The following is a 142941-nucleotide window of genomic DNA, read 5'->3' as shown; positions in this document are numbered from 1 at the left end:
TGCTGGTGGGAATGTAAATTGGTGCAGCCACTATAGAAAATGGTATGGAGGTTCCTTAAAAAACTAATAATAGAGTTACCATATGATCCTGCAATCCCACTCCTGAGCATATATCCTGAGAAAACTCTAATTCAAAAAGATACATGCACCCAGTGTTCACTGCAGCACTATTTACAATAGGCAAGACATGGAAGCAGCCTAAATGTCCATTGACAGATGAATGGTATATATATATACACACACACACACACACATACATACATGTATATATTATATACACGCACCATGGAATATTACTCAGCCATAGAAAAGAATGAAATAATGTCATTTGCAGCAACATGGATGGACCTAGAGATTATCATACTAAGTGAAGTAAGCCAGACAAAGACAATATCATACGATATCACTTACATATGGAATCTAAAAAGATGCAAATGAACTTATTTACAAAATAGAAATAGACCCGCAGATGTAGTAAAACTTAACAGTTACCAAATGGGAAAGGGGTGGGGAGGGATAAATTAGGAGTTTGGGATATACACACTACTATATATAAAATAGATAACCAACAAGGATCTACTGTATAGCACAGGGAACTATACTCAATATTATGTAATAACCTATAAGGGAAAAGAATCTGAAAAAGAATATATGTGTGTGTGTGTGTATAACTGAATCACTTTGCTGTACACCTGAAACTAACACAACATTGTAAATCAACTATACTCCCAATTTTAAAAAGACTGTGGCAGCCAGGAGCAAGTGGCTAGGCTGGCTGTCCCCGAGCACGATGGTGTCAGAGTTGCCTGCGTGCACCACAGAAACAGAAGAGCTGTACCCTGTAGTCCTGGGGACAAAATCTGGCATGGTGTTGTGAGATGTGGGCAGCCATTAGATATTGGTGGTCTGGAATGTCCTACATTCATTCATTTAACAAAAAGTGTGCTTCAGGGAGATTGGCTCAGTGCTTTGTGACCACCTAGAGGGGTGGGATAGGGAGGGTGGGAGGGAGACGCAAGAGGGAGGAGATATGGGGATATATGTATATGTATAGCTGATTCACTTTGATATAAAGCAGAAACGAACACAGCATTGTAAAGCAATTGTACTCCAATAAAGACGTTAAAAAAAAAAAAAAAGTGCTTACCCTGTGTCAAACCCAGGCAGGGAAAAGGAGCAGTAATTATTCCTTATTCTTAAGATGGGTTTTAGAAATTGGCGCCAATTGGTGAGGTCACCCATTCCACCAGCCTTGCCATCTTAGAATGTCAGTGCTAGATAACAAACAAACAAAAAACCAAAAACTACAACAAAATGTTAGCGATCAAGAGACGTTTTTGGAAGGCAATGATGTGACCAGATTAATTTTGTAGATGTTATGGGCTGAATTGTGTCCCCCACCAAAATTCGTAGGTTCAAGTCCCAACCCCCAATACCTCAGAATGTAGTCATGTTTGGAGATAAAGCCTTTAAAGAGGGGATTAGGTTAAATGAGGCCATTAGGGTGGGTCCTGATCCAGTAGGACTGGTGTCCTTATAAGAGGAAGAGACACTAGTGAGGCACATGCACAGAGGAAACAACCTGTGGGGACATAGTGAGAAGGTGGTCATCCGTACGCCGAGGAGAGGGGTCTCAGAAGAAACCAACCCTGCTGACACCTAGATCTTGGACTTGCAGCCTTCAGAACTGTGTGAAAATTGACTTCTGTTGTTTAAGCCCCCAGTCTGTTGTACTTTGTGATGGCAGCCCAAGCAGACTAAGGCAGCTGGTAAATTGCTGGTGGCCGTGCAGAGGGTGGACGGCTTAGTGGATGGAGGAATGAGCTGAGGATGCAGGCATGGCCCCCAGACCTCCTCTCTCTGTGGATGTGGCACCAGGATCTGCATATGCTGCAGGTGCCAGAGGTGCTCACCTCCCCCTGCTGCTGAGCTGGAGAAGGCGCTCTGTCAGGATTGGCCTTTGTCAGCGCAGAAAGGTTCTCTCAACCTGAGTTATGTACCAGGTACTGCGTTCGACGATGGGGCTTCAGAGGCAAATATAACATAGTGGTTGTTCTCAAGCAGCTCAGTCTAGTGGGGATGCCTGTAAATAAACAGATTATCACACTAGTGCTAGAGCCAGTGGTCTGTAAAGTTAAGGTGCTAGAAATTGCAAGTAATGCATCCTTTTTTATTTGCATTTTATTATAATTTACACAAACAACTGGGTTTGGGAACTGTATCACTCCTAGTATCTTTATTGTGAATGTTTTAATAACTTTTACATTTATTTTTTGTACGAAAAAATGTACATGTTTATGTGGAGGATAGATGCCCAGTGGGAGGGGGTGGAGGTGAGGGAGAGCATCACAGAAATGGTGACACTTGGGCTACATTGTGTTTCTGTTCTTGTTACACTTTCTTTCTTTCTTAGATGGGTAATGAAATACTGAAATAAAGAATGCGTTTGCATGGTTCAACATTCGAACAGTAGGCAAGGGTGTGCAGGAATATTCCATCTAACCTCTGCCCCCCTCCACTTCCCCCTCCCTGCAGGCATCTAATGTTGGCCGTATATCTTTCTAGAGAATTTTTATGCATATGGAAGCAAATATATTTTCTCCCTTCCTTTGTTCCTCACTGATGGTGGCGCTATATGGTGTGTACATACATTGTTCTGCAGCTTGCTGTTTTGTTTCTTCTTTGTCCGTCTTTCCATATCAGTGCATAAAGAGAAGAGCATCACCATTTTTTATGGCTGTCTATTAGTGTTCGACTCTAGGATGTTCTGTGACTTATTTAACCAGTCCTCGGATGAGGGACAATTGGGTTGTTTCCAGCGTTTTGGAATTACAAATAATGGTGCAGTGGAATAGCCTTGCACAAACATCATTCCACAAATATGTGCATATGTCTTTAAGTTTCTAGAAGTCTCGTTTCTGGGTCAGAGTTATGTGCTTTCGTCATTTCGAGAGTCATGGCCAGATACCTGCCACCAGTGTAATCAGTGCGTGCTCTTCGAGGACGTGTGCCCACCCCTGTTCCTGCCCGTTCACGCCACCCCAGCGAGGAGCAGTTGGTCAGCTCTAAGTAGACCTGGGGAGAGGAGGGAGCTGGAGCTGATGATGCCCCAAAGTGAGGCAATCAGAGACTCCGGACTCCCCAGTGAACGGTGTTTGCCCACGGCTATAATAATACCGGCAATAGCTACTTTTTATTAAGTATTTGCTCTGCATCCGGCAGAACTCTATAAAGACTCGAAGTCAGGAGTCAGCACATTTTATTCTGAAAAGGGCCAAAGAGTACATATTTTTAGTTTTATGGGCATTTGGTCCCTGTTGCAACCACTCAACTCTGCCCTAGTAGAGGAAAGCAGCTGGAGATGGGTGAGAGCGGCTGTGCTCTGATAAAACTTGATGGACTCTGAAATTTGCATTTCATATAATTTTCACAGGTCACAATATATTATTATTATTACTAGAAGTAACAGCTAATGTTTAGTAAGCACTTACTCTGTACCATTTCCACCCTCCAGCCATTTGAAAATATCAAAACCATTCTTTGCTCCTGGGGCTGTACCGTGGCTGTGGGCTATAGTTTGCTGACCCCTGCTCTAAGGGATCTCATTTAATCCGCACAGTTGTAGGGCCTTTTATAATCCCCACTTAACAGATGAGGAAACAGAGGCATAGAAAGGCCAAAGATCTTGTCTGCCAAGTGGGCTGTGATGTGGATAAGAGAGGACGTTCAGAACACGGAGACGGCATCAGGACTTGATCCCCAGCTTCTTGCCCTGCCGTCAGTGCTCTGAACTCCAGCCTCAACACATTGGTGGGTCTGACTATCCCTTCTCTCTCCCTGGAGTTACACCCAGGGCCCACGTGGCTCATCAGTTCCCGTGGGGGTCCTGCTGCCCACAGACTGTGCCATCTCCTCTCCAGGACCCCCTCCCACCTCACCCAACACCAGCCGTGTGCACCAGCCATTCTTGAACCTGGTCAAGAGCTTCACCTGATTCCTTAGTCCTTAGTGCCATTTTCACCCAGAATTCCTTCCCTACCTCCGCTGTTTATTAAATAAGCCCCTCAGAGTGCACAACCCATTTCAAATGGGGAGCATGTCATGACCCCCGCCTCTGGTCAGGCTTCTAATAATGAATGCTCTCTCCCTCTCTGTGTTCCCATAGCATCCGGTTCTCACCACGTTCTATCACTTGTTGCCGTGTCAGGCATCTCCTTTAGGCTGTCCGTTCCTGAGGCCAGGAACTGTGCGGTTGTTAGGGTCAGGCACACAGTAGCCACCTACGAAGTACTTGCTGGATAAACGGGTGAAAACCATCATGGAATCTGTGGCTGTGGAGGGCTTCTGAGGACTCCGGGCAGCAGAGGCAATAGGCTGCTCTCTTGCTTAGTATGGGAGACGCGACCGGCGAGGCCCAGAGCTGCAGAGGGGGCCCCCTGGGGCCATGTCTTGGCTCCCCCTGACTTCTTTTGGGGGCTCACCCTCCCTCCCTGTACTATGGACGTGCATTCTGAGTGGGAGCAGATACATTCTTATGTGACGTCACTCCTGAAATGGTTATACCACTCAAGTACCCTGTCCCCTGGTTGCACTGGAACCCAGCCAGGCCAGGCCTTCTCTAGGATTTTTCAGAGTTAAGCCCTTTTCTCTCTGGCAACCAAGGTGTGGAGATGTGAACCTAGAGGTGCTGGAGGTGGGATCTCAGCTGCGTGGAGAGATTGGTTTGAGAGATTAAAGCTGATTTGAGAAGGAAGCAAAGAAAAGGGAGAGTTCTGATAACTTTTGAATTTCTGGAAGTCAGTTTCTTCTCTGATCTAAATTCCTTAAAAATTTTTTTTATCAGTTGAAATTTAATCTCTGCCACTGACTGTCAGTGTTAATGCAACATGATTCTGGACATGAAATGATATTAGCAGGACAGTTGTAACTGGGGGTATAGCTCAGGGGTAGAGCACTTGACTGCAGATCAAGAGGTCCCTGGTTCAAGTCCGGGTGCCCCCTTGTTTTCTTCACTCACATGACCAACCTTAGAGCTTATCTCTCAGGAGAGAGTATTTGGGGGAAAAGGTGAGAAATGGGGGATTAATAAAGAGCTGGAGAGATGGATGCTGGGTAAACAGACTCAACAGATGTCCACTAGAGGGAGTGATCGGATTGAAACTTGAAACAACAAAACCTTGCCTGGCCCTGCACTCTTTGGGTTGGAAGGAGGACAAGACAGGGAGGAGGGACACTAGACCGGCCTGATGGCGTGACGAGCTGGGCTGAGCATCGCTCCCTCTCCTAGTCCCGCAGCCCTTGCTGCCTTCTCTTTCCCTCCCTCTTGCTGTGCACAAGGGCATTTACAAGACAATCATTTCTCTTTGTTGGTCTGCATGTGCAGCTCAAGCCACAGAGGCCCCTTGGCCTTGGGTGCAGAGACTAACCCTGGCATCCTGAAACCAGGACGATGACCACTGGCAGATATATCTGCAGTGGGGACCGTTCTCTGGACCATGAGCTCCTTGGCGCCAAGATGAAGTCTTTTTCTTTGGCCGCACCGTGCGGCATGAGGGATCCTAGTTCCCCATCCAGGGATCGAACCCACGCCCCCTGCATTTGGAGCGCGGATTCCCAACCACTGGACTGCCAGGGAAGTCCCAAGATTGAGGTCTTAATCAGCCAGGGGTCCCCAGCACCAGGCACAGATGGGAACATGGTAGGGGCTCAGGAAATGTCTGTTGAAGGCATGAACTAGCCCTGGGCTCCTCCCCCACTCTCCCCTCCTGTGTGTCTGACCTCCACAGGCCCTTACACATCCTCTCTCTTCTCCCTACGGCCCCCTGCCCCAACCTTCCCCAGGTGCAGATGTGAGAAGGAAGCCCTTATTGAAGCAGCTCAGGGAGAGGGTGGGCACATGGAGACAGTCCTGTGTGTCAGCACTAGGCTCTAAGGAATAAAAGCTTGTAGAAAAACATTTAACTTTTAAGGAGGTACCTGGAATTTTTTGCTTGTGGTTCAGGCACCTGGCCTGAGTTCTGTCCTCTGTTCTGCCCTAAACTCAGAGGAACTCATTTCCCTCTTTGAGGAGGTAGGGACACTTAGCACAGCTGTTCATACAGGATTTATTTCCCTTTCTTTCATTCAACAAATGTCTATTAAACACTTACTATGTACTAGATTCAGGCTCGGGGCTGAGCATCATTAAGAAAAGTGAGGCAGGATCCCTGTTCTCAAGCGACACATAGACCAGTGGGTGGTAGGTGGCCCTAAGCTCAGCACTGTAGTGTAGCAAGTCGGCATTTGAGATGCACATCTTGTGATCATCAGTGATGCTTCCACCTTTGAGGTCTTGATTTCAGGCACAGTATCTGACCATCACCTCTATCTTCTGACCTTGTCAGGTCCTCTTTCCTGTTCCCGTAGGCTTTTCATCACCCACCTCCCCCTCGTGTTCTCTCCTCCTGCCCACACAGCTTGGATTCCATGACCCAGCGCATCAGCCACTCTCTTGCAAATCTCTTACCTGTTTGGCCCTCTCTCCCTGTATTGTACGCACCTGGCAAAATCACAACGCAGGTATTCGCTTATCCCATGCCCACATCCGAGCAGCCTAACATTGCTGGGGAAAATCATACAACTGTGCTGACAAACTTCACCTGTGACCAAAATCTCAAGTCAGCATTGAACGTAGCTAGGCAGTCTTGTATACCTTTGCTTTCTCACTTTCTGAGACGGCTACTTCACCTCTTCTATGCTTTTTTTAAAAAATTAATTAATTAATTAATTAATTAATTTTTGGGTGTGTTGGGTCTTCCTTTCTGTGCGAGGGCTTTCTCTAGTTGCGGCGAGCAGGGGCCACTCTTCATCGTGGTGCGCAGGCCTCTTACTGTCGCGGCCTCTCTTGTTGTGGGGCACAGGCTCCAGACGTGCAGGCTCAGTAGTTGTGGCTCATGGGCCTAGTTGCTCTGCGGCATGTGGGATCTTCCCAGACCAGGGCTCGAACCCGTGTCCCCTGCCTTGGCAGGCGGATTCTTAACCACTGTGCCACCAAGGAAGCCCTATGCTCTTTTCTAAAAAGAATTTTTCTTAACTTTTTTTCTTTGGCCACGCCACATGGTATGCGGGATCCTAGTTCCCTGACAAGGGATCGAACCCATGCTCCCTGCAGTGGAAGCGCGGAGTCCTAACCACTGGGAAGTCCCTCTATGCTCTCTTCAAATCCTCAACCCTCCCTCCCCATCTCTATTGTAGCTGAGTATCTTAACTATTCAGAAAACGGATACAATCAGATGAGCACTATCTCCACCTTTCTTCCAATTCCAAGCAACCAGTCTCCATGTGTATTCATATCAGCTGCCTTCCCCTCTGTTAGGAAGAAATGTTTTCGTTCTCATCTATCAAGGCCAATCTATCACTTGTGAATTAAATTTGCTTCTTGCCTCCTCAAGGACCCCACTGCGGTTCTTCTCTTTCTCCTGCATCAACGTTTTCTTCCTCTCCATGGGATTATTGTCATCGGCGCACAACATGCCTTAATATCACTCACCTTTTAAAAAGCCTCTCTTGGTCCCATGACCCCTCTAGTTCCTGCCCGGTTTCTCTACTCCCGTTTTCCAGAAGACGGCTCAGAAGAGTTGTCTGTACCCACTGACTCTACTTCCTTTCATCCCACTCCAATCCAGCTTTTGTTTTACTTGGTCCCTAGAAACCGCCTTGGTCAAGGTCATCAGTGACCTATATTTGGTCAATATTTTGCTGATGCCAGAGGCCAACTCTCTCCCCTGTCTGTACTTGGCCACTCACGCTTTTGCAAGGATGACCACTCCTTCCTTAAAACTCGTGAAGACTAAGCTTTGTAGACATCACACCTTGCTTCCATCCTACCCCACGGGATGCTATTTCTCAGCCTTCTTGTCTGGTACTCCTCTTCCACCAGCCTCGAAATGTTAGCGCACCCAGGGTGGTGTCCTGGCCTCGCTTCTCATGTCTAACTCTTAGTCCTGTGGCTTCAGATTCCTGTTACATGCTCCTGACTGCCAGACTCACGTCCCTAGCCTGGACCACCCCTTACTCTCCAGACTTGAATATCTACCTCCCCTTAGATACCTAATGGGAATCTCTGTCTTAATTTATCCAACACAGAACTACTGATTTCCCACCCTCACCCAAATCTGCTCCTTCCTAGTGCTACTCCAGCGCAGCAAAGGGCCGCCACCCACCCAGCTGCTCAGGCCAAGAGCCGAGCCTGGCTCCTGCCGCTCCTCCTCCTCACGTTTCACACCCAGCCTGCCAGTGACTCCGATCTGCTCCACCTTCAGAACGCTTCTTGCTCCTGACCATTTCTCGTCAGCTCCGCAATTCCCCAACAATCTCCAACGTGATCTCCTGGGTTGCACTCTTCTCCCCTCTAATCAGTTCTCCCCGCAGCAGCCAGAGTGAGATTCTAAAAATGTGGATCTTATCATGTTCCTCTCCTGCTCCAAAGCTCCAACGGCTTCCCCTCACACAGACTGAAAGAGGAATTTGACACGAGGAGCTTGACAGCACACCTGGCATGCTGCAGGGCGAGCAGCCATCTGAGGGGTCTCCTGGTTAAACTGCACTGTCACCCACCCCTTCCCACCCAGGTATCCCGGGGACATCCCTTGTTTCCTAGAGCAGAACTGCAGATGCCCAGGGCACTTTACCGCCTGCCTCTCCTCCACCTCCAGCTCAGGCGGTCACCACCGGGAGCAGATTGCACGCAGCAGGCTGGGCAGCATCCTGCACGTGCGGCTCCAGGGGGCTCGGACGCTCCTCCACGAACCACCAGGTCCTCCCAGGCTAAGGCCCAAGTGTGACTGCGCTGAGACGTTGTTTGCCGTGACACATGCTAGTTGTCCTGGCCCTGCCTTACTTCCCAGCACGCAGTCAGCCATCCGGAGTATAGAGACGTGTGCGACGACGAAGGTTTGCACGAGGCCCCAGGGGAGCCAGAGCAGGAGGCGGTGGGCTCGGGGGTCTCTAAAGATGCAGCGATACGTGAGCTCGGCTCAGTCAACCAGTAGCTTCGGTGCAGAAGCACCTGGTTTGCCGAGTCTGGGGGTAGAGTGTGGAACAGTGCCGCCAGGCCAGGGTCGTGGAGGTGGGCCAGGAAGACAGAGAGGGGCTTTGTTGTGCTTTGACATACCTGGACTTGCACTGTTCCCCTAAGTTTGGATATTTAGGTTGTTTCCAATTTTTAACATTTTAAGGAGCGTTGTGATGAACAGGGAGTTTGTCGAAGAATCTTTGCTATTGATGCTGTGTTTGTTTTTTAATTTTGTAACATTTTTTTAATAGTCCTGAGAGCTAATGTTTATTAAATGTGTACTTTGTTCCAGGTACTTCTAAGTGACCTATTTCATTTAATATCCACACAACCACAGGAACAGGTACTACTATTTTCCCCACTTCAAAGACATGGAAATAGAAGCTCAAAGAGGTTAAATGACTTACATGTGATCCCACTGCTAGTAAGTGGTAAAACCGCGATTGAAACTCATGTGTGGAGTCAACCCCAGTTCTCTCGGACTCCAGGGCCCTAGGCACTGCGGCTGCTGTTGTTGTTGTTACTATTACAACCCGCCCACTTTGTTCCCTTGCTAGGAGTCCATTTTGTCTTCACAGGATAACTCAGGTCCCCCGAGAGCAGAAGTCACAGCAGCTTCATTCCCACCCTGCTCCCCACTGCCCCGGGCGCCCTTCCCCGAACAGGATGACAGAGGTGGGCTGAGAGGGCAGAGGCCCGACCAAAGATCAGCAGAGGGAGGTTTGGTGAGAGGCGCTGGCCAGCGGGTGAGGTCCCTGTGGGGTGCCTCCCAAGGACAAAGGCACCCCATGAGATCTGGACATTGGGGTGCAGACCTCAGTGCAGGGCAAGGCCTCTGGTTCTAGAGCAGGCGTACGTGAAGCTGGGCCCCAGAAGAGGGGTTACCAGTGACTGGCCCTGGGGGTGCCTCACCCCTAGAAGGAAGGCAGGGAGCCTGATGACTTGTGGGCCGAGGTCCCGCCAGGGAGGTATTGGGCTCTGTAAGGAGGGGGCTCTGCTTTACACCCAGGGCGCCCATTTTGGAGGTTCAGGAATGCTGAGGGACGGCAGGAGTCCTGGGTGTGACTGTCATGATCAGCGGGTGACCAGACTGAGCGACTGCACAGGGGCTGGAGGGGGGTGACCGACCTTGGCATCTGAAAGGAAGCCAGGAAGAGCGGAGCACCTGCGGGAAAGACAAGGTCAGAGGGAGGAGCAGGGGGTGGGGGCGGAGGAAGGGGCAGAGACTGTAGTGAGGTGGGGACCGTCAGAGGTCACAGTTTGGGAGGGGCGGCCGTTTCTAGCAGTGACCAGTCCTAGCTGTGTCCTCTGGTCAGTGAGGGGCTGAGGTCAAGGCGCTGAGGAACCAGGGATGGGGGAGGCTCACCAACACGGAGGCAGAGGTCACGCAGCACAACCCAGGCCTGGAGCAGGAGAATGGAGCAGCAGAGGCCCACGTCATCCAAGCCGGCGAGGGAGCCTCTGGGGGTCTCACAGCAACAGCAGTGGGGCTAGGAAGTGGGTCGTGCCAGCAGGAAGCGTGAACTTTCCAAAAGAAGTTCTTGAAAGACAGCGCGGCAGCCAGAAGGAAATGAGCGGGCGGGGACCATGTCTTGGGAGTGAGGGGTAGTGAAGACTGGCAAATAGCTTGACAGGCACTCAGAAGAGAGGGAGGCTGATGTCCACTGCTCAGCTGGCCTCGGGGAGCTGGGACGGCCTCCCAGAGAGACTCAGGGAGATGAGAAGGGGTGAGTCACCGGATGCCCAGAGCCAGGGTCTGTGCGTCCCAGACCGCCAATGACTCCAAGGGCTTGACTGAATCCCTCCTGCTTTCTTTTGTTTTCCTCATAAGATGAGTTGACCAGGAGCAGCCAACGCCCCTTCCAGGTGTGAAAGCAAACGCTCTACCTGGTGCTGGCAGCCGCTGATGGAGGGCAAGGGAGTGGGAGGCCGCAGAGCTTAGGGGAAGGGGGGGCAGTGGGAGAGAGATGAACCGGCCTGTGTGTCCAAAGTGGAGCCCAGAACCTCCCACCCCTCTGCTTTTTCTCTCCAGGTAAAATACTAGTTCCTTAGACTATTGCCAACACCCCAGGCAACCACCAATCTCTCCACAGATTCGTTTGATTTTTTTTCAGATTTTCTAGAATTTCATATAAACGGAATCGAACCATCCGTACTCTGTGTGTGTGTGTGTTTTCTTTCTCTTTTCTGGTCTGGTTTCTTTCACTCAAGATAATTATTTGAGATCTATGCTTATTGTATTGGTAGTTCATTCATTGTTATTGATGAAAAGTATTCCATTTTATGCATACACCACAATTTGTGTATTCCTTTGCCTGTTGATGAACGTTGGAGTTGTTTCAGTTCTGGGCTTTAACAAAAACGTTACTGTGACATTCGTGCCCAAGTGTGTGGGTAGATGCTTCCATTTCTCTTCACTAAATGCTTAGGAGTGGCACAGCTGGATCATACGCTAGGAGTGTGTTTCAATTTTAAGAAGCTGCCAAACTGTTTTCCAAACTGGCTGCACCATTTTACGTTTGCACGGCAGTGTGTGAATGTTCCAGCTGCCCACGTCCTCACCAGCACTTGTTACGGTCAGTCTTTCTGATGTGCGTTCTGATGTAACATAGTAGGATCTCATTGTGGTTTTAACGTGCATTTGTCCAATTACTAATGACGCTGAGCGCACTTTTAGGTGCTTATTGCCATCATATATCTTCTGGGTGGTTTGTTTTCTTATGATTGAGCTGTGAGCATTCTTTATATATTATGGTGCAAGGCCCGTATCAGCTATGGCTTTTGCAAATACTTTCTCCCAGACCGTGACTTGTCTTTTCACTCTCTTAACAGTGTCTTTCAAAGAGCGAAAGTTCTTACTTTTGATGACGTCCAATCTATCAGTTGAGCTTTTGGCATCATATCTGAGAAACTCTTGCCTAACTGAAAGCCACACCACCAGCCCTCCATCTCAGAAAGAAACCACTTTTCTTTAACTGTTGAAAATATGACCTAACAATTAAACATTTTATGAAATTTGCTATGTAAAAGTCAGAATATTTCTGTTTCATGGTGTGACAACGTAAAAATTGCCAGTTTTTCCTCAACATAAAGCAGCACTAAGAGCATCCTTTGAACATTTTGTGCAACAAATGGGTAGAGGGCCCTCCGGCTGGTCCTCTCTCCTACCTCTCCCACCACTGGAGCAGTTCCTGTGATTGCTGCCCAGCGAGAACTCTCTTCACCCAGCTGAAAAGCCCTAGTTTCTTGCTTTCGTGAGTCACTGAAAAATTTGACTGTGCTTAGTTATGGCTTCTTTGTTGATAACGACAATTAACTAAAACAAGCTGTGCCTTCCCCATCCCCAGTGTCTCCGTGGGTCGGTCTCTCCCACAGGCTGTCCTCAGTGTGTCTTCTCTCGCGGTCTTCCTTTCCGCCCCACCTCCCAAGGGCCTGTCCCTGTGAGCCCGGAGCGCACGCCCTTGGCTACTTCAGCCCCTCAGGCCCGTTTCCTAGCACAGCTGCTCAAACAAGTCCTCTTCCCAGCGGGGCCTGGAGTGGCAGCCGGTGTCATGGGGTGGAGACTGCGGGCCGGGGGTCCGATATGAAGCAGGAGCCGCCGGTGTAATCCTGCCGGGTCTCTGCCAGGGAAGGTGCCCACCAGGCTGGGCCGAGCTGGGCTCGCCTGGTGAGGGAGAGGGTCCATATAGGCAGCTGTTGTGCCCCAGGACACCGACCTGGTCAGGGACCAGTTCCAGCTCCATCAGCTGTGCCGGGGGGCTGGTCGCCACCCTCTTCCCCGCGGTCGCTGAAACTGAAAATGTCACCCCCTTGGGTCAATGAAGGGAGGCAGGTCACAGCGGCCTCGAGAGAAGAGGAGGGCCCAGTAAGTGTGCGGTCCCTTCAGGTGCCAGGAAAACTGGCCACCAACCAGCCCATGGGGACTAGGTCTCCCCTCAGTATTTCTGGACGAGATAGCTACTTCCCAAAGCCCATGAGCCTCGTAGACGTGCTGGAGACCGCCTCCGTGGGGAGAGGAAGGGGTGATGGGGGAGTCGAAGCCTGCTTTAGCGTCTCCCGCAGTGGCCGGGAGGGGGCGCTCCGGCTCCGTTCCACACCAGCGCCCAGACTTGCTCGTGAGAGGACAGCCTCCTGCCTGCCTGCCTCGCCCTTCCCGCTGCCCAAGCAGGGCTGCCCGCCCTCGGCTACGGCTGTGGAGCTTGCCGCCCGCCGTCTTCCATTCCCCGGGGGCTCACAAGCAAGTCATCATGGTGTTCCACCCCCTCCCCAAATCAGGTTTCTCCTTGAGATGAAATTCGGAGCTGGTTCAACTTATTTCTCCACAATATTTGCAGGTTGAGTGGATGAAGGGGGTTGAGTGAAGGAAGCGCGTGGGGAAGGGAGGGGGGGTCATCTGTGTCTCAGGGGGTGGTGTCCTGGCCAGGTTCTTGTCCCCGCTCCCCAGCCTGTGCAGGGCCCTCTCTGCTCCTCCGCGCCTTAGCGCAGGAGGGGAGGAGGGGACCACGGTCCTGTTAGGTGGGGAAAGCCAATGATGGCCCATTGCAGGGCAGACGGAACTGGGGTGGCAGAGGTAGGCGGAGCCAGAGAAAATGGAAGGAGAAGGAAGGATGTGTCTGGCACATAGAAACTGCTCAGTAGGTGTTTGGAGGTGGGCGAGCGAGTGAGTGATGGTAGTGAGAGCAGGCTGTCGCGGGGCAGGCTGCCTGCGCCCAGGGCTGGGCTGTAAGAGGCCAGAAACGGCAGTCAGGTGCCCAGATCAAGAGGTGCAATTAACAGCAGAGGCAGGCTTGTGGGTGTAGCTCAGGGGTAGAGCATTTGACTGCAGATCAAGAGGTCCCTGGTTCAAATCTGGGTGTCCCCTTGCTAAGGTCACTTTTAGCTGTGATAAGAAGTAAATATAAATACATAAGAAATCAAATAAGAAGGAGGCAGTTAGTTGACACCCACAGCCCTGGGGCACTCCATTACCATGTTCTAGTACACACGGTGTTCTTGATGTTACCTGGGCAAACCTGTGTACCTCCTCGTGTCTACAGTTAGACAGCTGGGGTTTTAATTAACTGAAGTTATGGCTAGTTGTGCCGTGTGTCACAAGCCTTCCTCCAATGACAGTCGTGGTGGGTGAGTCCTACTCATCAGCAGGAATCCAGACTTCCAAAGTGTCTCCTGGGTTGATGAGCACACTTTATGTGTGACATCAGTCTCAAGCCTCACTGAGTTCCAGACACACCTGACCCACTTATTTATCTGTGATTTTATTCCTGCCTTGGCTGGAAAACCTCTCCAGCTGCTTCTTCCAGCAAACTCCTTGCCCATCACCTCCAGAAGCCCCTCCTGACTTCTCAGGCGGGGTAGCTCCGACTCCCTGCTCCCAGAGCTCTCTGCTTGGGCTTCTGCCACCCTTTGGAAGTCCTTGAGTTCATGGGCTCGTCTCCTATTTGGACTAAGACTCTGAAGAACAGGGACAATGTTTTGTTTGTCTCTGTGTCCTCAGCATGGGTGATAGGGCCTGGCACCGAACATGTTCCATGAGTGTTTGTTGAGTGAATGAATGAATGAGTGAAGCAGTGAGCACCGTCCTTGAGGCCTCGGAGTGTGGAGGAGGCTCTCCCTGCGCTGAGTCTGAGGTTCACTAAAGACCCGGAACCAGCGGCTCTTGTCCTGATAACCATGTGCCGGCTGAAGTAGAAGCAGCAGTAGAGACTCAAACGACCAGGTGTAAAGGGAGGTGCTATTACCACGACCTGAGGAAGAGGCGGGCTGGAGAGGGGCAGACGGGAGAGCGGACGACAGTGGAGAAGACCTGCCGCCTCCTGGGACACGTGGAAAGAGCAAGGAAGAATAGGCAGGGAGAAAGCAGCACCATGGGTGAAAAGGTGCTAATGAAAAGCTCAGTATAAGGGGGTGGGGGGTATGGCTTAGGGGTAGAGCATTTGACTGCATATCAAGAGGTCCCTGGTTCAAATCCACATGCCCCCTGCTTTGCTCACATTTTCAATTACTGAAGCAGGGGCTGTAATTTCAGGCCCTTCCTTCCACATTTGAAATTTAAATTAATGTGCTATGTCTTGTTATAAAAATTTAGGGTCCAGACTAGGACCAGCTCCAAGTATCCTCCCTTGACTGTCACCCAGACAAGAGGTACTGAGGTCACATTTCTCTGAAGAGGCTGATGAAGTTAACCCAGCCCACCTCCCCCCCTCCCCCTGGGGACTCATCCTTCATGGCTGGTGTGGAGACTTCAGTTTCTCATTTCCTCAACCTTACAGTAATCTCCAGAAAGAAGGCTATCTCTTTGCTCTTGCCGCCACCACTTGAGAAGTATGGAGGGTGTATATACATCTTCCTTCCTAATTTCCAGAAGTGACTGTAAAGATTTGAAAACCACGTCAAAAGTAAAACCTCTTTCCTCCCCCTGGGAATTTCTCAGGGTGTTGCCTCTACCACAGATTCGGACCACTTGATTCTCCCTTCTCCCTCCTTTCTCTCCTACCACTTTTTCTTTTTTGAACCTCAGTCGGTATTTCCTTAGTTAGAATGACTAAAAGTAGACCCTACTTTATATAATAATATCTAAAAATCCAGATAAAATAGTTAAGAGATATAAATGGTAAAAAGAAACCTGCAAAAGAATCTCCACATTCCTTAATGGACAAGGTGATTTGGAACACTCTTTCCTATGAAGACAAATTAAAAAGCTGGAATTAAAAACATCTCATTAAAAGAATCAAAGAACTAACTTTAGACAGAAAATACTAGGTGGAGATTTGAAAAGGATGGGAAACAGAAAGTTAAAGCTCCATACTACAGGCTGTTTTGGCCCTGAGTGTGTTTTTCAGTCCAAAAGAGGCAGCTGAGAGGCTAAGTGGAACTTCTGGAAGCCTCTCAGGACTAGGGGGATAAAAGTCAGAATTCTGGGCCCACCTGAATAGGGACACTGGTAAAACTGTCTCTGGCTTTGGGCTTGAATCCTGAGGAGTAAGGGTGAACTGAAAGAAAACAGCCACTGCAAGAATTTGTAACTGGTCTTTGTGACATCCGAAAGGCCCAGAAAACTCAAGCCTTGACATTATGTTGAGGTCCCTTGACTGCTAGAGCTGCTCAGGTCCCTGGAAAAAGGAAATGAAGGAAGATATTATTATCCCCAGCCTCGAGTTAGTTCTACAAATAAAATTTTGAATACAATGCTCAACACACAGTCAAGGATAACTATGTGCACAGGGAAGCAAAATGCCATCAGTGAAAATCAATAGAAACAACAGATCACATAACTAAACACGGGGACTTTTTTATTAGAACTGTCAGAAACACACTGTAAAATGACAGTGCTTGCTGTGTTCAAGGAGAGAAAAGCCAAGCTTGAATATTTCAGTAGGAAACTGGAAAGCATAAAAAGTGGCTAAGAAGATTTGAAAAGAGAACAACCTAGAAAAATTTTTCTGAGTTTTTAGAAATTTTATATCTAAAAATCAATAACTAAAATTAAACACTCAGTGAATATGTCTATGTTCTACCCAGTGAATAGATTCAGCTAAAGAGAAAATCAATGAATTGGAACATTGGGAAGAAAAACTATCCATAATAAAGCATAGAGAGACAAAAGTATGACAAACACAGAATAGAGAGTAGTAAATACAGAGGCTACAATGAGATGGTCTAATGTCCATTTAAATGGAGTCCTGGAAGAAATGAGTGAGAATGAAGTGGATGCAATATTTGAGGAGACAGCCATTGAGATTATTTCACAACTAATGAAAGACATCAGTTCTTACATTCAAGAACCCTAATGAATCTCAAACATAATAAACAAGATGAAATCCATACCTAGAGTTACTGTAGTAAAATTGCAGAAAATCAGAGATAACAAGATACTCTTAAAAATATAATAAAAAAGAAGACATATTACTTTCAGTGGAGTGCCAATTAAATTAACAACTGAGTTCTCAAGAGCAACAATGAGAGCCAGAAGGCAGTGGAATTGTGTATACAGTTGGCCCTCAGTATCCATGGGTTCTGCATCTACAGATTTAACCAAGTGCAGAATTAAAATATCTGGAAAAAAATTCCAAATAGTTCCACACAGCAAAACTTGAATTTGCCTCACACTGACAACTATTTATATAGCATTTACATTATATTAGGTGTTATAAGTGATCTAGAGATGATTTAAAGTATATGGGAGGATCTGCATCTGTTACATGCAAATACTATGCCATTTTATATAAGGGACTTGAACATCCATGGATTTTAGTATCTGTGGTGGGAGATCCTGGAGCCAGTCCCCTGTGGATACTGAGGGACTGTACTGAAAATACTGTAACTGGTAACATAAAATTCTGTACTCAGGTAAAATATCCTTCATGAGTGAAGGTAAAATAAAGACAATTTCAGACAAACCAAAACTGAAAGAATTCATCAACAACAGGCATGCAGTAAAGGAAATTCATAAGGGGATATTCTAAGCAGCTTGGAACTGATCTGGATGGAAGGATAGAGATGTAGTAAGGAAGAAAGAGGCAAAGAAATAGTAAGTATATGAATAAATCTAAGTGAACATTGTATAAAACAGTAACAATAATGAGGTTAAAACAAAATATGGAATAACGTAAGATGGGAGGGAAGTAAGTGGAGTTAAAGTGTTCTAAGATGTTTGTATTACCTAAGAGGAGGGTATGCTATTGGTTAACCACAGACTTTGAAAAATAACTATGCACATTGAGTTTCTAGCATAATCACTAAAATAGAACAAATAACATTTATATTTTTCAAACTAACGGGGAAATAATGGTATTACAAAAATCTCAATCAATCAAACAAAAAAAGGAAGAAGGAGAGAAAAACATAAATAAGTGATACATATTGCAGCACAAAATAAGGGGGTAGATTTGAATACAAAAACATCAGCAATTACATTAAAATTAAAGAAATTAAATGCCCCAGATTAAAAGACAATGATTATCATATTGAGTTAAAACAACCAACTATGTTTTATTTACAAAAGACACATCTAAAACTTAGGCATACAGAAAGATTGAAAGTAAAAGAATGAAAAAAATATATGACTTGTAGAACATTAACAAAAAGAGAGTGGGTGTACATTATTATCAGACAAAGAGACTTGAAGACCTGAGATATTATTAGAGATAAGAAGATCACGAATTTATGATAAAAGGCTGAATTTACCAGGTAGATATAAGAATTCCTAATTTTTATGTTTCTAATAATATAGCTTCAAAATATGTCAGGCAAAAACTTGACAGAATAACAAAGAAAACAAATCTAGAATTAGAGTGGGAAATTTTTACATACTTTTCTCACTAACTAATAGAATCAGACAAAAGCATCATGAATAATTTAGAATTTTTTGTTTAGTTTCTTTTTCCCTTCAGCTTTATTGAAGTATAATTGACAAATAAAACTGTAATGTATTTGAAGTGTACAATGTGATGATATGATATAAATACACTGTGAAATGATTACTGCGATCAAGTTAATTAACACAACAGTCACCTCACATTGTTACCTTTTCTTTTTGGGGACGGGTGAGAGTGCTTAAGATATACTGTCATAGCAACTTTCAAGTATACAATACAATATTATTAACTGTAGTCAGCATGCTGTACAGCAGATTCTCAGAACTTCTTCATTATAACTGAAAGTTTGTATCCTTTGACCAATATCTCCCCGTTTCCTTCTCCCCCCAGCCCCTGGCAACCACCAGTCTACTCTCTCTGTTTCTATGAGTTTGACTTTTTTTTTTTTCCAGTTCCATCCATGTTGTCACAGATGGCAGGATTTTCTTCTTTCTAATGGCTGAATAGTATTCCATTTTATATATGTCTGTATACCACATTTTCTTTATCCACTCATCCATTGACAGATACTAAATCAGCATTTAAAGGAATACTTATAGCTTTGAGCAATATACTAGAAAAGAAGAATAAATATAAATAAACGAAGGATCCATCTCAAGAGTTAGGGAAGAAAAACTGGATAAAAGAACGCTATGAGGGCTTCCCTGGTGGTGCAGTGGTTAAGAATCTGCCTGCCAGTGCAGGGGCCATGGGTGTGAGCCCTGGTCCAGGAAGATCCCACGTGCCGCAGAGCAACTAAGCCGGGGCTCCACAACTACTGAGCCTGCGCTCTAGAGCCCATGAGCCACAACTACTGAAGCCCGCATGCCTAGAGCCCATGCTGTCGAACAAGAGAAGCCACCGCAATGAGAAGCCCTCACACCGCAACGAAGAGTAGCCCCCGCTCACTGCAACTAGAGAAAGCCCATGTGCAGCATCAAAGACCCAATGCAGCCAAAAATAAATAAATAAACAAATTTATTTAAAAAAAAAAGAACAGTACGAGAAACAAAGGAAATACAAGGAAGAGCAGAAATCAATGAAATGGAAAAAAAGCACACAACAGAGATGACTAACAAAGCCAAAAGTTGGCCGTTGAAAATCAAAATAAGTTTGATTAACTTTTGGTGAAAATAATAAGAAAAATAAGCAAGCAGACAAAAATAATCAAAAGCATGAATTAAAAAGAAAAGCTGCTTGGGAGATTGGGATTGACATATATACACTAATATGTATAAAATAGATAACTAATAAGAACCTGCTGTATAAAAATCTGTATAAAAAATAAAATAAAATAAAATAAAATTCAAAAATTCAAAAAAAAAAAAAGCTGCATTGGGACTTTCCTGGTGGTCCAGTGGTTAAGATTCCATGTTTCCAATGCAAAGGGTGCGGGTTCAATCCCTGGTCGGGGAACTAAGGTCCCACATGCTGTGTGGCATGGCCGGAAAACTTTTTTTTAAATTAAAATATTAAAAGAAAAAGAAAAGCTTCAGGGCTTCCCTGGTGGCACAGTGGTTGGGAGTCCGCCTGCCAATGCAGGGGACACGGGTTCGAGCTCTGGTCCGGGAGGATCCTACATGCCGCGGAGCAACTAAGCCCGCAAGCCACAACGACTGAAGCCCGCACGCCTAGATCCCGTGCTCCGCAACAAGAGAAGCCGCGGCAATGAGAAGCCCACACACCACAATGAAGAGTAGACCCTGCTCACCGCAACTAGAGAAAGCCCGCGCCCAGCAACAAAGACCTAACTCAGCCAAAAATAAATAAATAAATAAATAAAAATTAAAAAACATTCCATCATCTCTTCCTTTAAAAAAAAAAAAGCTTCAGTCTTTAGGCTTTAAAATAATAATCATAGAACATTATGAAAAATAATGTACAAAAATTTAAATCTATTTAACAAACCTGTACAAAGAACTTACCATGTGGCAGGCACTATTCTATATACTTTTAAAATACTAATTTATTTATCCTCACAACAACTCCACAAACTAGGTACTATTATTTCGCTCATTTCTATTATCATGCCCATTTTATATATGGCAAAACTAAGGCTGAGAGAGTTAAGTAACTTTGCCAAGGTCACTCAGTTACGATCTAGAATCTGAATCCATGCATCATGTTTTAAGAGTCCAAGGACTTTACGACTATGTTATGTGGAAATTTAGCAAGAACTTTTTTTTTTTTAATAAATTTATTTATTTATTTATTTATGCTGTGTTGGGTCTTTGTTTCTGTGCGAGGGCTTTCTCTAGTTGCGGCGAGCAGGGGCCACTCTTCATCGCGGTGCACGGGCCTCACTGTCGTGGCCTCTGTTGTTGCAAACAGGCTCCAGACGCGCAGGCTCAGTAGTTGTGGCTCACGGGCCCAGTTGCTCCACGGCATGTGGGATCTTCCCAGGCCAGGGCTCAAACCCATGTCCCCTGCATTGGCAGGCAGATTCTCAACCACTGCGCCACCAGGGAAGCCCTTAGCAAGAACTTTAAAAACACTACAACTTACCAAAGCTGACACAAGAAGAAACAGAAAAGATGAATAGTCCTCTAGTTTTAAACAGTAATTTTATTAAAACAGTTATTTGAAAGTTTCCCCCCAAAATTCAGATAAGGTGGTTTCACTGGTGAGTTTTATCACATACTTAATGCAAAATAACTCTATTTTTGCATAAAAACCTTTCTAAGAATAGAAAAGATGTATACATTGTACAACTTCATTTGTGAAGCTAGCACAACCTTGATATCAAAACCCAACAAGGATAGTATAAAAAAATGTATAGGCCAATCTCACTCATAAATATAGGTACAAAAAATTAAATAAATTATTATATAACTGAATCCACAAATATATGAAAATGATAGTGCTTCATGACCAAGCTAGTTTTATATCTGGAATGCAAAGTGTGTTTAATTTTACAAAAAGCAATTAAGTGTAATTCACCATGTTAATAGACTAAAGGAGAAAAATTATATTATTATCTCAATAGATACAAAAAAGAGGTGGTTTTGAGAACATTCTATGTTGATCCATGATAAAAAAAATTTTTTTGCAAACTAGAAATAGAAGGAAAATTCCTTAATCTGATAAAGACCATTTACAAAAAGTGTAACCCACAACATGTTTTTTTTTTAATAAATTAATTTTATTTATTTATTTTTGGCTGCATTGGGTCTTCCTTGCTGTGTGCGGGCTTTCTCTAGTTGCAGCCAGCGGGGGCTACTCTTCGTTGCAGTGCATGGGCTTCTCATTGCGGTGGCTTCTCTTGTTGCGGAACACAGGCTCTAGGCACGTGCGCTTCTGTAGTTATAGCACGTGGGCTCAGTAGTTGTGGCTCACGAGCTCTGGAGCACAGGCTCAGTTGTCGTGCACAGGCTTAGTTTCTCTGCAGCATGTGGGATCTTCCTGGACCAGGGCTCGAACCCGTGTCCCCTGCTTTGGCAGGCGGATTCTTAACCACTGTGCCACCAGGGAAGTCCACACAACATGTTCTTAATGGTGAAATGTTGAAAGCTTTTTATTTGAAATCAGAATAAAACAAGATATCTACCATCAACACCTTTTTTCAACATGATCCTGGTGGTTCTAGCCATTACGATAAGGTAAGAAAAAGAGATAAAATAAGGATTGGAAGGAAGAAATAAAAATTTCAAATTTCTTAGATGACATGGTCATCTATGTAGGAAATCTAAAAGAATCAACAAATAAATTATCAGAATTAATGAGTGTTTAGCAAGACTATCAGCATATACCCTCCATTCCCGTACCTCCATTTTCTCGGCAAAACTACAACTTTTAAAATGATACACTAGAAATTTCTGCATGCAAATTTTAAAACTCTAAAGTTAATCAATATCTTCATCTTCTTTCCCAACTACATAAAGACATTTTAATTCTTATGAGCCCTTTCCTAAAATATTATTGTTAGCTAGTATTTTAGTTCTATCTTTTTTTTAAATTTTATTTTTATTTATGGCTATGTTGGGTTTTCGTTTCTGTGCGAGGGCTTTCTCTAGTTGCGGCGAGCGGGGGCCACTCTTCATCGCGGTACGCGGGCCTCTCACTATCGCAGCCTCTCTTGTTGTGGGGCACAGGCTCCAGACGCTCAGGCTCAGTAGTTGTGGCTCACGGGCCTAGTTGCTCCGCGGCATGTGGGATCTTCCCAGACCAGGGCTCGAACCCGTGTCCCCTGCATTGGCAGGCAGATTCTCAACCACTGCGCCACCAGGGAAGCCCAGTTCTATCTTTTTTTAAAAAAAACCTTATAAATTAGACATTAGCACTGTGTTATATGGACAACGACTTTTAGATCTACTTGCGTATCTACCAATTTCTTTGTTCAACATTCCTTCTTGCATCTCAGACCTCCTATATGGAATCATTTTACTTTTCTCTGAAGTATATATTTTAGAATTTTCTTTAGTGAGCATCTGTTGGCCATAAACGCTCCGACAGCTTGTGTCTGTTCTCGAAGAATGGTTTGGCTGGGAGTAGAATTCTAAGTTGGCTGATATCTCCTCTCAACATATTGCTTGTGTTACTGCACTAGCTTCTGGCTTCCTTTGCAACTGTTGAGAAGTCAGCCAGCAGTTCAACTATTCTTCCTCTGTAGGTGATCTCAGATTTCTCTCTGGCTACCTTCGAAGGACAAAGTCCTCATCCCCAGCCGGGAGATCAACGTACATGCTGGATTGCGTGGTAGACCAGGGGAGGGGAGAGTGGGAAGATCAGAGGAGTGGGACAAACACATCATCTGAGCAGAGCTGCCTTGCTTGGGTCCGAAGGGTCTTCTCTGACTCTTTACCTGCTGCAGAAGCCAGATTCAGCAAGAGGAGAGGAAATTGGAACTCCCTTACCACGTTTAGTGACTAAAAGGGTAGAGGGCACCCAGATTTGAACTGGGGACCACTTGATCTGCAGTCAAATGCTCTACCCCTGAGCTATACCCCCTGCCACGTCAGTAAGGTCCAATTAACACCATTCCATGTGCTGCCCCAGTTGCCCCTTCAGAATGGGTTGGCTGAGTTGCCAGACCTGCTTTACTGCTAACTCATCTCCCTGCCTTAGTAGAAGCAACGGGCTGTTTTCTCCCACAGCTCACAGCCTCTCTACTGTCAGTGCTGGAGGAGGTATAACCTGGGGAGCATTCCCCGAAAGCTGGAAGGGTCTATAGTGACATCTCCATTGTGGTTTTTGTGCTGAGCACCTGAGACTCAAAGTCCCCACTGGCCTGGCCAAGCATGCAACACCTCGAAGATAGGACACAAATGGACCGGATATGGGTCAGAGCATACAATGCCACACCCTAGGATGCAGGCTGGCCTCTCTCCCGTTGCCCCAAATCTCCATATAGTCAACCCTTTCACTGTTGGGTGAGATGAACTGTCTGAAGAAATGATTGTCTCTAAGCCCCCAGTTCGCCTTTCTGTGCTCTGCCCTGTGCTGCTGGGTCTGGGACTCTGTAAACCTCTCTTATCCTTTGCCAGGTGGCTTCCTGGTTGGTCCTGCCAGCAGGGCTCTGGGGGGACACTGTTGGGCAGGAGCAGGAAGAAGCACTGTCCTTCCTGCCTACTGGGTTCCTGGCCGTGTCACCTGGCCGTGACAGTCCATCCCAGGGGATTGCCACCTGCAGTTTTGTGCTCATAGGGCCAGGTTTGTCATGTCACCTCAGGGACACTAGCACCTCCTTAGGGGTTGGGGTCCCGGATCCACAGAGACCCTCCCCAGGTTTGTAAGATTGAATAAGTTCATCCTCCTCCAGTTGTGTCCACAGCCCGGGAGTCAGAGCGGTTTCTTGCAGGTACTCCCTCCGTGATACTTAATCTTCCCTTTCACCCTTTCAGTCCTGTGATTTCCAATTGTTGTGGGTTAAATTGTGTCCCCATCCCCAAAAAAAGATGTGTTGAATCCTGGCCCCCAGTGCCTCGGAATGTGACCTTACTTGGAGAGGGGCATCAAAGATGTAATTAGTTAAGATGAGATCACAATGGAGTCAGGTGGACCCTTAATCCAATATGATGGAGTCCTTATAAGAAGAGGAGACACACAGGGAGAATGCAGCCCTGTGAACTTGGAGGCAGAGACTGGAGTGATGCACCTACAAGCCAAGGGATGCTGAGGATTGCCAGCAACCGCCAGAAGCTGGGGAGAGGCCGGGAAGGACCCTCCCCAAGAGCCTTCAGAGGGCGCCTGGCCCTGCCCATACCCGGATTCCAGACTTCTAGCCTCCAGAACTGTGAGACAATAAATGTCTGTTGCTTTAAGCCATCTATTCTGTGGCACTTTATCACAGCAGCCCTAAGAAACTGACACACAGATTAACAATTATTTATATTAAGTGCTTTCTGTTAAAATGACCAGTGCAAGTTTTGTCTCTGAACTGGACCCTGAAAAATACAGAAATTGGTACCATTGGGATCCCAGGAAACAGACCCTCAAAGAGGGTACTGGGGATGCATTTGGTCTTGTTCTTCATCTTCAAGGCAGGGCCAAGTGTCTGACAGGACCCTGAATCATAAGGGGTGGCCATCTAAGACGCTGTAAGCTCCACCCAGGCTCTCCTTTTGAGGGTGGTCTCTATAAGACACAATATTGTCAATTCAGTGCCCAAGGAGGAAAAAGGAACTTTCAAAGGGGAAACCTGGACTTGAACCAAGGACCTCTTGAGCTGCAGTCAAATGCTTTACCACTGAGCTATACCCCCAGCTAGCAATGGAAGTCTGTAATTAACAAACTTCTTTACACTTCCACTCACACACAGCCTGCCCATTCTGACTCAGCAGAGAGCTGTTAGTCCCACTCAATTGTACCTGTACCCCTTTATGCCACAACTATCCTCCTTTTCCAAAAAACACCATCATTTCTTGGCACCAGCTTGGAAGGTCACTGAAGGTTCTGTTTGGGACAACAAAGTCAGTACCTGGCTTGATATACAGGCAGAAGATGAAGCTCAGAGACTCATCGGCAGCTTTTCAGTTGAGACCACTTTCAAATAACGTATAAAGTGGGACGGAGATAAGCATCTCTCCCAGCTCACCTCCAAATTCCCCATCTGTTTAAGGCACTTGAACTTTCACATTGTTACTTTAGCCTTCTGCCTCACGTGTATCCTTCCCCGCACTGCTCACTTCTTCCTGTCTTTCCTTTGGCCATCCCCTGCCATCCACGACGACATCGATTTTCTAAATTTTTTGTTTCTTTGGATTTCTCTCTCATCGCCCAATCACTGTCTTTTGTGTCATTCCCCAAAGTGGTCCAGAGGCTTGGTTGATTCTAGGGCAGGTGTCGGGTTGATGGCAGAAGGACTCGGCATTAGTTAGATGTTGGTGCATAACAACATACCCCCCAAACTCAGCAGCTTAGAACAGTAAGTCTTTATCATATCGTGCAGTTCCAGAGATTCTGGAATCTGGGGGTGGCTTAGCTGGGTGGCTCTGGTTCAGGATCTCTCATGAGGTTGTGGATAAGATGTCAGCGGGGGCTGCATCATCTGAAGGTTCCACTGGGGTGGGAGGAGCCACTCCAAGCTGGCTCACTCACACAGATGTTGGCAGGAGGCCTCTATCCCCTGCTTGACGTATCCTCATGACATGGCAACTGGCTTCCCCCAGTGTCAATCTCATCCCCAAACACCCTCACAGACCCACCCAGAGTATTGTTTGACCAAGTATCTGGGCACCCCGTGGCCCAGTCGAGTTGACACACAAAATTAACCACCACATATATAAGCGTATAATTAGTTTTGTAAGATCTTACCAAACTGTTTTGCAGAGTGGTTGTACCATTTTACATTCCTAGCTGCAATATACAAGTGATCCATTTTTCCTGTATCCTCACCAGCATCTGGTGTTATCACCTTTTTCATTTCAGTCGTGCTGATAGGTGTGTGGTGACATTCCGTTGTGGTTTTAATGTGCATTTCCCTAATGGTTAATGACTTTGACATCTTTTCAAGTGCTTATTTACCATCTGTATATCCTTTTCTGTGAAGTGTCTGTTCATATTTTGTGCCCATTTTCTAATTGGTTTTTTTGGTTGAATTTTGGCAACTTTATGTATTTTAGATACAAGTCCCATTTTTAATACTTTCGCATTCAGTAACAGTATTTAGTATTGTTCTGTGTATCTTTTAAAAACCCAAACGGCATAATGCAAATGTATAGTTTTGCATCTTAAATTCTTTTGCACGTGACATCATATTTTTGAGAGTTATCTATGTTGTTCTTGTATCTGGTACATTGAACTTGTGGGACCCAAGAGATAATAATAAAAGCAACTTCATTTTTGCCTTTCACTGTCCCTTTAAATTTTCTCAGTGAGATATTTCTCTTGCCCAAGTGACTTTAATAATAACACTTAGGTAACAGTCTGAATTCGTAATTAAAATGTCCAGTCTCATGTAATAATCAATACTCTGAAATTGACTTCACTTTTTTTTGGGGGGGGGCCACACCGCACTGGACCTTAGTTCCCCGACCAGGGATCGGACCTAGGCCTTCAGCAGTGAAAGCGCAGAGCCCTAACCACTGGACCACCAGGGAAGTCCTGTGAAATCGACTTCAACTTCTCTCCACCCCTAGAAGTTGGAGAGTTGGGACATGGTCCTTCCTTTCTCTCCTCCATGGGCACTCATTCCCAGCACTTAGGGTGGGGAGGAGGAAGGGAGGGAGGAGAGGATGAGGAGAATAAGAAAGCTCCTCCTTGATCAGTACTGTCGTAAGGTAGGTTTGCTTTCCCTGGGCCTGGCAAGTGTTGGAAATTACTCCTCAGGCATTTCCTGGGGTTTCCTCCGAGGTCTCCATCGGGAACATTCGACTGCTCCCATTACCTGGCAAAGCATTTTTCTCCTGGCTTTCTGGGATCTGTGTCACACAAACTCTCTCTGTTGGGGTTCACGACCCATCCTCTTGCGCAGAGTTTGATTTGCTCCAAAATGGCTGTGTGGCCTGCGGGAAATACTCATGTGCCCTTTATTCCCACCCACTCTGGTAGCACAGGCCAGTTCCAAAGAGCGGCCGGCTCCTCTCCACCTGCAGAGTTTTGTGCTGGACACACCTCACTGCAAACCCCAACTCCAGGGCACGTGGACCAAGGCCTTCGGTGGACTCCGTGAAACCCCTTTGCTAGACTTAAGAGTGATACTCACAACACATCTCTCCAGAAAAGTATTCCTCACCCATACTCTGATCTCCAACAACCTGACCCTCATACCCTCGAGGTGGGTGACTCATCTGGTTGTCAGACCTGACTTTCAAATGTCACTCCTGCCTTTGGTACCTGATACCTATTTTATCTTGGACACTCAGTTAAAACTTCCTTTTAATTGCTTTATTTTATACATTGTAAGACTCCAGGAAGTTTTATTTATCTATTCCACTATTAACGGACATACTAAGAATGTTTCCCGTTTTTTGCAAATTAACAGTAGTGCTGCGACGAACATCTCCTGATGCATTTATGCTAGGATTTCTCAAGGGAATATACCCAGAACTGAAATATCTGGATTGTATGCGCACTTTTAATTTTTAAATTACAGTTTTAAATAATTTTAATATTTATTTTACTATTTTGATTGCCAAGATTTTCTCCACAGTGAGTGTACCAATTATACTCTCATTGTTAGCAAATGAAAATACTATTTTCTCCCTCACCGACTTTCTAGTTAAACGTCAACTTAACTTTTGACAGGGGGGTGAAAATAGTGCCTCTTTATTGTTTTAATTAATTTTCATTTATTTGATTTCTAGCAAAACTGAGCATCTTTTCATATGTTTATTTGTCGTAAAAAGAACCTCTTCTGTAAATTGCTTATTCTGTCTTTGTCCATTTTTTCTGTTGGGTTAACTTTTTTTTTTTTCTGATTGCTCTATAGGAATTCTTATATTTTAATTTTTTTTATTTTAAAAAATTATTTATTTTTGGCTGCGTTGGGTCTTCGTTGCCGCGCACGGGCTTTCTCTAGTTGTGGCCTTCATTGCGGCGCGTGGGCTTCTCATTGCGGTGGCTTCTCTTGTTGCGGAGCACCGGCTCTAGGCGTGCGGGCTTCAGTAGTTGTGGCTCGCGGACTCTAGAGCGCAGGCTCAGTAGTTGTGGCACACGGGCTTAGTTGCTCCGCGGCATGTGGGATCTTCCCAGACCAGGGCTCGAACCCGTGTCCCCTGCATTGGCAGGCAGATTCTTAACCACTGTGCCACCAGGGAAGTCCCCTTATATTTTTAAATAATTAAAAATTTTAATTGTGGTAAAAAGCACATAACATAAAATTTACCATCTTAGCCATTTTTAAGTGGAAAGTTCAATAGTGTTAAGTATATTCATGATGTTTTGCAGCAAATCTGCAGAAACTTTTCATCTTGCTTATATTCTGGTGCAAATCTATTCTCCACCATATGTGTTGCAAAATTCAGGGTCTCTTGCTAAGGAATTTTTGTCATATAAAACTTTAAATTTTGATATAATCAAATTTATCTTTTATAGTTTGTGATTTTGGAGTTGTGTTTAAGAAAGCCTTCCCTGAGTTATACATATTTTATAAACAATGTTTGTGTCCCCACCCAAATTCATACATTGAAACCTAATCCCTAATGTATATTTGGAGGTGGGGCCTTTGGGGGGTGATCAGGTCATGAAGGTGGAGTCCTCATGAATGGGATTTTGCCCTTATGAAAGAGACCCAAGAGAGTTCTCTTGTCCCTTCTGTCACATGAGGGCACAGCAAGAAGACAGCCATCTATGAAACAGAACACAAATGCACCAGCACCTTGATCTTGGATTTCCCAGCCTCCAGAACTGTGAGAAATAAATTTCTATTGTTTATAAGCCACTGGGTCTATGGTATTTGGTTATAGCACCCCAATGGACTAAGACAATTTTATTTTGTATATTCTTCTAAAAGTTTGAGTTTATATTTAGGTCTTTAATCCATCTGGAATTTGTTTGTAATGGAGTGAAGTACGGATCTTATGTGATTTTTTTAGGAGTCAATTATCCCAGCACCATTTATTATATAGTCCACCCTTTCCACATTGGTAACATTGTCTAGGTCTTATATTCTGAGGTCATGCTTCATCCAGAGCAATACTCTCCAATATAAATATAATGCAAGCCCCAAATGTAATTATATATTTTCTAGTAGCCACATTAAAAAGCAAAAATAATTATTAAAGTCAATTTTAAAGATCTATTTATTTAACCCAGAATATCTAAAATATTATCACTGCAACATGTAATTAACACACAAAATTAATAATGAAATTATTTGCATTCTTATTTTTGGTACTAAGTATTCAAAAATCTGCTGTGATTGCAAAGGATGCTTTCATGTTTTCTGACTGTGCAGAACATTTCAAATGCCCTTGTTGTGTATGGGGAATTTCTTTCCTTGCAAGACCCTCAAAAGAGAAGCTAGAAAACTCTGTTCTCCAGGCTCCTTTGAGTTTCTGGAATAGGTCCAGGCTCCAATAATGAGAGGTACTCGTGTAAGGTTTGAAGAGAGAAGAGGGAGGTGTAGAGTCTGTTTTGCTCGCAAGGATGGTGTCATTGTCCAGTGTTCAGGGCTTGAGTGTTTGGTACAGATGTAGTGCACGTGCTGGTTTCTGGGAAGGAAACTGGCACCTCCAGCTGGGCGGCACCAGTGCAGTGGTGGTGGTTCTTCGTCGGGCCAGTTCTGCAGCTTAGCTTGGGGCATTGTTCCTGGAAGGCTAGTCTGCAGACTCTTTTTCCACTACTCCTACCTAGTGATATATATATATGTATATATATTTTTTGACATATATATTTTTAATAAATGTTTACAGCTTAGTCTACCTTCTGTGGCAGGCACCCAAGGGCCCTGATGGCCACAGCAGACTAAAGCCTAAAGTGTTTTACTGCTCCAGCCCAAGGATGCTGAGAAACATACCTGCAAGGGCATGAATTCAAGCAGTGAGTTTCCAACTATCTTTGGTCAAAGACTAGCTTTATTTTTAGTTTCTTAAAAAGCTGTCACAGCTCAATACTAGTACATCAGACTTGCGGACTTTGAGACCCACCACAACCAGAGCTGGCCAGGGTCAGACTGTAGAATTTCTAAGCATCGACAAAGAGGTCTTGGGCTGGTTCCTGGACCACACTTTGAGCAGCAGCAGTCTAAGGGTCATGATGACCACGAATTCCTCTGGAATCTAGGGATGACTTTATCACTCTGCCAAGTTAGTTATGCAAGACCTCTGTAGAACTGCCTTTTCCAGCTGCTAGAAGAATCATACTCCACCAGTTAGGAACTGCATTCGGCTGCTGGTAACCAATTAGAAATGAGAGTGGCTATTGTGCTCCTCGGTACAGACTCATTCACTGTAGTACCATGCATTTCTTTTTTTTAATTTATTTTTAAATTTTATTGAAGTATAGTTGATTTGCAATGTTGTGTTAAATTCTGCTGTACAGAAAAGTGACTCAGTTATACATATATATATTCTTTTCCATTATGGTTTATCAGAGGATACTGAATATAGTTCCCTGTGCTATACAGTAAGATCTCGTTGTTTATCCATCCTGTATGTAATAGTTTGCATCTGCTAATCCCAAACTCTCAATCATTCCCTACCTCCCTCCCCCCACCCCCAGGCAACCACAAGTCTGTTCTCTATGTCTGTGAGTCTGTCCTGTTTCATAGATATGTTCATTTGTGTCATATTTTAGATTCCACTTGTAAGTGATATCATATGATATTTGTCTTTCTCTTTCTGACTTACTTTGCTTAGTATGATAATCTCTAGGTCCATCCATGTTGCTGCAAATGGCATTATTTCATTCTTTTTAATGGCTGAGTAATATTCCATTTTATATATATATATATATATATATATATATATATATATATATATATACATACATACATACACCACATCTTCTTTATCCATTCACCTGTCGATGGACATTTAAGTTGTTTCCATGTCTTGGCTATTGTGAACAGTGCTGCTATGAACATAAGGGTACATGTATCTTTTCGAATTATAGTTTTCTCTGGGTTATAGTTTTGCCCAGGAGTGGGATTGCTGGATCAAATGGCAACTTTATTTTTAGTTTTTTGAGAAAGGGCCATACTGTTTTCCATAGTGGCTGTACCAATTTACATTCCCACCAACAGTGTAGAGGGTTCCCTTTTCCCCACACCCTCTCAGCATTTATTATTTGTAGACTTTTTAATGATGGTGTGAGGTGGTGCCTCATTGCAGTGTTGATTTGCATTTCTCTAATAATTGGCAAGGATGAGCATCTTTCCGTGTGCCTATTGGCCATCTGTATATTTTCTTTGGAGAAATGTCTATTTAGGTCTTCTCAGTTTTTGATTGGACTGTTGTTTTTTTTAAATTGAATTGCATGAGCTGTTTGTATATTTTGGGAATTAAGCCCTTGTTGGTTGCATCACTTGCAAATATTTTCTCCCAGTCTATATGTTGTCTTGTACCATGCATTTCTAATGTGAAAGAAAGGAAGTTCTTGGGGGAACTTCCAGGCAAGGAAGAATCCAAATGCACACGGTCCCCTGGGCTCTCTTTAACCTGCAGAGAGGTGGGCTTGAACCAGGTAGAGCTGGGCGCACCATGGAACTAGCATCCATAGAAAGACTTTTCTCCTGCACTGCTTTACCTTGTTACAAGGGAGCTGAGAGTAACAATGGGAGGTTGACTGTAACAATGGGAGGTTCCTGGTGTAGGAAATGGCCTTGTTAGAGAAGCCTTTTTTAAATGAGTAACTCAGATCTACTGAGCTAGGTGCTTGAAAAGTTGTTGATGGGGAAAGGGCATGAGTCTCAGAATCATCTGGATTTGTGTCTTCTCTGAGGTATAAACAAGCTAGAAATGTCTGTCTTTCTTTTGAAAAAGAGTATGTGGAGGTGAGCAGACCAGGGCTGGCATGGTCACTCCAGGGTGTCTTTAGGGACACAGGCTCTTTTTATCTCTCTGATCAGCCTTCCCTTAAATGTGGGTCCCATTCTCAAGGTTGACTCATGGTCCAAGTTGGCAGCTGGCACTCCAGCCATCACATCTATGCTCCAAGTAGGAAGCATGAGTTAGGCAAAAAAAGGGACATGTCATGTTTGTCCTTCTTTTAAGTTTTCCCAGAAATCTTGTCTGATGACTGCTTCTTATCACTCATTTACCTCCCCTAGCCAACGAGAGGTCAGAAAATGTGGTCTTTTAGTTGGGAACATAAATGCTCAGTATAAAATCAGGGTTCTATTACTAAGCAAGAGGGAAGAATGTATTTTGGGTAGTTAACTAGTGAGCTGTGCCCCCTACACACACACACATATATTTATACACATATGAGCGTGGAGCACAGTTTATGCTTATTTTTGTAAAGGGGATAAAATATGGACAATATCTAGGGTCTGTATGTTGCATAACTCCAGGGACTATGTGATTGGTGGAGCTGTGTAATATACAACCTGTGTGACTGTACTTGGCTGCCCTGGCAATAATCATCATCTTCCCAACCTTCCATCTATAAAGACCTATCATATGAATGCCTGCTGTTTTTCAGAGCTAATACAATATTTTGCTCTGTTGATGAATTGGTATGTTTTCACTTCTGTTTGATTACCAGGAAACTCAGAGATATGTTTTGTATTCAGCAGCAGTAGCTTCTCCTAACCTGGGCTCTCGGGAATAATAAATTTACATCCTCTCCCAAATGTTCAGTTCTTGCCTTATTTTTTCCCTTGAATTTTTAAAATTGTGGTGAAATACACATAGCATAAAACTTATCATCTTATCCATGTTTAAGTACATAGCATAAAACTTATCATCTTATCCATGTTTAAGTATACGGTTCAGTGGTATTAAGCACATTCATAATGTTGTACAACGATCACCACTATCCATCTCCAGAACTTTTTCATTTGCCAAACTGAAACTCTGTCCCCACTAATCAATAACTCCCCGTTCCCCCCTCCACCAGCCCCTGGTACCCACCAGTCTTCTTTCTGTCTCTATGATTTTGACTACTTCATGTAAGTCAGCCCTTGCCTTTTGGTTTTTAATAAATTTATTTTATTTTTATTTATTTTTGGCTGCGTTGGGTCTTTGTTGCTGCACGCGGGCTCTCTCCAGTTGCAGCGAGCGGGCTCTAGGCGCGTGGGCTTCAGTAGTTGTGGCTCACAGGCTCTAGAGTGCAGGCTCAGTAGTTGTGGCGCACGGGCTTAGTTGCTCCACGGCATGTGGGATCTTCCCAGACCAGGGCTCGAACCCGTGTTCCCTGCATTGTCAGGCAGATTCTGAACCTCTGCGCTACCAGGGAAGCCCAGCCCTTATCTTTTAATACTTGCTCCGTTGGTGGACTTTTATTGCATCTTTTATTGCAAGCTGCCTCAGATCCTATTTTTTTGAAGCTAGCTTGGATAAACAAATAAAATCAGGATGGTAATAATTAGGCACAAGGGAAACACAGAGAAAGCTTAGGGCAGGCTTCCTCTACCCCTCCAGGAAATGAGTATGGCTGAGGAGGTGAAAATGTAGCTCATGAGAAATGTCACAGGAGGAGTACTGAAGTCTTTACCCCTTGTTGGAAATTTAGATTCCATGAGGCAGGGCCTCCACAGAAGAAGGAGGTATAAATAACTTCCACTGGAGTGAAAAAACAATCATGACAAAGGGGGCACCTGGATTTGAACCAGGGACCTCTTGATCTGCAGTCAAATGCTCTACCCCTGAGCTACACCCCCAGCTGTCTATGTCTTTTTCACAAGACACTTCCATAGTTGCAGTCTTTCCTAAGCTGTGCTCTCACCATCCTGTGTCTCCCTGGGGAGTTTCCTGAGCTGCTTCTCTGGGCACCTACCTGCACACCTGTCAGAACTGCTCCCCTTCCTCAGAGTCTGCGTACCTATGCCCACCCGAACATCCCTCTTCCCAGAGCACATCTCACCCCCTTCCCTCATTATTATTATTATTATTATTATTATTATTATTATTATTATTATTATTATTACTGAGTACAGGAGGAACTCTACCCAGCTCCTTAATATCTAAGATGCTTCATTTCTTTTTTCTTTTTCTCCATCTCCCACTCTCTGTTTTGGTTTCCTTTCCCGGGGACCAAGGCCTGGGACCTATGGGAGGCTGTCAGCGTCTTGGCTTACCCCAGGAGAGGCGCCTGGCCAAGAAAGCTGCAGCCCCAGCTTTCCAGGGGAAGAGTGGGCAGGGCTGAGCCCAGAAGTCGGCATAGCCACAGGGCCTGGCATGGGGCTTGGGCTTACTTCTTCTGGAACTCAAACAGCCCCTGCTGTACAGTCATACATTTTGTAGTATTGAGCCATCATTGCATTTCTGTCTGAGTCTTTCTTGGTTATGTTGTACCATACAATTGGAAACGATTTTCTACTATTTCATTCAGATTATTCTGAAGTGAGATTGCCCTTCCCCGATAGAGGAGGGTGGTTCTTTGGTCAAGGGTATGGGAGTAGCTGTGCCCCTGCTAGACCCTCCAAACAAGCCCTGCATTTGTAGGAGAACGTAGGCCCATCAAGCTTTCAAGACTCCAGGCACATCCAATGAGGCGCTGAATGTGACAGTCTGCCTTTCTTGGGAAAAAAAGAGTTAAGAGTGTTAGCAAGTGGATGATTTTTTCCAGGATTATAGAACAACCCTGGATGAACACGAACATACATCTTGGCCCACTTCTCTGATAATTTCCCTAGGATTGATTCCCAAGAGTGAAGATGTAAAGCTCCGAGGGGCTGGCTGGGCGCTGCGGCTCACAGCCGCCATCAGCAGTCACCGGTCCCCCGGGGTCCTGCGCTCTGCCCTTCACTTCCCAACCCCCATGGTCCTGCCCTTCGCTGGAGTCCTAACCTGGCAGCACCTCAGTGAGGCCATCAGGTATGAGCCTGGCTCCCAGCCCTGCAGCACCAGACCCCTGACTTTGTGATGCAACCCAGTTCGATCAGGCTCTCAGGACCTCCCTAATCAGGCTCTGAGAGATGGATGCATAATAAGCCAGAATGCCCTCGAGGTTACCTGGGAAACCAAATTAGCTATCAGAAGGTTGCTTCCCGAGGCTGCAATCAGAGCAAAGGGGAACTGAATGCTCTCGAGGGTTTCTCAGGCCACGGAAAATTATTATGCATTATTCCTGTTGCAAAGTCCTGTTCCTTCCTTAGAGGCCAGAATACTCACAGTCACCGAACTGGGAAGCGCAGTGTGTCCTCAGGCATCCTACCTAGATCACTGCACCCTGTCATCCCGCCTCCTGAACATGCCCGAACCTCTCCTCCATCTAGCCTCTCAGCCCTGCGATCTGCTCAGTGTGGATAGATCTTAATCCACAGATTGAGGGATAGAAGATAACTCTACAAAACAACTGGATCTCTATTTTGTGTCCCATCCTAATGAGTGGCAGAAATTTAATGAGTCAACCTCAGGACTCCCCCAGCACCCCCGCACCCTGTGTCACACCTAAGTCCTGAAAGGGCTTTCCGAGTACCACAGTGCTAGGGGGTGGGGTGGGCACCTGGTGCTCCATGTCGGCTTGACCACACTGTGACCTTCCGATCCCACGCTGGTCCCCGCTCTGTCTTCTCCCGGGTTCCCTGGCTCTCCCGGCCACGCCCATGCCGCGCCCCACTGCTGGCACAGAGTGGGTGCCGACCTTTACTCCCCGAATCCCCCAGCACCCACACTGTTGGAATTGGAAAGCTGAGTACTGACAATATGCGTTCTACAGGGTCATCCCTTCCCGGTGTTGTTAAAGGCACAAAACCTCCCTGGCTGGATGGGGGAGGGGGGAGAGCATCCTTCGAGGGCAGGAAACCTTGGTCACCAGCTGTGTTAAGACCCAGCTTCCTAACTGGTCTCTCCGTCTCCCCTCAATGACCCCATTACTCTCCATCCTTCCAAGATGGCTCTTGCAGGGCTCCTCCTAGGACAAGGTACTAAACGCTTTCCGTGAATCATCGCGTTTCATCTTCACATTAACCCTATGAGATAGGTATAATTATTATCCCCGATTTACAAATAAAGAAACGAAAGCTTAGAGAAATTCAGTAACCCAGATAGTCTAACTCCAGAACTAAAACCGGTGACCATATTGCAAGAGTTCTTTCTAAAACACAGATTGAATTGGGTCTCTGCCTGGCAGTGCTAGATAAAACATCAGTCATTCCTTACTGTTTGATTTCCCTCTAGACTATTTGGGAGGTAGGAGCTCATCACCCACTGCTTTGGGCTGTTAGGTTGTGATACCCACTGATTAGGTCAGAGCTCACTTTTAGTGACACCCCAGTCTGAAGAAGTCACTCTGGACCCCCTTCTCATAGACACGCCTCTCATGGGCAGTCCTGCTGACCGCCGGTCCCACGCACTGCCTGCTGACTCTAGTTTCCCCTTCCTGGGGTGATATTATCTTCAAGTTTCAGGGGTATCACCATCCTGAATATAAATAAAAGTGGGGCGTTCTAGAAGCTGGAGGTAAGCATTTCCCCCACTAATCTCTGGGCAAGATGAGCCATGAAGCCAACCCCTGAGGCAGGGGCCCACCTGGCCTAACAGCAGAAGAGCTGGATGCTCTCCCAGGTGTCATACATCTGTCACCTCATCTGTGCTGCTGGTGATGCCGTTGAGGCCACTAAGGAGCCAGAAACCATAGTGACCGGTTCTGGGAGCGTGCTTCTTCATTTCACCTTGCTTTTTAGCAAAGTTCCTTTTAAAAGTGTCAGCCTATCTCCATGGTGCTAAGAGGAAAGAGGAAAGGAAGTTTTCCCCTGCACACACCAATACACCGTTTATTAATGTAAGATACACAACCAAATCAGAACCAGAAAATGAAAACAGTGCTTTTTATTTGGGGGGCATAGTTTCCTTCTGTTGTAGATTTAAAAATGTGCCTATGAAAAAGGAATTTTTAAAAACTTTTATTATGGTAAATCTTAAATATATACAATAGTAGTGGTATTTTTCAATTTATCATCCAGTGTATTGGTCAGGATTCTCCAGAGAAACAGAACCAAATATATATATATATATATATATATATATATATATATATATATATATATATATATATATACACACATATATATATTATATATAATATATATAATTATATCTATAATATATCTATATCTATAGAAAGAGAGAAAGAGAGAGAGAGAGATTTATTTTAAGGCATTGGTTCTCATAATTACGGAGACTGAGAAGTCCTATGATCTGCCACCTGCAAGCTGCAGACCCAGGAAAGCTGGTGCTGTAGGTCCAGTCCTGAAAGTGGAGAGCTGATGGTACAAGTTCTAGCCTGAGGCAGGAGAAGACCAATGTTCCAGCTCAGCGGTGGGGCAAAGCCAATCTTCCCTCCCTCTGCTTTTTGCTCTCTTCAGCCCTCAGTGGGTTGTATGATGCCCACCTGCACTGGGGAGGAGGATCTGCTTTACTTAGATTTTTACTGATTCAAGTGCTAATCTCATCTGGAAATACCCTCACAAACACACCCCAAAATCATGTTTAACCAAGTATCTGTACGTCCTATGACCCAGTCAAGTTGACATGTGAAGTTAACCATCACATTTAACACTTTTCAACATGCCCGATCTTGTTAGATCTAGAGGCTTGATCAGATTCACATTCTGTTTTTTTGGCAAGAAGACATCACCAGAAGTATTGTGTTCCTCCCTTGTATATAAGGATGCTTGCTCATCACGTCTGCTTGGCTCTCTTTTTGTGAAATTAAGGTTAACTGGTGTGTTGAGGTGTTATTAACCTCATTATAAATGCCCCTGTCAAACATTCATTCATCTCATCGTCTTGGCAGGCATTGGTGATACTTGCTTATGCCCATTTCCTCGTTAGGAGTTGCAAATGGTTTTATTCAAATTCTCCACCTTTATTAGCTTGAGCTTCTTTTATAAGGAAGACTTCTCTTTCTCAACTATTTGGTTCTGTTTGGAATATAGTTCATATAGAAGACGTAGAACAAATGCTTGATTCTTCCTTTTATTTACAAGTTTTCAGAATAATGAATTGATGCCTTAGCAACCTCTAAATTTGACAGTGCAGGCTCCAGTAGTCTTTGAGAATTTCCTCGTTTTCTTTATGGTGTGAGTGTGAACCTGTGCGTGTGTGTGTGTGTGCGCACACAGGCAAAATGAAATTGCTAGGCTGAATGGGCTGGCCAGGAGATGCCTTTAAATAGACGTCAAGTCCAGTTGTGGAGAGTGACTTGTAATTGCGTGCAGGGTGGAAGGGGTCAAAGGCTTGATACATAGTGCAGGGAGGTGGGCCTTGCCGGAGGATGGTTGGTTGGAGCCTCCCAGGATGGGGAGGGACAGTCAGAGGAGGCTGACCCGCAACAGCACACAGTCTGTGGGGAGGACTCCTGCAGAACCAGGAAGGGCCCTGGCGAAGGTTCTGGGCTCGGCCCTGAGGGAGTGGGGCCCTGGGGGAGCTGCTTGCTCAAAATGGCCTGAGCAGACCTGGGCTAGGAGTGGGCCTCCGTGCCCAGCAGCAGACTGCCGAGACGCTGGATGCTGGCAAAACACAGCAGAAGGGGGAGGACATTCAAACTACCCATGGTGGATTCCCCACCAGTCTTGGTGGATGAGACCTCATTTAATCTGATTATTTTTAAATTTTAAATTGCATTTTAAAAAGATAAATATGGAACCCACAGAAGTCAGATGATACAATGTTCAAAAGGTACAAAAAAGTATGCAGTTGGAAGCAACCAAGAAGTCCTTCAGAAGGTGAATGGATAAATGAATCGTGGTACATCAGACAATGGAATATTATTCAACACTAAAAAGAAATGAACTATCAAGCCAAGAAAAGACATGGAGGAACCTTAAATGCATATGACTAAGTAAAAGACGCCAATGTGAAAGGCCACATACTGTATGACATTCTGGAAAAGGCAAAACTATGGAGAGAGTAAAAAGATCAGTGGTTGCCAGGGGTTTGGGGGACAGAGGGAGATGTATAGGCAGAGCACAGAGGATTTTTAGGGCAGTGAAAATACTCTGTATGATACTATAATGATGGATACATTTGTCCAAACCCATAGAATGTAGAACACCAAGAGTGAACCCTAATGTAAACAGCGGACTTTGGTGATTATGATACGTCACTGTATGTTCATCCATTGTAGCCAGTGTACCATTCTGGTGGGGGAGGTTATGCATACGTGGGGCAGGGGGTATATGGGAAATCTCTGTACCTTCCTCTCAATTTTGCTGAGAACCTGAAACTCTAAAAAAATAAAATCTTAAGAATAAATACATAAATTTACAGAATAAAATGAAGAAAAAAATATGCAGTGAAAATTCTCCCTCTCTCATCTATCAAGACTCTCTGTTAGCATCCCTGGGGAACCCGTGTTACCAGTTTCTCATGTTCTCTTCCACAGATAGTTTGCACATGTCAGTAAGGAATGCACAGTCTCTCCCTGACTTTATTTATAAACACAAATGGTAACATAACATACCTATGCTACTGCACATTGCTTTTTTCATCTAATTTAATTTTGTATAAATAATGGCATTGCTTACCTGGAAGCATTTCTCTTTATAGGATTTAAACTAGCCCTCAGTCCTATGAGGAATGCAGCCCCAAAAGTAAGGCGGTTAGAATTTTGTATAAATAATGGCATTGCTTACCTGGAAGCATTTCTCTTTATAGGATTTAAACTAGCCCTCAGTCCTATGAGGAATGCAGCCCCAAAAGTAAGGCGGTTAGATAATTCCCTGGCAATAACGAGGGAAAGTTTCCACATCCTCATCCTTGCTGGTTACACAGAAGGGGCTGCAATACCAGGAGGCCCAGCAAAGGGAAATTTGGGATAATTCCAAGTAAAGGGAAGCTTGGGATAGACAGGGGGAACCCAGATTTGAACCAGCAACCTCTTGATCTGCAGTCGAATGCTCTAGCCCTGAGCTACACCCCCTACTGGAATATCATGTCTCCTCAGAACTTCTCACTTCGGTAGTCACACCAAAGACACCTGTGATAATTTTAAGACCTAATGTTTATTGAGCACTTTTAATGTGCTAGATAAACTGTTCTAAGACTTTCATATACTGTATATAATTTTAAAAATTATTGTGGTAGTGCTATGTCCACCACCACCCTCATCATGGGTGACAGTGACACAGGGGATTGAAGCCAATTGCCCTAAATCACAGAGCTGAAGTGACAGAATCAAGAGTTAAAGGACCACCACTTTATCTTGCCTCGACTCAGCTGCCCTTGAGGGTGGGTCTCAGGGCCTTGCTGCCTCAGGGCCAAGCCTTCACCCCACGCTGTGACCCCAGCAGTCCCTCTCCCCAACCTCCCTGCAAACTCTCCCCCTTTTCTAATGGGTTTGTTAGGGAGTGGACCTACCCCAGTGCCTTGAGAGGACCCACCAGAGGCTTCTGGGAGTCAGATTGCTTGAACTGAAGTTTCCTAAATTTCTGAACGAATTAGGTTTTTTACGAGTAACGCTTTCATATGGCACAGAATTGAAAATGTACGAAACAGCAACTGGAGAAAAATCGACTCCATTCCATCTAGGTCTCTCAGCCACCACATAACGATTTCACTGGTTTCTTGTTGTGTGTACACCTTTGAAAGGGAACATTTTTTCTTAGTGCCCCAGGGTTAACTTTATTTTCGTTTATTGTACTGCTTATATCTGTATACAAATGTGTACACAAAACTAGACGTAAATGCTTCATACTCACAGTTTTATACACTATTAAGACAAAGCAATTTTAGAAATCAATGCAAACAAAATCACATACCCAATAACATTCAAGTTAATAGCAATTCAGATGAAATCGTTTTGCTGGAAGAGGCTCTTTGCAATGTGCTTGTGAAGCTGCTCATGCCTGGAGACCCAGCTGTCCCCCAACTCCTCTGCTAACTGTCTCTGCTAACACACCCAGTGACGGCCTCTCTCGGCCCAGATCCATCTCTCATAGGCTGAAGTTGTCACCAAACTCAGGGTTGGCTGCTCGCTGCTCAAAAGCCAGCGATCAAGAGGCAAGTGTCAGTAGAAAGGAAAAACGCTTTAATCAGAAAGGCCGGCAATCTGGCGAGAAGGTGGACACATGTCCCACGACCAACTCCAAAGATTCTGCTCAGCCATGACAGTTTTTAAAGGAAAAAATGGGGAAGAATTTCAGTGAACCATCGAGGCAGGAGGTCGGGTTCTGCATCCTTCTCCATTGCTTGCAGGCTGCCTGCCTCTCTCTCCAGACGTTATCTTGCCCGTGTGATCTGCCTGCAGGATTGCTAAGGGGGCTGTTGCGGGTAGAGAGCTGGTCATTCCTTAACTACTTAATTCTTCCTTCTTACTTCTTTGAAAAAAGAAGTTTCTTTTTCTTTAGAAAAAGACTCAACAGGTTACACAACGCATGGTGTGCACTCAGGAGAGCACAAGTCAGGAGTTAGGTTAAATTGCCTAGACATCTCGTTCCTATAATTAGGTTCTTTCAAGGTTGGAGGGGCACAGAAATGGACAAACAGGAAAGGGGCACAAGAGCTGCTTTCAAAGTCTGCCTCTGTTCTTCTGTCATCACAGTGTTACAGCACGGTGTGGTGACAATGTGGTCATAAACCCGGGCACACGCCAGCACTGGGCTCTGGATTATAAGATGGCCCTGCAAACCAGCCACAGTGTGCCTAGATCTAAACGGTTAAGATTGTTATTAAAGTATGAATAGATTCCTAGGCAAACTCAAGAATCACTGAAAAGCACTGATCTGCTGTCCCTTTCATGCCTGGGCACATTCGGGCTGCCCACAAGGGTCAGGACCAGGCCTCAATGGTTTTGATTTCTGCTCCAGAATCTAAACCTCAGGCCTCCCCAGGAGCACAGCCGCCCTCCCTTCATTTTCTCCTCCCCTCTGTCCAACCTCTCCACCAGCCAGCGAGAGGAGCCTTTCTGAGGAGCACCCCCATCCCGGGGAACACATGTTGTTGGTAAGCTGAGGAGCTACAAAGTCTTGTTAGGTAGGGTCACATAAGTCTGTCCCTGGGGATGGTCCTGCTTTCAGGTCTGTTGTCCCGGCATCCAGTTCATGGAATCAAAGTGAAGCTTTGGAAGTTCATTTTGTCCAAGGTGAAACACCTGACTTATTGTGAAGGCTGTTATAAACTCCATTTAAGACTTCAATAGAAGATAGAACTCTTTGTTTTTGCAGTAATAATACAAGAATGCAATTTTTGGAGCACAGCATTGTAATATAAACAATGTTCTTAGCAAGGAAGCCATCAGTAAGTTCTAAGCAAATTAAGCAGAAATGTCGCTGGCACTGTGGCGAACACATAATTCACAAGTGCATCCAAACAGGCTGTGCTATTCTACCAATTCATATAAAAGTTGAATTGGTTTTTTTTTTTTAATTTTTAAAAAACTAAATTACTTTTGTGACACAGCTGATTTAATACAAGAAAATATTTCATGATGGCAGTATGTATAAGAAAGTACAAATAGCTACTGAATAGAATTATTTTGTAGGTCCACCAATATAATGTCTCTTAAACACATCTGTCCCCAATACCAGTAAGATTTTAGAAATGTTTGAACCTTTGAAGAACTACTTTGTGAATTAACCTAAGTGTCCTGCAATGGCATCGGTATTAAACTTTTTTTTTGTAAAAATGTGCATCAAAAATTGTTGTTGTGTTTTGCACAAACCTTTTGGAAATCTTTAATCAAAGTTTTCAACAAATGGCGTGCCCCAAAACTTCAGCTTTTGATAACTTTAGAGAGTTGCAATAAATGAAAACAAAATTTGCAAACAGGAAGATATTGAAATGTATTCTTGCAAAAGCAAGAGAGAAACTGAACAAATTAAACAATGAAATTTCACGTGGTGTACAAGATTTAATTCTGAATTTCTAAAATTGCATTTGCGGTATCTCTAAGGAGTCTTTGGCTGAAGCTCCTCATTTAAATTGGATAATTTACATTCTGTACCTGAAGGGAATGAAATTTTCAAAGCTTATGATTTTGCAGCATCTAAATTTGGTGAAATATTCAAAAGAATCATACTCATTTCAAGAGCTTTGTCTTATAAATATTTTTGTGGAAGAAACGTACTTTGGAAGCAAAAAGAGAATGTGAAAATTTTGTGGCTAAAATGTTTACATATTGCAATACAAAAAAATTACAGCTAAGAATACTTTTTTAAAATGCTTTTTGGTTGTTTAAAACCCTTTCTTTTGTTTCCTGGCCACACCACACAACATGCAGGATCTTAGTCCCTTCATCAGGAATCGAACCCACGCCCCCTGCAGGGGAACTACAGTGTCCCAACCACTAGACCACCAGGGAAGTCCCACAGGATGCCTTTCAATTAGCATACTTTAAGCTTACCAGTTACTTTAGCACCTGGCTCAGAGGTATTTTCATTAAGCATCTTTTGGTCTACAGAAAAATGTCACTTGAAAGTGGTTGTCCAGGGACCTGGAAATCTGTGGATCTCCTACGCCTCCCCAGAGCCGTCCGCGAACCCCAGTCTTGCTTCTGTCCTATGCAGAGCAGCCCTCATTGCTCCTGGCTGACACCCCTTGTGCTGATGAGAAAGGTGGGGTGATGGCGGTGCTGGGGCCAGAGCCCCGACTTCTTACTCCTCCCTGGGGCTCCTCGCATCTACCACACTCTGGGGAGCGGCAGGAACCTCCTGGGGCCCTGACAGCACCCCGCTCCCCCCATTGCCTTGAAAACTGCAAGAAGCCAGTGAGGCTTCCCACACTGCAGACCTCGCCATGATCCACAGGTGGCTGTTCCGGATGGGCAGGTGCCTTAAGAGGAAACTGCAGCCAGATTGCAAAGGCTTAGCCCCCGAACCCCACAAAATGTAAATATCTCATTTATAAATTTTTATACTGATCACATGTTGAAATGAAAATGTTTTGGATACACTGGGTTTAAAAATACGGAAATTAGTTTCACTGATATCTTTTTACTTTATTTTTATTAAAACATTTTTCCAGTTTTAATGAGATATAATTGACATGTAATCTTGTATTACAGGTGTGCAACATAATGATTTGATACATGTATGTGTGGAGGAATGATCGCCACAGTAAGGCTAGTGAACATCCATCGCCTCACATAGTTACCTTTCCCCCCTTTTAAGCTCTACTCTCTCAGCAACTTTCAAATATACAATAAAATATTGTTAACTAGAGTCACCGTGCTGTACACCACATCCCAGGACTTATTTATCTTATACCTGGAAGTTTGTACCTTTTGACCCCCTTCACCCATCTCCTCCTTTTTACTTTAAATATTTAATGTGGCTACTAGCAAGTGTAAATTCAGACATGTAGCTTGCATTCTGTTTCTGGGGGCAGTGCTGGTGTAGGCCTTGACCTTAGCAAGGCCAACCTGGCTGGTGGGGCAGAGGGTTGCCTGTGTCCCCAGAGTGGGGACAATCAATGAAAATCCTGATCTTGCAGGCCTCCTATGAGGATGAAATAACAATGCCAAGACAGGAAGGAATCTCTCTCCAGATGGGAAAGAGTCAGCGGGCGTTGTTCTCAGTGTGGAGGGGTGCTGGAACTACAGGGACCCAAGGAAGGAAGACTGTGGGCCTCAGGCTGGAAATTCCAAAATGTTACATGGACAGGGGGCACCCGGATTCGAACCGGGGACCTCTTGATCTGCAGTCAAATGCTCTACCCCTGAGCTATACCCCCTGACCCATCTGACTCTTCTCAACTCACACCTTTATAGCCATGCAGCCACACCCAGGCCCTGCCGACCTCATGGTCTCTGCCTTGGGTTTTGCTGCCTCTGGTCGCTTCAGACGGGCCTTCCTGCTCAGAACTCCAACCGGTTTTCCTCCCCAGGTTCGGTGGGACGATTGATTTGGTCACAGTCTTCTGCCCACAGCCGGAGGTGGCAGAGGTTCAGGGCCCCTCTTGTTGCCTGGAGAAAACCCAGGCGGCCCGGAGACCTCTCAGCGCGCCAAGCTCCGGTCTGAGCCCGGGCCGCCTCGTTGCGTCTGCTCTCTCTGCCCTTTTCCGGCCTTTGGTCTCGCCCTCCTTCTCCTCGTCTTCGCCGCCCCTCTCTCCTCTTCCCACCACTCTGATGCCTCTCGGGGCTCTGCTCCCCTAACCGCCCAGGCCTCGGCTAGTCCGCCAGCTACATCAAGCAGTGTCCTTTTCAAACTCCTTCCTTGAGAGGTAAACGGAAGACCAGGCCTAGTAAATAAAAGGTGAACCATTTATTTCCAAAAATGAAATAGGTGACGGTAGCTAAGAAAACTGCGAAAGTAACAGAAGCGACACTGGAGGACTTTTCCATTGTAAATATTAGAACATCTACTAAAGCAGCGCAAGGCAGCCAGACCCGGGAAAACACCATAGTAAATGTACCCACGTAATAAAAGATCATCACGAGTGCCTCCTGAGCAGTGAGGACGTGCACAGCCCTCTGAGAGCGGGCTGTGATTGCTACCCCAGGGGCACAGCGGAGGAACCCGAGGGGGCAGGATGCGAAATGAGCTGTCGGGGCTTTCTTAACCACACACTTAACCACGGCGTTTTACTGCCCCGAGGTAGAGCAGTCACAAATTCAGACGGGAAAGGAAAAGTTATTTACATAAATCAAGCTAGGAGAGTTTAATTGGCCATTTGGGAAAAATAATTAAAGTAGCAACTAAACTTCTTTTTGTATATCAAAATACAGTCCAAGTGGATTAAAGCACTGTGTATAACAAAACGAACATAAGGTATAAGAGAACATAAATGAATATCTAACTAATTTCTGAACAGCAGGGAAGGCATGGAAGAAATCTGAACAGAAAATATCAGTAGTTATTTAAACATTAAGAGTTTAGGAATATGAACAAAATTGAAAGGTTAATAGCAAGTTGGGATTATAGCAAATTTCCATCATTTACGACAGACAAAATACTACAAATAAATATCCTTAATATGTAAAGGGTCCACTTAGGCCATCAAGGATGTGCTCAATCTCAGTAAATCAGGGTAAATTTTAGGGAGACCAAAGAAATGCAAATTAAAACATAACATTTTTCACCTATCAAACTAGGAAAAAAATTAAAACAGTAATTATCATATTAGTACTGTAAATTGGGACTGTAAATTGGTACAATCTTTCTTGAGGGGAAGGGCAGTGTAAAACCAGAGATTATTTTAAATAATTAATTCCCTTTGACTTGGTAGTAATTCCATTTCTTGGAATCCATCCTTAGAATATGTCTGAAATATGAACAAATGTTGGCTCAAAGATATGTAAGTCCTCTTACTTACTTACATATAAGTCCTCTCAAGTGTTATTTAAAATATTTAAACATGCCTAATACTAGAGAGGTAGTTAAGGGAAGTATGCTAGATCTCCAGTGATCAAAAACTGCTGGGATTTCCCTGGCGGTCCAGTGATTAGGACTCCTTGGCTTCCATTGCAGGGGGTGTGGGTTCGATCCCTGGTGGGGGAAATAAGATCCTGCAAGCTATTTAAATGTTTCGTATAATTCACAAGAAAATGTGAATTACATGGTAAGTCATGGTTCTCAATCCTGATCTTATTAGAACCTCCTAGGGAGGTTTAAAAAACCCTAATGCAGGGAGGAGGGGGGCAGCTCAGTTGAGTGACAAGGACACGTGTCTTTTAAAACCAGGTGAATCTGTGTTAAATGACAGAGAGCATTATTTCAAATGTAAAAATAAAAATTTCCAGTAATGTATTATTTTCATAAACTACTTAGAAATGTAAAAAAAAATTTTTTTAAGGACCTGGAAATAGCACCTCTGAATCCAAATCGGGACCTCTTAATTTATAGTCAAATGCCCTCCTCGGGCCACACCCTCAAAAGACCAGTCCCTTCTCGTGGGCCTCCTTCCCCTCCGAGCCACTCCCAAGACTCCATGGGAGTTTCCCTGGCCTTTCGGGAAGCAGGCCTACCTGCTGGGATGGCCAGGTCGCTGGACCTGCTGACATCACTGTTCCTCTTGCCAATGCATTTACATTTGTATTGTCTGCTTCATGGCATAAAGAGGAGGACTAAAAACGGGGGGATTAGGGGTGATTTTAAAACTTTCTTCTTCAAACTTTCTATATCCTCCAAATTTTCTGTAATATAATGTATTACTTTCAAAATCAGAAAAAACAATAAATATTACAAATTTAAGCATATTCCCTCCTAGTAATTGCAAGCAATACCATTTACTATGATATAATTAATAAATAATTGCTTTAAGACAAAAAGAACCAGTGGAATAGTCATTTGGGAAATATGCATTGTAATTTACATATAACCCACTTAAGCTTTTATAAGGAATAATTATTTCCATTTTTCAGGTGAGGACGCAGCTTCAGAAAGTTTCTAAGACACTCAGTTTCAAGACCACTTGGTCCAAGTTCAGGGCTGTTACAATACCACACTTCTTCCATCCTTTTGTGGTAAAGGTTGGGTAACTGAAAGAACGTGAGGGTTGAATCACCCTCTGTAATCCCCTCTGGGGATCTGTAAGAGTTACCACCACATCTGCCACATCCCCTCCATGTTAGGCTGGGTGTCAATCTAAGATACTGATAATGGCTCCAATATGTTGAGTGTTTACTACTTTGGAGGCATTTCATGTACCTCCTCTCATTTAATCTTCCCTTTGAGGTAGGTACAATTATTATCTCCTATGAAGTAGCTCCAATTATCCCCATTTTGTAGATGAAGAAATGGAGCTTGGAAGGGTTAACTTTCATTCAGTCATTCTACAAGCACTTAGGAAGCACCCACTGTGTTCCAGGTTCTAGCCCGGCACTGAGGGCTCAGCAGTGAACAGGCAAACGAGGTCCTTGCCTTCACGGAGCTTATATTCTGAGAGGTTAGGGGGACAGACAGGAAAACAAACAAATGAACAAGATCATCACAGACACTGAAAATACTGTAGGAAAATAAAGCAGGTTGATGTGATGGAAGACGACGGGGGTGAGATGGGGTCGTCAGGGAAGTGACAATCGGAGCTGAAGTCTGAATGGTAAGAAGCCAGTGTGTACAAATTTGGATGCAGAGCATTCCGGGCTGTGGGTAGAGACCGCCAAGGCCTTAAGGAGGGAGCTGGCTCGGCAGGATGGATGCAGGAGCGTGAACAGTGCAAAGGGACAGCACAGGACAGAGTTGTGAGCAGAGGTCAGAGGTGGGGCAGGGGCAGCTTATAGAGGGCCTTGAAAGTCATGGTCAGGGGAGGGGTGGAGCCTGCACCGACCGCGGGTCTGTCTCCCCCGTGTCCCGGGGCCACCGCCTCTGAGGCCTTCCTGGCGGGCCCTGCGGTGGGCTTGGTACAGGGCCTGTCCCCTCTGGCCTGTCCTACTGAGACAGGCTTCTGCAGTCAGTCTATAAGCCTCTGTGGCCACGCGTTCAGGTTTGTTATTGCTCACCCAGGCGGCCTGGTTCCTGCCCTCACGGGGGTGACCTTCCAGAGGAGGCACACGTGAGACTGACACACTGTGACTCAGGCACTGCCTCAGATACCATTGGGATGGGTGTCGTGAGCCTGTTAAACAAGGCAGGGTGACCCTCATCTGCGGGGTTCGGGAGAGCTTCTCGGAGGCAGTGACATTTCCACAACATCTTGCAGGAGGAGGGGACGTGAGGTGGAGATGGGTGGCCCGGGAGGACAGGGTGGGGGGTGGAGGCTGAGCCAGGAGAGTGGAGAGAAGGCCAGGGCCCCCGAGTCAGGGGAGACAGCCTCTTGTGGGTTGGACAGCGTCCGCTCAAATCCATGTCCTTTCCGGAACCTCCGATGTGGCATTATCTGGAAGTAGGGTCATTGCAGATAGTTAAATTAGGATGAGGTGGTTCAGAATTAGGGTGCGTCCTTCATCTAATATGACTATTTTCCTTACAGGAAGAGAAGAGACATAGAGATAGAGACACAAGGAAAACACCACGTGAGGATGGAGGCAGACACTGGAGTGATGCGTCCACAAGTGAAGGGACACAGAGGATTGCCGGCAACAGAGCGAGGCGTGCAACAGGGTCTCCAGTAAGAGCCAACCCTAACGCCACCTTGATTGTGGACTTTTTTAGCCAATAAACTTCTGTTATGTGAAGCCACCCAGTTTGTGGTACTTCGTTACGCAGCCCTAGGAAACTAATATACTGCCCAAGATAGGGCTGGAGAGGCAGGCAGGGCCCGGTGGGCCCTGATGGGATTTTGGATTTTACCCGAAGAGCAAAAGAGGACCCGCATTTTCAAAGGATCCGTCTGGCTGCCCAATGTTCCGGAAGCGTTGACATCCACTGAGAGTCAGTCCCACAGTATGACCCAGGGCACTGTCGCAAAGCCACTGCCTGCCTGGTCATCACTCACACAGAACCACATGTTGCCCCTTAAATGCCAGGTGATTCTCAACCCCTCCCCCTCCCCACAAGAGACCACCTTCCCAATTGGCAGCTCTGCCTGCCGGTACCCTACCTACGTCCCACAGAGAACAAGGTAAGCCGGTGGCCCTTCTGGAAAATGGTTTGGCAACAGGCATCAAAAAGCCTTAAAAAAAAAAAAATAAATAAAGGCCCATACCCTTTGACAGGGCAATTCCAACTCTTGGAAATAACTAGACATATCTGAAAATGTATCAAGAAACAAACAACAGGTCGAGGCCATCGTCAGGGCGCTTCTCAAGGTCCGCCTCCGCGTGGTGTAAGTACATCTGCCACTAACTTAACCGACTCGAGCAGGAGAAAAGTGGGTGACATGAAGTGCCACGCGGGAAAAGGTTTGCACCCCCAAAGCTCGGGTCAATTCCAGGGGCCACCCCTTCCTTCTCGGTCCCCGCGGCTCGCTGGGATTTCCCTTTTACTCTTCTCCTCGGAGCGGCTTTGGGCCTTAGGGGTGGGGCCCGTCTCGGCGCTCCCGCTCTCCGCAGAGCCCCGAGGTCCCCTCTGCACCCACGGGTTCCCAGCACCAGGATCTGCACAAAGAACGCGCCCGCGACGGGTCGGGGGACGGGGCCGGCCAGGCGTGAGAGAAAACAAGAAAACCAGAGCGGCTTCGGCCCCAAAGGGATGGTCTCGAGGCGTGCAAGGACGGCGCCGGGCGGCCCGTTTGGCAGAGAGGCCTCGCGCGCCTTGCAGAGGCGCCCGCGCCGCAGTACCCCGGCTTCGGGCACAGCCCCTTCCTGGGCGCGCGACGACGGGCCCCCGCCACCACCGAGAGGCCCCGCGTTCCTAGAGCGGCCGCGGGCGGCCAGGTGCGGCGCGGCGGCCTCCGGGCCTCCCTGCTCCGGCCGCCAGGGGGCAGCACGGCCCGGCTGCGGCCCCACGTGGCGCGGGCGCTCGAGCGAGGCCCAGGACCCGGCGTCCAGCCAGCGCGCGCTCAGCTGGTTCGGCCGGTTGGTAAGCGGAGGCTCGGCTGAGGAATTTGAAAAAATTCAGCTGGCTATAAATTAAATTTACAAAATGACATACATTTATTTAAAACGTAAATATATAAATCTATAGAAATCCAATTTTTAATTTAAAAAAAGAGAGGTTTTTTATTAAGGCCTAGCTCCATCATCCTGCAGCACCGCTTACAGAGCGCCTGGGAGACAGACGCTGTCTGTCCGCATTTCACAGGTGCTGACTTGGGGCCCCGATCTTTGAGGGAGTCGATGAAGTCTCAAGAAGAGATGGAGCTGGGGTTCGGCGAGGGAGGCTGAGGACGGGCACGGCAGTTCCCTGGGAGCCGGGAAGGGCTCTGAGGATCCCCAAGGAAGTCTTCAAGGGGTTGGGGGCCTGGGGTTGGGAGAGGACTCTACCCAGGGCGTCCATGTGCCGCCGCCGCTGTAGAGGGCAGGAGGGCACTACGGAGCAAGGCCATCTAAGATGAGAGGAAGCCGAGAGTCGCTGCTGTCCTGTGCAAACAGAGGAGTGACAATCTGACAGCTCCGCCAGCCAGGGAAGGGTGGGAGGGCTCGCTGGATGCAGGGGAGATGCCAACTGCTCTATTCCCCTGCAATCTAGCTCTGCTGCCTGCCTACCCGTGGACTCCATATCTGGGAGCTGGGTGACCGTCCTTCAAAGGGCAGGGCAGCCCAGAAGGATTTCTGTCATCACCCCAGCCACCCAGCAAATGTGGTTAAGAGGATCTGGCAGTGACCTGGGGACTCTACCTATTATTTGGGCTGAGATATTGGAGGGAATGATAAAATACGTTTTCTATGCTATCTTTTAAAGGTTTGGATTAGCTTTAATGAGGAAAATCATCTGCAACCCAAATGGACAGAGATTTGGGGTTTTACTTGTTCCTCTTTCCTGCACATTTTCATCTGTGTCTGATTCCCCTGTTCATTTAAGGTGAGTGCCTCACCTGGGCCAGACCCGGGTACCAGATGCTGGAGCAAGCACAGAGATGACCTGAAGCCTGCCCTTGAGAATGTCAAGCACACACGCCCAGGGACGCACGGAGCCCAGGACAGCCTGGAGGAGGGAGACCCTCAAAGCATCTCGCAGCCACGTTGTGTGGCCAAGGGTCCTGGGGGCTGTAACTTGGCCTGATGATCCCTTGTCTCCACAGTGTAAGTGTTTGCTGTAAAAATAACTTCTGTAATCCTGGCAGCTTCTGACAGGGCCTTTCTGGACATCTGTGCTGCTATTTCCTTCTGCCTTCCAGGGATTCTTGGTGGGTGTCAGCTCTCTAGACTTCACTGGTGAAGTCACAGGGACTTGCCATATAACCTGATATGAACATCTGCCTGGTAATGTAGAGGTTATAGAGAATAGAGATGCATGTACACCCTAAAAGGAAGAAGTAAACTTAAACCCTGTGCCCTATCAAAGGTGTAAGCATGGAATGTGTCACTGGATAAATTAAACCCACAGAGTTTGGATTGAGACTGGGGAACACTGAAGCAAGGGAGAAGGGTGGGCAGGACTTGCCCAGGGCAGGGGGTGGGGTTTGAAGCAGCTTCCTCTTCAGAAACCCCTCAGGGCCGCCCCCAGGGCCCGGGAGTGGGTTTAGCAGCTACCCCTCCCACTCCAACCCCAGCCCCTCTGCCTCCGATTATTTTACATATTTTAACTTCTGAAAATGGTTTTATTTAAACAAGGGATTCTGGGGCTACAAACAAAACCTTGAAAACACTGACAAATGAAGTGCAGAAAATTTGGCTGATCATTATAAATTTGATGAAGATTTTGTGTCCTGACTCTGAAAGAGATTCTAAAATGTAATACTATAGATTTAGTTTCTACAGAGAGGTGATGAACTCTTCCAAACAACCCACTTAATTTCACAGGTATGGAGATGGTTAAAAGTCCTCATACTGAGTGGTAAATGAATTTCTTCTGGTACATTTACAGACGAGACTTAATACTTTCTCTTGGAGAAATAACGTACTCATTCAATTCTGAGGTAAGTTCTTATTCTTTGGAACTCAGAAGTTCCCTTTACAGTAAGAAGAAACAACAGTGCTATTTTCATTTTGGGGAAAAGGGTTTTAAATTAAATTCTGAAATTCAGTTATATGACAATAACATACTAATGCGAGTTAATCCTTTTGGTAAAATGAACACCCAAGCATGTTTGTATGCAGTTTAGTTTATGCTTGTTCCAAGACTCTGAAGAGCTGGCACAGATTTGGGCAAGAAAAATGTGTCTATTTCTTCTCAGTATGTCTACCATTTGAATTAAATATACTAGGGGCTGGCGTTATTTGGATGTTGACTTGCTTTTTTAGTAGTACTCTGAAACATTTGAGGGTTTTTTTTCCAAACTTATTTCAAGATGTATCACAAACCTTTGGCTTAGTAAGGCATTGATTAATGCAGGATAAGCTTAAGTGGGAAATGAATAATAATTTTAGTTGGACATTTGTTATTATTAAATTGTTTAGGGGGTAGCTTTGCAAGCCAACTTACTGCCTTTACTTTTGGACAAAATTAATGTGGCCATTTTCAGTGATGACGATCAACCCACATAAGATAATACACACCTAAAATTTTTATCATAGATTTTAGAATTTGTATAATTGACCTGCAGAAAATGTGGTCATGGAACTGCATGGTTCTTGGATCATACCTTCAGTGGAAGAATGGCAAATGTCACGCTTCATAACCTGTTTAATTTTCTTAATTGAACTGAGCTTAAATCCAATCAATTTCAATCCTTTGAGGGCATATCTTTAGTATTTGTGTATCTGTAAACAAAGAACTGATTGAATGTATTTCTTAAAAAGCTTTTATGCTTATTAGACTATACTGATTCTAAAAGGAAACAATTTGTTGTCCCGATATTCATTATTTAAATACAATTGCTAGTGAGGATAGAAATGTTCATTGGTACATTTTGTCATTAAAATTCAACTTTTCATTACCCTAGTTAATGGTCAGTAGTGATGCCCCTATCTTAACATCCTCGAGTTATTCTGAGAACTTGTTTGTTATTTCATAAAGAGAAGCAGTGAGTTTCATTCATTGGTTGTGGTGGAAGGCATGGTGAGAACCCAAGAGGTAGCCCAAGCCTAAAAGATTTGAGTCAGGGGTGTAAGCACTATTTTATTGGGGAGCAGGTGCTTCGTCCTGATGAAAATCTTCACCCAATTCCTTCTCTGACTGTTAAACAAATGGCTTCTTTGGTCCCAGCATAGAAACAAACACAGAAAGGGAGCCCCTTGCCTTAACACATAAGCCTCTTCCCAAAGTCCCCACGGAAGAGAGGGGCTCGGTCTAAAATGGGGGCTGGCTTGATGCCCAGCCACCAGGGCGCGCAGCAACTATTCTCCCCGGTTAGGAGAGCTGGGTGCTGTCCCAGGGTTGCCGGGCTGGGCTGGTCTGTCTGCCAGGTCCAGAACTTACACGCAGTGTCCACGGGAGAGTCAGAGCTGCAATTCGAGAAAAAGTACTGTTTTGCCTTCTTCTTTTTTTTTTTTTTTTAAAATTTAATTAATTAATTTGTTTTTGGCTGTGTTGGGTCTTCGTTTCTGTGCGAGGGCTTTCTCCAGTTGTGGCAAGCGGGGGCCACTCTTCATCGCGGTGCGCGGGCCTCTCACTATCGCGGCCTCTCTTGTTGCGGAGCACAGGCTCCAGACGCGCAGGCTCAGTAATTGTGGCTCACGGGCCTAGTCGCTCCGGGGCATGTGGGATCTTTCCAGACCAGGGCTCGAACCTGTGTCCCCTGCATTGGCAGGCAGACTCTCAACCACTGCACCACCAGGGAAGCCCTGTTTTGCCTTCTTTATTAAGGATCCACGTAGAAGAAATTGGGAGGCAGTCTCCAACGGCAGTTAACAGCACACACTTGACTTTTAAATTCTGGCCGTGTGACCTTGGGCTAATCGCTTAACCGCTCCGAACTTCATTGTAAAAGGGTATATAATACCGATTTCACAGGTTGTCAAAAGAGAAAATGAAATGAAAGCGTTTACTTAGCGCAGTGCCTGGAACATGGTAAGACCCAATGAATCATAGCGGTAATTATTATCATCCCTAATAAACTCAGCGCTAGGTCTGATTTCTGATGGGAAGTTTTCACGTAAAGCCACTCACTATCAGTAGTACTCGGTTTAACTTATTTTTTTTTTCTTTTTCCCTTCCTCCCTTCCTTCCTCCCTTCCTTCCTTCCTCCCTTCCTTCCTCCCTTCCTTCCTTCCTTCCTCCCTTCCTTCCTTCCTTCTTTCCTTCTTCCCTCCCTCTCTCCCTTCCTTTCTTTTCTTGCTTAGAAAAATTATTTTAGCCTGGGGTTACCTTTGGTAGAAAATAGAAATAGAAGGATTAGATTCTATTATGCTTTAACTAAAAATACCCGTTTCAAAGAACCCAACTAGAAGTGGTCAGTGCAGAACTGATTTATCAAAAATTTAAATCTAGAAGTCCCCACTATGCCTGGGAAGCAGTAAGAGGCTTCAGCAGCCGCAATGCTTTCCAGAAAGCTGGAGGAGAGGCCTTGGCCTGACTCACTGTTGCCCTGGCAACAGTAGGGCCTGGAGGCCTCCGTCCCTGATCCCTTAATCTGAGGAGCTGCCACAACATGGCCTCAGGAAAGGTCCCCACAGACACCTGGCTAAAGCTACCCTGTCTGAAAGGAGGGTCAGAGAAGAGACGGCGGTGTGGCTCTTCCTGCCCAGACAGTGGCCTGAAGGTCTCCGTCAGCTTTCCAGACCCCAAAGGTTCAGTCTGGAGAATTAGGCTGCAGTCTCCACCGGATTTGAAGTGCTGTCAAGGCAGCGGAGGGTTTCCTAATCCTTTTGTGTTTCTCCATGGAGCCCAGTACAACGCTTTGCACACGAGGGGTGCCTAATAAATACGGGCGTCTGTGTGGCAACGAGCATCCTCTAAGGTGCCCGCCCCACGGCCCGCTCCCTTCGCTGCCCCTGCCCGGGTGAGCGAGCCCGGCACCGACCACGCGCTCCTCCCCGTCTTCTTTTCTCCAGCTGCAAACACGGGCTCCACGACACTAAGGCCAAAGCCTCTAAAATTCTTTTTTACTCTTACTATGTTCATGATTTTGGCAAATGGATGGCACAGAGCATGTTCTGCTCGGTATATTGGTTCCCCTAATTGTCTTAATTTTTAAAATCTGAGGGTAAAATGGAATAATTTGAAAGAGGCTCTGACTTCTCTTTTGTCAGTAACCATTTGGGTTATTTGGTTATGTGGCCAAACACATGGGCTTTGGAGTCAAGACGACTTCAGATCTTGGCTCTGCAGTGTGGTTGCTGTGTGACTCTGGGCCAACTTACCCTCTCTGGGCCTCAAGCTCTTCACCTATAAAATGAGCGTGCGGTGCACACATCCGAGCTATGAAGCCTGCGAAGGTACGTCAAGGCTTCAAAAGTAAGAAGCCTTCAATAAATGGCAATTATTATATTTGGCACACTACTCCATGGGGCCAATGGCAACTGACAGTTCAGGAGTTTGAAAGTCTGGCTTTCTAATTAAGTTAAGGGACCCCGGGGAAAGCGCCGTGAGGGTACGGGATAACCAGGAAGGCGTGTACTACCCACTGCAGATGCTGGCATGTGGCTGAGACGTGAGTTTTAACCCCTGTCTGCTCCGACTTCAAGACCAAGGGGTAGTTGTCTGCGTGATTGGACTTGCGCGTCCTCACACCAAAGTCATTTTCTGCTTCTGGCTGGTGGGGAAATTGCCTTCTCAGAGCTTCATTCTTTTGGGACACAACACTATCCCACTACCTGCCCGAACTTCTGCTTTTACCAAGTTAAGCTGTCATTAGCCATAAGCTAATCTGAAACTAGCAAATTTTTATTCAGACCTTAGGATGTGCCCACGTCTTTGCTGCATATTTACCGCGTTGTTATTAAGCCTCAGAACAATGGCTCATTGTCCCCAGTTAACAGATGAGGACATGGTCTGTTAATTAGCTTGTTCAAGGCCACACGACCATCATGTTTAAATCCACATCTGTTCGACTCCAGGGTCCGTCTACACTGTAGTGAGCCCCCGTTTGATGTTGGTCCGTGACCACTGTCAGAGGTTACGGCAGATGGAGAGCGAGAGTCACGATGGTGTTCGGGAGTCGGGACAAGGGAGAGATGACTTGGAGCCCAGGGAGCTGGGCCGCGAGGAGGAAAGGGCATGAAGAGGGGGTTCAAGCCAAGGGAGGTCGGGGCACAGTGGACCCCTGACAGCCCATAAGACGTACCAGTCTTTGACTATATTGAAGCCTTTATAAACCAGATTTCCTAGGAAAAGAAAGGCTCACAGGCACGGTTCCCACAGAGCCCACAGTGCTCTGAGGATGCCCTGGTACCAAAGGAAGTTACTCTCTGAGTTTCCACCTTGTATTTCACCGGAAACGACCACGGTCTCGCACTCAGGTCTGATCGCCCCCAGCACTCTCCGGTTCTCAAATTCCAGGACTAGTAAAGATTTTGAGCAGCAGTGGCCTTCCCCCAAGTATCTCCAAAATACCTCTGCCCACATCTCTTCGAGGCTTCACACATCCTGGTGTTCAAAAGAGCCATTTCCTCTGTCACGCCTCCAACCTCCAGCACCAGATGCATTGTCCTCGGACCCGTCCACTGACCACGGCTAGTTCCCCCCATACGTCTGGCTACAGACTGTCCCCATCCCCATTGGCTGCAGCCTCCCGATACCCACTTGCACCCGTCTCTCTCCTGCTCAGCGATTGGCAATGGCATCTCCTACATGATCAAATTCAAACTCCACACTCTCCAGTCTCAGATCCGAGACTCCCCTGCACCCACGTCTACTCCCAGCCAGCTTGTCTGGCCCTGTTTTCTCTCCACAAGCCCTTTCTCCAGCTCAGTGGGTTTAATCAGTCACTGATCCCTGATTCAGTTGGGCCCACTTTCCACACTTCCGCCTTCGAGAATACCCACAGCTGGAAGGCCTTCCTCATTCCTCTCATCTGTGAAATTCTCCAGCTCGGATCCCACCTCTGCACAGAAGCTACGCTGTGTCTATGCCGCGTCCTCCCGCGGTCGGCAGTGCATTTATCTCGCGCTTGGCACTTAGGTGTTTCCCATACGCAAACCTACCGACTTGCTCCTAGATCTGAATCTACTCTCCAGCCGGTTCTGCAGGTCAGGACCCAGAATGGCCCCCTCTCCAGCCCTTCACGTCAGCCCGGCCCTCTAACCCTCCCTCTGGCTGCCAGCCCTGGTGTCCTACCATCCTTTTAGAAAATTTCAGTGTAAACCAACAAATCATATCCTTTCCAATAGGAGATCTTGGGCCATCGCTTCCCCTCTCTGTGCCTGACTTTACGCATCTTTATAAAGGAGGGCGTTGATGACCTACCTCTACAGCCCCTTCAAAGTCAATAATGTAGCAACTCTGCCCTCTGAATTCCTAACCCCCTTTAAATATCTGTCCTCCCCTCTCCGCCCCCAGACTCACTACCTTCAGCAGCTCTTGGCTCTCAGGTGCTCTGCCTTCAGTTAGAAGTCTGGCGTCCCCAGTTCACATGGCTGAGCCAGGCACTCCGCTAGCCTCCATGAACCGTCCCTTCAAACTGTCTGAATCTCTCTGGGTCACTGTCAAGCCCAGGAGCAGAACAAGAGCAGATCGCTCTGTGGGCAACATAATTTGCCCCCAGTTTCTTTTTCGGTGCCCCACTGGAGGGTGATTGGAAATGAATGAATACCTAGCAAAATGAGGGTGCACTGATGCATTTAACAAGTCGAAGGAGAGTAATTTGGGTGCAACATGCAAATAAAAAGTGTTCTGACTGGCGCCTTTTGTGGCTTTCCCAAAGATTGGCACCAGGTGCAGAGGCACCCCTTCCCTACGCCTCCCTGCACCGCGGGCACGCCACCCCATCACCAGCTGCTTTTCAAGCCAGGCGGGAGGGCTTCCTGGGCCTGCGGGAGGTGCCCAGCTTCTGCTGCCGGTCTTTCCAGTACCTTCCAAACCTGTCACTCTCCCTCCTCCCTCCTGAACCCCGCTGTCCTCCCGACACCAGAGCGCAGGGACGGTCTGCGCCGGGAGCTCCACCCTCCCGCAGGCTCATTCACATGTCAGGCTGCTCAGGCCTGCCTCTCCTTTCCGGCTTTATAAGGGCGGGATCTGCGCCCCCTTCACCACCCAACCCGGGGGATGAGCACAGAAAAAGACTGAACAGAACCTGTCCACTGACACTAGGCACACGCCCCTCGGCCACCTTCTCAAACCCCCCCCCTTCAAAACCAAACAAAAACGGCAAACAGGAAACGCTCGTCTTTTAAAAATTACTCTATTATTATCAAATAGAACCACAGTATCCAAAACGTAATTATAAAGTTCTATCCCCTACTAAGTGGCCCCGCCCCGCCCCTCCGAGTGGCCGACGGCCAAATCACGCCCCCCGTGCTGATTGGTTTCATCCATTTTATTGTCAAGGAAATTAACAGCCCGAAGGGGTTCCCCAGGTCCGCGCTCCCCCCCTGGGGCCCCGGGGGAAACGCGGCAGCCAGCGACCTGGTCTCACTACCCCGCGTCCTTGGGAGGAGGGGCGAAGGGAGAGGGGGGCTCACAGCAAAGGGGCTCGGAGGCGCCCCGTCCCCGCCCGCCGGGCTCGGGCCGGGCGACGGGGCGGCCCGCGCTCACTCGCCCGTGTGGGTCCGCAGGTGGTACTTGAGCGACTGCTTGTAGCGGAAGCACTTGGCGCAGTGCGTGCAGGGGTAGGGCCGCTCGCCGGTGTGCGCGCGCTGGTGCTCCAGCAGGTGGTGCTTCTGCGTGAAGCGCTTGCCGCACTCGGCGCAGTGGTAGGGCCGCTCGCCCGTGTGGATGCGCCGGTGCTCCAGCAGGTGGTGCTTGCGGATGAAGCTCTTGCCGCACTCGGGGCAGGCGTGCGGCCGCTCGCGCGAGTGCACGCGGCAGTGGTTGGTGAGCTTGGACTTCTCGCTGAAGCTCTTCTCGCACTCAGGGCACTTGAAGGGCCGCTCGCCCGTGTGAGTCCGCTGGTGGCGCAGCAGGTGCGACGGGCGGCTGAAGCTCTTGCCGCACAGGCTGCAGATGAAGGAGACCTCGTGCTTGCCCGCGTGCACGCGCTGGTGGATGACCAGGCTGATGTGCAGGCGGAAGCTCTTCTTGCACTCGGGGCACGTGTAGGGCCGCTCGCCCGTGTGCGTGATCTGGTGCTTGGTGAGGCTGGACTTGTGGCTGAAGCTGCTGTCGCACTCGGGACACTTGTAGGGCTTGGGGCCGCCGCCGCCGCTGCCCGAGCTGGGCGACTTGGGGCGCGGCTTGAGCGCGTGCTTGGGGGCGAAGCCGGGCCCGCGCTCGGGCGAGGCGTAGCCGCCGCGGACGCGGTGGATGCGCTGGTGCAGCGTGAGCTGCTGCTTGTGCCGGAAGCTGACCTCGCACTCGGCGCACTCGTACGGCCCCTCCTTGATGTGGTTGCGCTGGTGGATGATGAGGTTGATCTTAAGCCGGAAGCTCTTGCCGCACTCCATGCACGTGAAGGGCCGCTCGCCGCGGCGGTTCCGCTGCTGCTGGCTGGCCGCGCCCCGGTTCTCGCCCGGGTGCCGCTCGCCGTGCGACGGGGGCGCCAGCCTCTTCACCGCTGGGTTCCCCAGCTGCAGCGGCGGGGGGCTCTCCTCGCCCTCGGGGGACAGCTCCCCGGGCAGGGGGGTCGGGTACATGGCGGCCTCATACCTCCCGGACAGCTGCCCGAGGGACTGCAAGTGCTGCGGCAGCTCGTCCTCCTCCTCCTCTTCCTCCTCCTCCTCCTGCTCCTCCGTCTTGATCACAATCCCCTCTGCTCCGGGGACGCGGGACGCGGGACAGGGGAGAGAGAGAGAGAGAGAGACAAGACGCCGTTAGGTGTTGCCTGACGCCCCTACCCCGGAGGAGGCAAGCCCCGCTTCGCCCTCGCCCACGGCACTGCGTGGGCATCGTCCGCCCCAAGGCCTTCCTTCGGGAAAATGCAGCTTCCCGCTCCCGCGGCCCAGGGAAGCCAGGCCGGCTGCGGAGCTTGGCTCAGGAAGGAGCCCAGGCCTAAAATGGGCTCAGGGACGACGGCATCCTCGTGGTGGGACGCGGGCGCTGCGTGTGCCCATCGCCCGACGCCACTGGCGGGCAGGGACCGGCAGGAAAGAAGGAACCTAGACGCAGAACCCTCCGGAGAGGCAGCGGGTCCAGGGCGCCTGAGGTTGGCATGCTCGAGGACCTACCAACTCTCCAAGCCGATAAACACCCCTTTCTTACTTAAGCCACTTGAGGATTGGGTTTCTACCGTCAGAGTCTAAAGGGTCGTGACTCATCAATTTCCCAGCCTCGTCCCCCCTCTGCGGTCCCGTCTCCCCGAACTCTGCTCGGCCTCGCTGGTCTCCTTTCCTGGACTCACCTGGAGAGTTCTCCTCAGGTGCCTTTACTGACCCTCCTCCGTGTCTCCAAATCGTGCCCATTACGTAACACCCCACTCCAATCCTGTCTCCTCCTGACAACCTTGCTTGACCATCCCAACCTGCATCCTTCAAGCCCCCCAAGCCGCGAGCACATGCGGGGGCACCTCCCCGAGACTTAAGAACCCCGTCTCCTGACGGGGCACCTCACCTGCACAGGTGCATGACTCACTGCACAGACTCTACCAGCCCTGACCCTGAAGCTGGGGTGGGGGGTTTCCTCTGCCTTTGCCACAAGCTCGGGTGTGCAATGCCCCACACGCGGTGAGTGTTCCACGAACACCCCAAATGGTGGATGTCCTCCTCCGCCGCCGGCCCTCCGCCCTCTAGCCTGGCCCTTTAGGACCTAAGATGTTGGCTGTTCTACAGGGTCCCTGGAGAATGTAAGTCCGAGAGAAAAGGAGAGGCCTCCAGCACCTATTTGAATTTTCTCAGGTGCCTTGAACTTACCTGGCCCTCCCTAAACACTTAATTGGGGAGCTCTATTTTTAGTTGCCGACTTTGTGTGACATGAGAAAGTCATTCACTTTTGAGTCCACCCGTGAGATGGAAGATGCAATGCTGTAATAGTCTGCATTTGCAGAATTCTCAAAAGCAAACAAATGAGAACTTTTTCAAAGCACCTCACACCTATGCTCTCTCATGTTTACAATACCTTATGGGAGACGTCAAGCAAGAATTATCCCCATTTCACAGACTTGGGGCATCCGAGCTTGGCACTATCAAGTAATGTCTTCAAATAAATAAAGTCAGACCTTTTCAGAGCTTGCAATTTAAGGACCAGCTAGTCTGTCCCCTCAACTGATAAGGAAACTGAAGCTGGCACAGTGTTCGTGACCTGGCCAAGGTCTTCAAGTTTGTCAGTGACCACTAGGCCACAGCACTTCCAGCTACTCCTCTGCACCCAGTAGGTGGCAGTGTTAAAATGAGAACACAGGTGTGCCAAGTCCCAGCTCAGGCCTCCCGTCGTAAGACAATGCTGCCTCGGTCCTGTTAGGACTCTCAGCAGGAAGTGACCCAGAACATCCCTGGAACACGATGCTTAAAAGATCAGGAAGGAGGAAGCAGCTTCAGAGGTTGGTAACTCATTGCCCTGGTGTTTATCCTGAAAATAGGGTTGTTTATGAAAGGCAGAGGGGGAAATATGGGCCTTGGAAGATTTAAACTCTCCTTGAGTTTCCAAGTTGTTTTTTCTTAATGAAATAAGAATGAAACAGTTGGCCCTAAAATTCAGGTCTCGAAATCCCACAAAAAGCTTACAATATCACTAAATGGTACTAACAGAATTAATGGGAGTGTTCAAAGGGCAATCTGGAATTGCTCTTATGAAGCTCCCATTCAACGAATTCTCACAATTTGCCTTGTGTCTTTCACTATTCTCTAATGAAAGACAACATGGTATATTAAGAAGATTTCTCAAGTATCATGCAATTATTTAAATATAAGGAGTTAGATACCCATCTTTTGACCAAGAAGAATGTCCATATTTTACGTGCAAAAAGACAAACTGCAAGGGAATAAAATAAAATGAAAAAAAATTTTTTTAATCATCAAAATAATACTTTAAAAAAACCTAAATAAAATGGATGTGGATACATTTCTAAGTATAAATAATATATTGATATGATTATTGATATAACTTTGATATCATATGGTCATGATATTAAAATATGATAATTGATATGATATTACTTTCCTAAAGTTTTCATCTTGTCAATTGACTCTTTTGCACATAAACAAAACATACAGACAAAAACCAAAATCCAAGTGGGTTCTACCAAATTTTCAAGGAGCACACAGAATTCCTATCTTACACATTATTTTTAGGATACAGAAAAAAGAGCAAAAGCTTCCCAGTTCCTTTGATAAGTCTAGTATAATCTTAATGATGATTCCAGAAAAGTTCAGGTTCACTTCATTTATGAATATAGTTGTAAAATTCCTGAATAAAATAGCGGCTAAGTCTAGTAGTGTATTTAAAAAAATACACCACGATGATCAGACAGGGCTTTTCTCAGGCCTGCAAGGACGGCTTAGCATCACAAAATTGACCACAAAAGATGTCCTGGCTGTGCTGCTGCAAGCCCACTTCCTCACTGTTTCCTTGTCCTCACAGGGAGCAAGAATGTGCAGAATGGTGACCCTGAGGTTTTGTGATTAAACAAAAATGATGCCTAGATTCTACCAGAAAAAGCAGCCTCGGCCATTTACAAAGATGTGCTCTTCAAGAGTGGAAATCTTCAAGCCAGTTGAGGCTTCCAGTGTGACAAGGGAGTGACGAAGGACGCGTCGGGAGATGGAAGTTCTAGCATTGCCACTAGTGTGAGACCTTCTCTGCCTGTAGAGGGAGGGGGCCGGAGAGATGATCTCCGCCAGCCCCTGATGTCCTCACCTGACCCGGCCTTTGGCTGTGAACACCCTCCTTCCTTGCCGGGAGACGGATGCTTTTAAATCCCGAGGCAGGGAAGCTGTAGCTAAGGCCGTGCTTGGTTCCGTCACACCTGTTGAGCCCTCAGCACCCCTCTAAAGGAGACCGCGGCTGCCCCACAGGCCCCAGCCCCCCACTCACCCGCGCAGTTTCTCTGCTGCACCAGCATCTGCTTGAGCTCACTGAACTCGCCTGAGCTCTCCGTGGACGCCTCCAGCGGGTTTTCCGGCTCCTGCATGTCCAGGTCCGGCTGCTCGCCGCACGGGTCCCCCAGGTCCGAGTCCTGGAAGCCATGCTCCTCCACCTGGCCCATCAGGGGCTCCGGTGTCTCCAGACTCTCGGAGCCCTCGTCGTTGGTCTGCACCTCGATCTTAATCACGATCCCGTCGTGAGCTGAGAGGGCGGGGGTGGGGTGGGGGGAGGACAAGAGAATCCAGAACGTGTTCATTCCACCTGCCCAGGGTTTTGTGGCCCTAGAATTTATATTTCCAAAATTCTTACTTTAGAGACCCTGAAGAAATATCCTGAGTTGGCAGTAAGTAGGCATGGACACTGTGTAGCCTTGAATATGAACTGGAGTCAAGTTAAAATAGACGCAAGTTTGTCTCCATGACCCCCTGTAATTTTAAAATAAGGGTTTCTTTTAGAAAGAGATCCTAATTCCCTTTCCCAGGTTAGGTCAGCCAAAGGCAACAGTTTCTGTCTCTCCCCCTCAACCAAGCTGAATAAAAAAAAGGCTAATCGTCTGGTCTCCCCACACACCTTTTCAACACTTCTCCACCAGGTGTCCTACAGACCAGAGGCCCCCAGCCCCTTCCTGGCCCCCGTTTACAGGCACAAGAGGGGCTGCGGGGTTAGTTTTTCGTTAAACAGCATCTGATTACACACATAGCCCTGACATTTTTTTTTTAATCTGCCTGTACATCTGTAGGTTAATTTCAAATGTCGTTACACACATAGGCATCACTTTCAATAAACAGGATTCTAGTGCACATTTTTGTTCTTTAGTGCAGTATTTTTTCCCCTTTTAATTTGCCTCCCCTTCTCCTCACTCCCCACTCGACAGGTATGACCTTCCCAGGTAATTCCCATAACTGCCCTCACACTTTTCTCTATGCTTATGTAGTGATTTATCACAGCACGTTTACATTTATGTTTTTCTTTTCTGGCCATTACTGGTTTAAAAAAAAATAAAATTGCCTTATACATAATCCTCTATGTTCCTTTTCTCACCCAAATATCTTGTAGAAATCCCTTCACACCGATTTCTGTAGGCTAACGCGTTCCTTTTCAAAGCTGCGTATATTCCACGGTGAGGATAATACAGCAACGTGTTCCACCATTTCCTTATTGACAACATTCACTTTCTGCTGCCAGGCTTTTGCCATGGTGAACAACACTGCCATAAACATGTGTTTATATCTCTAACCATAAAATAGTGCTTTTATTTTTATGAGAGTCCCAGGAGTGGGGCTGCAGGGTCAAAAATTAAAAATATTTTAGATTCTGATAGATGTCATCAGACTGCTTTTCCACAGGCTGTGACTATTCACATTTCTACCAGCCCTTTTCCCCACGTGCCTGCCAGCAACAGACACCACTACTCTTTTTAATCTTCCTCAGTCTGATGGGTATAAAGTGACAACTTACTGATACTTTAATTCTACTTCCCTGACGAGGGTAATCTGAATATCATTTCTTTTATTTATTGGCCTTTTAGAGTTGATTCTACGTGAACTGTGTTCTGTCAATTGGTCAGAGTCCTTTGATCCCTGTATTAAAGATAACCCATTTTCTCTTCCTGGCATTTCAAGTATTTTCCCCAAATCTATCATTTGTCTTTGACTTTTATCATATAACTTTCCTAAAGTTTTCATCTTGTCAAATATGTCCCTCTTTCTTACGGCTCTTGGATTTTCTGTCTTAGTTAAGAGGGTCTCCTCTGGTCCTAGATGGTTCATCTGATCTCCTAGATTTTATTCCCAGGTTTTTATTATTTTATTTTTTACATTTAGCTCTTTATTCCGCCTGAAATTTCTTTTTATCTTGTGTATAGTGTGAGGTAGGGGTTCAACTTTATTTTCTTGCTTATGGGCAGAGCTGTGCTAGCATGAAGCCCCTTAAAGGTTGAAAATCACTTTGTCAATTAAGGAAATTATAAACATATAATGCATGAACATATTCATTCATCCTTTGAATGTTTATTCAGTAGCTATTTATTGAGCACCACCTATGTGCCACGCATGTTCTAATGGTGGGACACATCAGTGAACAAAACATAGCTCCCCGCTCTCCTACATCTCACATAAGGCAATAAACATAATTAATAAATTATATGGTATGTTAGAAGGTGATTACGTGCTGTGGAAAAAAAGGCACCAGGAACCCAGTGAACGAAGCTTCTCACTGTCCTTCGCCGTATCCACTCGTCCCGCCCATACTAAAGTGACCCAGCGCCCAGAAAGCAGACCGCCCACTCATGCTAGCAACTGATGCCACGTGACCTAAAGCTGGGTTCTTTCGGATGCTTGGCAATCCTTTAATTCCTCTCTGATCAGCCAAGTAATCGATTCCCAACAGCTGGGGAGTGGACCGCATAGAAAGCAGCCCTAATGTCCCAGGTTGCACTCCCCACAGCCTTCCACGCAGACCGTGCCTACCTTCCCTCCAACTTGACTCTCCAAAGACGTCTTCATCCTATTCTCTGTCTTACAAAAAAGATAAAGTCATCCACACTCACATCCTGGGCTTCCTCCTGCTCCAGCTCGACGTCATCCCCCTGCATCCCCTTCCTCCTGTGCCCCTCCTCTGGCCTCCTCTCTTCTGGGCTCTGCACTATATCCGCAACTATGACTCCAGCATCGGAAAGATACCTTCCCTGACTTCAAAACTCCTGAAGATATTTTGCTTGCCTCCTCCCTAAGATAATTTTTTAAAACCATGTACCCGTTTGCACCTTTTTGAATAAATATACGAAATGCTTCAATCACTGCTAAAGATGTAATTTCTGGAGTATTGTAAATATTGATATTTTAAAATAAACTCTTCCATTGCCATTTAATGTTGCCAATGGAATCTAAGAACCCTAGCAATTTAAAACCCACCATTATTCACTTAAAAAATACACAAACAAGTTCTTCTTTTATACTTGAAATTTTAATATCATCCCTTTTCACCACGGACTTCTATTTCCATTCCCACTTTACCCACAGAATTTTAGCCTAATAGAACATATTTTTATGCTTAGGTGCCTTCCTGATCACCTCATTTACTGCACAGAAATGTGTTATATAAATGGAAAGATTAATTTTGCTTTCATTTCTAATAACCACAGGGTTCTAAGTGTTACTTGTCTGCCTGGCTTAAGTCATCCTTAGTTATTATTATTGTGGAATGAAAAATAATTATTCAAGATAGGAAACGTGTAGGAAATGTATCTCTTACAAGGATGGATGGGGACTTTTTCCCCAATTAGTTCATTTATCTGAGAATGAATATTCTTATTGCTTGAATGAGACAGCGTTCAGAATAAAATCTGCTCCTATTTTTCATTTTTATAAATATAACCATTGGGAGAGCTCATTTACATAGATCTGTAGCTGGGCTGGCGGGAGCTTTGTTATGGAATCATCACTTCGTTCTTTGAACTTCTGAATTATAAATACTGCAAAAGCACATGGTTAACATATCATCAAAAATTGTTTCTAATGACCTATTAGCTGACAACTTAATTAGGTTCTCTTTCAATTTTGTCAAAAGCTAAATATTCCAAATGATCTAACTTCCAAAAGAATTCGCCATCCAGGCCCCAGAGCCACTGATGTACTTCTGGTTCTGTCCCCCAACATTCTGGCTTATCTCTTTGTTTCGTGAGCCAGAGGGCTTTTTATACATCAGAGAAACACTCCATAATAAGGCAGGATGGGCAGGAGGCGCCTCCTCTTTTTCTTTCACTGGTAGGAGACATGGGAGATGAGGACCAGCGCTACAGGGGCCGCAGGTGTCGAGTGCCCTCACTGATGCGTTTATGAAGGAGAACAGATGGACAAAGACTTGGAAGCTGAACCCGCAAAGCCCTCTGTGTTGTGCCTTCTTGGAAAGACTCTTGTACCCCGGGGCATGGGTACTGCAGCCCGAAGACCACTGCCTTCCCATCCTTACCTCTCCTTCAAGACCCCCACTCCACCAGACGTCCCAGGCCGTTCTTAGCCCATCGTGAGTGTGCTCTCCTCTGACCCCCAAGCACTCGTCTGCCCCTCTCTATGGCATCTAATTCTTTTTCCCTTGAAATGTGCATCAGTTACACATTTTCGTGCCCCTCCCCCACTTGTCAGACAGCAGGGAAACCAGTGTTTCCCACCAAAAAGGTCTCTCTGCCCCAAAAAACTTCTGAAAGAGTTCTGACAACCAGACTGCATTCATAAGCAGTAATCTGTTCTCCCATTAAAAAAATTAATCAGGGGGCTTCCCTGGTGGCGCAGTGGTTGAGAATCTGCCTGCCAATGCAGGGGACACGGGTTCGAGCCCTGGTCTGGGAAGATCCCACATGCCGCGGAGCAACTAGGCCCGTGAGCCACAACTACTGAGCCTGCGCGTCTGGAGCCTGTGCTCCGCAACAAGAGAGGCCGCGATGGTGAGAGGCCCGCGCACCGCGATGAAGAGTGGCCCCCGCTTGCCGCAACTAGAGAAAGCCCTCGCACAGAAACGAAGAACCAACACAGCCAAAAATAAATAAATAAATAAATATAAATAAATAAAAATAAAAGGAATTCCTTTAAAAAAAAAATTAATCAAAGACACATACATTGTGGGAATATAGTTTATGACCAAAGGTAGCATTTCAAACCAGTGGGAAAACGTTTAGGTAAATGAAGTGGAGACAACTGGCTTCCTGACTACAAGGAAAAAAACAAAAAAACCATCTTCACATATCTCACCTCAAAATAAATTATGGATGAATCAAAACTTTAGACATAAATAATGAAATCATACTAGTATTAGAAAAAAGCACAGCTTTTTCCCCTCCCTCCTTCCTTCCTTCCTTTAGTTTCTGGAAGCTGGTCAGTCACGCCAAACATATTAAACGTGAACAACACATACCAACTATAATCTTTTGGTGTAAATTTTTTGGAAAAAAATTTTTGTAGCTTTGCCTTGACACTGTTTGGTGATAAACATTTAATTTGTGATTGGTTGTTAGTCTCTGTAATCACATTTCTTCATAAGAACTCTTCTGAGATGGGAAAAATCTCTGCTACAAATTGGTTTCAAACGTATTAAATGTTTGTGGACACTAAATTTAATAATTAATGAAGCTGGTATAATGTTATATTGGGAGACACAGTTAAACATTTAATTATCTACATTTTGTAATTTTCTTTTTGTTTTCTGGAGCAAAAAATATCTTATTTCAGCTTTCAAATATTTTTATAGATTTTTGGAAAGCTCGTAGGTCCAAGGCCTGTGATCATAATGTTTACTGAATAAAACAGGCTGAGTAAGTATTTCTCCACTTGGTATGAAGCCCACCCACCATAAAGAAAATTTCTGGTAAATCTGAATACATAGAAACTTAAACTTAATAAATTTGGACACAAGAATTTTAAACAGCTATATCACAGATACACACAAAGGTAAACCATAAATTTGGAAACATATTTGCATACGTAAGACAGACGACAGCTAATATCCTTAATATTTAAAAAGCTTTTATAAATCAATAATAAAAAGATGAATGATCCAAAAGAACAATGGGCAAAGGATAATTCATAAATAAGACATACTGGCGACCAATAAATACGTGAAAATATGCTCAACATCACTCTTACAGAGGTTGCATGAAAACATCAAAATATTGTCTTTTCTACCCATCACTCCGGCAAATAATAAAAAGATAATACCACCTATTGGCATGGGTGTGGGGAAACAGGTTTTCTCATGCATAGATGAGGGTGTGTAAAGTGGCACAATTGTTTTGAAGGGCATTTGCTAATATCTATTAAATTTTTAAATGGGTATATCCTTTGACCCAGAAAGTCTACTTCTAAATAAGTTTCAGACAAGTGCATGAAGATTTACTTATAAAGGATCTTTAATGAAGCACTGAAACTTGTAAAGACTCTAAATGTATATCAATGGGAGTTTATTTAAAGTATGAAATCAATACACAGAATACTACGTCTGCTATTTAAAAAACAGAGACTTACATGTTTTGACATGTAAAGATGTCAAAGATATATTTTTGGAAAAAACAAGTTGCTAAACAATGTACTTCTATATTGTTTGAAGAAATTTTTTTAACAATGAGAAAGTATTATATAATTAAGGCCGTGTGTGTGTGTGTGTGTGTGTGTGTGTGTGTGTGTGTGTGACTATATGCACATCAATTGGAAGGAATAAGCTGTTGACTCTTCTCTCTCTCTTTTTTTTTTTTTTGGCTGCACCGTGCAGCCTGTGGGATCTTAGTTCCCCGACCAGGGATTGAACCGGGCCCTGGACAGTGAAAGCGTGGAGTCCTAACTACTGGACCGCCAGGGAAGCCCCGAGCTGTTGATTCTTGAGAGAGAATTATATGGGACTTTTCTTTCTCTGCGTTTTTTCTTTTTGAATTACATTGATGCAACTTCAGAGTTTCATTGGAAAGTGAAAACCAGCGTGGCCACATTAACTTTCTCCACCAGCTCAAAGCAAAGAAATGATGGCTGCCACGGGCTTTCCAACCTTTTCATGGCTACACTTTCTGTTAGATTTTTTAAACCTTGGTATATTAATTTTTACAATCTTCTTTAGTGGTTGAGAATCTGCCTGCCAATGCAGGGTACACGGGTTCGAGCCCTGGTCTGGGAAGATCCCACATGCCGCGGAGCAACTAGGCCCGTGAGCCACAACTACTGAGCCTGTGCATCTGGAGCCTGTGGTCCGCAACAAGAGAGGCTGCGACAGTGAGAGGCCCGCGCACCACGATGAAGAGTGGCCCCTGCTTGCCGCAACTAGAGAAAGCCCTTGCACAGAAACGAAGACCCAACACAGCCAAAAATAAATAAATTAATTAATTAAAAAAAATTTTTTAAAAAAGTTATACATACACATAGGCCAGAGGGATGAAGGGTTCTTCAAACCTCATTAAGAGGCTCCCCTCCACCTCCCAACCTGCTCCCCAGAGGCAATCACTTTCAATTCTTCTAGCTGATTCTTTTGTCACTTATATTCATAACTCTACGTAACATAATGGCATTGCTACTCCTTGAGTTTTCAATTTTAAGCATCGTCTACTGACTTCCAAGAGCTGGAGGTGAGGACCGTCTCTTCTACAACCATCCACATCTCTTCCAAATCCCTGATTTTTCCCAGCCTGTAATTCTGGTTGAATTAATGTTGGGTGTTTACATTACTGGATTATGTAACTGCTATTTAAAATTGAACCATGTAGCATACTAGAAGTACTCTTCTATGCCTGTAAACTTTTTTGCTTCCCCTGGAGCTGGTTTTCTTTTCTTTTGCTTAGCTTACTATTAATTACCACTAAGTCAGCTCCAATGTCTCCCCCCATCCTGCTCTATAACCCTCCTCTCAGAACATCCAAACATAATGGGGATTCCTCAGTTTTACCTACTTGAAGAAAAACTTTCTGGAACCTCTGGTATGCTCCAGTGTGGACTGGTACCTCCAGATCCACAGCTGTCTTTTGGGGATCCCCTTCGGCAGCACCCCAGGGATTCCTTCCCCTCTCTTGTGCTGGAGCTCCTTACACCTCTTTCTTGGTTTACTTCCTCATTTGGCAAAGTACCTGCCCCAGCTTGAGAAAGCGCGCATGGCAGACCTTGAACATCTCAGTGTCTCGATTTCACTCTCATATTTAATTAGATTAGTCTGGCTAGATATCAAATTCTAGAATGTTGGAAAATATTTTCCAGTTTTAAAATTTAAAGACTTTTAAAGGAATTGTTCTACTGTCTTGTAGCTTCCAATACTGTTGAAAAGTCCAATGCCATTCTAATTCTTGTTCCTTTGTATGAACCTGGTCTTTCTCCCAGAAGTCTGTCAGATCTCCTGGGTCCTCAGTTGCTCTGAAATTTCCTGCTGAAGTACTTAAGGCTGGGTCAGTTTTCATCCTCTCTTCTGGACAGCTGGCGGGCTCTTCAATCTGGAAAGCTGTCTTTAAGCGCTGGGAATTTTTCCTGAAGTCTTTCATGTCTAATTCCCTTCTCCCTGTTTTTGCTATTTTTTACCCTGATATTTCTATTATCTGGACATTAGACTTCCATCCTTTACTTTTCTTATTCTCTCCCTATTTTCTTTTTTGTCTTTTTGCTCTATTTTCTGGGCTGTGTATTCAACTTTATTTTCTAACACTGCTACTGAGTTTTTAATTTGCATTATTATATTTTTAATTTCTAAGAGTTCCTTTCTATTTATTTTTTTAGATAAGCATTATACTTTTGTCATGGATACATTCACTTCTTTTATCTAAGGAATATGAAAAAATGCATATTTTAAATGTATAACTATATATAAGTATTTAAACCTACTTCCCCCCTTCCCCCCCACCCCGTATGGTCTCTGTTTCCTTGAAATTTATTTTTTCTGCTTTTTTTCCCCTTTGTCTCTGTATATTAGAGGCTCTTCCCAAATGTCTTGTGGTTCTTGGTTGTCCATTTATATTAAAAGTTGAATATTCAAAAGAGAATTGCAAGTTTGGTGCGTTCAGGTAGGGCTTGGTTTCCCAGCAGGATTGTTTAGCTAGATCATTTCCCTGGGAAATCTCTTGGGCTGGCCCCAAGCATCTCCAGATAAGACTCTTCCAATATCCTGCCCTGAGGGTTTAATCTTGGCTGTAAGCATCATTTTGGGATTCAGGTTAGGGAAGAAGGCTAGCGATCTCAACCTCTCTGTCAAGCTTCACTCATTCCCTTGTTTTCAACATGGCACCCATCCCCAATCGTGCCTGGTGTCCACGTCCAGAAACCCTGTTGTTCACCATCTCCAGAGAATAAGCCTTGGTCACCTACCAGGGTCGGGTGAGGCAATGGAGGGAAATGGCAGTGTTTAAAGGCCTCTTAAGATGTTTGACCAATGCTCTGTTTTTAGCCTCACCTTTACCCCCATTTCCAAAGACACCTGGAATCTCTGGTACTGCGAGTTCCCGAGTCTTGAGCAGGGCTGGGGGTGGAGTGCAAACTGGGTTTCTTCCCCAACACCAATTTTGGATTCTGCTTTCTCAATCAGCGATCACCCAGCCATCTGTTCTCAGCCTTCCAAAACTTAGCTGCCGTTGTCTCCTTGTCCGTTCCTTTTAAAAAAAGTCCCTTCGCTCTCGTTTTAGAAGGTCTTGGGGAGGTGGGAGTAAACACATGGTCAATCTGCCACCTTTAACTTGGAGTCTTTCTTCATGCGTTGTTTTTTAAAAAACTTATTTTTGCTGAATAAGAAGTAATATACACTCACTTCAGAAAATTCTAAAAAAACATAGAGAAATATGACTTGGGTATGTTTCCATCCCATTTTTTCCCTAGTATTGTTAACATCGTTGACTTCCTATTGCATTTACATTATCCACTTCTTTTTTTTTTTTTTGGCTATGTCGCGCGGCTTGAGGGATCTTAGTTCCCTGACCAGGGATCGAACCTGGGCCCTCGGCAGTGAGAGCACGTAGTCCTAACTGCTGGACCGCCAGGGAAGTCCCTACATTATCCACCTCTATACCATTAACCTCCTGTATCGACTGGCTCATTCCTGTCAACATGTCAAACAGGCTTTGGCAATCCCCATCTTAAGCAAACAAGAGTCCCCACGCTGCCCGGCCCGCCAGCGTTTCTCCTCCCCACCCACAGCTACACTGGAACAATCTCCACTTCCTCACCTCCCGTCCACTCCTCAGCCCACTCACAGGCTTCCACCTCAACCATGCCACCAACGTTTCTCTTTCTTGCTAAGGTCACTCTGATGCTGCCAATCTGCAAATCCAATGGACGCTTCGCGCAGTCTCTGCCTAACTAAACCACGCTGCAGAATTCAACGCTGTTAACCACGCTCCCTCCTTCCGGAAACACTCTTCTCTTGAAATACCCGACAATGCACTACCCTAATTTCTTGCTACCTTTCTGGCCACTCCTGTTCCCTTTGATTCTTCTGGTTCCTCCTCCTTTTTCCAAATCCTACAGCAGTGGCTTTCAACCCTGGCTGCACGTGAGAATCATCTTGGAAGCTTAAAAACAAACAAACAAAACTAACACCCATATATTCCAACTCTCCAAATCTACCCTAACAGTCAGGGCCCCAGGCCAAGGGCACAGGCTGTGCTCTTTCTCTTCTCCCGTCCAGGCTGGGAAAGCTGATCCTGTCCACGCTGAGGCCCACACGTCTGTCTCTAGCTCAGGGCTCTTCTGTGAGCTCCAGGCTCCTCTACTCAGCTGCTTTCTCAACACCACCTCCTTGACGTGTCCTGGGACCTCACACCTAACGCGTTCCTGTCGTTTCTATGGGTTGGAACCTCTTGTTGTCCCCCACCTACCCTCTCACTCGCGTCACGACCTGGACTCATCCTCGGGACCCCCTCTCCTCATATTCGACATCCGCCAGCCACCGACGCCAAAATACACCTCGCAAATACCCACTGTGCTCCCTGGGCTATGCCAGGCCTCCCACCTGGGCTACAAAGAGAGCCTCCTCGCTTCCAGTCTTCCCTCCCTCTGAGGAGTTCTCCCCTGAGTAACGGGAACGCCCCCTTGTGCCTCCACTAAAAGTCCCACCTCCTCCGAGGCCTTTGCTGGGCACCTGGTCGCAGTAAGGCCTTTGGGGCTGTGTGTCCCAGAGCCCTGCAGGCCTGTCCCCACAGCACTGTCACAGGGGCTGGCTGTATTTTTACATATATGAGGTGTTTAGTTTGTTAACGTCAGTCTCTTGACATAGTACCTGGTACAAAAAATATTAGATGAACTTAATAATAAACATACAAGGGAAAATATGGTGTAAAAACTCTTCACGTGTGATTTTAGTGGCTGTATAACCATCTATCATAATGTAATATAATATTTGTACATCTTAATCCATATTTTTGGATTCTTTTCTAGGCTATAGACTCTCAGAAAGGAAATTATTAGGTTAAGTAAATGAACATTTTAAATATTTAAAACATATTTGAAGACCAGAAAATATCAAATTGCTCTTTAAAAAGCCTGAAACTATGTACAGTGTATGAGAACTTGGATTTCAGCCATGGCTTCTGGCTTGTTTGTTTTATTCTGCTAATCTGTTAGGTGACAATGGTCCCTGGCTTCCCCAGGCCTCCTATTCGCCCTTAAAGAGCCATGAATGGGAGCCCCGGCTTGGAGGATTTTGAGAGCAGGGTCGCTATCTGAGTCACCTTCAGGTCTCCTTGCCCTTAGGGATCCCAGCCATAAGTACCAGTTTATTGAACGCATTTACTCAGCCAGTTCACAAAATTGCCATGTTTGGTGTACTTGGAACCAGGAAAATTCTCAATTGGTATCACCCTTTGGGTCTGGCCCAGGGCTGGCCTTGTGGCCACTCTTCTGGGGGGAGGACACACGAATGACAGGTGACCACTGGCTCTGATAACTGCAGACTCACAGGACAAGCCTGCTACCCCGAGGCCAGGGCCTTGCAGGCACACAGACGTGCGAGTTTACAGCTGGCCCACGGGGCAGTGGTTCCCATTCCTCGCCTGCCCCGCCTCCGCTCAGGCTCCTAGTGGCTGAGACGTTAGTGGAACAAACGGCACATTCCCGCCACACAAGGCAGCCTCTGTGAGGCCGCCGCTGCCCACGGAAGCTCCAGCCTTAGACGCGCTCGTGCCAGAACCAACCCCGCCTGGGGCCGAGGGGGCCGGAGTTATTTGCTCTCAATTCTGGCCCCACTTTGTGGGAGGCCCACCTGTGATGAGGGTGTGAACAGCAGACAGAGGAAGGGGTCCATGTTCCCATCCCAGCCCTTCTAAGAGGATGCTACAAAAGCAGTACCCGGACCACAAAACCCCATGGGGACAGCGGATGGGTTCTAGGATTTTTACCACAAACCACCTCTCCCCTTTCTCATCCTTTGCCTCCCAAGCCCTCTTTCTGATTTCTTCTCCTTTGACTCTCTCCGTTCCCACTGACACCTGTTTTTGGAAGCGGCCGCTCAAACCTTTCACATACAGACCTGTTTTCCTCCAAACAAAAGATCACTCTGCCCCGTGCCACACCCTGTCCCCGACACCCACTCTCACCTCATCTACTTTTAAATCCATCTATTTTGTCTGCCAGAATGAATTCAGGATCTGCCTCTTCCCTCCATTTAAATCTCCAGACAAATCTCTAGAAAGTAATGCTGGTTTAGGGTTTCTCTGAAACACGCCAGCACTTATGTTTCCTCAGGGTCCTGCCTCTTCTGGAAGTTACCTCTGCTCCTACTCCCTGGGGCCGACAAGACTGCACGTGATTCTGGACCTCCTCCTGGTGCCAGAGTCGATGACGTTACTTCATACAAGACCTGGCTGTTGGCCCCAGTGAGTTCTCCTGCTAGATTATCCTCCTTTTTCAAAAGACAGGATCACCCATGACATCTGGCTACAAAGGACAAGGATCTGCTCCCACGGAAGACCTCCAAGGGAAGTGATGCAAGTCCAAGGGCAGTTCCACAGCAGGGGCTCCGGAACGAACCACACCCCGAAAGCACTGCCGTGCAAGTGTGAGGGCTGCTGAGCGGCCGCTGTGGAAGGGACGGCTCCCCACGCGGACGGACGCAGCAGCTGGCGTGTCCTGGGCCACTGGAACCTGCCGGTCAGCACGCCAGGCCCTGGCTATCAGTACCAGTCCTGTTTCACGGATGAGAAAGCGGGCCTCCAAAAGGCCGAGTCACAAAAACCACAGGGCGAGGACGCAGAGAAGCCGGGGTTCAAGTGCAGGCAGCCCGACGCCGGCGTCTGCACCTGAGCCCACGGCCAGGCCTGCCTGCGCTTCTCTGCCGCCTCGCCTCACCGCCTCGTCTGGACCCTGCCCCACACACTGGAGGATGCTTCAGGTGAAGTCCGTGTCTGTCCCTGTCCTTTCACTCACCGGCCACAGGACCAGGGACGTGGCCCTCCTCTGGGAGCTCGAGGCTCACCAGCACCAGCATCCTGACAAGGGAACGCCTTTCTGCCAGTTTCGGTTCTGTTTCCCGCAAAGAGAGAGGTGACGCTCGGTCATGTCAAAAGCTCCCCGAGACAATGAACGCAACGGCATTCCCAGCTCAGCCACTAGGGCCACTGGCGATCAAGGAGGCCCCAGGCAGGTCCCAGCACCTGCAGGCTTCCCTGAGGCACTCAGCCTGCTAACACAGCCCGCCAGGGTCTAGTGTGGGTTGTAAGACCCCACGCCAGGCCCCCTGAGCGCTGGAAGGCCTCGGTCACCGGCAGCCACTCACCAGCACTGGGGTCTGCAGGCGCCTCGCCCTCCTCAGAGTCTTCCGGCTCCTGCATGACCGGCCTCTCCCCGCGCTCCATCTGTGACATGAGGTCTGGTTTGGAAATTGCATAGTCTGCGCAGGAGGAAGAAAAGAAGATAGCCTATGGGGTGAGTTTGCACTGGATGCTACAAAGGTGTCACCTGTGTGAGTGTGACATCGGGAGCAGCTGCCCTACCCAAGGCCGGCAATGCTGCAAAAGGAAGGGCCAAGTTTCCAGCCCTTCTTCTCAGGGCACACAGAGTGTGTGCGCACACGTGCGCGCGCGTGTGTTAACTGCGTGTGTGTGTGTGTGTGTGTGTGTGTGTGTGTGCGTGTGTGTTAACCGCATCCCGGGTCCTCCCAGTGGCACCAGCAGTGGGGCACCACTTGCCCACTGACGGAAACTGGTCATCTGTGGCTCACAGGTGGCCAATGCCAGCTCAGGTTTTCATGACAAAGGCAGAAGATATTTGAAATTTTATAAATTAAAAAACTGATCTTGATAAAATATAGAAGCCATGAAACAAAACACTGATAGGTTTTTTCTTACATTACAAAAAGTTTAAAGTTCTTTAGAAATAAATTTAAAAGATAAAGAAACTTGGAGGAAATACTATCACACACACACGTGTAAAACATAACACAAAGGATTAATGTCTGTAACTATATATAGAGCCTCTACAGCTGGTAAAATAAAAAACCAAAAATATGAATGGGTAATTCGTAGAAAATATGCAAATGGCCAATAAACATATGAAAAGACGCACAAGCTCCCTAATCATCAAAGAGATACATGTTACGATAATGCAGCGTCATTTTTCACCCATCAGAAAAGACAAATCTTACAATAGGAGAACCCCAGTTCCGGCCAGGGTGTGGAGGTGGTGTTGTCACACTCTGTTACGTGAACATACACAGCCCTGGGTAGGGCCCGTGGAAGCGCCCGTGACGTTGTAAACGAGCACCCTCTTTCCTCGGCAAACCCACCTCCTGGAATCCATCCCACTGAAATCCTGGCGGAAGAGCGCAAATGCAGAGATGCTGATTGCAACCCTCTGTGGCAGTGGGAAGAGGGACTCAGGCTGCTGCTCAACAATAGTTCTATATCAACAGCCCGACGGTTCATCGGGAACACCGCACTGTCTTTCAAGCAGGCCTCTGCGCTGACACGGAAAGCAGTCTCTGACTACTGTTAGGTAAAATAAGTGAAGGATCCCATTTGTGCAAACCACAAAGCACATGTGCACGAGTGCAGCAAAATGATGAGAAACAATATCGGCCCAAGGGTTCGCGGTGGTTACCTCCGGGGAGCGTTACCTCCGGGGAGCGTTACCTCTAGGGAGCGGTGCTGGCTGGGGGTGGGGACTGCTCTTTATTATACAAATCTAAATTGTCGCATTTTCACAATTATGTATATACTTTAAAAAGAACAGGAAAAAAAAAGTTACCCCATGGAGAGGTATAGATGTATAAAATTAACAATTCCAGCAAGGATCAGATTTTCTATACAACAGCGTATTTGTTTTTCTAACTTTTTGTGTGCCCAAAGAGTTCCCCATATCAGAGAAAAGGAAACATACACAACTAAAGCCTATTTTCCCAGGTCTTCATCCTCAAATACGCTCATTAACGAAAACAACAAGAATCCACCGACTGTCGGGTATGAGAGATCCCAGTCAAATCGCAACTTCCTGGTAGGGACCTAGGACGACCGTTTACTCCCCGGGTCATACCTCGTCTCTGCGCGAGTGGGACGAGAACCTGGGGGACGTAAGCTCTCAATCGACGACAGCGTTCAGCCACCTGGACGGTCTATCAGGAGGGCTGACACCTGTCCTAGCTCCCATACGGGCAAGGTGTGAGGATTAAATGTCATTCTCATAAAGCACCTCACACTCTGCTTAGTAATAGTTGGCTGGACAAACTAATTTCAAGAGATATATATATGTATGTACGTATATATACATATAGAGGGGCCATGGGGAAAATAATACAAAGGTGAGAGACTGCTGACGTCTGAGTCTGTCCCCGGCCCCCGCGGGTAGAGCGGAGTCTCTGCTTACGAGCTGTGCTGATCTGTGCTGCGCTGAGGTATGTGGGTATACGGGTGTCTGCTCTCATTTACTGTGCTCTTGAAAATTGTCTCTGGGAGTTCAGAGCTCCCGGGGCTCCTAACGAACCCCCAGCCAGCAGGAGGGAAGCCGTGGGCAGTGAAGCCGTCTCCTTACCCATGGAAACCAGAGACTCGTAGTTGCCCCGCATCACGTTCTTGTACAGCTCCTTCTGCCACTCGGACAGGTTCCCCCACTCCTGCTCCGAGAAATGGACGGCCACGTCGTCAAACGTCACAGGGACCTGAAACCACACAACAAGCTCAGCTCGGACCAACTGGAAGGCATCACGGGCCCTCAGCTGCCAGATCCCAAGGCTGCCAACGGCTCTGGCCCCCTGGGCCTGGCTCAAAACGCTCAGGACTGGAGTGGGAAAGGCCCAGAGGCCCAGCTGTGGGTTTTCACCAAGGACCTCTCTAGAAATCAGGAGGCTTCAGCCACTGTCCTGGCCCGAGAGAGTCAGGGCCCCGTGATGTCTGGTCCTCTTCCTCTCTAACAGGACAGTCCTTGCTGCTGTAAAGTGTGGTCCGCAGACCAGCAGCAATGGCACCACTGGGGAACTTGCTAGAAATGCAGACTCTCAGGCCCCACTCGAGACCCACTAGTTCAGATTCAGCATTTAGTAAGATCCCCAGGTGATTCGTGTACACAATACAATCTGCAAAGTGCTGGCCTAGGCAACACGGTCCACGCGTTTTCCCTCCATGAGGCTGTGAAAAGGGGCAGTAGCATAAAAGAACAGAAAGAAAACCAGTTCACGTTTAAGTGCTTTCCTCTGGGAAATAATATTAAAATCTAACCATCCTCTGGTTTTTTAGGATACCTCTGGAAATCATATTTTTACTGGCGTTAACGTGATTTATGAGTTTACTGATAAAAATGTTGAGCAGGACACCGCCCTGTAACATCTCACCAAGTCCTCCCTCCACCTCCACGGGGAACCACACAGGTTCACACTTGTCCACCGCTCGACCACTTGGCCTTCAATTTGCCTTTTATCCTCAGACATCACAGACTGAACGCCTTCTACACTGACAGCCCCCATCACTAGGTCGTCTCTCTGGTCTATAGCCTATGCTTTTATCAACAGGAGAAATCATTGGGTTTTGCTGTGTCCTGTTCTCAGTGATGTGAAGTTGGTGACTAGGTATCGTCATACTGTTTTCCTTCTTAACCGTGGTTTTCCCTTTCTTTGATATTAAATTCCTAAAACACACTCCAGTCCTGGTCACTCCTTGGGAAGCCCTGGTTGGGATAAAGTTACCTTGGGAACTTCTCCATTGCTGCCCGGGGGCAGCCGCAGGATCCAGAAGTTTCTGTTCTTCAGCAGGTTCTCCATGTTCTCCAGCCGCCTCTGCAGCAGCCCGTACTCCTGCAGCAGGGTCCCCAGCACAACCCATTTGCTCTCCAGGTGGTTTGCAAACTCCACGGCCGTCTTCTCGCAGTCGGCTATCTTTTTCTCATTTGTCCCGGTCCTGCCCTCCAGGGTCAGGAGCCGCATGGCTTGGGCCTCCAGTTTCCTCTCCACCGCTTGGACGGCAGCCCACACGGCCAAGCGGGTGATCTCCGCCGTCGGGAGTGGTGTGTCCTTCTGGGCCGCAGAAGAGATCTGGAAGGGGGTGTCCTTTTGGGAGACCGGGCTCTGGAGCAGGGGGTCCATGTCAGTCTCGGGAACTGTGGGGGAAAGGGTCAAGGGGTCTCTCTCGGGAACTTCGGGGGAGTGGAGCGGGGCTTCTTGATGATGGGTGGAGTGGGAGAGAAGTGAGATCTCTGGTTCAGCAGCAGCTGGGGGTGGATACGGGGCCTCTTCTTGGGAAGTCAGGGGGCCCTGGAGCTGAGTCTCTTGCTCGGAAGCGGCATGATACAGGAGTGAGGGTCCCTTCTGGAGCACGTGCGGCATTCGGCCAGAAGTCTCGTGCTTGGGAGCGCTGGGAGTCTGGGGTAGGGAGCCTTGCCGGGGAATGGCGGGAGACAGAGAAGGAATTTCTTTGGGGGGAAGAACGTGGGATTGGAACAGAGTTTCTCGAGGGAGTCCGGCAGGGGTCTGACGCGGGGTTTCCTCTTGCACGACGTTGGGGAATGACAGAGGTGAGGAGCGTTGGGTCTCCATGTCCAGCTGCTGGACCTGTGTTCCAAAAAGAAAGGACAGGATTGAAGGCCAGTGTTCAGCTGGCAAATAAATCCCCAAAATAAGCACCTACATTAAAAGGGCTTCAGGCTTCGTAGCAATAAGATATGTTCCATGGACATGAATCTCTTCTTGAGACCCTAGCATTGATCTACACATCAATGACAACTGCTATTAACAACAAATAAAAGACGGTTATGCCACTTTCTGCTTCTATAGAGCCATCTCCTTTTTCACAACATACACCGCACAGGTGTCCTCTCATGAGTAGTGGTGTGGGAGAGGAGAAAGGATACTGGCCTTGAATCAGAACACTTGGCTTTCAGTCCTGTCTACACCAATGCTGCCCGGGTTGCCCTGGCCCACTTATTCAACTTCTCTGTTCTCAGGGTCCTCATCCATCAAATAAGGGTCATAATACCTGACACAGCTGCTGCCTCACTGAGTTCTTCAAGCATTGAGGGTTAAATAGAATAAAACTTTGAAAAACAATAGAGCAGAATTTTGTCAATGCCAGGCTAGCCTAAGACTGCCAGCAAGCTGGGGCCGGTTCTGTCAAGGCACTTACCCCGAAGGTGAACTTGACATCCAGCCCCACCGCTTCTACTTGTATTATCAGGCAGTCGTGGTGCCCATATTCTTTCCCTCATTTTGTCCAACAGCGATGACACACAAGTACCTTAAGCTTCCCAGACTCCGTGATAAAAGCTGCCTTGTTGACTTAATAACATTTCTCAAAGGGTTGATATGGAAGAGGTTTGCCTTTGAGGCACGTTCAATGGACCCAGCCCCTGCTGGAGAGGCTGAACGGGCTACCGTGCATTCAGGCTGGCTCCTGCTACACACAGAGAAGAAGACAGACACTGAGACAGGTGTGGGCGTGGCCATTCAGACTCTCCTGAGGGAGCCAAGTTTCCCGGGGCTGATGGTGCCCGGTGGGTAGGTGGACCCTGGCCATCCGGAGTCCTCCCCATGGTTCGTGAGGTGGGGAATGAGGAGGCAAGGAGGCCTGGAAGGACCAGAGGCAAAGCTGAAGTCAACCAGTTCTGTGAGCTGTGTCAAGGTTGGTGGAGACTAGAACCAAGATAAAGACCGATTCCTTCAATTACTTGAAGGGGGTTTCACTCATTCACACTCTCCCCATTCCCCACCTCGCCATGTCCATGTTCAGGGAATGCTTGTGTCATCACAGAGGTGAAGCCAAGGTCTTCCGAGTGACCAGCTCTGTATCTACCTATCCAGAATGTCAGTATGTTTATTGGAACTGAATAGAATTTCTTCTATATCAATGTTTGTCCATTCCCTCATACTCTTCCTTCAATGAATCTGCTGAATGGCCGATTACTGTGTGCCACATACAAGTGAGCTTTAAAGTAACTGAAATTTCCCTTTTCTTCGTTTGAAAACTAGCATATTCCTGGTGTCCACCCTGAAATACAGTATGTGCCCAACAGATAAGTGCTGGATGAATAGTATAAATGACTGGGTTACAAAGAAATTATTAGAGTTAATAACGAAGTTCCTTGAGTCATCTATCAAAGACTCATCTAAACCTATTTATGCCTTCTGTTGCTTTCTTTCTTTCACTTGTTCATTCATTCACTTATGTGTAGCTTATCTGAGACAGCATCACGCTTTTACGACAAGGATTGAAGATTTAAGACCTTGTTCAGGCAAAAGGTTTTTGAGGTAGTACGATCCAATAGCTTTGCAGGGAACCAGATGTGAGGGCTGATTAGTCAGCCCTGACAATTATCTGGCATTTGTTATGTGTCATGAACTGTGTTTTAAAGGGTTATCTAATTTACTCTTCACAAAACCCTATAAACAGGGACCACTAGAATTCTTATCCACACTTAGCACAGGAAGTTGTGGAGGCTTGGAGAGGCCAAGTAACTGGCCCAAGGTCACACAGCAGTCTGGCTCCAGAGCCTGGGCTTCCGCCTACACTGTAGGTCGCCTCTAGGCCTCATCTGTCAGATGAGACAGCTGGTCAGTATGTGTTCTGAATCCTCTTTACCTCTAAGATTCGGAGGCTTGGAGATTAAACAAAGACCTGTGGGAAGGCCCTGCCCGTAGACATTTCCATCTAATGCTGGGGTCAGGGACCCCTTTGAAAAGCTAATGAAAACTACAGATTCTCCCCCTCAAAAAACACACATGGGCACATACACAAAATCCCACGAGCACTCTCAAGGGAATCACAGAGCCCTGAAACTGAAGGCTCGTCAACAACTAAGCCACCTCTCAACTCTGCACAGGCGAGGGCAAGGCTGGACGACCCTCTGGGATGGGAGCCTCAGACACAGGGAAAGTGAAGAACATAATGCAACACAATAGGCACATGTATGGCCCTGTCCTCACAGGGGGATTAGGGTATCTGCCTACAACTAGTAGGAGGAAGGGGAAATCCCCAGGGGCCACGCTAGTCCCCCTGAGTAATACAGGGGCTTAACTGCAACAATGTAGAGAAGCTTCAGGACAGTAAATTAAGCCATTAGCGCAAGACATCTTTACTAACTAGTCTACTCAGAGCGCAAAGGAAAATACCAGTTCTTTGCTCTCTATTATTAGACTGTCTCTGTCCATTTCCGGATTTGGAGGACTGTAGAGCAATGGGGGGCCCACAGGAGCACAACCCCTCCACCACCCCCAAATAAAAGCCCCTTGCTGTAATTTCACCAGTCCCAGTAAACCTGTGGCTTGATACTACCCTGAGCAGAAAGAAATGGCCAAAGAGAGGAATGGAGCTGTAAATATAAAATGTGAGATTAATAAACTTGCATTCGCAAACTCTTGGGGGTAGGGGGAGAATTCCATTTCACAGGATTTAACCCACCTTCCCTACCCCATGTATCCTAAGAGGATGGGGTCTCCAGGATTCATTCATTCGCAGAAAAATACATAATTATACCTGACTTATAAAGAAAGCCATGCCATTGTCTTGTATGACCCAGTGTGGTTCACCCAGAATTATATACCATTCAAGGGTCCTGGAAATCTAAGCATTTAAAAATCATTTAATTTTATTTTCCCAAGAGTTTTATTATTAATATTATCATTATCATTCTTATTATTATGATCATTTCTTTGTAAGACCTGAGAGGCTCTTTAGAAAGCTCTATATCCCGACCCCTTCCTGCACACAACAGGAAACTGAGGCTCAGGGCACTGCCCCCCATGCAGCAATCCTCCTCACAACACGGCTACTGCATCTCAAAGAGCAGGTCTGCGGGGAGACTTTGAGACTGATTTTTAAAAGTGGTCCACTGAAGAGGCAAACCAGCCCCCAAACCCTTAGTAGCCTGCTCCCCAGACCCCATCCGTCCCAACACCCAGAATTCGACCGGGTCCCCCGGACGCAGACTGGAGGCCGAGGCGCCCGAGCCCGAGGGTCACCTGCTCTTCACGCCGAGGACGCTCGGCTGGGCGCTGCCCGGCCTCCCACACGGCCGTCACCTCCCCCCCCGACGGGCCGCGTCGCCCGAGCGCCGGCCCCGGCCCCCACCGCAGGGGAGGCCGCCGCCGCCAGGGCCGCCCCCTCCCCGTCCAGGCCCGCGGCCCAGAGGCAGGCATTTCTGCGGACGCGGGCGCCGAGCCACGGATGACTCGCTACGTGACCTTGGGGCAGGCAAGGCCGGTCGCCGCCAGGTGTCCGTGCCTCAGTGTCTCCGCTCTGCGAAATGGGGAGAGCCGCGTCAGCGCCGCGCTCCGGCCGCGGGAGGCTCGGCGGGGCCGAGCTCTGCGGAAAACGTGCGGCGGCAACCCCGACGGACGCGGCGCCGTCTCCGCAGGGAACGAGGCGCGCCGCCCGGGCGCCCGCCTCCGGGCCCGCGTGCGTGCCAGGCCCCTGGCGTCCCCGCAGCCGCGCCCGGACGGCGGCCGGCTCCCCTCGCGCAGCGCCCCCCTCCCGAGCAGGGGCGCGCGAGCCCTCCGGGTCCCCCGCCCCCACGTCGCGGCGTTTCCGTCCCTTACCGAGACCCCAGGCCGGGCCGCCGAGCCCGGGACGCGCAGGCCGTCCCCAGGGCCCCGAGTCCGCGCGTCCGTGCGCGCGCGGGCCGCCCTCACCGGAGCCGGGGCCGCCTCGGCCATGGCCCTGTGCTGTCCGGCCCGGGCCGGAGTCGCCGCCGCCGCCGCCGCCGCGCGGCCCCACGCAGGCCGGCCCCTGGGCTCTCCGCAGGCGGCGCCGGCCCGGCCCGGCCTTCCCCGCCCGGGCTCTCGCGGCCGTCGGGCCCGGCCTGCTCGGGGCGCGCGGGGCGGGCGGGGACGGAGCGCCCGAGCCCGGCGGCGGCGTCGGAGCGGGTCGCGCGGCGGTGCGGGCGGCTCGGCGGGCTGCGCCCCGGCCGCGAGCTGGGCCCCGGCCCTCAGCACCGGCCCCCGGCCCGCGCGCGGCCCCTCTGCGGCCGCGCCTGCGACCCCGGCTCCGGCCCCGGCCCCGGCTGCGAGCTGCGCTGCCGTCCCGGCGCCTCTTCAGCAGGGGAGCTGCACAGCAGCTGCCATGTTGATACAAACTGCATCCTGGGAGGCATGTCCCTCTCAGGCCGTTTAAAGAGAAACACTCCGAGGCTCGTCGGAGGCTGCAGGAACCCAGACAGCTCCATCTACAGCCGGTAGGAGCGAACAGTGTCGAGCGAGCAGCCAGGCGGCGACGGACACGCCCTGAGCCCCGGGCCAGCCCGTCGTGCCGCCCGGGCCGAACCGCTCGGGCCTCCCACCCCCCCGGGGCCCCCGGCCTCTCACCTGGGGTCCTCGCCTCCCCGAGCACCCTAGGGCGAGACCCGGAGGCGGGAGAGCGGAGGAGAAATATCAGCGCGCGGCCGAGGCGACGTGCTGGGGTCTGGAGGCGGCTTGATTGGCTCCGACAGCCTTCCTACCGCCAGATCCCCCCGCTCCTCTCAAACCCAGAACCCGGGTCGTTCCCTTTCAAAACCTGCGCTCACAAAGGGATCTAAAAAACCCGTCACACTAAAGAAAGCCCGGAGTTCATGTGACCGGCTCCGTGCAGCCCGGGTTCCAGGGGAGCAAGGGGGTTGGGTGCTTTTGTGAAACGCCCGAGTGTTGTTTTCGACCTGAAAGGACAGAATGCCGAGAATCAGAGAGAGAGCTGGGGCTGGAGGGGGCAGACCCAGCGTCTGGGAGGAAACTGAGGCCGGGGGCGGCGTGGGGGGGGGGAAGTGACTTGTTTACCCCAAGTTGCTCTTTCGGTCCCTTGTAGGAATGCTCTTTCTAACCAGCAGAGCGATCCCAAAAGGAATGGGAGAGCCTGGAGCTGGCGACTCCCTTTCCTGGACAGGTTCAGTTATACACATTTTTAGGGAGTACGTACAAGGTGGCATGAACGGGTAATGACCTGAAAAAGAATGTATAAGCAGGCCTCCTGGTTACAAGTGATGAAAACCCAACTGTAACTAACTTAAGGAAAGACAAAAGTAGACTATATTTGTTCACCTAAAGGCACCCGGGGTTGGGGGGTGGGGGCGGTGGTCCCGGCCAGGGCACTTGCCCTGGGAGGCAACAGGAGCAAGACTTAGTCTGCTGTCAGCTCAGATCTCTCTTTAAAAATGGAAAGTAACGGGTAGAGAGAAGGCCGGGGCCACCCAATCCTTTCCCTTCCCTTCCCGGTGCTTCTCCTACCACGTGTCAGTAAACAGTGTATACCACTGGTTTGGGTATTTTAAATTTTTATGTGAATGATGTACTTCAGTCCATATCCTGTTGGAACTTGCTTTTTTTCGTACATCATTATGTTTTTGAGATAGAGTCATGTTTAAACAAGCATATCTGGCTCATTCGTTTTAACCACTGTATAGTATTTCATTGAATAAATAAAGTCCAGTTTACTTTCCATTCCCCAGAGGGGAATCTGCATAAATGTCTCTTTGCCCACCGTGCAGAGCTGCTCTCAGAGTGACACCGAGACACAGAGACACTCAGTACTGGGGACAGGAGTGCTTTCATCTTCCCTGGGCTCGCCAAAGTGCTCACCAAAGAGAGGGGGCCCAGTGGCACTCCCACCAGCAGTGCCTAGGTCCTGTTTTCACATCCTTGCCAACACTTACTGATAATGGACTTAAAACCTTTGCCAGCAGGATGAGTGTGAAATGGCAGTTCATTATTTTACTTTTTATTTATATTTGTATTTCCCTGATTATTAAGGAAGTTGAACATCTTTTCATATTTACGAGAGATTTGGTTTCTTCCTCTGTGAATTTTCTCTTCATATCCGTTGCCAGTATTTCTGTTGTGAAGCCTTTTTCTTATTGGTTTATAGGTGTTTAAAATCATATTCCGGACATTAATTCTATCACCAGACACTTAAGGTGATTGCTGATAGGATTGCATTTAAGTCTCCCATCTTACTTACCATAGTTGTTTTCTGTGTTCCAGGCATTCAGTGATACTTTTTTCTTTTCTTTTCTTTTGCCTGCTTTTGGATTGAGTATTTATTTTTTTTTAAAGTAATTCTATTTTCATCACTCACTTATTAGTTATACATCATTTTTAATGGTTGCTCTACATTTTACAATATACATCTTTAATTTTCAACAGCCTGCTTCACGTAAATTATACTACTCCACCTGTGGCGCTTTAATCTCACAGGAATTTATCCACCATCCTTTGTGCTGTTGTAAGCATACATTTTATGTTTCTTGAGTTACCATCCGCATAATACATTGTTGGTTGTGCACATGGCAAATATCTTCTCCCAGTCTGTCTCTTGTCTTAACATTTTTCATGGTAATATATGTTGCACAAACGTTTATTTTTAAATATAATCAAATTTAGTACTTTTATTTTTAGGGTTTGCACTTTTTTTGTTTGTTTGTTTTCTTCCCTACCCAATGCCTTAAGGATATGCCTCAATTTTTTATTCTAAGGTGTTTACAGTTTAGCTTTTACACAGTTAGATCTTTAATCTAGAATTGATTCTTTTAGCTTTTATTACAAGTTGCATCTTTACTGAGATATAATTCACATAACATTAAATCCATCCATTTAAAGTGTACAATTCAGTGGTTTCTTATGTTCACAGAGTTATGCAACCATCACTATGACCTAAGTTTAGGATATTTTCATCACTCCAAAAAGAAACCCTGTACCTAATAGCAGTCATTCCCCATTTGCCCCTACACACTCCCACTCAGCCCTAGGTAACCACTAATCCACTTTCCGCCTCTACAGATTTGCCTATGTTGGACATTTCAAATAAACAGTCATATAATATGTGGTCAGTTGTTACTGGCTTCTTTTACTCACATAATGTTTTTTAAGGTTCATCCATGTTGTAGCATGAATAGTATATCATTCCTTGTTACTGCATTGTATGGATAAACCCAATTTTATTTATCAGTTCATCACTTGATAGACATTTAGATTTTTTCCGCTCTTTGACGATTATCAAAAATGCTGCTGTGAACATTTGTGTACAGATTTTTGTGTGGATGGATATTTTCATTTCTCTTGAGTGGAATTCTAAGAGTAGAATTGCTGGGCCAACTATTTAATATATATTTTTATTGGAGGATAATTGCTTTACAATGTTGTGTTAGTTTCTGCTGTACAATGAAGTGAATCAGCTATATGTATATCTAAGGAACTGCTAAATTGTTTTTCCAAAGAAGCTGCACCACTTTTCATTCCCACCCGCAGTGTAAGAGGGTTCTGATTTCTCCACATCCTCACCAACACTGATTCTCTTTCTTATTATAGCTATCTATGGGTGTGGAGTGGTGTCTCACCGTGGTTTTGATTTACATTTCCTTAATGGCTAATGATGTTGAGCATCTTTTCATGTGCATATTGGTCATTTGTATGTCTTCTTTGGAGCCATGTCTATTCAGAACTTTGCCCATTACAATTTTTTTAAATTGTGGTAAAATACACATAACATAAAATTTACCATTTTAACCATTTTTAAGTGTACATTTCAGAGTCAGTATGTACATTCACATTATTGTATAGCCAATCTCCAGAACTCTTTTGATCTTGCAGAACTAAAACTCCATACCCATCAAACAATTACTCCCCATTTCCCCCAGCTCCAGCTCTGGGCAACTACCATTCTTCTTTCTGTCTCTATGAATCTGACTATTCTAGGTACCTTATATAAGTAGAATCATACACTATTTGTCTTTATGTGACTGGCTTATTTTACTTAGCATAATGTCAGTCATCAAGATTCATCCGTGTTGTAGCATGTGTCACAATTTTCTTCCATTTTAGAGGTGAGTAATATTCCATTGTATGTATAGATGGTATTTTGCTGATCCATTCCTCTGTGGAGGGACACTTGGGTTGCTGCCACCTTATGGCTATTGTGAGTCATGCTGCTACGACCATGGCTGCACAAATATCTCTTTGAGACCCTGCTTTCAATTCTTTAGGGGCATATACTCGGAAGCTGAATTGCTGGATCATATGGGTTCTATTTTTAATGTTTTGAGGAACCATCATAATGTTTTCCACAGCAGCTGCACCATTATACTTTTCTACCAACAGTGCATAACGGGTCCAATTTCTCCACAACTTCACCAACACTTACCATTTTCTGTTTGTTTTGTTTTGTTTTGATAGTAGCCATTCTAACAGGTGTGAGGTGGTATCTGATGGTGCTTTTGATTTGCATTTCCCTAATGATCAGTGATGCTGAGCATTTCTTCTTGTGCTATTGGCCATTTGTATATCTGCTTTGGAGAAATGTGTATTCAAATCCTTTGCTCATTTTTTTAAATCTCCTGTTTACTTTTTTTTTTAATAAATTTATTTATTTATTTATTTATTTTGGCTGTGTTGGGTCTTCGTTTCTGTGCGAGGGCTTTCTCTAGTTGCGTTGAGCGGGGGCCACTCTTCATCGCGGTGCGCGGGCCTCTCACTATCGTGGCCTCTCTTGTTGCGGAGCACAGGCTCCAGACACGCAGGCTCAGTAGTTGTGGCTCACGGGCCCAGTTGCTCCGCGGCGTGTGGGATCTTCCCAGACCAGGGCTCGAACCCGTGTCCCCTGCATTGGCAGGCAGATTCTCAACCACTGGGCCACCAGGGAAGCCCTAATCCTTTGCTCATTTTTAAATCAGTTTAAAAAAATTGCCCATTTTAAAATTGGGTTGTAAAAGTACTATATATATTCTAGATATAGGTCCCTCATCAATTATTATATTCACAGATATTTTCTCCCATTCTGTAGGTTGTATGTTCACTTTATTGAAAGGTTCTTTTGAAGCTCAAAAAATTTTAATTTTGAGGAAATTCAATTTACCTATTTTTTCTTTTGTCGTTTGTTATTCTGGTGTCATATCTAAACAACCATTGCCTAATCCAAGGACATGGAGGCTTATGCCCATTTTTCTTCTAAGAGTTTTATAGTTTTGACTCTTACATTCAGGTCTGTGACTCATTTTCCGTTAATTTTTGTATAAATTGTGAGGCGGGGGTCCAACATCATACCTTTGCATGTGGAAGTCCAGTTGTCCCAGCACCATTTGTTAAAAAGACCATTTTTTTACCCCCATTGAATTGTCTTGGTACTTTTGTCAAAAAAATCAATCGACCATAAATGTGAGAATTTTATTTTAATTATATTCCATTGATCTATATCTTATCTTTATACCAGTACACACTGTTTTGATTACTGTCACTTTGTAGGAAGTTTCAAAATCAGAAAGTGTGAGTCCTTCAGCTTTGTTCTTTTTTTTCAAGATTGTTTTGGGCTACTCAGGATCCCTTGAACTTCTATGTGAATTTTAGAATGAGCTTATCAATTTCTGCAAATAAGCCATCTGGAATTTTGATGGGACCCAGAAGTCAACTCATCAGCTAATATCCCAGTAAGAGGCTCCTAGGTTAACTAATCTATGATGATTCTTTTCAGGTGAATGTAAGATGAGAAATCCAGTATTAATAATTTTGGGTTTTCTTTTTCTTTTAATTTAATTTAATTAATTTTTTTATACAGCAGGTTCCTATTAGTCATCCACTTCATACACATCAGTGTATACATGTCAATCCCAATCGCCCAATTCATCACACCACCGCCCCCCCCACCGCGGTTTTCCCCCCTTGGTGTCCATATGTTTGTTCTCTACATCTGTGTCTCAATTTCTGCCCTGCAAACCGGTTCATCTGTACCAGTTTTCTAGGTTCCACATAGATGCGTTAATATACAATATTTGTTCTTCTCTTTCTGACTTACTTCACTCTGTATGACAGTCTCTAGATCCACCCACGTCTCTACAAATGACCCAATTTCGTTCCTTTTTATGACTGAGTAATATTCCATTGTATATATGTACCACAACTTCTTTATCCATTCGTCTGTCGATGGACATTTAGGTTGCTTCCATGACCTGGCTCTTGTAAATAGTGCTGCAATGAACATTGGGGTGCATGTGTCTTTTTGAATTATGGTTTTCTCTGGGTATATGCCCAGGAGTGGGATTGCTGGATCAGATGGTAATTCTATTTTTAGTTTTTAAAGGGACCTCCATACTGTTCTCCATAGTGGCTCTATCAATTTACATTCCCACCAACAGTGCAAGAGGGTTCCCTTTTCTCCACACCCTCTCCAGCATTTGTTGTTTGTAGATTTTCTGATGATGCCCGTTCTAACTGGTGTGAGGTGATACCTCATTGTAGTTTTGATTTGCATTTCTCTAATAATTAGTGATGCTGAGCAGCTTTTCATGTGCTTCTTGGCCATCTGTATGTCTTCTTTGGAGAAATGTCTGTTTCGGTCTTCTGCCCATTTTTGGATTGGATTGTTTGTTTTTTTAATATTGAGCTGCATGAGCTGTTTATATATTTTGGAGATTAATCCTTTGTCCGTTGATTCATTTGCAAATATTTTCTCCCATTTTGAGGGTTGTCTTTTCGTCTTGTTTATGGTTTCCTTTGCTGTGCAAAAAACTTTTAAGTTTCATTAGGTCCCATTTATTTATTTTTGTTTTTATTTCCATTACTCTAGGAGGTGGATCAAAAAAGATCTTGCTGTGATTTATGTCAAAGAGTGTTCTGCCTATGTTTTCCTCTAAGAGTTTTATAGTGTCCAGTCTTACATTTAGGTCTCTAATCCATTTCGAGTTTATTTTTGTGTATGGTGTTAGGGAGTGTTCTAATTTCATTCTTTCACATGTAGCTGTCCAGTTTTCCCAGCACCACTTATTGAAAAGAGTGTCTCTTCTCCATTGTATATCCTTGCCTCCTTTGTCATAGATTAGTTGACCATAGGTGCATGGGTTTATCTCTGGGCTTTCTATCTTGTTCCATTGATCTATATTTCTGTTTTTGGGCCAGTACCATATTGTCTTGATTAGTGTAGCTTTGTAGTATAGTCTGAAGTCAGGGCGTCTGATTCCTCCAGCTCTGTTTTTTTCCCTCAAGACTACTTGGTCTATTTGGGGTCTTTTGTGTCTCCAAACAAATTTTAAGATTTTTTGTTCTAGTTCCGTAAAAAATGCCATTAGTAATTTGATAGGGATTGCATTGAATCTGTAGATTGCTTTCGGTAGTATAGTCATTTTCACAGTATTGATTCTTCCAATCCAAGAACACGGTATATCTCTCCATCTGTTGGTATCATCTTTAATTTCTTTCATCAGTGTCTTATAGTTTTCTGCATACAGGTCTTTTGTCTCCCTTGGTAGGTTTATTCCTAGGTATTTTATTCTTTTTGTTGCAGTGGTAAATGGGAGTGTTTCCCTAATTTCTCTTTCAGATTTTTCATCATTAGTGTATAGGAATGCAAGAGATTTCTGTGCATTAATTTTGTATCCTGCAACTTCACCAAATTCATTGATTAGCTCTAGTAGTTTTCTGGTGGCATCATTAGGATCCTCTATGTATAGTATCATGTCATCTGCAAGCAGTGACAGTTTTACTTCTTCTTTTCCAATTTGTATTCCTTTTATTTCTTTTTCTTCTCTGATTGCCGTGGCTAGGACTTCCAAAACTATGTTGAATAATAGTGGTGAGAGTGGACATCCTTGTCTTGTTCCTGATCTTAGAGGAAATGCTTTCAGTTTTTCACCATTGAGAATGATGTTTGCTGTGGGTTTGTTGTATATGGCCTTTATTATGTTGAGGTAGGTTCCCTCTATGCCCACTTTCTGAAGAGTTTTTATCATAAATCAGTGTTGAATTTTGCCAAAAGCTTTTTCTGCATCTATTGAGATGATCATATGGTTTTTATTCTTCAATTTGTTAATATAGTGTATCACATTGATTGATTTGCCTATATTGAAGAATCCTTGCATCCCTGGGATAAATCCCACTTGATCATGGTGTATGATCCTTTTAATGTGTTGTTAGATTCTGTTTGCTAGTGTTTCGTTGAGGATTTTTGCATCTGTATTCATCAGTGATATTGGTCTGTAATTTTCTTTTTTTGTAGTATCTTTGTCTGGTGTTGGTATCAGGGTGATGGTGGCCTCATAGAATGAGTTTGGGAGTGTTCCTTCCTCTGCAGTTTTTTGGAAGAGTTTGAGAAGGATGGATGTTAGTTCTTCTCTAAATGTTTGATAGAATTCACCTGTGAAGCCATCTTGTCCTGGACTTTTGTTTGTTGGAAGATTTTTAATCACAGTTTCAATTTCATTACTTGTGATTGGTCTGTTCATATTTTCTATTTCTTCCTGGTTCAGTCTTGGAAGCTTATACCTTTCTAAGAATTTGTCCGTTTCTTCCAGGTTGTCCATTTTATTGGCATAGAGTTGATTGTAGTAGTCTCTTAGGATGCTTTGTATTTCTGCAATGTCTGTTGTAATTTCTTTTTCATTTCTAACTTTATTGATTTGAGTCTTCTCCCTCTTTTTCTTGATGAGTCTGGCTAATGGTTTATCAATTTTGTTTATCTTCTCAAAGAACCAGCTTTTAGTTTTACTGATCCTTGCTATTGTTTTCTTTGTTTCTATTTCATTTATTTCTGCTCTGATCTTTATGATTTCTTTCCTTCTGCTAACTTTGGGTTTTGTTTGTTCTTCTTTCTCTAGTTCCTTTAGGTGTAAGGTTAGATTGTTTATTTGAGATTTTTCTTGTTTCTTGAGGTAGGCTTGTATAGCTATATACTTCCCTCTTAGAACTGTTTTTGCCGCATCCCATAGGTTTTGGATCGTTGTGTTTTCATTGTCATTTGTCTCTAGGTATTTTTTGATTTCCTCTTTGATTTCTTCAGTGATCTCTTGGTTATTTAGTAACGTATTGTTTAGCCCCCACGTGTTTGTGTTTTTTACGTTTTTTCCCCTGTAATTGATTTCTAATCTCATAATGTTGTGGTCAGGAAAGGTGCTTGATATGATTTCAGTTTTCTTCAATTTACTGAGGCTTGATTTATGACCCAAGATGTGATCTATCCTGGAGAATGTTCCGTGCGCACTTGAGAAGAAAGTGTAATCTGCTGTTTTTGGATGGAATGTCCTACAAATATCAATTAAATCTATCTGGTCTATTGTGTCATTTAAAGCTTGTGTTTCCTTATTAATTTTCTGTTTGGATGATTTGTCCATTGGTGTAAGTGAGGTGTTAAAGTCCCCCACTATTGTTGTGTTACTGTCGATTTCCTCTTTTATAGCCATTCGCAGTTGCCTTATGTATTGAGGTGCTCCTATGTTGGGTGCATATGTATTTATAATTGTTGTGTCTTCTTCTTGGATTGATCCCTTGATCATTATGTAGTGTCCTTCTTTGTCTCCTGTAACATTCTTTATTTTAAAGTCTATTTTATCTGATATGAGTATTGCTACTCCAGCTTTCTTTTGATTTCCATTTGTGTGGAATATCTTTTTCCATCCCCTCACGTTCAGTCTGTATGTGTCCCTAGTGGGTCTCTTGTAGACAGCAGTCTATATGAGTCTTGTTTTTGTATCCATTCAGCAAGCCTGTATCTTTTGGTTGGAGCATTTAGTCCATTCACGTTTGAGGTAATTATCGATATGTATGTTCCTATTACCATTTTCTTTTTTTTTTTTTTTTTTTTTTTTAAGGATTTTCTTATTTATTTATTTATTTATTTATTTATTTTTGGCTGTGTTGGGTCTTCGGTTCGTGCGAGGGCTTTCTCCAGTTGCGGCAAGCGGGGGCCACTCTTCATCGCGGTGCGCGGGCCTTTCTCTATCGCGGCCCCTCCCGTCGCGGGGCACAGGCTCCAGACGCGCAGGCTCAGCAATTGTGGCTCACGGGCCCAGCTGCTCCGTGGCATGTGGGATCTTCCCAGACCAGGGCTCGAACCCGTGTCCCCTGCATTAGCAGGCAGATTCTCAACCACTGCGCCACCAGGGAAGCCCCCTATTACCATTTTCTTAATTGTTTTGGGTTTGTTTTTGTAGGTCCTTTTCTTCTCTTGTGTTTCCCACTTAGAGAAGTTCCTTTAGCATTTGTTGTAGAGCTGGTTTGGTGGTGCTGAATTCTCTTAGCTTTTGCTTGTCTGTAAAACTTTTGATTTCTCCATTGAATCTGCATGAGATCCTTGCTGGGTAGAGTAATCTTGGTTGTAGGTTCTTCCCTTTTATCACTTTAAGTATATCATGACACTCCCTTCTGGCTTGTAGAGTTTCTGCTGAGAAATCAGCTGTTAACCTTATGGGAGTTCCCTTGTATGTTGTTTGTCATTTTTCCCTTGCTGCTTTCAATAGTTTTTCTTTGTCTTTAAGTTTTGCCAATTTGATTACTATGTGTGTCGGCATGTTTCTCCTTGGGTTTATCCTGTATGGGACTCTCTGTGCTTCCTGGACTTGGGTGGCTATTTCCTTTCCCATGTTAGGGAAGTTTTCGACTATAATCTCTTCAGATATTTTCTCTGGTCCTTTCTCTCTCTCTTCTCCTTCTGGGACCCCTATAATGCAAATGTTGTTGCATTTAATGTTGTCCCAGAGGTCTTGTAGGCTGTCTTCATTTCTTTTCATTCTTTTTTCTTTATTCTGTTCTGCAGCAGTGAATTCCACCATTCTGTCTTCCAGGTCACTTATCCATTCTTCTGCCTCAGTTATTCTGCTATTGATTCCTTCTAGTGTAGTTTTCATTTCAGTTATTGTATTGTTCATCTCTGTTTGTTTGTTCTTTAATTCTTCTAGATCTTTGTTAAACATTTCTTGCATCTTCTCGATCTTTGCCTCCATTCTTATTCCGAGGTCCTGGATCATCTTCACTATCATTATTCTGAATTCTTTTTCTGGAAGGTTGCCTATCTCCACTTCATTTAGTTGTTTTTCTGGGGTTTTATCTTGTTCCTTCATCTGGTACATAGCCCTCAGCCTTTTCATCTTGTCTATCTTTCTGTGAATGTGGTTTTTGTTCCACAGGCTGCAGGATTGTAGTTCTTCTTGCCTCTTCTGTCTGCCCTCTAGTGGATGAGGCTATCTAAGAGGCTTGTGCAAGTTTCCTGATGGGAGGGACTGGTGGTGGGTAGAGCTGGCTGTTGCTCTGGTGGACAGAGCTCAGTAAAACCTTAATCCACTTGTCTGCTGATGGGTGGGGCTGGGTCCCCTCCCTGTTGGTTGTTTGGCCTGAGGCGACCCAACCCTGGAGCCTACCCAGGCTCTTTGGTGGGGCTAATGGCAGACTCTGGGAGGCTCACACCAAGGAGTACTTCCCAGAACTTCTGCTGCCAGTGTCCTTGTCCTCACGGTGAGACAGAGCCACCCCCCAACTCTGCAGGAGACCCTCCAACACTAGCAGGTAGGTCAGGTTCAGTCTCTATACGGTCACTGCTCCTTCCCCTGGGTCCCGACGCACACACTACTTTGTGTGTGCCCTCCAAGAGCAGAGTCTCTGTTTCCCCCAGTCCTGTTGAAGTCCTGCAATCAAATCCCACTAGCTTTCAAAGTCTGATTCTCTAGGAATTCCTCCTCCTGTTGCCAGACCCCCAGGTTCAGAAGCCTGACACGGGGCTCAGAATCTTCACTCCAGTGGGTGGACTTCCGTGGTATAAGTGTTCTCCCGTTTGTGAGTCACCCACCCAGCGGTTATGGGATTTGATTTTGCTGTGATTGCGCCCCTCCTACCATCTCATTGTGGCTTCCCCTTTGTCTTTGGATGTGGGGTATCTTTTTTGGTGAGTTCCAGTGTCTTCCTGTCGATGATTGTTCAGCAGTTAGTTGTGATTCCGGTGTTCTCGCAAGAGGGAGTGAGAGCACATCCTTCTACTCCGCCATCTTGAACCAATCTCGCTGGATTTTCTTGTTGCTAAAATAAAATGAAAGACTTCACTCACCAGGATAATTAATTAACTGATTGGAGTCTATTTATCTTCGTCTTGTAGACTATGTAAAAAGTGGAAAAATAAAATGTATCTTCCATTTGACATATTTAATGTGAATTTAGTTCTATAATTGTATGTACTTTTGCTATATTTTCTCCCTCAATATTACCAGCTGTATATTTGACACATTAATATTAAATATTGTGTAATCAGTTGAAGTTTTTTGTTATGAACTTATTACAATAGGAATTGTTCCAAGAAACAAACATGTAAGGCAGTATTAAAATGTGAGCAGGGGCTTCCCTGGTGGCGCAGTGGTTGAGAATCTGCCTGCCAATGCAGGGGACATGGGTTCGAGCCCTGGTCTGGGAAGATCCCACATGCTGTGGAGCAACTAGGCCTGTGAGCTACAATTACTGAGCCTGCGCGTCTGGAGCCTGTGCTCCACAACAAGAGAGGCCGCGATAATGAGAGGCCCGCGTGCCGCAATGAAGAGTGGCCCCCGCTTGCCACAACTAGAGAAAGCCCTCGCTCAGAAACGAAGACCCAACACAGGCATAAATAAATAAATAAACCCAAAAAGTTTAAAAAACAAAACAAAAAAAACCCAAAAGGGGTGAAATTAATTTGAAGAATTTATAAAAAAGAAAAATGTGAACAGAATGTGTTTTGTTTTTTCTTAAATAAATGGTTATTGTCTTTAAAAAACATTTTATATATCATTTTATTCTTTATTTCTAATTTTATTGCATTGTGAGTATAAAAAGTGATCTGAATAAAATTGGTTAGTTAGAATTTGTTATAATTTGCTTTACAGCCAATTTTTTTTTAAATTAATTAATTTATTTTTGGCTGTGTTGGGTCTTCGTTTCTGTGCGAGGGCTTTCTCTAGTTGCGGCGAGCGGGGGCCACTCTTCATCGTGGTGTGCGGGCCTCTCACTCTCGCGGCCTCTCTTTTTGCAGAGCACAGGCTCCAGACGCGCAGGCTCAGTAGTTGTGGCTCACGGGCCTAGCTGCTCCACGGCATGTGGGATCTTCCCAGACCAGGGCTCGAACTCGTGTCCCCTGCATTGGCAGGCAGATTCTCAACCACTGCGCCACCAGGGAAGCCCTACAGCCAGTTTTTGTAAATATTCCGTGTATATTTGAAAAGAACATAAAAATCTCTAATTGTTTGGATAACATTAAATATGCTTTTCAAAATTTCTATATTCTTACTAATTTTTGTCTCTCTTTTTTAAAAAATTATTAGCACGTTTAATTATTATTTATTTATTTATTTATTTTTTTGGCTGTGTTGGGTCTTCGTTTCTGTGCGAGGGCTTCCTCTAGTTGAGGCAAGCGGGGGCCACTCTTCATCGCGGTGCGCGGGCCTCTCACTATCGTGGCCTCTCTTGTTGCGGAGCACAGGCTCCAGATGTGCAGGCTCAGTATTTGTGGCTCACGGGCCTAGTTGTTCTGCGGCATCTGGGATCCTCCCAGACCAGGGTTCAAACCCGTGTCCCCTGCATTAGCAGGCAGATTCTCAACCACTGCGCCACAAGGGAAGCCCTAATTTTTGTCTCTTTTATCAATTACAGAGAAAGAGGTATATAGAAGCATTCCATTGTGGTTTTTTTCAATTTTTTCCTCAGAATTCTGTCATTTTTTGCTTTATATACTTTGAGATCATGCTGTTAGCTACATTATATCATACTTTTTTCACAGTATAGTGACTTTTTTTATTATTTATTTTATTTATTTTATTTATTGGCTGCATTGGGTCTTCATTGTTGCAGGCGGGCTTTTCTCTAGTTGTGGCAAGCGGGCTCTTCGTTGCAGTGCGCAGGCTTCTCATTGCGGGGGCTTCTCTTGTTGTGGAGCAAGGGTTCTAGGCGCGCGGGCTTCAGTAGTTGTGGCATGTGGGCTCAGTAGTTGTGGCTCGTGGGCTTTAGAGAACAGGCTTAGTAGTTGTGGTGCACGGGCTTAGTTGCTCCACGGCATGTGGGATCTTCCCGGACCAGGGCTCGAACCCATGTCCCCTGCACTGGCAGGCGGATTCTTAACCACTGCGCCACCAGGGAAGTCCCTATAGTGACCTTTTTATCCTAGTAATAGTTTTTGCTTTAAAGCCTGTTTTGTCCAATTGTGTTACTACGCCAGCTTTCTTTTCGTTAGTGTTTGCTGTTGTGTCTTTTTTTTCCTCCCAATTCTTTACTTTACTCTATACTGTGTCCTTAAGTTTTAGATATCTCTTGTAAACAGCATGTGACAGAATGTCAAGTGTCTTTTTGCCCTTGTCTGGGAATTGAGGCTAAGGCCCAGAGCTGAGGACAAAAGGCATAAACTACCCCATGTTTTGATTTTGTGTGGCCAGAAGGCGTGGGAACTGTCACTTACCTACAGAGCTTACTAGGAGGCACCACTTTAGAGCTGACACTATCCCCATGCCCGCCCCCCCACCCCTGCATAAACAGACTAGAGAGAATAGGTTTCTGGGCCATCCCTCCCTTCCACAGTGCGAGAGAGTTCTTGGTCCCCTTTTGTGGAGCCCAGAAGTATGGCTCAGTGCCCTTTGCAGTCTCCCTCTTCCATTACAGGGAAGAAGAGGAGGGTGTTTGATCCATGTCCCCTGTAGGTGTGGGCACACTGGAATGTGGAAACAGACAGTTTTTAACATAGAGATTTCTGAAGGCTTAAAAGCATCACCAGGAAGACACTAGGCTACTCCCACCCCATTCCAATTCCCCTCAACCTCTGATGGTGCAGTATACGACCCAAGCAGCTTCCTTGCTTGCTTGTAAAGAGCATGGGGGTTGGGGGAGGGGCAGGGACTCTGCGGTGCCCACATCCCACAGGCCCACGTGGCCACAGGCCACTTGATGGGTGCCTACCTCTGGGAAGAACTAGGGACAGACATTTCTAGTTACCCCTCTGGGAGTGAGTCTCAGTGTCAGAGTGGGGCAGAATGAAGGTGAGCACTACCCCAAGGTAACCTCACATACTGCCTACCTGGAAACCACCAAAGCAGCAGAGGCCCACGGTCCCAGGTAGAACCCAGCGGCGGGAGGGTTCCAATCAACACAGACAACCACGTCCTCCTTCACCTCCTTTTTGAACGCTCCGTGCTTTGGCCAAAAGTGAGGCTTTGCAAAAGCCTAAGTTAGAGTGTGGGTGAAGGAAGCTTGGAAGACCAGAGAGAAAAACGAGGAAGGGTTTGAAAAGCAGACCACATGCCCTCTTCACCTCAAGCCACTAGGGCCCCAGACAGATCTAGCCTGAACTGGAGTGGAGGGGACCCCAGCTCTGACTGAGTTCAAACACAGTTCAGACTGAGGCTGAAATGAGACTCTCTGACAACAGAAAGTGATGAAACATTTTGGAATTTCAAAAAGATGTCATTATTGTACTGTATAACCGGTAAGAAAACAAGGGTTGACATAACACAATTATGGGGCAGTCACGGGAGAAAGGGAAACTATTTTATGTTTATGCCCCAATGAATTAATGTTTCTCATAAAACTTCATAGAGCTGGATTTTTGTTTAGTTTTATAATCTGACAATTTGTCTTTCAACTGGAAAGCTTATTTTCTTTATATTTATTGTGAATATAGATATATATGGATTTTTTCTATCATCTTATTTTGTGATCTTTATTTACTGTAACTTTGCTTCTTTCCCCCTTTCCCTACCTTCTGTTAGATTAATCAGGTTTTCTTTATTCACCTCTTCTCCCTCTGCTAGGAGCCATTCTACCTCTCTTCCTTCAGCAGCTGTGATGAACATAGTAAATATGTATGTTTGACTTATGAAGTCTAAATGTAATTGCTGTCTCTTCCCTTCTCTTGAAATCACCAGGACCGTGGGATACTTTCATTGAAGTCATGTTCTATCCTTCTTACATATTGTCTAGTATTGTAGTTCCATTTGTTTTGTATCCCCCAAACTTGTCTTTATTATTGTCTTACAAAGTCAGTGCATGTTGAGATTTACCCATGTTTACTAAATTTGTTTTGCTCACCACTCTCCTTGTGTCCTTCTTCTTACTGAGTTCAAGTTTCCTCTTCTCAAAGGATAGTCCTCAGTAGTTTTTCAGTGAGGGTTTATAAATGGTACATCTCCAGTTTTTATTTTCTGGAACTGTCTTTATTTGGTTTTGCTCGTGTGTGACAATTGATCAGGGCATAAAATCTAGGTTGACAGTTATTTTCCCTCACCACTGTGTAGGTGTTCGTCCACTGTCTTCTGACCTCTATTTTTATCATAGAAGAGTCTACTGTCAATCTAGTAGTTCTTTCTTTGATGTCAATCTGTCTTTTTCTCTGGTTGCTTTTAGGATTTCTTCTTTGTTTTTGGCGTTCTAGTTTCACCACAATGTTTATACATGTGGATTTACATTTGTGTATCTTGGATTTGAGGATTTACATCTTTCATCAGTTCTTGAAGACTGTTATTCTTTCCAAAAATATTTATTTTCTTCTAATTTCCTGATTATCTCTTTCTAGATGAGAAAATCTGATTTGATAGATGTATGGTCGGTATTCCTAGTCTATGTTCTTAACATACTATATGTTTCCATCCATCATTTTATCTGTCTTTCATTCTGGGCACTTTCCTCATCTATCTTTCATTTAATGAATTCTTCCCAGCTGTGTCTAGGTCTGCTGTTTAACCTTAACCAGTCCATTGAGTTTTTTAATTTCAGTGGCTCTATTTTTTCTCATGCTTTCTTTTTAAAATGTTTCTTTTTCTTTTTAAAATTAATTAATTTATTTATTTTTGGCTGTGTTGTGTCTTCGTTTCTGTGCGAGGGCTTTCTCTAGTTGTGGCAAGCGGGGGCCACTCTTCATCGCAGTGCACGGGCCTCTCACCATTGCGGCCTCTCCCGTTGGGAGCACAGGCTCCAGACGCGCAGGCTCAGCAGTTGTGGCTCACGGGCCTAGTTGCTCCGCAGCATGTGGGATCTTCCCAGACCAGGGCTCGAACCCGTGTCCCCTGCATTGGCAGGCAGACTCTCAACCACTGCGCCACCAGGGAAGCCCTCTTTTTAATAGTGTCTTGATTTTTCTTAGGGTTTGGTGATTTCTATTTACCTTGCTTTTACCATGCTGCTTCTTCACTTTTTTGCCCTTAGTTTTTAGAAATTATAAAAATATTCACATTATAGTCTGTTTTGAATTATTTTACCTGAATTCAAGTTCCTGGATATTTACTCCTGCTCTTTTGTTGTATTCTCAATAATGGTGGACTGGTTCCTTGTGGGTTTTGCAGTTTCTGATTGTGAGTTTATATTGAGCTGGGCTTGTGGTCTGGATTGTGGGATAGTTCCTCCTGTTTTTGTTTCCTTCAGTCAGAGACCTCAAGTGCTTTCATTGGCCTAGGTCCAATTTTTATGTCAATTTATCAGCCCCGAGGGTAATGTAAAATCTGAATCCCAATCTCCATAAGGTACTAGCTGTGGTTTTGGATTCTCAAGGAAGATATCACCCCATCCACTACCATTACCCAGAGCCCAGCCTGAGATAGATAAGCTTTTTGTCATCTGTGGCAGGCATGGAGATATGCCACTCAGATCTCTGTTCAAGAGCTTATGATTCAGCTACAAGAAGTGCAGTTAACTGAACAGTTACACCTCTAGGAAATGCCTTGGCTTTCCAGCTGAGGCCATGCTTTTCTTGGACAGCCCCAGGCAATGAGTGAGCAGGTGGGGTCCTAGGCCTGGTCATTTCTGCCCAACACAGGGCTCCTCTAATGGGCAATATTTGCTCTAGAACCCTTTGTTCAGTTGGCTGAAACTTTGTCAGAGCTGCATAATGCTCTGTTCCTGCTGCCCAAAACTGCTTCTTCTCCTCTTTCCTTTCACGGATGTTGGATACGTGTCCTGGTCTGCGACTTTGCCTGCAAAACCCTACTTCCTCCTCCTTTTACCTTTCATAGCATCATTCTCCTCTTGTACTTCAAACTATGTCTCAGCATCTGCTTCCTGAGGACCCAAGTAACACATCATCTTTTGGTGTTAGGATGCATTGTTTCTGAACCATGTATTTTCTGAAGATGAGGCCTTGAAGGGACTTTATCTGGAGGTGTTAGTTCCAACTTCTCACCTTCATGGACCCAAGGCCTATATATTTTTCTCCCCACCTCCACTCCACGTAGGTGCAGCAGTTCCTCATAGGCTTCCAACATGACTGCTCTCTTCTGTCTTTGTTTCTGGCACAATAGGATTTCCCTTTATTCCTTTCTATATTAGCTCTATATTTAAAATTACGTTTATTATATCCCATCTGGAATTCCTAGGTATTTGTATCAGGAGTGTGTTCAGTATTCTGTATTTATTACTTTTTGACAAAGAATTTTCTTAAGACAGAAATTAAGTATATATACTTAATGTCTAAACTGTGCCTTTAATGTTTTTAGATAATCATATACAAACTACAATACTCAGGGTGAAAAGAAACGTGACAATTACGCAAATCAGGAACTTTGTTTTACAGCTGCTGTCAGGGAATAAAGCCTTCCTTGTGATTTGTAAGTCTCTTGCTTCTTCTTCTTTTTTTTTTTTAATTGAAGTTTAGTTGATTTACAATATTGTGTTAGTTTCCGGTGACAGCAAAGTGATTCACATCTATTTTTTCAGATTTTTTCCATTATAGGTTATTACAAAATATTGAATATAGTTCCCTGTGCTATACAGTAAATCCGTGTTGCTTATCTATTTTATATATAGTAGCATGCATCTGTTAACCCCATACTCCTAATTTATCTCTCCCCTCCCTTTCCCCTTTGGTAACTGTTAGTTTGTTTTCTATGTCTGTGAGTCTGTTTCTGTTTTGTAACTAAATTCATTTGTATCATTTTTTAGATTCCACATATAAGTGATATCATATCATATTTGTCTTTGATTAGTATGATAATCTCTGGGTCCATCCACGTTGCTGCAAATGGCAATATTTCATTATTTTTTTATGGATCAGTAATATTCCATTGTATATGTATACCACATCTTTTTAAACCAATCATCTGTTGATGGGCATCTGGGTTGTTTCCATGTCTTGGTTATTGTAAATAGTGCTGTAATGAACATTGGGGTGCATGTGTCTTTTTGATTTAGAGGTTTTGCATTTCCTGGATATATGCCCAGGAGTGGGATTGCTGGATCATATGGTGACTCTATTTTTAGTTTTTTAAGGAGCTTCCATACTGTTCTCCATAGTGGCTGCACCGGTTTACATTCCCACCAACAGTGTAGGAGCGTTCTCTTTTCTCCACACCCTCTCCAGCATTTATTATTTGTAGACTTTTTGATTAGGGCCATTCTGACTGGTGTGAGGTGGTAACTCATTGTAGTTTTGATTTGCATTTCTCTAATGATTAGCAATGTTGAGCATCTTTTCATGTGCTTGTTGGCCATCTGTATGTCTTCTTTGGAGAAATGTCTATTTAGGTCTTCTGCCCATTTTTTGATTGGGTTGTTTTTTTGACATTGAGCTGTATGAGTTGCTTGTATGTATATTTTGGAAATTACCCTCTTGTTGGTCGCATCATCTTATTGCTTCATTTTTACACATACACCTTTATACACATTTCCAGGAACACATGATATACAAAGTAAGAGAGAGTCCCATGAGATGACAGATGGAGTCTGAGCAAGTGTCCATGGAAAAACACGGGAGGCATCAATTCCACCTGCAAAAACTGTGGAAGGCTGGATGAGGTTGAGCCATGAACTGAGGGGTAAGAAGGAGTGCACCAGGTGGACGGGGCAGTGGGGCAAAGGGAAGGAGGACATCGTCTGCAGCGGGAACAGCATGTGCAGAGATGAGGAACAGCACAGTGCTCTGGGAAGGGCAGGTGGTTCAGTTCCTCTAGAGCGTGAGATGCAAGGGGAGTTGCAGGAGATGAGGACAGGGAAGGAACCACCTCACGAGGGGTCGGAAATGTCGTGCTAAAGTTTAGATTCTCAGTGCAGGTGATGGAGTTGCTGGAGGACTTTAAAACCGGGAATGAGGGGGATCAGATCTCCCAGTGAGAAAGGTCACCTTGGGCCTGTGTGAGGGATGGAGCAGTGCAGGATGGGGTGGGAGCCACAGACTTGAGGCCCAGAAGGACTTCTGGCAAGCCTTCACTGATGTGGAAGAAAGACTGATAAATGACAGAGAAAAAGAGAGACGGTGACAGGAACTTTAGAGGAGGAGGGGGCGTCTTCCCCAGGATGGAGATGCAAACGAGAGTAATAGTCACACGTGGCCAGCACAATCTTCAAAGATCTTGAGGCTGTTGAAATGGTTAAGGTGCAGCTGACCCACCTTGTCTTCAGTCTGCCTGTAAACATGGCAATGCTGTAGCACTACTACTTAACAATGGAGAGTCGGAAGGGATGGGGACCATCTTTGGAAGCATAGGAATGAGAACAAAGTTGGAAAAAGATGAAGGTAAAGAAAGATGTCAGGAGGAGGCAGGCAGCAGATGGGTACGTTTTGATGGGCAACAGAGGGTGGCCGATATGAAGGAATGACTGGGAATGATGAACCTCGAGTGTTCTCGTTTTGGCACGTTACTTCAGTGCCAGAACATACAGGAGCATCCCAGGGAGGATTTGGTCTGGCCTCGGAGAGGTGAGGAGGGTTGTCCTGAGATTTGGGAAGTGTGGTAAGTCAAATAATGCCCCCCCCACCCGCGAAAGCTGTCCACATCCTAATTCCCAGAACCCCTGTAGCCTTATAGTGTGGCAAAGGGGACTTTGCAGATGTGATTAAATTAGAATCTTTGGATGGAGAGATCATTCTCGATTATCTGGGCAGGCCCAATGAAATTGCAAGAGTCTTTATGAGAGGGAGGCAAGAGGGTCAAAGTCAAAAAAAGATGTGATGATTGAAGCAGAGTTTGGAGTGATTCCCTTTGAAGATGAAGGAAGGGGCCACAAGCCAAGGAATGCAGGTGGCCTCAAGAAGTTGGAAAAGGTGAGGAAATGGATTCTCCTCTAGAGTCTCCAGAAGGAATGAAGCCCTGATGACACCTTGATTTTAGCTCCATAAGACTCATTTTGGACTCCTGACCTCCAGAAATGTAAGATAAATCTGGTTGGTTTAAGCCATGACGTTTGTGGTGATTTGTTACAGCAGCAATAGGAAGCTAATAACCAGGGACCACTGTGCTTTGGCCTAAGTGGGATTCTTTTGAGCTGTGGCAGAGCAAGCGTTCCCAGGAAGTTTGGGAGTCGTGGTGGGGTCCCCGTTCCACAGTGCTTGTCTGGTCTCCCTCACTGATTGGGCACCCCCTGCTGGATGTCTGAGATGGACCTCAGCCTCCCCCTCCCCACTGCCTAAACCCTTTCCTCCCATGCCCTCTCTGTCTTGGAGAGCACCCGAGCCAGACCTTAGGAGTCTTCCTTTCATGGGCCACGGATGGGGTTCTGGCATGACACGCAAGCAGCGTGTGGGCGTGAGAATGCATGTGAGGACAGGCGAGGGTGTGGTGGTGGAGGAGGAGCACCCCCAGCTGGGCAGACACCAGATGTGTCCCCGTTGACTTCCAAGCACTAGAGACATGTCCAGTGGGGGCGGGGGACCGGAAGCACAGAAGAGAGGCCAGGGCTGCTGAGAAGGAATGAGACGCCATGGCCTGTTCCCGCCATCTCACGATGGGCCTGGATGAGAGCCGCTCCCCTTCCTTCTCCGGGTCCCACTCCCACGCCTTCCGTGGCAAATTCGAGTGGATTTTTTAATTTTACATTTTCATTTTCTTAAAAAGACAACGATCAAAACAAAAGAGACTGAAAACAAAACCTGAGATAGAACGTTAACAAGTGTTAACTCTAGTTGGTGGGAATATGGGTGTCAGCTGGCCTGGCTCAAATGCCATTGGAGGGACTTCACTCCAAGACCAGGGTTACAGCCACTGCAGGCATCCCGGATCCTTTCTTGGCCTCTGCCCAGCCAAGAAAAGATGCAAAGAGAAAACATCCAGCTTCAGTTTTTCTTTGATACCCTGCAATTTTTTCTTCCTATCTTCATGTACATGATCTCATATTAAACTAAATGACAAAAACCATGACTATATTCTGAAGCGAGGTGACTGGATGTGGTTTTATTTTCCCTCCAGGTGTCGGTTTTTTCTCCACAGAGTCAAACTTCTCTGGATTCTCCCATCCCAGCTCTCAGGGACAGTTGCCTCCCTGGGTCCAAGGCCCCCCTGAGCAGGAGGAGGGAGCAGAGCAAGCCGACCGCACCGCTGCCTCGGGGGATGCGTGTAGTGGCACCAGCGCCAAAGACGCGGGTCTAAGAACAGAACCCACCAAACCGCCTTGGTGCTGGTTAGGTTTTATTTTAACAGGATGTTTCCTCTTCATTTGTTTCTCAAAATATCAGTTATATCAATATTAGAAGTGTAAACTGGTACAAAATATACAGTACATAGAAACAATCTTCTTAACTAGTCTATTGCCTAATAAAAGTACGCACAAGGGAGCTGAATGAACAGAAGCGATGGTCTCCCCCCTCGGGAAACAAGTTCCCCAGAGGACAAGGAACCAGCATCTGCTTCAACAAAACGGGAATGGATTCTCGTGTGGCAGGGACAGCATTGGGGTGGAATCAAGAAACCTTGGCCCATTTCTAATTCCACCTTCAAGATGTCAGCCAGGGAACGAGCAAGCCCTGCCCCTGGCCCAGCCCCTCAGCCCCGACCCCTCCTGGGGGAGAGCGCCCACTGGCCACCAAGGCCGCCACTTGGCTAAAGCTCGAGGCCTGATGATTTTGCTCAGGCAGATGTGGGGCTAATCTTTTAAGAGGGCAAAATGAAAAGCTCTCCTCCCCCAAACTGATGCTCCAGAAGGACGAGCCAAGTCTGTCCTGAGCCTCTTCCCAACTGTCTGCACTCATCGTGCACACGGGGTGCGAGGCTGGGATGGGTCCCCTCTGAGTAGCTTATTGCCTCATCTCTCACAGGAAAGGATGCTCGTCCGGCGTGCTTCACTAGGGCACAGTAACCATCAAATGAGGTTCCGTGCGAAAGCGTCTGGACAGCGAGAAGACACACCACACCGAGAGAAAAGGAAACGAGCATCTGGCTGGAGCAAAGGACAGCCCCTCCCCTGGAGGGGTCGGCAGGCGAGGCTCTGTTCCCGGCTCTGCTTCCGCTGCCCCTGCCTCACGTCTGCACGCCTAACGGTGCTTCCGGACAACTCTCCTTTACGAGGCCCAGGAGCCACGTACCGGGGCGGGCCGGGGGGAGCGGCACGGGGTCTGCGCAGGGCCGGCACTTGTGCAGAGCCTTTGCACATGAGAGGCCGGTGCTGAGAGACGCCGGGCTGCCCCTGCTCAGGCCTCCTGCCCGCGAGCGGAGACTGGGCTTCCACGGCTCCTGGCTGGCCTTACTTCCCAGCCCGGCCCTGGGCAGAGCCGGGTCTCCGCTCCCCTGGGGCTGTGTGCAGAGACCGGCCCATCCCTCGGGGTCACTGAGGCCAGGGAGGTCCAGGTCCCTCCTCACCCGCGTCCCCAGCCAGCCAAGCTTCCGTCACACCCTCTGTCAGACTTGGTAAGGACACAGCCCACAACACACACACGCACTCCAGAAACCAAAGGTACACTATAAAGTTTAAACTGGTGCTACTACTATTTTCCGGCTTTTTCTTCAAGAATTAAAAAAAACAAAAAGTTTCGTAATTAAATTACTTAAACTTCTATGCTGCTCAGTTTCACAATCAGAGAATTCTACTTTGTTTAGAGGTGGAAGCTGCACTGTCTGATAGTTTCTCCTGCTCCAGTGATCGGTTCAGCAAGTGGGAATCTGGTTCTCCCCCAGGCTCCGTTCCGCCTCGAAGCTTTACGCACCACCCCGCTTTCTGGAGAAGCGCCTCTTTACACTTGGGCCTGCAGGGGTCGCCCGCGGGGGCCTCACAGGTCCCCGCCGTCAGTGGGTCCCAGGACACTCAGGCCACAAGTCCAGTCGGTCACGAGGTCCGTGGAGGCCAAGGGTCCTTTGGAGGCGGGGCTCTTGAAGGGGTCGGGGGGCGCGGCAGGCAGCGGCGGCAGGGGCTGGCCGCGGGCCGGCTTGGCGCCCGCCGCGTGGTTGCGCTGGTGCTTGCGGAGGTGGTCCTTGCGGATGAAGCTCTTGCCGCACACGGTGCAGGTGAAGGGCCGCACGCCCGTGTGCGTACGGTAGTGGTCGATGAGCTTGGAGCGCTCGGTGAAGCGCTTCTCGCACTCGGTGCAGGGGAAGGGCCGCTCGCCCGTGTGCAGCATGCGGTGCCGGATGAGGTGCGCCGGCCGCGTGAAGCAGCGGCCGCACTCGCCGCACCGCAGGCCGCTGCCGTCCCGCGCGCCGCCCGCCGCCCCCGGCGCCCCGTCGGGCGGACCCCCGCAGCTGCGCTGGTGCGCGCTCAGGCTGACCTGCAGCTGGAAGCTCTTCCCGCACGCGGCGCACGTGAACGGCCGCCCCCCCGGGGGGGCCGCCGGGTGTTTCTTCAGGCCCGGCTTGTGGCTGAAGCCTTTGGTCCGGCCGGGGTACTTGCAGGGGTCGCTGAAGGGTCTCGGGGCCTGGCCGGGGTCCAGCACGGCCTCTCCGTTGTCAGACGTGGAGTAGGGCAGACCCTCAGGCCCGGTCCTCGGGTTCAGGCCCGCGGGAGGCTTACACCTGAAATTCCAGCCCCACCGGACCCCCCCGAAGAGCCAGTCCCCTGGAGGGGTCTCGTCCTGGGTCACCGCGGGGCTGGGCTCGCCCAGCTCGCGCTCGGGCCGGGCGGGCTCTCTCAGCCCCAGCACGGCGTCCTGGCTGGGGAAGGAGCTGCCCTGGCTCTCCCAGGCTCCTTCCTGGACAGGACTAGGGAAGAACCTTGTGGCTTGGCCTGGTCCGAACAGGGTCGCGTGGGCTTCTAGGTCAGTAGGATGCACTGGTGTGGCCACTACCTCCTCTTCCTGGACTTCGGTTTTTATCACAATCTTTACATCTGCTGAGAAAGACAGAAAGACCAGGTATCATTCTGTCCCCTCCCCGCTTAGAAAGGGAAGATCTTCCATCGGGACATTTGGCCCAACTATGGCCACTCTGAGCCCTAGTCTCGAAGCCTCCGGATCCAACCAGTTCAGCAGAGATGCCCCAGGTGGTCAGGTGGCTGCCTCAAACCGTGGGTGAGGACATCGTGTTCCAGACCTTCACCACAGGTAAAGCAACCAACCTATCTGCTCCCCTTGTTCTAGAACCTTCCCCACAGGAGAGCAACCATTGCATCTGCTCACCGCGTTCCATTTTCACTTTGGCTCTTAAGGCTAAACATGAAGTTATGCCAAGGAAGGAGCTCTGACCGCTGGTGGCAATGCACCCGAGGGGCAGGAGCACAGAGCTGGGCTCAGGTGGATCTGAGAATGGAACGTGCCTCCCCACAGAGCAGCGGTGACCTCAGGCAAGCTCCTGTGTGAGCACCGTTTCACAGGGGTGTGTGAAGTTTAAACCACACAGCACATGTGTGAGCACCGTTTCACAGGGGTGTGTGAAGTTTAAACCACACAGCACATGTGTGAGCACCGTTTCACAGGGGTGTGTGAAGTTTAAACCACACAGCACATGTGTGAGCACCGTTTCACAGGGGTGTGTGAAGTTTAAACCACACAGCACATGTGTGAGCACCGTTTCACAGGGGTGTGTGAAGTTTAAACCACACAGCACATGTGTGAGCACCGTTTCACAGGGGTGTGTGAAGTTTAAACCACACAGCACATGTGTGAGCACCGTTTCACAGGGGTGTGTGAAGTTTAAACCACACAGCACATGTGTGAGCACCGTTTCACAGGGGTGTGTGAAGTTTAAACCACACAGCACATGTGTGAGCACCGTTTCACAGGGGTGTGTGAAGTTTAAACCACACAGCACATGTGTGAGCACCGTTTCACAGGGGTGTGTGAAGTTTAAACCACACAGCACATGTGTGAGCACCGTTTCACAGGGGTGTGTGAAGTTTAAACCACACAGCACATGTGTGAGCACCGTTTCACAGGGGTGTGTGAAGTTTAAACCACACAGCACATGTGTGAGCACCGTTTCACAGGGGTGTGTGAAGTTTAAACCACACAGCACATGTGTGAGCACCGTTTCACAGGGGTGTGTGAAGTTTAAACCACACAGCACATGTGTGAGCACCGTTTCACAGGGGTGTGTGAAGTTTAAACCACACAGCACATGTGTGAGCACCGTTTCACAGGGGTGTGTGAAGTTTAAACCACACAGCACATGTGTGAGCACCGTTTCACAGGGGTGTGTGAAGTTTAAACCACACAGCACATGTGTGAGCACCGTTTCACAGGGGTGTGTGAAGTTTAAACCACACAGCACATGTGTGAGCACCGTTTCACAGGGGTGTGTGAAGTTTAAACCACACAGCACATGTGTGAGCACCGTTTCACAGGGGTGTGTGAAGTTTAAACCACACAGCACATGTGTGAGCACCGTTTCACAGGGGTGTGTGAAGTTTAAACCACACAGCACATGTGTGAGCACCGTTTCACAGGGGTGTGTGAAGTTTAAACCACACAGCACATGTGTGAGCACCGTTTCACAGGGGTGTGTGAAGTTTAAACCACACAGCACATGTGTGAGCACCGTTTCACAGGGGTGTGTGAAGTTTAAACCACACAGCACATGTGTGAGCACCGTTTCACAGGGGTGTGTGAAGTTTAAACCACACAGCACATGTGTGAGCACCGTTTCACAGGGGTGTGTGAAGTTTAAACCACACAGCACATGTGTGAGCACCGTTTCACAGGGGTGTGTGAAGTTTAAACCACACAGCACATGTGTGAGCACCGTTTCACAGGGGTGTGTGAAGTTTAAACCACACAGCACATGTGTGAGCACCGTTTCACAGGGGTGTGTGAAGTTTAAACCACACAGCACATGTGTGAGCACCGTTTCACAGGGGTGTGTGAAGTTTAAACCACACAGCACATGTGTGAGCACCGTTTCACAGGGGTGTGTGAAGTTTAAACCACACAGCACATGTGTGAGCACCGTTTCACAGGGGTGTGTGAAGTTTAAACCACACAGCACATGTGTGAGCACCGTTTCACAGGGGTGTGTGAAGTTTAAACCACACAGCACATGTGTGAGCACCGTTTCACAGGGGTGTGTGAAGTTTAAACCACACAGCACATGTGTGAGCACCGTTTCACAGGGGTGTGTGAAGTTTAAACCACACAGCACATGTGTGAGCACCGTTTCACAGGGGTGTGTGAAGTTTAAACCACACAGCACATGTGTGAGCACCGTTTCACAGGGGTGTGTGAAGTTTAAACCACACAGCACATGTGTGAGCACCGTTTCACAGGGGTGTGTGAAGTTTAAACCACACAGCACATGTGTGAGCACCGTTTCACAGGGGTGTGTGAAGTTTAAACCACACAGCACATGTGTGAGCACCGTTTCACAGGGGTGTGTGAAGTTTAAACCACACAGCACATGTGTGAGCACCGTTTCACAGGGGTGTGTGAAGTTTAAACCACACAGCACATGTGTGAGCACCGTTTCACAGGGGTGTGTGAAGTTTAAACCACACAGCACATGTGTGAGCACCGTTTCACAGGGGTGTGTGAAGTTTAAACCACACAGCACATGTGTGAGCACCGTTTCACAGGGGTGTGTGAAGTTTAAACCACACAGCACATGTGTGAGCACCGTTTCACAGGGGTGTGTGAAGTTTAAACCACACAGCACATGTGTGAGCACCGTTTCACAGGGGTGTGTGAAGTTTAAACCACACAGCACATGTGTGAGCACCGTTTCACAGGGGTGTGTGAAGTTTAAACCACACAGCACATGTGTGAGCACCGTTTCACAGGGGTGTGTGAAGTTTAAACCACACAGCACATGTGTGAGCACCGTTTCACAGGGGTGTGTGAAGTTTAAACCACACAGCACATGTGTGAGCACCGTTTCACAGGGGTGTGTGAAGTTTAAACCACACAGCACATGTGTGAGCACCGTTTCACAGGGGTGTGTGAAGTTTAAACCACACAGCACATGTGTGAGCACCGTTTCACAGGGGTGTGTGAAGTTTAAACCACACAGCACATGTGTGAGCACCGTTTCACAGGGGTGTGTGAAGTTTAAACCACACAGCACATGTGTGAGCACCGTTTCACAGGGGTGTGTGAAGTTTAAACCACACAGCACATGTGTGAGCACCGTTTCACAGGGGTGTGTGAAGTTTAAACCACACAGCACATGTGTGAGCACCGTTTCACAGGGGTGTGTGAAGTTTAAACCACACAGCACATGTGTGAGCACCGTTTCACAGGGGTGTGTGAAGTTTAAACCACACAGCACATGTGTGAGCACCGTTTCACAGGGGTGTGTGAAGTTTAAACCACACAGCACATGTGTGAGCACCGTTTCACAGGGGTGTGTGAAGTTTAAACCACACAGCACATGTGTGAGCACCGTTTCACAGGGGTGTGTGAAGTTTAAACCACACAGCACATGTGTGAGCACCGTTTCACAGGGGTGTGTGAAGTTTAAACCACACAGCACATGTGTGAGCACCGTTTCACAGGGGTGTGTGAAGTTTAAACCACACAGCACATGTGTGAGCACCGTTTCACAGGGGTGTGTGAAGTTTAAACCACACAGCACATGTGTGAGCACCGTTTCACAGGGGTGTGTGAAGTTTAAACCACACAGCACATGTGTGAGCACCGTTTCACAGGGGTGTGTGAAGTTTAAACCACACAGCACATGTGTGAGCACCGTTTCACAGGGGTGTGTGAAGTTTAAACCACACAGCACATGTGTGAGCACCGTTTCACAGGGGTGTGTGAAGTTTAAACCACACAGCACATGTGTGAGCACCGTTTCACAGGGGTGTGTGAAGTTTAAACCACACAGCACATGTGTGAGCACCGTTTCACAGGGGTGTGTGAAGTTTAAACCACACAGCACATGTGTGAGCACCGTTTCACAGGGGTGTGTGAAGTTTAAACCACACAGCACATGTGTGAGCACCGTTTCACAGGGGTGTGTGAAGTTTAAACCACACAGCACATGTGTGAGCACCGTTTCACAGGGGTGTGTGAAGTTTAAACCACACAGCACATGTGTGAGCACCGTTTCACAGGGGTGTGTGAAGTTTAAACCACACAGCACATGTGTGAGCACCGTTTCACAGGGGTGTGTGAAGTTTAAACCACACAGCACATGTGTGAGCACCGTTTCACAGGGGTGTGTGAAGTTTAAACCACACAGCACATGTGTGAGCACCGTTTCACAGGGGTGTGTGAAGTTTAAACCACACAGCACATGTGTGAGCACCGTTTCACAGGGGTGTGTGAAGTTTAAACCACACAGCACATGTGTGAGCACCGTTTCACAGGGGTGTGTGAAGTTTAAACCACACAGCACATGTGTGAGCACCGTTTCACAGGGGTGTGTGAAGTTTAAACCACACAGCACATGTGTGAGCACCGTTTCACAGGGGTGTGTGAAGTTTAAACCACACAGCACATGTGTGAGCACCGTTTCACAGGGGTGTGTGAAGTTTAAACCACACAGCACATGTGTGAGCACCGTTTCACAGGGGTGTGTGAAGTTTAAACCACACAGCACATGTGTGAGCACCGTTTCACAGGGGTGTGTGAAGTTTAAACCACACAGCACATGTGTGAGCACCGTTTCACAGGGGTGTGTGAAGTTTAAACCACACAGCACATGTGTGAGCACCGTTTCACAGGGGTGTGTGAAGTTTAAACCACACAGCACATGTGTGAGCACCGTTTCACAGGGGTGTGTGAAGTTTAAACCACACAGCACATGTGTGAGCACCGTTTCACAGGGGTGTGTGAAGTTTAAACCACACAGCACATGTGTGAGCACCGTTTCACAGGGGTGTGTGAAGTTTAAACCACACAGCACATGTGTGAGCACCGTTTCACAGGGGTGTGTGAAGTTTAAACCACACAGCACATGTGTGAGCACCGTTTCACAGGGGTGTGTGAAGTTTAAACCACACAGCACATGTGTGAGCACCGTTTCACAGGGGTGTGTGAAGTTTAAACCACACAGCACATGTGTGAGCACCGTTTCACAGGGGTGTGTGAAGTTTAAACCACACAGCACATGTGTGAGCACCGTTTCACAGGGGTGTGTGAAGTTTAAACCACACAGCACATGTGTGAGCACCGTTTCACAGGGGTGTGTGAAGTTTAAACCACACAGCACATGTGTGAGCACCGTTTCACAGGGGTGTGTGAAGTTTAAACCACACAGCACATGTGTGAGCACCGTTTCACAGGGGTGTGTGAAGTTTAAACCACACAGCACATGTGTGAGCACCGTTTCACAGGGGTGTGTGAAGTTTAAACCACACAGCACATGTGTGAGCACCGTTTCACAGGGGTGTGTGAAGTTTAAACCACACAGCACATGTGTGAGCACCGTTTCACAGGGGTGTGTGAAGTTTAAACCACACAGCACATGTGTGAGCACCGTTTCACAGGGGTGTGTGAAGTTTAAACCACACAGCACATGTGTGAGCACCGTTTCACAGGGGTGTGTGAAGTTTAAACCACACAGCACATGTGTGAGCACCGTTTCACAGGGGTGTGTGAAGTTTAAACCACACAGCACATGTGTGAGCACCGTTTCACAGGGGTGTGTGAAGTTTAAACCACACAGCACATGTGTGAGCACCGTTTCACAGGGGTGTGTGAAGTTTAAACCACACAGCACATGTGTGAGCACCGTTTCACAGGGGTGTGTGAAGTTTAAACCACACAGCACATGTGTGAGCACCGTTTCACAGGGGTGTGTGAAGTTTAAACCACACAGCACATGTGTGAGCACCGTTTCACAGGGGTGTGTGAAGTTTAAACCACACAGCACATGTGTGAGCACCGTTTCACAGGGGTGTGTGAAGTTTAAACCACACAGCACATGTGTGAGCACCGTTTCACAGGGGTGTGTGAAGTTTAAACCACACAGCACATGTGTGAGCACCGTTTCACAGGGGTGTGTGAAGTTTAAACCACACAGCACATGTGTGAGCACCGTTTCACAGGGGTGTGTGAAGTTTAAACCACACAGCACATGTGTGAGCACCGTTTCACAGGGGTGTGTGAAGTTTAAACCACACAGCACATGTGTGAGCACCGTTTCACAGGGGTGTGTGAAGTTTAAACCACACAGCACATGTGTGAGCACCGTTTCACAGGGGTGTGTGAAGTTTAAACCACACAGCACATGTGTGAGCACCGTTTCACAGGGGTGTGTGAAGTTTAAACCACACAGCACATGTGTGAGCACCGTTTCACAGGGGTGTGTGAAGTTTAAACCACACAGCACATGTGTGAGCACCGTTTCACAGGGGTGTGTGAAGTTTAAACCACACAGCACATGTGTGAGCACCGTTTCACAGGGGTGTGTGAAGTTTAAACCACACAGCACATGTGTGAGCACCGTTTCACAGGGGTGTGTGAAGTTTAAACCACACAGCACATGTGTGAGCACCGTTTCACAGGGGTGTGTGAAGTTTAAACCACACAGCACATGTGTGAGCACCGTTTCACAGGGGTGTGTGAAGTTTAAACCACACAGCACATGTGTGAGCACCGTTTCACAGGGGTGTGTGAAGTTTAAACCACACAGCACATGTGTGAGCACCGTTTCACAGGGGTGTGTGAAGTTTAAACCACACAGCACATGTGTGAGCACCGTTTCACAGGGGTGTGTGAAGTTTAAACCACACAGCACATGTGTGAGCACCGTTTCACAGGGGTGTGTGAAGTTTAAACCACACAGCACATGTGTGAGCACCGTTTCACAGGGGTGTGTGAAGTTTAAACCACACAGCACATGTGTGAGCACCGTTTCACAGGGGTGTGTGAAGTTTAAACCACACAGCACATGTGTGAGCACCGTTTCACAGGGGTGTGTGAAGTTTAAACCACACAGCACATGTGTGAGCACCGTTTCACAGGGGTGTGTGAAGTTTAAACCACACAGCACATGTGTGAGCACCGTTTCACAGGGGTGTGTGAAGTTTAAACCACACAGCACATGTGTGAGCACCGTTTCACAGGGGTGTGTGAAGTTTAAACCACACAGCACATGTGTGAGCACCGTTTCACAGGGGTGTGTGAAGTTTAAACCACACAGCACATGTGTGAGCACCGTTTCACAGGGGTGTGTGAAGTTTAAACCACACAGCACATGTGTGAGCACCGTTTCACAGGGGTGTGTGAAGTTTAAACCACACAGCACATGTGTGAGCACCGTTTCACAGGGGTGTGTGAAGTTTAAACCACACAGCACATGTGTGAGCACCGTTTCACAGGGGTGTGTGAAGTTTAAACCACACAGCACATGTGTGAGCACCGTTTCACAGGGGTGTGTGAAGTTTAAACCACACAGCACATGTGTGAGCACCGTTTCACAGGGGTGTGTGAAGTTTAAACCACACAGCACATGTGTGAGCACCGTTTCACAGGGGTGTGTGAAGTTTAAACCACACAGCACATGTGTGAGCACCGTTTCACAGGGGTGTGTGAAGTTTAAACCACACAGCACATGTGTGAGCACCGTTTCACAGGGGTGTGTGAAGTTTAAACCACACAGCACATGTGTGAGCACCGTTTCACAGGGGTGTGTGAAGTTTAAACCACACAGCACATGTGTGAGCACCGTTTCACAGGGGTGTGTGAAGTTTAAACCACACAGCACATGTGTGAGCACCGTTTCACAGGGGTGTGTGAAGTTTAAACCACACAGCACATGTGTGAGCACCGTTTCACAGGGGTGTGTGAAGTTTAAACCACACAGCACATGTGTGAGCACCGTTTCACAGGGGTGTGTGAAGTTTAAACCACACAGCACATGTGTGAGCACCGTTTCACAGGGGTGTGTGAAGTTTAAACCACACAGCACATGTGTGAGCACCGTTTCACAGGGGTGTGTGAAGTTTAAACCACACAGCACATGTGTGAGCACCGTTTCACAGGGGTGTGTGAAGTTTAAACCACACAGCACATGTGTGAGCACCGTTTCACAGGGGTGTGTGAAGTTTAAACCACACAGCACATGTGTGAGCACCGTTTCACAGGGGTGTGTGAAGTTTAAACCACACAGCACATGTGTGAGCACCGTTTCACAGGGGTGTGTGAAGTTTAAACCACACAGCACATGTGTGAGCACCGTTTCACAGGGGTGTGTGAAGTTTAAACCACACAGCACATGTGTGAGCACCGTTTCACAGGGGTGTGTGAAGTTTAAACCACACAGCACATGTGTGAGCACCGTTTCACAGGGGTGTGTGAAGTTTAAACCACACAGCACATGTGAAAGCACTTAGCATGCTGTTTTGCATGCAGCAAGCATTCAGTAAATGTAGCCAGCTAGCTAATGATAAAAATATTAGTGTAGTAGTAAAAATGTGTTTGATTTTATATAAATGTACTTGAATTTCATGCCCTAGAGTTTTATATCAGGGATCTAGGCTTTTAGCACGGTTTTGCGGTGCCAAAATATGACAGAAATTATTACTTAAAGTAACAGATAACTGGCTTTCAAAACAGAAGTAGAAAACTAATACATAAGTGTGGCAGTTCCTCCCAATTCGGGCCTGTGGACACCTGTCTTTGGTAGTGCTGTTATCTAAGAAGGGGTTCTAGCTGGGTTTGGGTTTTTCCAGGTCAGAGAGGAGCCAGGGTTGCTGAGTCTGGGCAAGAGGTACATCCTCTTAAGGGTTCAGCTTGTCAGGATTGACTGCTTAACACAAGAAAGGAACTGTGGGAAAATGGGCCGTCTCAAGAAAGACTGTTCAAGCCTAAGAATCTAGAAGGAGAAAAAGGACAGACTGTACAGAGTGTTCACATCACCGGCACCTAAATGCCTGCTGGCTGGACCATCAGGGGCCACGGCTGAGGCAGCTTCCGGGGCAGACATGAGCCCTTCCAGTTCTCCCTCCGCACCCCGTACCTTCCGTGGAGGCGGCCGTGCTGAGCTTCAGCGACCCGTCCGAGCAGGCGGAGGAGGGGTGGTGGGGAGGGAGATCTGCCTGCCAGGAGGTGGGCGGGATAGTGGTTGAGAAGTTGGAGTGGACGCCTGCAGTGAAGACAGAGCAGAGCCGGTGGGTTAGGGAAAGAAGCGGGCAGACCCCGTGGGAGAGGCGGAGCAGCTGCCCCGAGACCCCACCAGTGACTCTCCTGCCCGAGCGCAACGACCCCACCTCTCCTGAACCAGTTTGCTTCTGTCCCCTTCTCTGAGGCACCAGGAAGCTCAGACGTCACACTCTTGTCATACAGCCCCTCTTTAATAGGAGGCAGCTGGTGACTTAAATGTCCAGGGCTGGGGCAGGAAGACCAGGAGGGGGCTGGCAAGAGTGAGGCAGAGGAATACCAGGACAAGAGCATCATGGAACCCAGAGGGACCGGCAAGATGTCCTTCGGGGCAACCCCTGCCATAAGGTGGGAAATCTTCTAAACTAGTCAGGCCAGAGCCCACAGCCCCCCGCAATGCTTGCAGGAACTCCCTCTCCCAGGTCCTGCCCTCAGTCCCTGCATCTGGTTCGTGCCGTCTGCTCCCAGCCTCAGCCACTCACCAGAGGCAGCGTCGGTAGAGACGTCTCCTGCCCCGGAGTCCAGCTGGCTGAGGCCCCACGGCTCCTCCCCGATGTCTGGCTGTCCGGCTGCCCACGCCTCCACGCCTAGAGTCTGCTGCTCCTGGAGCTGGAGCTCACCTTCTTGCTTGATCTGCATTAAGAGGTCAGGGGCAGGAACGGGGGGCCCTGAGCCTGAGAAAAAGAGAGTGCGTGAGTGACAGCATCAGGGGCCCTGGGGCGGACACACGTCCAGCCAAGGAAAGGCACACGGGGCCTTGCAAAGGTCAAACAGCAAAAGAGCCCGGTGGAAAGGGAAGGCAAGAGCTCAAACAGGGACTGCGGGGCCTTCCAGGCAAAGCATGAGGCCACGTGGTATTGAGCACACGGGTCAGGCAGGGAGAAGTGAGGAACACAAAACGCATTCTCAGGGCTGGATCTCTGGTCCCTGGGCAAGACTGTGCTGCCCTAGGGAGGTCCTGCTCTCACTTTAAACACAGAAATGCTAGATAAAATCTACCCCCGTCCCCAAAACCTTACCCCTACACATGTATTTACGTGAGCACGAAAGAAAGGTTCCAGATATAAGAATCAAAGAAAAAACACAAAGTCAAATCAAGAGTTTGAGCAGGAGCCAAGTAGAGTTGTTGAAACAGGATGCAGGCCTTAGGGGCTGGGCTTGGATGTCCAAGTGAGGTGAGAGCAGAGCTGAGTTGCCCGCATCAGCCGGGAGCCGTGAGGCTCTGTCCCATCAGGTGGATGGGGACTAAAACTCCGTCCACCTAGGGGCACAATAAGGAAGCTGCGTCTTGTCCAGGGCCGTGGATGGAAAAGCCACCCGTAATAAATGAGATTCCCGTGTCCACACGAACTTCATACTAACCACGTGGTGCAGCTGAGAAAAGCTGAGAAATTCACAGAAAAATTGGCTGAGAACCACGGCAACCCAGGAGGCCCCCGAACAGAGGCAAGTGCCAACCTGCCCATAGGGGCACACCCACAAGGCAGGCCTTAAGGGGCCCCTACTAAAAGGCTAAACTTACAAACCAGAAGAGGAGCCAAATGCCATGAGAGCCATGGCAGAACTCACTCCCACAAACTACAGAAGAAGAATAGGCTGAAGGATACAGTAGCATAAGTATGTTTAAAATATTCAAAGAAATAAAGGAAGGAACAGAATCTGTAAGGCAAGAACAGGAAATTATTTTTAAAAAGGCAGATGTGAAAGAGAACCAAATAGACATTCTAGAAGTGACAAAAGCAGTCATGGAAATAAAAACTACAGTGGCTGGCTTAACAACAGAATGAACACAGTTGCAGAGAAAATTAGTGACTTAGAAGATGGATCTGGGGAAACAATTCAGAGTACAACACTGAGAGATAAAGAAATGAAAATATGAAAGAGAAGTTGAGACACGGAGGATTAAACGAGAAGTTGCAACATATGCTGGCAGAAATCCCAGAAGGAGGGAATGAGAAATGGATACATGGCAACAGGTAAAGAAATAATGGCTGAGGGGCTTCCCTGGTGGCGCAGTGGTTGAGAATCTGCCTGCTAATGCAGGGGACACGGGTTCGAGCCCTGGTCTGGGAAGATCCCACATGCCACGGAGCAGCTGGGCCCGTGAGCCACAACTACTGAGCCTGCGCGTCTGGAGCCTGTGCCCCGCAACGGGAGGGGCCGCGATAGTGAAAGGCCCGCGCACCGCGATGAAGAGCGGTCCCCGCACCGCGATGAAGAGTGGCCCCCACTTGCCGTAACCAGAGAAAGCCCTCGCACGAACCGAAGACCCAACACAGCCAAAAATAAATAAATAAATAAATAAAGTAGCTATAAAAAGTCTAAAAAAAAAAAAAAAAAAAAAAAAAAAAAAAAAAAAGAAATAATGGCTGAGAATTTTCCAAAATTGAAGGCATGGTGAGCCCATGGCTTGAAGGAAAACACCACTTCCTAAGTAGGAAATAAAAAAGAATATAAACCTAGACAATATTCATGTGAAATGGAACAGCAAAGACAAAGAGAAAATCTTAAAAGGCACCAGAGAGAAAAGAATGACATTCAGACTGAAAGCAGATTTCTATCAGCAAGTACGATGTCAGAAGATAATATTTTCAAAATGCTGAGGGAAAATGGCTGTCAAAATGAGGCTAGTATAATTCTCATTGCACAAACTAGAGAACAGTACATGAAAAAATTTATAAAATGACCATTTATGAACAGGTATGCAAAGATTCTAAATGAAAGAAATACAAATCAAATCCAGTAATATGTTTTCAAAAAAGAAAAAGAGACAATACATTACGAACAAACTGGGTTTATCCTGAGAACTCAAGGATAAGCTACCCCTGGACGATACAGTAACACAACTCACAAACAGATTAATGGAGAAAACAATAGTCATCTCAACAGACACAGAAGCAGCATTCAACTCTTCTATTTCTGGCATATGGCTGGCTAGCTGTGCAGGGAAACTCCTCTCGATATGGAGTATCTAAAAATGATGGGTAAAGTATAAAAACACAAACATTTTTAAGCATGGATGACCTCTAAGAAAGCCTAAGTCAACCATGGTAAACTGTAGGGCATCTCCCACTCCCCTACTGCTGGGCTACAATGGACTGTGCACACCTGGGACAGACAGATGTGAGAAGCCTAGTGCGTAAGCAGGGTGGAAGGTTGGGCTGGAGACCCCTCACCACCACCACACACATAAACCTGGGACCAAAGAGCAATGTTCCCAGTGCACTAAACATAAAACAAAGGTGAAAACCTGCCCTGTGAAAGGCAACTGCCCATTCTGGCCTTTGGTCTTAGCTGAGTGGGGAGAACAGTCTCCCCTGGGAGTTGACCCCCCCCCCACCCCGAGGCTGGTGCTCCAAACTAATTAAAAATAATAACAGTTTAAGGAGGAAAAAATCTAAATGAGTAATTCTCAAGGGAGGAGTGGGAAAAAGAAAAAGAAATACAGAAAAGGCAGGGCTAAGGTCTCGCAGCACAATTTAAGAGGGTGGCTAAGAATCCAAACACCCTAGCGGCCACGGTCAATGTCAATGATCTAGACCAGCGCCGTGCAACAGAGATCAAGGTGGGCCACGTATCTAATTTTAGGTTTGATAGTAGCTACCTTAGAAAAGTAAAAAGAAACAGGTGAAATAATTTTAGCAATATTTTTTTTAACCCGATATATCCAAATATATCCAAAGTATTCCCTTAGACATATACGTATTTCATCCTTTTAAGTGCTCAATAGTCACATGTGGCTGGTGCCTACTGTTCTGGACATTTCACACGTAAGGACGAGCAGACTAAAAACAAGTAAGAAACTCAGCTATGTGCTGTTTACAGGAGACACACCTGAAACAGAAGGATGCAAAAGCAGTGTGAGACAATAAAAGATATACTAAGTCAAATAAACAATTAAAAACAAAAAGATGTGGTTATACCATATCAGATGAAATAGACTTAAAAAGAAAAATATCCATAGAAATAAAAAAGAATCACTGCACAATGGTAAATTGACCAGAAAGATAAAATAATTCTATGATTTAAATCGAATAACATAGCTTCAAAATAATAAAGCAAGAGGAGATTAACCAAGATGGCGGAGTAGAAGGACGTGCTCTCACTCCCTCTTGCGAGAGCACCAGAATCACAACTGGCTGCTGGACAATCATTGACAGGAAGACCCTGGACTTCACCAAGGAGGACACCCCACGTCCAAGGACAGAGGAGAAGCCACAGTGAGACGGTAGGAGGGGCGCAATCAGAGTAAAATCAAATCCCATAACTGCTGGGTGGGTGACTCACAGACTGGCGAACACTTATACCACAGAAGTCCACCCACTGGAGTGAAGGTTCTGAGCCCCACCTCAGGCTTCCCAACCTGGGGGTCCGGCAAAGGGAGGAGGAATTCCTAGAGAATCCGACTTTGAAGTCTAGTGGGAATTGATTGCAGGACTGTGACAGGACTGGGGGAAACAGAGACCCCACTCTTGGAGGGCACACACAAAGTAATGTGTGCATCGGGACCCAGGGGAAGGAGCAGTGACCCTGGGGGAGACTGAACCAGACGTACCTGCTGGTGTTGGGGGGTCTCCTGCAGAGGCGAGTGGTGGCTCTGTTTCACCGTGGGGATAAGGACACTGGCAGCAGAGGTCCTGGGAAGTTCTCCTTGGCGTGAGCCCTCCCAGAGTCTGCCATTAACCCCACCAAAGAGCACGGGTAGGCTCCAGTGTTGGGTTGCCTCAGGCAAAACAACCAACAGGGAGGGAACCCAGCCCCACCCATCAACAGTCAAGTGGATTAAGGTTTTACTGGGCTCTGATCGCCACAGCAACAGGGAGGGAACCCAGCCCCACCCATCAACAGTCAAGTGGATTAAGGTTTTACTGAGCTCTGACCGCCACAGCAACAGTCATCTCTACCCACCACCAGAGCCTCCCATCAAGCCTCTTAGATAGCCTCAACCACCAGAGGGCAGACAACAGAAGCAAGAAAAACTACAATCCTGCAGCCTGTGGACCAAAAACCACAGTTACAGAAAGACAGAGAAGATGAAAAGGCAGAGGGCTATGTACCAGATGAAGGAACAAGAAAAAACCCCAGAAAAACAACTAAATGAAGTGGAGATAGGCAACCTTCCAGAAAAAGAATTCAGAATAATGATAGTGAAGATGATCCAGGACCTCGGAATAAAATAATAAAGCAAAACTGACAGAACTCCAGGAGAAATGAACAAATCCACCTCCTCTGTGGGCAACTGACATACCATTTTCCATAACTGGTAAACCAAGCCAACCAAAGATTATAGGATCTGAACAACACTATTAACAAACTGACCAAATGGACATAAGCATAACTTAAAGACAAGGAAAACACAAGATTCTCAAGCCATACAAAACATTAAGAAAAAATGAATACTTTCTAGGCCATAAAACAAACTTCAATAAATTTTAAAAGATTAGTATTTTACACATCTATTTTCTAACTATAACACCATTAAGTTAGAAATCAATAACAGATATCCTCAAACTCCCCATATATACTAAAATTAAAAAAAATATATATATATATATGCTTTCTAAATAATCCAAGGCTCTAAGGACAAATCACAATGAAAATGGAAGCTATTTGGAACCCAATGCTAATGAAAAAATTATCAAAATGTGTGTCTGTATCTACATGGTACTTAGAGGAAAGTTTGTAGCCTCATATGTCTATATTAAAAAAGAGGAAACAGGTTGAAAATTAATAGGTCAAGCAGTCAATGCAAGATGTTAGAAAGTAACAACAATAAAATAAAAGCAATAAAAATAAAAAGAAAGGAAATACTATGAGAGTGTAAATTAATAAAAGAAGAAACAAAGAACACAGAGAAGCAAAAGTTGGTTCTTTGGAAAGGATATTAACCAATACATCTCTAGCAAGATTACCAAGAGAAAAGGAGAAAGCACCAATAACCAACATGAAGAATGAAAAAGGGACATAATTATAGATGTAGCTGAGATTAAAAAATAGAATATTATGAATGTTATTCCAAGAAATTTGAAACCTCTGGGGAAATGAACAAATTCCTTAGAAAAACTAGAACTTGCCAAAACTGAATAAAGAAGGTCCTATAACTATTAAAGAACTTAAATCAGTAGACAAAAATCTCCCCCACGAAGAAAAACATTCAAAGAATAGATAATTCCAATATTACACAAACTCTCTGAGCAAATAAAAACAGAGGGAATACATCATAACATATCTTTAATATCAAAACCAGCCACAGACAGTCTGAGAAAGGAAAAGTATAGGCCAGTCTCACTCATGAACAAAGATTCAAAAATCCTAAACAAAATAATTAGCATATTAAGGCCAGCAATGTATGTAAAGGATCATGACTAAGTTAGGTTTTTTTTCCCAAAATTTCAAGGTTGGTTCAACATGAGAAAATGACATAATTTACCATACCAGCAGGTTAAAGAAGAAAAATCATATAATCCTCTCAATAGATAACAAAATAGCATTCCAAAAAAATTCAACAGCGATTCCTGTTAGAAACATCTAGTCAACCAGACATGTACAAAACTCTTTTAACCTGATAAACAGCACTGATCAAAAAACTTTTAACAAATATTAGACTCAATGTGAAAAGTTAAAAAGTATCTTCTTTAACATCATGAACCAATAAGATGACCTGTTGTCATCACTTCTATTTAAGGATTTTCTGGGAGTTCTCAGCCAGCACAAGAAAACAAGAGAAAACCAAATCATAAAGATTTGAAACGAAACAAAAAATTCTTATTACTCATAGGGGATACAATTATCTTTTCAGAAAACCCGAGACTCATCAGACAATTATTGCAAAAGTTATTAGTACTAATGAGAATTTTGGCAAGGTTCCTAGATAGATATATCGATAAATAAAAGACAACTGCATTTTTGTCTACTCTTAGGGTTTTAAGGGAGCCTGGCAATTACCATTTTTCTTCCCTGTCATGGATCTTAACAATTAGAGAAATAAAACAAAAGAGGAAGGCTGGTGAGGGTAAACTCTTTTTATTACTGATAAATGAGGATGCATTTTATGTAAGAGGGGTCCTCAGCACTGACCCTGGATCAGGAAGTCACCCTGGACCATGGTGAAGGAGGCTCTCCCCAGCAGAGCAGCAGAGACTGTCTGTCCCTGGGGGCAGCCAGCTGCCCAAGGGAAGAAGGTTGGGCAAGGACTGTGCTTGTCCAATCCTTGCTCCCAAACTCCCCGATGAGGTGCATCCCTGGTGGCACCCCTGGTGGGGTGCCTAACTGGGTGGGAGAGAATGGGATGTTACATAACTGAGCCCCTGTCACAGGAGAAAAAGCACCAGGAAAGGGTGCTCCCTGCCCCCAAGACCCCAGCACACACCAGCAACAAACAGAAAAAGGCACCACTGACAACAGCGATGTAAAAAATGCAAAGGACGGAGGAATATAGGTAACAAAAAAACGTACAAGACCTTGTCTGAAGAAAGTTATAAAACTTCACTGAGATGTTACAGATGAGATAAATGGAGTGACTTAACGATATTCACCCTTAATATAGTAGGGGGTCAATTCTCTCCAAAATGATTAATAGAATCAATGCAATTCCAACCACAATCCCAACTGGATTTTTCATGGAATTTGATAAGGGAATTAGAGAGTTTACCTGAAAAGAGCAAAGGAAAAGAAGACCCAGAGTGCCAGTGAGAAAGTAGTAGGGTCCCAACCTCCCATGGCCATAAAAGTCTGTTCCAGATGGATTAAGAACTTGAACGTGAAAGGCAACAGTTTAGAAAAAATATAAGATGATGTACTACGACCTTGAGGTAGGGGAAAATTTCTTAATTAAGACATAAAAAGGATAAACCATAAAGGTAAAAAATTAGTCCAAGTAAGTTAAAATTAAAAGCATCTGTTCTTTAAAGCATACCATAAGTGGAGAAGATTTACACATACTCACAAAAAAAAAATTGATATTCAGAATAGAACTCTTACAAATCACTATGTAAAGGGAAAACAAAAGAAAGATGGACAGAAGGCATAAACAGGCATTTTATAGGAGAGGAAAGACAAGTGGCCCATAAACGTAGGCTCTAACATTCAATCTCATTAATTAGGAAAATGCACATTTTAAACTATAAATTTTAAACCATTTCACTCCCACCAGATGGGCAGAAATTAAAATGTGAGGCATTTCCAGGGCTGGTGAGGACGGGGTACAGCGGGGACCCTGGCGCTGCTGGTGGGTGCTGACTGGCACCACCACTTCAGAGCACACCGAGACATTACCGGGAAAAGCTGAGCATGCACCTTCCTATGACCCAGCAGTTTCACACCCGGGCTCCTGCGTTCTGGGCCTGCAGCTGGAGGACGGAGGGCTCCCACTGCAGTGGGGAAGCCTGTGGAAGGAGCAGGTTCTGACGGGCAGATGAGGAGCTCGGGGAGGCACGTGCTCCAAACGGGCCGTCCGGCAGCTGTCCACGTGCAGACAGACCAGGCGGCGGGCGTGCAGGATTCGGGGCAGAGGTCCCGGTGGGAGTACCCACCGGGAGGACGGAGTGTGGGCACAGAGAGAGGAGGCGGAGGGCTGAGGGCACCCCAATGCTTAAAGATCAGAAAGGGCAGCAGGAAATAGCAAAGGAAAGGTGGGAGGAAAACCAGGAGAGGCTATATTGAGGAGCAACGACACCAGTGACACCAGCGCCCTCCAGGCAGGGAAAGAGGGTGAGGAAAGGGGAGGAAGCAGGTCTCCGCTGGGCAAGAATGGGTGGACAGCTGGGGAGGAGCCTGAGGATTGGCGGGCTTGCCGAGCACCCACTTCCCCAAGCACAGCTGGGAGGATTTAGGGGTTGAAGAGAAGTGGGAGAGGAGGTCTGACGAGCGGCTGTACGAAGCCCAGAGCGGGGGAGCGTGAGCCGGGGTCCCGGCTTCTTGGACCCAGGAGGGCAGGAATGAAGGCCACCCAGGGTTCCCGCTGACGGGCTCAAGGCAGAGAGGGGAGCTCTGAGTGCCGGAGGGGAGGGCTGGGCAGGGACTCGCCAGAAGCCACCACATTTCCAGGCCCCTATTCACTCTCATTATCGTGTATATTTATTACATCCAGGGAGGCCTCCACATGGATAGAATAAATACAATAAAACAAACCTACGGGGAACCTCCCACCCAAGGTAAGCAGCTGGCAGCCCCACGTGTCATAACTATCTTTTCCATCCAGACAGCACTCTGCTCTAGTCAATTTCCAGCTTTCAGCACTGTCCCTGTTGACCTGAACTGGTGACTGATTTCTGAACACGGCCTGCCCCGGGTAGAGGGAAAATCTAACTGCGATGACACAGCAAACACGGAAGACACATTTTGTGAATCACAAATTAAACATATAAGACTTTTTAGTAATCTAGGTGTTCAGACGGAAGGGAAGCCCCAAGGCAGGGGGTGCAGACAAGGAGTCTTGGGAGGAGGTGGGCTTGAGCCTGCAGGGGCGGGGTCTCCCTGGTAAGTGACAGACCGTCGCTGACCCCCAGCCCAGCAAGGTCTTCCCGTCAGCCATTTGGCTTTTCTCACGTGTCTACCTGTCCTTTCCTTAACTTTCAAAGGTGCTGACTGGCCCAGGAAAACCTGAGACCGTAGTATCAGGTATCCAGATTCACCTTAAATAAATCAGTGACTCTAACGGTGTTGAAACGTGGCTAATGGGTTAATGTTCTGCGATTACTAATGGTTTTAAGTGAAATTTGGTTCTCGGGTGGAGGCAAGGCTGACTCTTTGTAAAGCTGTGAATGAATTAAATTTTGTCTTTATTATCTTCTACCTTCCTGTCTGTGTCCCCCTCCTTCTTCCCCTAATGCTGAGCCACTGACACCATCTCTTTCCTAAAAAGACTAGGTTTGCTGCCTGTTTCCACGCTGGGAAGTATTCCTGGAGTGTTAGCTGAACAGGCTATAGGTCATAATTCAACTATAAAAAAACTCAGGTTTAAAACATTGATGTTTTTCCTTGGCTCTCCCTGGAAAGAACGTCACACCCTCCCTGGCCCTTTACTTTTGTTTCCATCTGATTGCCTGCTATGTCCCTAGCCTTCCCCCAACCCCTCACCTGGACTCGGGTCCACAGGAACATCTGGAACCTTGGGGCCAGCGCGACGCCAGCTGCACGGCTCCTTCCCCTGTTCAATCTGGGAGAGGACCTCGGGCTTGGAGATGGCATAGTCTGGGGAAAGACAGAAGGGTTAGCTTTTGCCATGTTCCGTTCAGAGCTGGGGGCAGGCAGCCTGGGAAACCAAGATGGCCTAGAAACTACATTTCTTGATTGGTAAAGGGCAGTGGTTCCCAACCATAGGCAATTTTGCCTCCTAGGGGACATCTGTCAAAGTCTGAGACATTTTTGGTTGTCACGACTGGGGGCTGGGGGAGAGGTGCCACTGGCATCTGCTGGGAAGAGGCCAGGGACACTGCCGAACATCCTACGAGGCACAGGATAGCCCCCAAAACAAAGCCTCATCTGGCCCAAGATGCAGTGCTGAGCTGAAGACACTCTGGTATAGGGTCTCGAGGTTAAGAAGCCGTACGTTCCTGCAAACTGAAATAGAACCTCACACCCGCACCTGCTCCCAGCCTCATAACCATGCCTTTTTGCCTTCAGACCTGGGGTCACACAGATACCATCCCAAGAGGTAATAAGCCCAGAAGAAACAGTCCAGGCCTTCTTGGGGGTACTGCATGAAGGGAGCGACAGCAGGCCCAGGGTCTGGGGAAGCCTCCAGGTGTGAAGGCAGCGCTGGCTGGGAGAAGCATGGTCTGCCCACATTCTCCACTGACCCAGAGGAGCGACTCGGTCAAGGCCTCACATCTCAGCAAGAGAAGGCGAGAGAAAAAGTCCTTCTCAAACCTGGGTTCATCATACTGGATCTGAGAGCGGTAGGGGCCTTCTCCACTCCAGGTCTCAGCAGGAGAACAGAAGCGGCTGTGCTCTGAGCCTGGTTAGGAGGGGGGCCACCATGCCTCCCGGTCTGGCACCCCGCGAACTTCACCAAGTAGAAGGCAGCTTTTGACTCCGTCACCCAGGGCTCATCCTTAGGAAGGGGAGGCGATAACCGTGCCCGGTCAAGGTTCCCAGTGATTTACGTATCCTCGGGACAAAAGCCACCAGAAGGAAGAGAGAAGCTGAGGTCTCCCCAAATCACACATAACCAAGAAACGAGTCTCAGGCCTTACCCAGGGAGACCAGCGTCTCGTAGTTGCCCCGCATCACATGCTTGTACAGCTCCTTCTGCCACTCATCCAGCTTGCCCCACTCCTGCTCAGAGAAATACACGGCCACATCATTGAAGGTCACGGGCACCCGGAACCACATTGTCACGCACGCTCACCCGCACGCTGACGGGCACGGGCTGTCCCACCCCCCGGCGCCCAGGGCTTACCTTGGGGGCCTCGCCCTTGCTGCCCGGGGGCAGCCGCAGGATCCAGAAGTTCCTGTTCCTCAGAAGGTTCTCCACGTTCTCCAGCCGCCTCTGCAGCAGCCCGTACTCCTGCAGCAGGGTCCCCAGCACGGCCCACTTGCCCTCCAGCTGGTTCCCCAGCTCCACGGCCGTCTTCTCGCAGTCGGCCAGCTTCTTCTCGGCCATCCCGGTTCTACCTTCTAGGGAAAGCAAGCGGGCAGCCTGCGATTCGATCTTCCTCTCCATGGCCTGAATTGTAGCTGCCATTGTCCACGGAGAAATCTTTCAGAAACAGAGAGGAGACCAGCATCAATCATTCTGCCCGCCGTGTTCCTTGAGCCCCTCTCTCCGAGGCATCAGGGAGCTGAGCGGGGAGCGCACGTGTGGGAAGTGGGGGTGTCCTGTGCCACACGCCAGATCTCGGCCTGGCGGTCAGCTCCTCTGGGCGGGTGCCCTCCCTCCAGGCCTCTGCAGCACTCCTTGCAGACCCCCATCAGGGCACTCGCCGCCCTATACAGTAACCTCCCGCATCCGCCTCTGCGAGCTCTCTGAAGGCACTGCTGCATCTTTTCACAGCACAGTGAGGGGACCGTGCTAGGCGCTCGGTGCAATTTTGCTAAATCAACAGTGACTTCGCACTGCTGGGGTGTTTTAATGGAGAAATAGTAAACTGCAGATTTACTAGAGCCCCGCCAGCACCTCCCATCATAATTGCACAGGATCTGTCTACTGATGATGACCTAGCAAAAAAAACAGCTGGTTCACTGAAACGACACAAACACAAGCGCTGCTCAACCGCTTTATTAAAAAGCAACTCGTGTCTCTTTAATAAACATGCAAATCTGATGACTAATTCCTTTCCACCCCAGGACAATCTAATTTTGTCCAATTACCAGCCCCCTCAAACTAAAAATCACCATTACTGAAAATCTCCCCCAGCCAAGAGTTTGACTTTTTGACAAAACACGAGCCCCTGCCCTTGTGAGACTGACCTTTTCTCTCACTGTTCCCACCCTTCCCAAGGGGCGAATTAACGGTCTCAGACATTTTTGTCGCTGCCCCAGGATCAGTGACACACCTTACAGACTGGTGAGGAAGGTAAGACATATGCCATAAGGTTAGACTTTTATATGTGCTGCAACCATCATAAACCATCATTCCCCTGACTTGCCTGTCGCTGGACAGTTCACATCGTGGCTTAGATGACTGGCAGCTGGGGACACTGAGGCAAGGGCACATTTTGCTTTGGGTGGGGCTCGACCACTAGACGCCCCCCCCCAACCCACATCTGAAGGTAGGACCCATGGGTCAGAGAGGAAGTCCTGATATTTATACCTTCTGGCAGCACCTGAGGATCAATGGTACCTAACAGCATTCCGAAAATTATTCCTAAACAAATGTTTGGTGACTATTTGCAAAATTAAAAAGTGACTGGTAGGAACCAGTGCGGATTCATTTAGAGAAAGTCACTGAGAACTAGAACATGGGTGGATGCCTCAGAAAATAGTGACAGGAGAGTTTGAGCAGAGGCTGAAAAAACTGTCAAGGATGGAGCATCAGGGATTTTGTGGTTGTTTGGAAGGCAGCTGGATCAGATGACCTCTGACCTGAAGAAGGTAGGGCTTTAGCTGGGCCTCAAAGGATGCGGAGGAGCTGGATTGGCACAGAAACAACTGGATGTGGGACTCTTGCTCAAGAGGTAGGTGGTTCTGCTCTGAGGCTGCAAAGACTGCACTGGGCTGGCACCTTGGGCTGGCGCAGCCCTGCCCCTGGGCGCGAGGCCACGTTTCTTCCCTTCCCCTCACTCCTCCTCTCTTGATCAATCCCTGACATACGACCCCAGCCTCTAAACGTTTGCTTCAGAAGTGTCCTTTCACTTTATCGCCCAGCTCCCCATCCCCAGAAATCCCACTCGGCCTCCAAGAGCATCTGACTGCCATTATTATAATCTTTGTGTTGCAGGAAAAGGGCATCTGCATAAACTCCGACCTTATAAATAAGGCACATGCAGTTTTCTTACATTTTAACGGGGCCAGGGAGCCTCACGTGAGGCCTTCACACTACTTGGTGAGAGGTGGCGACTGTTTCTACTCAAGCCCAGCTCCTCACTGAATGTTGGTTGGACAAGATGGGGCTGGCCTCAGACTCCTGCCAGGGAAGCGTAAACTCTTCGCTTGAGAACAGCGGATGGGAAGAGAACTCCAAATCCTTCAATGGCTCCCCACCCATATGATGAAGTCCAGGCAGGCATTCAAACCCCTTCCAACTCTCCCTGCAGCCTCCTCTCCCCGTGCCTCCCTACCAAAACCATCTTTTCCAGGCAAACGACTTCTGTCTCCTCCTTGACCATGCCCGGCACTGCCTGCCAGTCTGTGTCCAAGCCTCCTCCCTACCTGAAAAGCTCCACGGGTCCAGCTCAGCCTGATGAAATCCTAGCCTCCCCTAAAAGCCCAGCTCAAATCACAGCAGCACGGGCCAGGAAGGTGCGCGCACCTCTTTCTGCTTTGCTTTACCATCACCAGTGTACCTGTCTGCTTCCCCCAAAGCGCCAGTGTGTCCCAGCACACAGAGCGACCCTGTCTTTCCACACCTTTTCTAGCCGTGCGATCCTGGGCAAGTTAACTTCTCTAGGCCTCGGGTTTTTCTCTTTTATGACAGAGAATCAGAGCCTACCCCCTAGGTTTGCTGTGAGGACAAAATCACGCCTAACAGGGCTGGTGCCGTGCCTGCGTCCCTCTAGGAACCGGAGCAGCTGTCTTCCGCCCCGACCCCGAGCGAGCCGGGCACGCAGAGGGGCCTCGGTGCCAGCGGAATCGCCGCCGCTCGGGACGCCTCCCAGGTGCCACCAGGCCGCTGGGGGGAGCTGGGGGGAAGGGAACGCAAAGCTGAGCGGTGGGCAGAGAAAGGAGACGCGGGGTGGGGGGCGCGGAGACGAGGGGGCCAGCGGATGGGGCGGGGGCAGGAAGCCCCGGAGGGCAGCAGGAACTCGGCGTGGGGCGGCCTCTGGTGCGCGGACGGCCGGTCCCGCCCTGCTCAGGCTCGGCCCGGAACGGGGGGCCTGGCCGGCGGGTGCCTAGGCCCCGGCGGACCCCGCGTCCCGCTCGCCGGAGCCCCAGGCCCGGCGGCCCGGCCCGGCCCCCGGAGTCCCTCCCTAGGGCCTGCGGCGCCCTGTGCTGGGCCCGGGCCGCCCCGGCCCCGAGTCCGCACGTCCGTGCGCGCGGGCCGCCCTTACCGGAGCCGCGGCCGCCTCGGCCATGGCCCTGCGCTGTCCGGCTCGGCCCGGAGGAAGTCGCCGCCGCCGCCGCCGCCGCGCGGCCCCACGCGAGCCGGCCCCCGGCCTCTCCGCAGGCGGCGCCCGCCCGGCCCTGCCGTCCCCGCCCGCGTCGCCGCGCTCCTCGCTGGCCGGCCCGCGCCGCTCCGCCCGCAGACGCGCCGCCGCCGTCAGCGCCCGGCCGGTCCACACTGCATCCTGGGAGCCGGCGCAGGCCCGTGAGGCTTCCTGGAGGCAGCGCGGCCGCACAGCCCCACCTGCAGCCCGGAGAGGCGAACGGCAGGCGCGGCGCCCGCCCCGCCCCGCCCAGCCCCGCCCGGCGGCCCTTTGCCGCTGTGCCACCCGCCTGCCCGCCGAGCCCCGGACACTGCCCGGCCCGCCGGCCTCCCGACCCACCGAACCCCCGACCCGCCGACTCGCCGACCCACCCTGCCGCTGACCCGCCAACCCCCCGGCCCCTGATCCAACGGCCCGCCGATCCCCCTGGCCCCTTGATCTTACCGACCCACTGGCCTGCCACTCCGCCGACACCCCGATCCCCCGAGTCCCCGACCCCTAGGCCCACCGAACACGGCCGGGTGCGCGCTGAGTCGCCGCCCGGACTCAGCGCCAGACCTGCCGCCGGCCGCGAGAGCCTCGGGCTTTGGTCCCCCGCGCCCCGAGGGACTCGATAACCAAAAAGGATCTCCCCGCTCCAGGGGGCAGCCGGGCCGCCCCCGGTGACCACGGCGACGGCGGCCGCCCCCCCCCCATGCGAACCCCAGGAGACCCGCGCCTTCTCCCCTGGGGCGCCCGCCACGTCGCCTCTGCTGCTTTAGGTCCTGCGGGGCGATCTGGGCTTCTTGTGTGTTTACTTACTTGGACAGCTGTACCTCATGTCTACCTTTGATTTGAAATGGAAAAAATTCTTCCAACAATAGGAATATAGCTCACTAAATCCCTGTAGGCAGCCACTTAGAACTTTCTATAAAGTGTGGGTTAGCTATAAAAAATATTTTTAATGGGATGGACAACGGAACACAATACCATCACCTAAAATTATTTTGGTGAAGAACTTTGTATGGGAAGATGTTCATGATATTTGTCCAGTCTGTCCAGAATGATTATATTATTATATATATGATTATATATATATTGTATATACAATATATATAAAATGATTATAAAATGATTACATATATTATCATTGGGAGGTTTGGAAGCATACAGTCAAGTAGTTTTCTTTAACAGTGAGAACACAAGCCATTTTTATACATTTTCTAACTTAATTTTTTAAAATTTCGTAATAACAACAGTAATATTTTATAATATTTTGTAATACCAAGAGTAGTATTTTTAAAACAAGGGGAGAAAAATAAATTTATCAGTCGGAAAACTTAAGGGGCGAACCGGGGCCGGCGGATGGAAGGAGCCTTTGAATGGCGCCCCCATGTGGCCGTGAAGATGCATTTCCTTTGAGAATTTCCTCTAAGTGGGACTCTGCCGAAGAGGGACCTGCGCACCACGTGCTCTGTACTCTGCTGGGCTTCGGGTCTGGCCGCCGGGGTCTTAAGGTGCCCTTTGTTTTCGCTTCATCAGCCTGGGCTGAACGTACAACAAGGGGGTCATCCCGGATGCGTTCTTTGGGTATGAAAGTGGACTCTCCCCAGGCATGGCGGTGGGGCGACACTGTACTCACACGGTTGACAGAGGTCTGTTCCGAGTGCCTGATTTTCTTTTTCTCACTGATGCTAGCCCAGCTGTTTTCTCGTGTCCCCTCCGCCCCACCCCCAGCTCTCCGGGATTGCCTCTCAAATGTGGGGTTGAGGGTAGGGGATAGGGATTTCCCGATCGGAGCCCCTGCACCCTTTTGCCTTTTGGAGGAAATTCCTGAGCACTCAAAGTCGACCCTTTCACTACAGGAGAATGTTCTGGAATCTGCCCCGAGGTCCTTTATCTCCCCCCGCCCACCAGCTCTTCTTCCACGTGATCTCTCCTTCCCAAATAATACATCCCCTCTACCAAGGGTGGACCCCTGTTTTGTGGGCCTGAAGCTTGTATAATTTGGGGCATATTGAGAAAAAAACCTTCACAAAATTACAATTTTTAAAAAGTCGGTACAGAGCTGGTACAAGGGATGCTCTCTGAAACTCTTATCTAAGTCAGTTTTTACAATGATGGTCATAAAATGAAGATTTTTATATTTCTATCCTTTTTACATTTATTGGTTGATTTGTTGGTAAAGATTTTGTAAAGCTTTCCTTTCTCTACCTAAAATTTTTTTTTTTAAAACCTACTAACATGGATTCATGGATTCTCTAATTTAATGAGCTATAACACATTCCTCCATTTGTTTTGATGCTCAAATTGTCCCAAATTTAGCTAGCGGTGAGCCTCTTCAAGCTGGCCCTGTGTTCTGTTGACATGTTCCCATCAGTTTTTGAGCACGTTCCTACTTCCTGGCACAAAATGTTCCATGGTTCACATTTTAAGTTTCTTACCCAGCTGTGGAATCAGCCAAATCTCCAAGTTTCTGGTTCTTTTTTTTTTTCTTCTTAATTTCTTAATTTATTTGTGGCTGCGTTGGGTCTTCGTTGCTGCATGCAAGCTTTCTCTAGTTGCCGCGAGCGGGGGCTACTCTTCATTGCGGTGCACAAGCTTCTCACTGCGGTGGCTTCTCTTATTGCGGAGCATGGGCTCTAGGCACGCGGGCATCAGAAGTTGTGGCACGCGGGCTCAGGAGTTGTGGCTCAATGGGCTCTAGAGCGCAGGCTCAGGAGTTGTGGCGCTCAGGCTTTGTTGCTCCACAGCATGTGGGATCTTCCCGGACCAGGGCTCGAACCCGTGTCCCTTGCATTGGCAGGAGGATTCTCAACCACTGCACCACCTGGGAAGTCCCTCTGGTTCTTTTAAATCGTGTTTAATAACCACGATGTGGGCATTAGGAGTGCTCGTTGCAACTGAGGCGTTGTTTCTAGCACCTTTTCAGAGGGCAGAGTTAGAAAATGTACGTGTGTACCTGTGTGTGTGTGTGTGTGTGTGCTGTGTGCTTGTGTATTCACACAGCTACTTATGATTCCAGTCCAACTCCACAGTTCTTCCTTGCCTATCTTCATTCCATATTTATACCTCCTGTCTCCCACTATTAGAACTCTGGTTCCCCCAAATATCAATATATTTACTCAATTTCTCAAAAACGTAAGTTTTGTGGGGGACTTCCCTGGTGGTCCAGTGCATAAGGCTTCATACTCCCAATGTAGGGGGACCGGGATTCATCCCTGGTCAGGGAACTAGATCCTGCATGCGTGCTGCAACTAAGAGTTCGCATGCTGCAACTATGAGCCCGCATGCCGCAACTAAAGATCCTGCATGCTGCAACGAAGAGCCCATGTGCTGTAACTAAAACCCGAGGCAGCCAAAATAAATAAATAAATATTAAAAACAAAACCATAGGTTTTGTAAATTACACCGAAACAACTTCCTAGGTAAAGTTCAGTATCTATTTTTCCCCTTAGAATATATACCACTGAGGCTGTTTTCTTCTTTGTGGTCATGTTACCGATGTGATATAACATTAGGTTTTGGGGGTTTGTTTATATTTATTTTCAGCTTCATCTCTTCATACTTGAGTTATTTTTGGGAAATGTAAAACAGTAAAACAATTCAAAAGTCAAGGCTATATAAAATTGTACACTCAGGGAAGACCAATTCTCTACTCCATCCCTTATATCTCATTTCCATCCACCTCTGAATAATGTTCTATTTCTTGATCTGGGTGTGAGATTACACAGGTATATTATTTTTTATTGTTTATATGGTTGAATGATTCATGCAGTTTCATACATGCATGAAAAAGTGGGAAATAAAAACCCCAGTGAGATGAGCCAGTCAGTATTCATCAGAGAAGAAGAATCACTATAAGTATTACTGAACAGTGGAATTATTATGGAAATAAGACCTTACACAATTATATCATGACCTGGGAGAAGTAACAGTCCAGAAGGGGGAGTTGGAGGATCAAAGAACAGTCACTTATGAGCCTCCCTAAAGCAAGGCAAGGTGGAAAGTCAGAGGTGAAGAGGGATTTGGGAAGCCAAGCATATCCCACCCCTGGAGGGGAACCGTGAAGGGGCTGGTGAAAAAGTTGATAGGAAATCAATACTTCTGCATAGTTACTACTTCTGTAGGTCCTCAGCTAAGTATCTGGTGGTGGCACTGGGGCTCCTGTTGATGGACAGGCAGTTGGGAAGAGAAGCTGGACACGACGGGGGTGGTTGCAGATAGGCTGGAATCTGTTGGTGTCTGTGTCTGGCTGTCACACACCCAACTGCAACAACTTTCAGAGAGCAGTGCCTGCCGCTTCACTTCCACCTCCCAAATATCACGCGAATTCTCATTTTGGCCAACTCTAACTCAAACCTCTACGAGGAAATGATTCTGGGAAAGTAGTTCCAGCTATCCCAAGCATAGGTGAAGGTGTTCAATATCATTAGTCCTCAGAGAAATGCAAATTAAAACCACAATGAGATTAAAACCACCTCATACAATTGCACACCCCTTCGAAGATCTAAAACTAAAAAGACTGACCCTACCAAGTGTTGACAAGGACGTGGAGCAACTGCTGATGGGAATACACTCTTGGTTGAATGTAAAATGTTACAATCACTTTGATCCAGCTGTTCTACTTGCAGATATTTACCCAAGAGAAGTGAAAGCATGTATCCAAAGATTTGTATATGAATGTCACAGCAGCTTGATTTGTCATAGCCAAATACTGGAAATAACACAAATGACCATTAACAGGTGAGCGGTGAGTGGGTAAACAAAACTTAATATATATATATCCATACTGTAGAATACTACTGAGCACTAAAAAGGAGTGAACTATTGATGCATGCAACAACATGGGCAAATCTGAAAACAGTTATATTGAGTGAAAGAAGCAAGACAAAAAGAGTGCATGTTCTATAATTCTACTTTTATAACCTACTAGAAAATGTAAAGTAATCTATAATAATGGAAAGCAGATCAGAACTTGCTCTGTTCTGCTTGCTCCTGTCAGTGTAGCCCTAGCCATGTCCCTCCACACTGGCAGCACTGGTTTTCATTCCCAGCTTTCGTTTGGCACTCCTAGGACCAGCCTTACTGTCAGTGCTCTGTCTCTGGGAGACCAGCCTTCTGAGCTCCTGAGGTACCAGCACCAGCTGGGCAGCGCCACATCCTCACAAGTCTGAGTCCCAACTCTTCAGAGCCCCTCCTTCCAGCTTCTGCATTCTGATAACTGCAACCTCTTTCCTTCTTCTGTCAGCACAAGGAGTGAGAGCTGCTTCCTGGAGTTATTACCTCTGCATGACCTTGCAGTTCTCTCTCTGCTGTTTTATCTCCTCAGCACCTATTTAACCAATTCCCTGTATTAAATTCTCTCTGTTGAACTGCCTAGTGTACTTTCTATTTTCTGACACTATCTTGACTGACACATGATTGACACATCTCTTTTTCTGATCTATGACTCATCTTTTCACTCTCTGTCTGGAGACTTTTAGTACACAAAAGCTCTTAATTTCAATGAACTAGAATATATCAATCCTTTTCTTTATGGTATTTATGTGTGTCATGATTAAGAAATCCTTCTCCTACTCCAAAGTCATAAAGGTTTTCTCTTATATTTTCTTTTAAAAGTTTGAAGATTTGTCTTTTATATTTAAGTCTTGAATCCTCCTGGAATTTATTTTGTGTATGGATATCCAATTGTCTTAGCACCATTTATCAGGAAGTCCACCCCCTTCCCCTCTGCACTACGATGCCACCTCTCTTACATATCAGTTTTTCTCTATAGATAGGTCCATTTCTGGGATCTCTATTCTGCTTTATTGTTATTTGTCTATCCTTGTGCCAACACTGTCTTACAGCTTTAAACTGTAATAACTCTTCATATCTGATAGGACTAATTTCCTTGTCCAGCTCTCATTCTTCAGGAAAACACTAGCTATTCCCAGCTCTTTCTTTTCCCACATAACTTTTAACATCAGTGTGTCAAAGACTATAAAAATCATAACCGGGATTTTGACTGCAATTACATTAAAACTATAGGCTAATTTGGGAAGCATTAACATCTTTACAAAATTGTTATTTTGTCCTACCCCAAAACAGAGCATATCTCTTCATTTAGGTCCCCTTCAATGTCTTTCAGTGAAGCCTTAAAATATTTTAAATAAAGGTTCTGTACAGCTTATATTTATTCCTAGAGATCCTGCATTTTTGATACTATTTTTAGTGACATATTTTAAAAGATTTTATTTCTAACTCTTCATTATTATGTATAGGAATTGATTTTTAATAACTTTATCTTGCAATGTGTTAAACTTGATAGTTCAACTAATTTGTAGATTATTTTGTGTTTTCTATCAAGATAATCATACTATCTATGAACAATGGGTGTTTTGTTCCTCCTGTTCCACTTTTTTAAAATCTTAATACATTGCCTCTGGTTTTAGGTACAATGTTAAATAGAAACAATGCTAATAGACATCTTTGCCTTGTTTCCAGTTCTCAAGAGAAGCCTTATGATGTTGACCACTGGGTGTGACGATTGGTGGAGGTGTGTTTATTTGTTTTAGAGACGCCCTGCTGGATATTTTTTGAGTCCTTTTTTTTTTTTCTCTAAAGATGTAATTAATTAATTAATTAATTAATTTATTGGCCCTGCCACACCACTTGCAGGATCTTAGTTTCCCGACTGGGGATTGAACCCGGGTCTGGGCAGTTGAAAGCGCTGAGTCCTAACCACTGGGCTGCCAAGGATTTCCTGAGTCCTTCTTTTTTTTTTTTTTTTTATAAATTTATTTATTTTTATTTATTTATTTTTGGCTGTGTTGGGTCTTCGTTTCTGTGCGAGGGCTTTCTCTAGTTGTGGCAAGCGGGGGCCACCCTTCATCGCGGTGCACGGGCCTCTCACTGTCGCGGCCTCTCTTGTTGTGGAGCACAGGCTCCAGACGCGCAGGCTCAGTACTTGTGGCTCACGGGCCCAGCCGCTCCGCGGCATGTGAGATCCTCCCATACCAGGGCTCGAACCCGTGCCCCCTGCATTGGCAGGCAGATTCTCAACCACTGCGCCACCAGGGAAGCCCCGAGTCCTTCTTTTTTAACAAGAGAAAATTTTATATGGGTATTCTTCTAAGTCTTTCCATGTTTTTAAACTTTTCAGTAAGAGAGGGGAACATTTCTAAGGGAGCCAGAAGACTGATGAGGGAGAATAGCTGGTGAACGAGTGTCATGAACTGTGAACTGGCTTATCTCTGGCAAGAAGGAGTCGAACCCAAACGCAGGGGAATGTATTTGCACAAGTTTGGAGAAACAGACGTGAAAATACCAGAAGTGTTCATTTGGCTGGTGGTATCTGAGATATTTTGCATTTATTGCATACTTAGATATCTTTGCTAATTTTGCTATCTTTACTTTCATCCAACAAATATTTATTGCATACCTACTTTCATGCTCAGTGTTGTGTTAGTCACTGTAGAAAAATAGAGAGATTACCTTTTTACTTTGCAACAATGTAAATAACATGTCACTAAATTAAATTGATGGATGATGGGGGGGGATATTTCCCTTGTCCGGGGTTTCCTTTGCAAGCCCCTGTACATTCCCAACGTTGGTCTCCTGGACACAGATATAACAGGCACTTTCACCACCTTTGGGCAGTTGTTTTTACTCTACACTTTTGAGGTCTACATGGCCTTTAGATCTCCGGTGGCGTTGGCCAGGGGCTAGGTTCACTCCTCAGGAGCGCGGTGCTATGCCTCAGGCCAGGGGTTCATCCAGCAGAGGCATCCCTGGTCCTGATTCTCAGGGAAGTTGCTGCTGCTCCAGCTGTGCTGACCTTCTGGATTGAGGCCCCTTGGGACAGCTGGACCGGCTTCCCGGGCCCCAGGATGGGGGTTGTGGCCTCTTCGGCAAAAAATTCAAGTAATTTGTCTGGATTCAGTCAAGACCCTGCCAAAAGCCAAGAAGTAGCTGTGATGAGAGGAAAGAAGAGCAGAGAGGATGAGTCGGGCAACGGAGCCCCCAGTCCATCCTGCAAGACAGCGGTGAGGGTGGAGAAGAGAGTGCTGCAGGCAAGTTGAAAGCAGATGGAGCTTGCTGAGGGAGGAAGGAAGCAGGGGTGGTCCGGCTCTTAGCAACCAGCAGGTGCCTTCCAAGTGGTACCAAGAAAAATGAGACTGCAAGATTGTGAGCAGAGAAGGTTTCTGGGGGCCAAAATTGGGAAGGGGATCTATGGGGAAGAAGAGGGCTAGAAAGCTAGCTTTCTGTAAGGTAAAATTTCCCTATCTCCAGAACTTTCTGAGAATCAATAGAAATTTCAGGGCACAGTGGGTGTGGGCATTTCAACACAGGTGAAAGGGTATTTATTAGATATTCCTCACAAGTAGGGTGGTATAGCTCAGTGGTAGAGCATTTGACTGCAGATCAAGAGGTCCCTGGTTCAAATCCAGGTGCCCCCTGGAATAAACTTTGTTTTAGTATCTACACCAAATGGCATCTTCAGGTGGACTCTTCTTACTCGGCAGATTGAGGGGTGCAATAATTGGTAAAGGAGGTGGGGGGCAGGTAGGAAGGAAGCTTGTCTAGCTCATCTCCTGGGCGGGGGCAATGGAAAGTCCTAGAACCAGAAATGTGGTTCTAGCCAAGATCATGCGGACTCAAGGCTCACCCGAGCATTGTGGGAATGTAAACATACACTT

General features: G+C 46.8%; 2 protein-coding genes and 7 non-coding genes across 13 annotated transcripts; 3 read left to right on the top strand and 6 right to left on the bottom strand.

Annotated features, from left to right (window-relative positions):
* The first annotated feature begins 4929 nt into the window (after window positions 1-4929).
* Window positions 4930-5001, top strand: TRNAC-GCA (transfer RNA cysteine (anticodon GCA)). The gene has a single exon. It is a non-coding gene; the product is annotated as a tRNA-Cys (tRNA).
* An 8840-nt stretch (window positions 5002-13841) lies between these two features.
* Window positions 13842-13913, top strand: TRNAC-GCA (transfer RNA cysteine (anticodon GCA)). Its single transcript has one exon. It is a non-coding gene; the product is annotated as a tRNA-Cys (tRNA).
* A 9367-nt stretch (window positions 13914-23280) lies between these two features.
* TRNAC-GCA (transfer RNA cysteine (anticodon GCA)) lies at window positions 23281-23352 on the bottom strand. Its single transcript has one exon. It is a non-coding gene; the product is annotated as a tRNA-Cys (tRNA).
* A 1681-nt stretch (window positions 23353-25033) lies between these two features.
* Window positions 25034-25105, bottom strand: TRNAC-GCA (transfer RNA cysteine (anticodon GCA)). The gene has a single exon. It is a non-coding gene; the product is annotated as a tRNA-Cys (tRNA).
* An 8931-nt stretch (window positions 25106-34036) lies between these two features.
* Window positions 34037-34108, bottom strand: TRNAC-GCA (transfer RNA cysteine (anticodon GCA)). The gene has a single exon. It is a non-coding gene; the product is annotated as a tRNA-Cys (tRNA).
* A 10882-nt stretch (window positions 34109-44990) lies between these two features.
* TRNAC-GCA (transfer RNA cysteine (anticodon GCA)) lies at window positions 44991-45062 on the bottom strand. Its single transcript has one exon. It is a non-coding gene; the product is annotated as a tRNA-Cys (tRNA).
* Window positions 45063-59150: 14088 nt separating this feature from the next.
* Window positions 59151-86215, bottom strand: ZNF777 (zinc finger protein 777). 2 transcript variants are annotated; one of them, XM_057550432.1, is made up of 6 exons: window positions 86015-86215; window positions 80411-81271; window positions 79264-79390; window positions 77015-77128; window positions 63752-64003; window positions 59151-60536 (listed from the first exon to the last, which is right to left on the bottom strand). In XM_057550432.1, exons 2-6 carry the CDS (start codon window positions 81254-81256, stop codon window positions 59380-59382), a joined length of 2496 nt encoding a protein of 831 aa, XP_057406415.1. In that variant the 5' UTR covers window positions 81257-81271; window positions 86015-86215; the 3' UTR covers window positions 59151-59379. The 2 variants fall into 2 exon arrangements, with proteins under 2 accessions (XP_057406415.1, XP_057406414.1); XM_057550431.1 differs by lacking the exon at window positions 86015-86215 and adding an exon at window positions 85250-85766.
* A 21524-nt stretch (window positions 86216-107739) lies between these two features.
* On the bottom strand, window positions 107740-134405 carry ZNF746 (zinc finger protein 746). 4 transcript variants are annotated; one of them, XM_057550302.1, is made up of 8 exons: window positions 134183-134405; window positions 133624-133813; window positions 130933-131232; window positions 130727-130808; window positions 129609-129722; window positions 120014-120205; window positions 119392-119517; window positions 107740-110386 (listed from the first exon to the last, which is right to left on the bottom strand). In XM_057550302.1, the coding sequence occupies exons 3-8, from the start codon at window positions 131215-131217 to the stop codon at window positions 109332-109334; spliced, it is 1854 nt and encodes a 617-aa protein (XP_057406285.1). In that variant the 5' UTR covers window positions 131218-131232; window positions 133624-133813; window positions 134183-134405; the 3' UTR covers window positions 107740-109331. The 4 variants fall into 4 exon arrangements, with proteins under 4 accessions (XP_057406285.1, XP_057406283.1, XP_057406284.1 ...); XM_057550300.1 differs by lacking the exon at window positions 133624-133813; XM_057550301.1 differs by lacking the exon at window positions 133624-133813 and having other exon boundaries at window positions 107740-110383.
* Window positions 134406-142628: 8223 nt separating this feature from the next.
* TRNAC-GCA (transfer RNA cysteine (anticodon GCA)) lies at window positions 142629-142701 on the top strand. Its single transcript has one exon. It is a non-coding gene; the product is annotated as a tRNA-Cys (tRNA).
* The last annotated feature ends 240 nt before the right edge of the window (window positions 142702-142941 follow it).

This window comes from Balaenoptera acutorostrata, chromosome 7 (assembly GCF_949987535.1).
Source record: "Balaenoptera acutorostrata chromosome 7, mBalAcu1.1, whole genome shotgun sequence".
Lineage (NCBI taxonomy): Eukaryota > Metazoa > Chordata > Mammalia > Artiodactyla > Balaenopteridae > Balaenoptera > Balaenoptera acutorostrata.
This window is presented reverse-complemented; position numbering and strand designations above follow the sequence as displayed.

Bases quoted from the DNA above. Each gene is read 5' to 3' on its own strand.
- ZNF777 (XM_057550431.1), bottom strand. From the start codon at position 85,366: ATGGCCGAGGCGGCCCCGGCTCCGGTGAGGGCGGCCCGCGCGCGCACG. The intron at 81,272-85,249 runs GTAAGGGACGGA...TTTGGAACACAG, and splicing joins CGGCCCGGCCTGGGGTCTCG to GTCCAGCAGCTGGACATGGA. The intron at 60,537-63,751 runs GTGAGTGGGGGG...TCCCCGGAGCAG, and splicing joins GCAGCAGAGAAACTGCGCGG to AGGGGATTGTGATCAAGACG.
- ZNF746 (XM_057550300.1), bottom strand. From the start codon at position 134,206: ATGGCCGAGGCGGCCGCGGCTCCG. The intron at 129,723-130,726 runs GTAAGGCCTGAG...GTCTTTCCCCAG, and splicing joins CGAGACGCTGGTCTCCCTGG to ACTATGCCATCTCCAAGCCC. The intron at 119,518-120,013 runs GTGAGTGGCTGA...TCTTCACTGCAG, and splicing joins CTCTACCGACGCTGCCTCTG to GCGTCCACTCCAACTTCTCA.